Genomic DNA, 121,896 nt, shown 5'->3' with positions numbered 1-121,896 from the left:
TCCTCCTGTTTCGACCAGTGACCCGGGTGCGCCTTCGGTATCTATGCCAGGCCTTGTAAGCCCGCCTGGGCTACGACGGGTTCCTGAAGAAATCAAGGAATGGCGCGGCCTGGCCTGGTCTTCTCTCCCTCTCTCTCCCCCCCCCGCACCCCCAGCAATGGTTTGGCCCGGAGCGGAGGCTGTAAGAAGCGGCCGGAAGCGGAAGAGCGCGAGGGAAGTGGCGGTTGAGGGAGAAAAGCGCGGGAAGAGCGGCGGAGCCAACCAAGTGAGTAAGGCGGGGGGGGGGGAGATGGGGCTGAGAGGGGAGGCGGGAAGCAGACGGGCGAGGCGAGGCGCGGGCCCGGAGGGGGAGCGAAGGGAGCCGGGTTCCCGCAGCCTCCGCCGGCTCGTCTCTCCCTCGGAAGAATCCCGGGCTCCGCGCTGTCTCCCCCCCCCCCTCCGCGGAGATGGTCTGTCCCGGCCTTTCAAGGCGCCGCCGCTGAGGGGGAAGAAAGCGCTTCCTTCGGAGGCCTCTGGCGGCGGGGGGGCGGGGGGGGCGGGGGCTCCGCGCGGAGAAGCGCAGGGACGCCGAGGTAGGAGAAATACCTGAGGGAGCCCGTCCTCTCGCGAGAATGGGCCTCTTCCCGCGTGGTCTGGGGGGGCGCGGAGGGGGAGGAGGCGGGGGGGGGCAGGCCAGAAACGGGGAGCGGGGAGCAACAACCTCCACCCCGTCACTCTTCCATGGGGAGCAGGGATGTGTTGCAAACGCACCCATTGTTTTTTTCCCCTAGAGAGGAAAGAGTGGAGGTAATAATAATAATAATAATAATAATAATAATAATAATAATAATTTATACCCCACCCATCTGGCTGGGCTTCCCCAGCCACTCTGGGCGGCTTCCAAAAAAATATTAAAATATTGTAATACATTAAAAGCTTCCCTAAACAGGGCTGCCTTCGGACGTCTTCTAAAAGTCTGGTAGTTGTTGTTCTCTTTGACATCTGGTGGGAGGGCAGGTGCCACAGGGCGGGAGCCACCACTGAGAAGGCCCTCTGCCTGCTTCCCTATAACTTGGCTTCTCGCAGGGAGGGAACCGCCAGAAGGCCCTCGGAGCTGGACCTCAGTGTCCGGGCAGAACGATGGGGGTGGAGACGCTCCTTCAGGTATGCAGGATGAGGTTTTGTGAGAAAGAAGCCATAGAGCAGGCCCCTTACAAACAGCCAGGCTTATTAAAATGCAGTATGCTGAGCTGCAGGAAATGCTAGTTCCTGTGCACATTTCCTCCTTCCCCTGCGCATAATGTATCCGGCTCCGTAATGTAGGTAAGCTGTGTATAGGCATGCAGGTGGAGGTCTTTCCTTGCTTGCTTGGTTCCGGTTCCTTTGTGTCATCTTGCCTTCAGTGTTGCCCGTTCATTTTGGTTGCTAATGAACGTGGTGTCAGAGAAGGCATAAATCAAATCCGCCCCCTTGCAGCTTTTTCCTATGCTAGGAATGGTTCCTAGTGGGTTTGCTGTATGTGGGACATCTCTAGGTTTGTCTGCCTGTGGCTCCTTGAAAGTCGTTTGTGTAGCTTCTTAGTGTTCATTTTAAGTTTTTTGAAAGCTCCTTCCATGATTGCAGATTCAGGTAGGTAGCCGTGTTGGTCTGAAGCGGTGGAAATAAAAACTAAAATAAAAAATTGTCCAGTAGCACCTTATACCAGAACAAACTTAGTTGGTCTATAAAGTGCTACTGAACAATTTTTTATTTTAAAAGCTCCTGTCTGTATGAAGACTTAACGCTTCAGCGTACTGAAGGCACTATTTTCACAATGTGGGTAACAAAGAGCAAAGGACCAAACGACATGATTAAATTAACAATTGCCTGAATGCTTTTTTAAAAAAGTAAATTGGCGCAGACACCTGAGCAGTGGATAAGGGAGGGTCCCCCACAAAGCAGTGGCATAATGTGTAGTTTGCTCCAAAGACTAATCTCATGCCAGTGCTTAGTTAAATCAGCCTCTTTTCAAACTTCAAAATTACTGGGTTGTTATTCCTGGCATATTCCATATGTTTACTTGGACACACTGTTGTACAGACAACACTTTCTCTGATTCAAGGAACGTGTGGGAAAGAACTGGTGTGTTATATGCACTTCCCTAGCAGCTTCACTCTTCCTTGCAACCACATGGGTTGGTGTACTACAGGGGTCCTCAAACTATGACTGTGGGCCAGATCTGGCCCACCAGGATCCTGAACCCGGCCTGCCCAGCAATTGCAGAACCCACCGCTGTCTAACGGGTCTATGGCAAAAGGAAGTACAGTGGTACCTCGGGTTACATAGGCTTCAGGTTACAGACTCCGCTAACCCAGAAATAGTACCTGGGGTTAAGAACTTTGCTTCAGGATGAGAACAGAAATTGTGCTCCAGCGGCGCGGTGGCAGCTGGAGGCCCCATTAGCTAAATGGTGCTTCAGGTTAAGAACAGACCTCCGGAACGAATTAAATACTTAACCCGAGGTACCACTGTATGGCGTCCCGTGCGCGACCTCTGCATCTGGTGTCTATTGATACCACAAGTGGTTGGTTGGTTGCGGGGAGGGGGAGCGGTGCACATGCAAGAGAGGGATGATGTGATCCTGTGCACATGCAGCAGGCAGGCCAGCACTTTTGCATTCTCTATAGTCCATGGCTGAGAGTTCCTTCAGCTGCACTGCACGAGGTGAGCAACTCAGGTGAGGCAGCTGTGTGGGGAAGGTTGGCCGCCCCCCACTTTCCCTTTTCAGCCATTGCACTCTGAGGTGGAACAGGGAAGTGCCCATTCTGGACCTGGGGAGCCTCATTCCGCCGCCCCTCAGGATTGAGATGGGCAGCTGCTGAGGCATCTCTCCTCCAGCCTCCTTGGTTGGGGGTCAGCCATGACTAGGTTTTGAAATGGGCTCCCACGTATTTAATGTGCATTATAACTAACATTGCAAGATATATTTGGAAATAGATCCATCACGTTTGAAATAATGAAAATAGAGCATGAGCACTGACCATTTGCATTATTGCTCAGTGCTGACATTTTTTATTTTAGTCATTACTCCTGTTACATTGTTTTTGTAGCTCTATTTATTGGTATTTTACTAATAGCAATTTTCAATCCCTAGGAAATCATTATGTCAAGAAGAAGAAGAAGAATTGATTCTGAAATATTGAAACTGAAATATGGATTGACAACTCAGCAAAATACTTTTGTGAAGCAAGAGCAGCGAAATAAATCATCATTGCGAGCAAGTTTTCAAGTTGCCAAGCTCATAGCATGCACTGGCAGACCCTTCGTAGAGGGAGAATTTGTTAAAGAATGCATTCTTTTTGCTTCCAAAGAGATGTGTCCAGAGAAGACTGATTTATTTGGGACATGGAGTCTTTCAGGATGTATAGTTACATGTAGGATTGACGAAATGGGGGGAAATTTGCATCAACATTGGCAAAACTCAAAAAAACCTTTATTTTTCATTGGTACTTGACGAAAGCACTGACGTTCATGATTCTGCACAACTAATTTTCATTTGTGGGACAAATGATAATTTTGAAGTCACAGAGGAGTTTGCTGCATTGCAAAGCATTAAGGGAACAACAACAGGAGAGGATATCTTTGAAAAAGTTTGCCAAACTGCGTGATTTGGAGCTAGACTGGGCTAAACTTGCCACTGTGACAACTGATGGTGCTCCTAGCATGGTGGGGTCTATGAGAGGAGTGGTTGTACACATTAACCAAGAGATGGACAAACACAACCATTCACATGGAATAGCCATACACTGCCTCATCCACCAACAAGCACTGTGTTGTAAAAAATCACTGAAGTTTGACTCTGTCATGAAAACTGTCGTATCTTGTGTTAACTTCATTAGAGCTTATGCACTAAACCACAGTTAGTTTCAGGAATTTCTGTCTCAGTTAAATGTTGATCATGAAGATATTCCATACCACACAGAAGTCCTTTGGCTGAGTAAAGGGAGAGTTTTGAAACACTTTTATTACTTACTTCCGCATGTTTCTGATTTTATGCTTATGAAAAACAAAGACTTACTAGAGCTCAAAGATGATAATGAAAATAATAAATTTTATGTATACCCTGTAGGTACGTGGGTCCTAGGCTGCATAGGGCTTGAAAGGTCAAAACCAGCACCTTAAACCTGGTCCTGTACTCCACCGGGAGCCAGTGCAGCTGGTAAAGCACTGGGTGAATGTGATCCTGCGGCAAGGACCCCGTAAGGAGCCTCGCTGTGGCATTCTGCTCCCGCTGGAGTTTCTGGGTCAGCTTCAAGGGCAGCCCCGCATACAGCGAGTTACAATAATCAAGCCTGAATGTAACCGTCGCCTGGATCACTGTGGTCAGATCAGGGTGAGAAAGGTAAGGGACCAACTGTTTAATACGGCAGAGATGGGAAAATGCCGCCTTTCCTATGGCTGCAACCTGCGCCTCCATGGAAAGAGGTTACACCCAAGCTCTTGACAGAAGGTTACACCCAAGCTCTTGACAGAAGGCGCTGGCACTAATTGTGCCCCCGCAAGAGATGGGATTTGGCCCCCCAACCCCAAGTCACCCTGACTCAGCCGGAGGACTCCTGTCTTTGAGGGATTTAACTTCAACCAGTTCCCATGCAACCATCCAGCCACAGCTTCCAAGCATCTGGTCAGTGTGTCTGGGGCCGAGTCAGGGCAGCTGTCCATCAACAGATAAAGCTGGGTGTCATCAGCATATTGATGACAACCCAGCCCAAAGCTCCAGACAATCTGGGCAAGGGGGTGCATAAAGATATTAAAAAGCATTGGGGAAAGGATTGCGCCCTGCGGGACTCGACACACCAAGGAGTGCTGCGGCAACAACTCCCTCCCTAGCGGCACCCTCTGTCCCCGACCTGAGAGAAAGGAGCGTAACCATTTTCGAACTGTGCCCTGGATCCCCATGTCGGCAGAATGGAAGTGGCACCTTGCCTTTCTGATAGACATAACGGAGCTACTGAACAGTTTCCAGTGTTCAGCCTCAAGGGAAGGGAAAGCTCATCAGTGATATGTTTTCACTTGTGAAAGCGTTTCAAGCAAAATTAGACCTCTTTAAACAAGTGAAGGAGGAAAACTTCTGCCATCTCCCCACGAAACGTGTGGATTTACTGGAAATGTTGCAAAAGGAGTTTCAAACTCGATTTAAAGAGCTTCACATCCATGAGCAGGGCATACAGCTTTCCCGAAACCCATTTTCATTGACTTTGAAACTGCTGATCCAATTTATGAAGTGGAATTGATCGAACTACAGAATTGTGACTCTCTGAAAGACGCATTCAAATCAAGCAGGCTCACTAATTTCTATGCATCTCACCTCTGAGACATCTGAATCTCAGGAATCATGCCCTCAAATTTACAACCATCTTTGGCAGCACCTATGTCTGTGAACAGACTTTTCCCCGAATGAAACATCTAAAATCCCCAACCGGACCCAGACTAACTGATGGACGCTTGCAGCACCTGCTATGACTAGCAGTGACAAAAATGGAACCGGACACTATCTCATTAGCCAAAAGCAGGCCCATAATTTCCATTGAAATATAAGTGTATGTTGATTAAAATTGTTCTTCATTTTAAATTTTGTATTTTTCCTGTTTTTAGTGCACTTCAAATAAGATATGTGCAGTGTGCATAGGAATTCGTTCATTTTTAAAAATTATAGTCTGCCCCTCAATAGTGTCTCAGGGACAGTGAACTGGCCCCCTGTTTAAAAAGTTTGAGGATCCCTGCTCTGTCTTTTGCTTACCTGTCTTAAGGGTGTATTTTTGTATAAATAGGGTGAGCCTGTGACCTGGTTTCAGGAATTGAAATTTCAAAAGGAAATGCAAATAGGCATCAAAATGCGAGAAGCAGCCCAGAGACATTGGCACTCAAATTTCTCCTTTTTCTATTACATTTCTCCCACTTTTTTGGGGGGGGGTTTCAATAACGGCTGGGTGAAAAGTGTACAGGGCAGCATAAGAAATTGGAAGTCCCAAAAAATAAATGCAGGAACCTAAGTGCATTATCACACGTCCCCAAGCACCAAAACATGACATCCCCTTTAAAGTTTAAAATGACCATATTTTTCCTTTGCAAGAGTGGCCCCTACAGGAGCTCCTGCTGCTACTGCAGCCTTACAAAATGGCGCTTGCTGACACCTTATCCGTCAGCCAGCAAGGGGTCAATTATTACTCCATTTCCAGCTTGTGTCTAAATGAAGTGTTGTTTGCTGAATCTAGAAGACCCTCTCTCTCCTGGGAGACAGGAGCTCCTGGATGGATCACCTGTCTGACAGGTGCTTGCCAAAAATAGAGCAGACTTGCAAAGCAGGAATGACTGGGGTGGCAATCATCTCTGGGGCCACAGTACTTTTGCCATTCCTAAAGGATGTACTAGGAAGGACCATTATCAAGGATCCTAATGGACAGGTGGGAAGTCAGGCCCTCAAATTTTGCTGGCCAGTTCTTCCGTGACATTTTGTTATGGTTTGGGGTGGCCTTTCTGCCAAATATGGGGGGATGCTTTCTGAGGTTTTAAAAGGTGTTACACACCTTTGTGGGCGTCCCTCCTCAGCTCGCAATTTGGCAGGGAGACACCGCTACCAGGCCAATAAAGATCAATAGTTTGTGTCCTTTTCAGGTTTATACATTTCCTTAATTTCACAATCATTTTAACATTTCAAAACTTGACTTCCTTCGTTGTAGATTATCTGTATTTGTATTTTAAACCAATAAAGTTTTACCATGGGGGGGGGGAATCAAAACTTCCTTCCCCCTCTTTATGCGGTTCCTTAAAACTATTATTATTATTATACCTTCTGCATATGCAAATTCATTTTATTTGCTCACCTATTTTAAATATATATACTCTTCTCAAACTGCAGGTCATTACAACAATCCTGCTAATGTTTTTATCTGTTTGCAATTTATCTGTAAATATTCAGTAAACCATTTCCATTCTTCTATAAAAAGTTTCTTATCTTGATTTCTTATTCTTCCATATTCCATAAGTTTTTGTATCCATTCTTCCTTTGTGGGGACTTCCATGTAGGTGTATCTCCCACCGACAGCTGACCTTGATGGACGCAAATTCCCTTGGATGGGGAGATGGGCTGTAAAAGCCAGCCAGAATTTTCTTACAACAGGGGGTCTCTCTCCTCTTGTTGCTGGAGGTAGGAACCCTGTTGCGGCACCTGGAAGACTCCCCCCCCATGGGAAGAAGGCTCAGAGCCCCCCAGGGAGTGGGATGGCGATGAGTGGCCAGAGGGGAAAGACAGAGAAGAGGTGGTGTTGGAAGCAGAAGGGGTGACTGGGCTTTGTGAGCAGGGGGAGTCTATGGCAGAGAATATTAATAATAACTTATAATAATTTATTACTTACACCCCACAAACATCTGGCCGGGCCTCCTGTTCCCAGCTCATGCCCACCTAGCAGTTCGAAAGCACCCCTAAGTGCAAGTAGATAAATAGGTACCGCTTTATAGCGGGAAGGGAAACGGCGTTCCGTGTGCTGTGCTGGCTCGTCAGAGCAGCTTCGTCACGCTGGCCATGTGACCCGGAAGTGTCTGCGGACAGTGCTGGCCCCCGGCCTCTTAAGTGAGATGGGCGCACAACCCTAGAGTCGGACACGACTGGCCCGTACGGGCAGGGGTACCTTTACCTTTTTAAACAGGGCTGCCTTCACATGTCTTCTAAAAGTCAGGCAGTGCTTTGTCTCCTTGACATCTGATGGGAGCCACCACCGAGAAGGCCCTTTGCCTGGTTCCCTATCACCTTACTTCTCACAGGGAGGGAATCGCCAGAAGCCCCTCAGAGCTGGACCTCTGTATCCGGGCTGAATGATGGAGGTGGAGATACTCCTTCAGGTATACTGGGCCTTTGAGGCCGTTTAGGGCTTTAAAGGTCAGCACCAACACTTTGAATTGTGCTTGGAAACATACTGGGAGCCAATGCAGCTCTTTCAGGACCAGTGTTTTGTAGTCTTGGCCATTCCCAGTTCACCACTCTTGCTGCCACATACTGGATTAGTTGTAGTTTCTAGGTCACCTTCGTAGGTAGCCCCACATAGAGCGCATGGCAGTAGTCCAAGCGGGAGATAACTAGAGCATGCATCACTCTGGCCAAACAGTCTGCGGGCAGGGAAGTCTCTCATCCTGCGTACCAAATGGAGCTGATAAACACAGAATTGACCTGCGCCTCCACAGACAGCTGTGAGTCCAAAATGACTCCCAGGCTACACACTTTCAGAGGCAGGAAAGGAGGGAGGGCCAAGAGGCGGAGATGAGTCAGATGGTGAAAGGTCACAGGTGTCTCCTGCTGCTGCAACAAGCTCCCCTCTTTTCGGGATCCCCCAGAACCAGGAGAGGCATGAAGAGGGCGTAGGAGAGGTGGGCTGTGTGCAGGCACAGTCTCCAACTGCTTGCAAAAAGAAAGCCGTGCAGAGGAGGGGACTTAGGTGGCTGTGGGGAGGCAAGGATTTTCAGTTTTGGCAACTGATCCATGGGGCAAGACCTACTGGGGTTGAGGGGCTGGGCTCATGAGGTCTGACTCCCGACAAACAGTGGCTCTGCTAATAAAGAGTAAACTCCCATCTTTGACCGGTGTGATTTATTGCCTGGTCTTTGACCTCAGGCTTAGCATCCTCTTTGTGTTTACTTAACCCAGTGGCTGCCTCTCATCTTAATCTGACCGATGAGCGAACCTTGAGGCAGCGCAAGTCTCTAGAGGGGGGCTGGGGGCGTTTTTTCTGCTCCCCACGGCAGACGGAGCGTTTCATCACCAGCACCCGTTGGGTGGCTCTCAGGATGTGGAGGCAAATCTCTCTTTGCACAACTCTCTCCAATTCCGCCCTCCGGCGAAGAATCTTGGCAAAGGAAGAGGAATGTGTCCCCAATGAAGGCGGAAGGGAAGAGTCTCTGCTGCTGCTCCATAATTCAACCGATCCAAATGACAAGGGGAATCCGACTAAATATCAGGAAAAACTATCTCACAGCAAGAGCCGTTCGATGGTGGACTCCCTCAGGAAGTGGTGGACTCTCCTTCTCTGGAGGCTTTTAAACAGAGGCCAGGTGGTCGCTTGCCAGAGGGTTCTTCACCTGCGACTCCTGCATTGCAGGGGGTTGGACTAGATGACCGGGGGGTCCCTTCCAACTCTACAATTTGATGATTCTTGTTTGGTTCCACTGAGGGTTCTAGCTGGGAGCTTTAAATCTCCTTTGGCAACATTTAAATCATGGTGGGGAGGAATCTAGTGTATTAAATCCACATTTGTCCAGTTGAAGCTGGGGGCTTGGGGAATGAAACACTCCCCTCCCCCATTCCAACTTGCACCCTGAAACGTATTTGCCAGCATCAAATAGCAAGGAGGAGGGAGGGTCTTCCCCCATCCCAAGCTGTTGGGCTTCACCCCTGAACCTATTTGACCACCTTTGCTCAGCGCATGCGATGCTTAGCCAAGAATGCCTCTGAGCATGCGCAGAGCAGCCTTCCTCCTCACCCGACAGAGTAGAAGAGCTGCAGCTGATGTGGCTGGCTGCACAGGGCAAGTGTTAAGCCGCCTGCAGGATGCCAGCTCTGGCTCAGCTCTCGGCTGCGATTCCTGCATTGCAGCGGGTTGGACTAGATGACTCCGGGATCCCTTTCCAGCTCTACAGTTCCGTGACTCTGCATGCAGCCAATAATCATCCGCTTTTGGCCTCTCCCCAGCCAGCCCTTGGGCAAGAAAGGTTATTCTTAGCCTTAGAGGCAGCCGCCGCCACCACAGCCTCTACTGGGATCCATTTTCCGACATGGCCTTTGGAACAGCTGGATAGGTCAAGCGAGGCTCTGGAAGGGGGAGCAATGCCACTGTCACAAAGCACAGGAGGGGAAAGAGACAGAGGCAGGATGAGGCCAGGGGCCGATGATATGCCCCCAAAGAGAAGCCAGCAAGCAGGACTTGAGGGCACCAGTCTTCTGCAACTGTGGCTCCCCCGTTTTCTGGTGTTCACAGGTAGACTGTTCCTGGGCATGGAGGGTCAGCTGCAAGAAAAGGCCTCCTCAAGAGGAGCCTGCTGAATCTGGCAAATGGCCCGCGTAGCACAGCATCCTGCCCTCCCACAGTGGCTGAATCAGAAGGGACCTTGGCGGTCCTCTAGTCCAACCCCCTGCAAGGCAGGAATCTTTTGCCCAACATGGGGCTCAAACCCACGACCCTGAGATTAGGAATATTGTGCTCTGCCAGCTGAGAAACCCACAAATCTCCCCTCCTTGTGCTTCTCAGGCTCTGGAATTCAGACCAGAGCCCTCCTGGCTAGGAGCCACTGACAGCCTAAGGGAGTTCTGCAGTTTAACTCTGCGCTACCCGAATAATTATTTCAGCCTTGCAGCTTTCTCCATGCTGTGTGTATTTTTCGGGAATGGGGGGGGGGCAGGAGAAGGAGGTGGCAGCCCATCTCTGAACCAGGTAAAGGGGGCAAGGAGGGCAGGCAACCTTTTGTCTTTTGCACAAACCCTGCACCGCACATCATTTTGAAAAGACAATTCTGCCCTTTATTACTTCTGCAGAAGGAGAACAAGGGGGGGCAACTGCTTAGAGGCTGAAGGAGCATTTCATACAAGGGGGGGCAACCCACATCCCCCTTGGTTCAGGCAGGCACAGAACAGGGAAGTACCTCCCAGGAGGCAAGTATACAGCTTTCATAAAAGCAGCCATTATCCAGCTCCCCCCCCATTTAAGTGCACGTCACCCCCCCCCACCTCCTTCCCTGGAATCCTTCAAGGGTCAAAAATCAGGGTGCCCCCCTCCTGAGACTGGGGGACCCCCCAGTATTGGAATGGTTCCTCATCAGTCTTCTTCTCCAGAAACCCCTTCATGCAGTCCAGGAAATAAGCTCCCCACAGGGGATCTCTTTTGGGGTGGGGGTGTCCGTGGGTTTCTCTCCCCCACCCTGCCCTACACGATTTCAAGGTGCCTGTCTTCGGGGAGGCCGTACGCGGCCTTGTTCTCCTCAAAGAGCTTGTTGAGCTTCTCCAGGTAAGTTTTGTGCAGCTCGTCGATGGCCTCGGATGACGGGTGGGGGGTCTTGGGCACGAGGATCGGGGCCCCCACTGTGGGTGGGAGACAGAGAGAGAGAGAGAGTTAGTGTTCGATCTCTGCACCAAGAAGTATTCCAGCTGCTTGGCTTGCCCCAGATTGCACGGGGTTGGTCCGGATGACCCCTGGGGGTCCCTTGCAATTCAGTTCCATTATTCTGACTCCTGGGGTTACCTTCCCCCCACACCAACGGCTTCTTTTAGGGTCACAACAAACTCCTCCACTGGCTAAGTGGTTAGAGCAGGACTCAGCGGGCAAGGCCAGGATTCGGCCCTGAAGGATGCTAGCTGCACAGCCAAGTGCTTGACTGCCCCCCCCCCCCATAAAATCCACATACACACACTCACACCCCAGGCTTAGGGGTGCTGGGACAAGGGATTCCTTCGCTACGACTCCAGCATTGTGAAAGGGGGCTGGACTAGAGGACCTTTAGGGGTCCCTCCCAATGCTAAAGTTCTATGGTTCCAAGGCAAACTCACCAGCTCCCCCCCCCCCCAATAGCATTTGGGTCACAAATGTGGAAGCTTGCAGCAAAAAGTCTGGGCAGGGATTGGGAAAGGAAGGCGGCAAAGGGAGGGTTAGCCTTTCTCCATCAAAGGGGGGGGGTCAAAGGGTCCGGTTTTTGGCTTCTGCAAAGAGAGACCCCCCCCCCCCGGGAGTTGCAGCACGCTGAGTCAGCCCGAAATCCCCCCCTTCTGCCAAGGCCAAAGTCCAACGCGACAGCTCTGCTGCCAGGAAGGCCCAGAGGGGAGGGAGGGTTGCAAAAGGCAGAGATGGTACAGAAGTCAGCGTTGGGGGGGGTGTTGCATCAGCCCAGGAGCAAAGTGGGGCAGAGACGAGAGGTGCCGTGGGGCAGGCAGAAGAGGCCCAGGTTGGGTGGTTAGGAGGGGAGGCCCCACCGCCCTCATCCAGAAATGGCTTTGCACAGAGTCGGAAGGGGTTCCCTGGAGGTCATCCAGCCCAACCCTCTCAAATGCAGGGAGCGACAGCCAAAGAATTCCTGATTAAAAGCCTCCCGTGAAGGAGAGCCCGCCGCCTTCTGAGGTCGCAGAAGCAAAGAACCATACGCGGGTTGGGTGGGACCCCCCAGAGGCCATCTAGCCCAACCCGCTGCAATGCAGAGATGGCGGCCAAAGAGTTCCAGGCAGGCGGATTGTCAACTTTCCAAGGGAGTCTGCTCTGCTGGCAAACAGGTCAAGCCCACCTAGGAGACACCCCCCACCCCCCCGCGCTCTACCCACCAACGGTATAGATGGGCCTCCGGAACGGCAGGAGCCCAACGTTGTACTGGAAGACTCCCCGGGCGTGGAAGAGGGGCAGCGCCAGCCCCATGGCCTTCTGGAGGCGATCCTGCGCTGCCCGGATGAAGGAGCCCTGGGGGTTGGAGACCTGGTTGAAGAGCTCATTCTCCCCAAAGGAGAAGACGGGGACCAGGGCAGCTCTGGGAGGGAGGGAGAAGTGGGGGGCAGAGAGAGTGAGCGAGCAATTGGGCGCAAGATGGGGGCCTGGCCAGCAGGCTGCCCGTTAAGGACGCTGCTGGATCAGGCCGGGGGGGGGGCACCCAGTCCAGAAGCCTGTGGCCAAACACCCCTAAGAAATCTAGGAACCTGATAGACTGCTCTTGGAACAGGAGGTTCTATAAAAAGAGCCCTGCTGGTATAATTCGTAATCAGTTACAGATATGGGTCTTATTCCACTGCTTTAATAATAATAATAATAATAATAATAATAATAATAATAAATTTTATTTATACCCTGCCCTCCCCGGCCAGAGCCGGGCTCAGGGCGGCTAACACCAATAAAATTACAGTAAAAACATAATAGGAGGGGGGAAGCCAATTTAAAATACAGGTTAAAATGCAAATGCAGCCTCATTTTAAAAGTAGCCCATAGATTTTTTTTTATTGGGGGGGGTACACAGGGGTACGCATACGCCTAAATATTTTGTGAATCTTTGTACTTTTGTCCATTTACTTTATTTATTTTTCCTGATTTGAACTATAAAATGGTGATTTTCTTGAGTCAAAAATGCGAGCACTCCCTAAGCACTGTCTTTTTCTATAAACGCAGCAAAAAAAAAACTCATGAGGAATAAAGAATAAGGAGTGAATATTTCTTTCTAAATCTGGCAGCGAAGTTGTGAGGTTGGGACTGGAGGAAGATGAAGGCTGACACTTACAATAAATAATAATTTTTGACTTTTGGGTGGGAAGGAAAAGGAATTAACCTGTGGTGCCTGGATTTAAAATTGGGAAAGCGTCAGCTAGCAGAGGGAGGAATATCTGGGCATTACTCGGGATTGAACGTCAGATTATTACGAGGAATTTTGCAGGAATAACTGATGGGCGGATACTTGCAAGTCATTTTTACAGTGGGGGGGGGGAAATATTTGATTCCCTGCTAAATTCGCCCGTTTGCCCTCTGACGAAGAAATGACCCGTCCATAATTTTAACGGTAGGTTAATTTTAGCTGTGAGAGACAGAATAACAACAGGAAAAAACCCCAGAAACCCAGAAGACAAAAGTCAGAGATTGATGTGAGTTATAATGAGTGAAATAAGTATTTGTGAAGATACCAGGTAGTCCTGACATCTGGCTGGTTGATAGGGGATCAAATACTTATTTCACTCATTTATAATGCACACCAATCTCTGACTTTTGTCTTCTTGGTTTCTGGGGGGTTTTCCTGTTGTTATTCTGTCTTTCACAGCTACGATAAACCTACCATTAAAATGATGGGCGGGTCATTTCTTCGCCAGAAGGGCAAATTTCGCAGGGGATCAAATACTTTCCCCCCCACACACACTGTTACTTCTCCCTCCCTCTCTCCTGTTATTATTCCTTTCTCTCTTTCCTCTTGCTTTCCTCTTCGTTCTCTTTCCGATATCTTTGTTTTGCTTCTGTCGTTCTTGTTTTTTTTAATTGCATGTTGAAAAGCCTTAATAACATTCTATTTAAAAAGAGCCCGGCTTGATCAGGGCTAGGGGATTTCGCTACGGACAAGTCGCGAGCAGCAACAGCAGGGGTCCCCTGCGCCCCCAAACTCACCCGTGCTGCAGCGCCATCTTGATGAAGCCCTTGCGGTTGCGAAGCTGGAGGGTCAGAGCTCCGGGTCGGGCGTCAAGCGACTCGGGAGGTCCCCCAACTGCGATCACGGCCACCTGGCCCCCGCCTTCGTGGCCAAGGAGGTAGGCAGCGCTGCTCTTGTCCGAGGAAACCAGTCCTGCAGGGAGAGAGAGAGAGAGAAAGAGCTCCCTTCCAACTCTACAATTCTAAAGACAACGAACTTGGTAGCCATCCCCGCCTCCTGTGGCAGGGAGTCCCACAGTCTGTGCTACAAGGAGGACTTTCCTTTCTGTGTCCAGAACCTTCCCACATTCAGCAAGTCCCAGTGCTTTGAGAAAGGGAGGAAAACTTTCCTCTGTGATGTTTTTATTTGCTGTTAAGCCCCCTCAGAGTGGGTGGGACAACCCAGTCGGATGGGTGGCCTACAAACAATAAATTATAGTAGTAGTAATAATAATAATAATAATAATAATAATAATAAATAGAATTTTATTTATATCCCGCCCTCCCCAGCCGAAGCCGGGCTCAGAGTGGCTAACAAAAATAAAAGTAACACATTCTAAAATCAATTCATTTTAAAATTAAATTCAATATTATTATTATTATTATTATTATTATTATTATTATTATTATATCCACCTTCTCCATGCCACACATGATTTCATAGCCTCTTGTCTTTAAACTTAAAAGCCCCCCCTTTCCTCATAGGAGTGTCACTCCATCATCTCCTTCTGTACCTCTCCCAACTCTTCGATATCCTTTTAAAGGAGAGGCGACCAGAACCGTATGCAATATTCAATTCATATAATGGCACGTGGAGGTTCCTCTTGCCCCACACCCACCCACCCAAGCCTGGCAGCCCCCTGCCCGGGTCCCCCAAGCCTCTCACCGCCGCTCATGATGTAGTCTCGGAAGAAGGGCACCTTGAACCAGAAGGGCAGCATCAGCAGGTGTGGGGTGAGTCCCGGGAAGAGGGCAGAGAAGCCGGTGCCCTCCGTGCAGAAGTTCCCGAAGGCGCCAGCCACCAGCACTCCGTGGGGGTGGAAGCCAAAGAGGTAGTTGCGCGAGGGGTCCAGATCCACCGTCTTCACCAGCTGCCGTGGGGCGGGGGGAGAAAAAGGGGGGCAGGGTGAGGAAGCAGCCGGAAACATGGGGGGCAGGCAGCACAAGGGGGCAAGAAGGGAGGCGGGGGAGATTCCTCACACACACACACACCTCACTTTTCGGGCAGGGGAGGGCACCCGAAGGTGGTAGGGGGAGAGGGCTATTTGGTGACCCCCGCAATGAATTACCCTAGAGGGATATGGGTGTTTCCCGCAGATGTTGTCACTGGACCCCTGCACTGCAGAGGGTTGGGCTGGATGACCTTTGGGGGTCCCACGCAACCCTACAATTCTGTGGCTCAAAGCCGTTCTCTGGTTCCCAGGGCCAGCCCCATTGGGGAGCCCCACTTCTGAACCCAGATGGAAACCTGCAGCACACCTGTGGGGTTTTATTTATTGCCCACACAGAGAAAAAAACACCTGAGAGCAATTGGTGAATAATAATAATAATAATAAGTTTTATTTATACCCTGCCCTCCCCAGCCAAGACCAGGCTCAGGGCAGCTAACACCAGATGTAAAAAACAATTGATTAAAATACAGCATAAAAACAGGATTAAAACACAACGTTAAAATGCAGCCTCATTTCAGTAGAAACTCAAATAAAAAACTTTTTGGGGATGAAAACGTCAAATCTTCACCAAGGCCAACTAAATTGAAGAGAGTCTGTCAATAAAAGTCCTGGTAAAAGCAACTCTTCAGAACAATCGAAGAATAAAGCAAGCAATCAGCTAAAAACAGGCCTTGGACTAACAGTTGGAAGGGACCCCGGGGTCATCTAGTCCAACCCCTGCAATGCAGGAATAGGCAGCTGTCAGGGATCGAACCTGCAACCTTGGCGTTATCAGCACCACGGTCTAAGTATCTGTTTCTGAGCAGAAATGTTCTCGGCAAAAAGAGCCCTGCAAAAGCGCCTGGCTGATATCCACAGGCAGGGAGTTCCAGAGTTTCCTTACAAATGCAAAGAGGGTATTAGGAGGCAGCTGCAGCGGCACCGGCTCCACACTGTGGAAGGAAAGGCACTCTGCGCATGCTCCGTGTCTCAGCTCAGCCTTGCCATTGCAGCCTCCGCCTCCCACACACCTCTCCAATATGGGGCAGACACTGACCCCCTCCCATGGGGCTGCAGAGCTTTTATGGGTCTGCGAAGGACTCCAGGGAAGTCCTCTCTATTCCACAGGACAGAAGGAATGTGGCTTTTCCTGAATGTTTGCTCCTGCTGTTCAAACAGAGGTGGAATTTGTACCCAGGTCAAGTGGGGCAGAGAGGGAAGTCCGGCGAGGGCATGGGGAGGCAGGCAGTGGCGAAAGGAGGATGTGGAGAAGCCAGAAGGATATATAGATTATATCTCTCTTTTCATCACTTAAACCAAATAATTCTCAATTTGTTACACATTTCTCTTATTTGACGTTACATACAACAACTTTCTGTCTGCAAGAGGCGTTCAACTGACCCAGAAGGCAGTGGGCTCCCCTTCCTCAGGGGGTTTTTAACAGAGGTTGGCTGGCCATCCGGATCAGGGATTCGTTAGCTGCAATTCCTGCAAGGCAAGCGGGTTGGGCTAGATGTCCCTTGAGGGTCCCCCTTCCGACTCCTGCCTTTGGCATCTCTCTGTCTCCTGGGGCGAAGTCTAACCGCTGGGTTTGCAGCATCGAAGTGCACAGGCCTGGGCAGTGTGTCTGGAGGTTCTTGGCCTCCAAAGGAAAGTAGGGGAAGCCGTCTGGCACCAGCTGGGCTGCAACTCTCTGCACGCCACCCTGCCAAGGAGGGCACAGGCCACGCCAGGCCCTGTTGCAGGAATTTATGTATAGGTTGGGGGGGTGGGGGTTGCCCCTCCAGCAGATATCATGCTCATGCAGCCCACTACCAAAATCAGCACAATCATTTTTGTGACTTTTGTGATTTGCCCCCATCACAGTTTCTTCCTATCTATTCAAAGGGCCTTTGCTGCACAATACCAAATGTAAGAATACACTGATAAATGTTCCTATGTACTGGCTCCCTAGGAAAACTTCAGAAATTCATCTAGACCTGTGAGCTCAGCTCCTCAGCAGCCCCTCTGCCTGAGTGATAATCTCTGGCCTCCTGATACCTGAGTGCCAGACAGGTAGCCATTCCAGAAATAGCAAACCCAGATGGAGACAAAAGGGTGGGATTAACTGGCTGGGAAACAGGGAAATGTAAATATCTCTTTTGCTTCACTGGATGGGTGTTTGGTGGAGGGCAAGGGGAACCATGGGGCAGGGTCCAGGATGCTCAGATTCCTGCCACAAGACACCCCCTTTCATGATGTAACCATGATGTAGTTTGGGGGGGATGTAACATGGGGATTAAAGGTAAAGGGACCCCTGACGATTAGGTCCAGTCGTGGCTGACTCTGGGGTTGCGGCGCTCATCTCACTTTACTGGCCGAGGGAGCCGGTGTACAGCTTCTAGGTCATATGGCTAGCATGACTAAGCCACTTCTGGCGAACCAGAGCAGCGCACAGAAACGCCGTTTACCTTCCCGCCGGAGCGGTACCTATTTATCTATTTAACGTGCTTTCGAACTGCTAGGTGGGCAGGAGCAGGGACAGAGCAACGGGAGCTCACCCTGTCGTGGGGATTCGAACCACCAACCTTCTGATCGGCAAGCCCTAGGCTCTGTGGTTTAACTCACAGTGCCACCTGTGTCCCTCTTAACATGGGGATCAGCAGCTAATAAAAGTTTGGGTTCTCTTTTGTTCGGGGCTTCCATCCTGTTCCACCTGGTGGCAGGTGCGAGTCCTGTCCGACAGTCTTCAATCAAGACCAAGCCGACTGGCTGCTGTTTTGCTCTGGGATTCCTGGCTGGGGTCCTTGTTTTTTGTCCAAGGGGGCCCTCAGATTTCACAGCCCAAAGACACACACACACACACACACACACACACACACGCCCTGCTCACCGTCATGGGGAAGTAGTCTCGGAAGTAGCGCCACACAGTCCAGTTGCGGACCCAGTTGGAGCGACGGCCCCCTCTGGCCGGAGTCTCCCAGTCCAGGTACAGCCAGGCGGCGTAGAGGACAGCCAGCACCCAGCCGTCTCCCAGGAGCAAGACGAGGAACAAGACCAGGCAGCATTGTGCTGGGGAGAGAGGCAGGCCTGGGTTAGGTTAGCTGCCCTCAAGAGGCTAGTCCTCAGTGTTCGCCCCCCACCCAGGAAAACCAACACACATACAATGCCTGCAAATCCCACACCACAAGCCCCTCCGAGAGGTTGGCTGCTGGGAAAGGGACCAGCCCCTGCTCCACCACAGCAGATTCCTGCCTCGAAGGGGGTTGGGCTGGATGACCCCTTGGGGTCCCATTCAAGGGAGGTTCAGTTTGCTCCTTCATGATACATAAAAATGTTTCTCTTGAACATGATATGATGAAAATAATTTTATTATTTATACCCCATCCATCTGGCTGGATTGCCCCACACTGTGAAAGGAAAGGCACTCTGCGCATGCTCCATATCCTCAGCTCAGCCTTGCCATTGCAGCCTCTGCCTCTGGCTGGTTAACATCCAATACCTTTTGAAATAAGGGGGGGGGGTCTTTCTTTGTCTTTGTTCTTGTTTATTATTTTGTCTTATTGTTTATTTTGCATTTTTTAACGTTGCATTTTTAAGCTGCAAACCATCCCTGAAGGTCGGTATGCAAAGTTAAACTATACAAAGCAGGAAAGTACCAATGAATGCCTGCTCAAACAGACAGCAAAAGGGACCTCTCTCTGCACATGCTCAGAGGCACTCTGCTGCGGCCTTGGCTCTGGAGCAGACGCTGATGGGATGCTGAAGAAGAGACCCCTCTCCAAGGCCCCCCCCCTTCCCAGCCTCCCACCCACCTGCGCAGCCAACCCAAAACTCATTACCTGCTCCCTCCAAATCGACACCCTCTTAGCTGGGCGGATCCTGCACGCTGCTTTCAACCAAGCTGGCAGAGTCGCCCCCTTTCCTAGTGGGGAGCTAGGAGGAGGGACCCCCCCCCCAGGCAACGCACGTTCTGCCAAGCAAGGCAGCCCACAAACTCCTTGAGAGGCGCCGCCTCGACTTTTTTTGTTAAAGAATCCCCGGAATTGCACAGCCCCCCAAAAAGCGAAAATCCTGCAGCCCCCCCTGAAATAGGCACAGGAAAGTCTCTTCTCCCCCCGCCCCGAATTGAATACCTGCCTCTTCGCCACCTGCGGGCAGCGCCCCCCGAAACCAGCCCCTTCCCAAGGCGCCCCCCCCCCCGGGCAGCAGCGCCCCATAGGAGGAGCCCCCCCCCCCCTTTCCAGAGACCTCACCCAGCGCCAGGAAGGAAAAGACCCACTGCAGCACCGCGGCGGTTTGGAGGCGGCGGCGCAGCGGCAGCCGCAGCGGGGCGAACTGGACCAGCATCGCGAGCGCCGCGGGGCAGAGACCGGAGGCAGAAAACGCCGCCCGCGCCGGAGACCAGGCTTATCAGGGGCAGAGTCCCGCCCCGCCTCGCCCCCCAGGCTCCCATTGGACGGGCAGCGGCCCCGCCCGCCTCCCAAATGGGCAGGCTTCACCTGGCAGGCCGTCATCCCACCGGGCAAAAGCTGCGCCGGTTGGATTTGCGCCTGTAAAAGCGCCGGGAGGAGGCGGACAGGCTGTTTTGGGCTGGGTCGCGGCAAGGAAGGGCGAGCCTGTGCGGGCTGGGAAGCTGAAACGCCGCTTTTACTCAGGGGCCTAAGGAACTCTAGAATGGTGGGGCTGAGAGGGAACCCAAAGGCCATCTAGTCCAGCCCCACCGCAATGCAGCTGACGAATCCCTGGCAGGTGGCCTGGCCCTCCCGCCTCTCTCTTAGAAACCTCCGCCCCCTTCCCAGCAAGATAAAGGGGACACAGACCGAAAAAGGAAGCCACCCCAGGCACAGCCTCGAGGGAATCACTTTGCACGTGCTCAGGGGCACTCCTTTACCCTGATTTCACATGACACCCCCCACCAGCCAGCCTGTGTCCCCACCTGGCTCTGCCCCAGAGGGAGGTGTGGTGTCTTGAATGTGGGAAGAGAGCAGCAGGATCAGGCCCAAGATGCCCCCTCCCTCTCCCTCAGTGGCCAGGCAGGTGCCCCCGCATGCAGGACTCCCCTGCCCCCCCTCCACCGGTCCATCCCATAATGCCACCCTATTGGGTCAGTCCTTGCCTCTGCAAATATTTGGAATGGAGACACACGAACCCGTTGGTACTTTATTATTATGCAAGTAGAAAGGTGCTTTAGCCCCCAAAATCGCCCCTTTCCCTTGAGAGGTTGGGCGCCCTGCTCTCTATTGGCCTCAAGAAAAGCACCAGGGATTCATCCTGCACTCACAGGAGGAGGACCTGAGAGAGCAACAACAGCAACCCTCCTCACTGCTGATTTCCACCAACTGGAATTATTTATTATTATTTCCAAAGCTGTTTATTATTATTATTATTATTAAAGTTTGAAAAATGGAAGAAAAAGCCATCCACCCAGGGCCCCGATCCTGCAAGGGAGGTCGCTCGCTCCCACCTGGGAGAGGGAGAAGGAAGCAGAAGAGGAGGAGGCTGGGGGCAGGAGGGGGCTGGAGGCAGCCAAGGAAAGCGCCCCCCCCAGTTGTCCGTTGCCCCCTCTCAGTGGCGCAGGATGGCATAGGTGCTCTCCTCGCCCCTTCCTCCCTCGGGCATCTTCTTCTTGCCTCTGCCTCCGGCCAAGTTCAAGTCGGCGTACAGGAGGCCTTCGGAGTCTTTGGGGGCAAGCGGCGGTGGGGCGCGAGGAGGAGGCTGGGGGGAGGCGGGAGGGGGGGCTTTTGGACCTGGAAGAGGAGGAGGGAGGGGGGACAACGCAGGTTAGAAAGAGGAACAGAATATCACCCTTCTCCTCCTCCTCCTCCCTCCAGCGGCAGAGCAGCTCAGGCAGGCCCTGGGCAGAGGAGACGACTGCTCAGAGGAAAAGCCCAGCACCCTGTCCCCACAGTGGCCAATACCCCTAAGAACCTAGGAACCAAGGTAGACTGCCTCTGGGCATGGAGGTTCCACAAGAACATCAGAACAGCCTGGCTACCTGCACCAGGCCACAAGAGACCAGCCCATCTAGTCCAGCATCCAAAGGGAACCCTGCAAGCGGGGCCCGGCTACAAGAGCAACTCTCCCCTCCTGTGGCAGGGAGTTCCGTAGTTTAACTTCACGCTGCACGAAGGTGCAACTTCCTTTTATCTGCCCTGAATTTTCTGCTTCACGGTATGCCCAGAGTTACAGCATTATGAGATTCAGGTAGGTAGCCGTGCTGGTCTGAGGCAGTTGAAATAAATTAAAGAATTAAAGAACGTCTAGTAGCACCTTAAAGGTAAAGGGACCCCTGACCATTAGGTCCAGTCATGGCCAACTCTGGGGTTGTGGCGCTCATCTCGCTTTATTGGCCGAGAGAGCCGGCGTACAGCTTCTGGGTCATGTGGCCAGCAGGACTAAGCCGCTTCTGGCGAACCAGAGCAGCGCACGGAAACGCCCTTTACCTTCCCGCCGGAGCGGTACCTATTTATCTACTTCGCCAGAAGTGGCTTAATCATGCTGGCCACATGACCCAGAAGCTGTACGCCAGCTCCCTCGGCCACTACAGAGAGATGAGTGCCGCAACTCCAGAGTCGGCCGTGACTGGACCTAATGGTCAGGGGTCCCTTTACCCTTTATCTGCTTTTCCACCCCAGCTCACCCTCAATGGGAAACTCCTCGTATTCTCTCTCCTCTGGCGTCTCCTTGCTCTGGGGTGAAGCTCTCCTGCAAGAAAAGTTGTGGGTGGTCACATGGGTGCCCCCCTCAAAGCACCCTGGGGCTGTAGGGGGTGCCTTGCAAGAAGGATTGAATTCAAAAGACTAACTGATGTAAAAGTAAAAAGGCGGATTTTCACCACCAGGCTTAAAACGGTTTTTTATGCTTGTAACTACAGCAGCTGGAATTCCTTATACCCAGAAATGGAAAGATGAACAAATTCCCACCTAAGAAGAACGAATAAATAGTAAAGGAATGGGCTGCGTTGAATCAGAAAACGAACAGCTTAAAATAAGAGAACCAAATGATGATTGTTTTGTGGATGAAAGGAAGCCTTTTTCGGTCTATTTAGAGAAATGTTATAGAATGAGGAATTCGCAAGCAGGATTCGAACTGTGAGCAACAGATGGAATGAGAGATTATTGCATTGCTGTTATGATATAAGAGAGGGAGGACAGGGCTGCTGCAGGAATTTATGTATAGGTTGGGGGGGTTGCCCCTCCAGCAGATGTCATGCACATGCAGCCCACTACCAAAACCAGTACAATCACTTTTGTGACTTTTGTGACTTGTCCCCACAAAACACTTCGTCACAGTTTCTTCCTATCTGTTCAAAGGGCCTTTGCTGCACGATACCAAATGTAAGAATTCATTGATAAATGTATCTATGTACTGGCTCACTGGGAAAACTCCAGATCTGTGCGCTCAGCTCCTCAGCAGCCCCTCTGCCTGAGTTATAATCCCTGGCATCCTGATACCTGAGTGCCAGACAGGTAGCCATTCCAGAAATAACAAACCCAGATGAAGGCAAAAGGGTGTGATGAACTTGGCTGGGAAACAGGGAAATGTAAAGATCTCTTTTGTTACACTTGATGGGTGTTTGGTGGAGGGCAAGGGGAACCATGGGGCAGGGTCCAGGATGCTCAGATTACGGCCACCAGACCTCCCCTTTCATGATGTATGAGTGATGTAGTTTGGGGGGGGTGCAACATGGGGATGAGCAGCTAATAAAAGTTTGGGGTCTCTTTTGTTCGGGGCTTCCATCTTGTTCCACCTGGTGGCAGGTGGGAGTCCTGTCACAACAGTCTTCAATCAAGACCAAGCCGACTGGCTGCTGTTTCGCTCTGGGATTCCTGGCTGGGGTCCTTGTTTTTTGTCCAAGGGGGCCCTCAGATTTCTCCGTTAACAGGATGTCCTGCCCACTGGTCACCAGCCATGGCAGAGCCAATCTGGGGCCGCAGTCAGCCCCCCCCCCCCCCAGTTAGGAAGGAGACCAGCAGGAGGCAGGAAAGGCACTCACCTCCTTGGGGCACACTTCGGGCAGCAACCTGGGGAGGAACAGAGAGGAGGAAATGTCCTTCAGAGAGGGCAGCTCTTGGTGGGGGAGAGCCCTGGGGAATGGGGGGGGCAGCGGTTTGGCCCAGGCAGAGCCTCACAGGGCAGCAGGGCTGGGGTGCCCAGTGCCTCCGCAGGTGAGATGCAGGAGCCATCACCACACTGGGAAGAAGCCACACCTGGAGGACCAGGTCGGAGGGAGAGCCGGCCCCTGGCACAGCCACGGCCCTCTCCCTGCCCCCCCCAAACAGCCCCCGTACCTTTTCTCCAGGCGACGAACGCCAGCAGGCCCACAGCAACAGCGGCGGCAGCGGCTGCCCCTCCGGTCGCCAGACCCACGAGGTTGAAGCTGGGGGGGGTTGGCATTGGAGGACCTGGTTGTGGGGGGAGAGAAAGCAGGGGTTGAGGCAAAAGCAGGGGCACCCACAAGCACCCTCCCCACTGCAGTGGCACAAGGGTGTTTCTTCTGAGGAGGGGGGCCCACACCTAGCAGGCCCCAGGTGGAGACAGTTCCCTGCGCCCTGAGTTGGGCGTCAGCGTTAGGCCGAGAGAGGCAGACGCCCGAGAAGAGGCAACATCTTGCAGAAACAGAGAATCGTACGGTTGGAGGGGACCCCCAAAGGTCATCCAGACCAACCCGCTGCAGTGAAGGACTCGCAGCCAAAGGCCCTTTGACATGTGCTCATCTGACTTCAGTTTAAAAACCTCCAAGGAAGGCAGGGCTGAGGGCTCCTTTCTAGCAGATGGAAACCTTTAAGCACTGTACACCAACCGGATTGGGTGAAGGGCTGGATGTCCAAAGCTTTGGGAATGAAAGCTGATCATATTTTGCCTACAGTAGTAACTGGTTAAGGGATGCAGGTGGCGCTGTGGGTTAAACCACAGAGCCTAGGGCTTGCCGATCAGAAGGTCTGATCGGCGGTTCGAATCCCCACAGCTGGGTGAGCTCCCGTTGCTCGGTCCCTGCTCCTGCCAACCTAGCAGTTCGAAAGCACGTCAACGTGCAAGTAGATAAATAGGTACCGCTCCGGCGGGAAGGTAAACGGTGTTTCCGTGCGCTGCTCTGGTTCGCCAGAAGCGGCTTAGTCATGCTGGCCATATGACCCGGAAGCTGTACACTGGCTCCCTCGGCCAATAAAGCGAGATGAGCGCCGCAACCCCAGAGTCATGCGACTGGACCTCATGTTCAGGGGTCCCTTTACCTTTACCTTTAGTAACTGGTTGTGGCAGAGGATAATGTTAAGAAACCCACCTGCGGTTTTTCTCACCCTGGCACAGCTACTGGATTACAAACTTGCTTTTGGCTCTCATCTAACTGGCATGGAAGTACAGCAACTATAATCCATAGTCCTGGCGATGAAGTGTGGGGAGTCGTGGGGAGAATGGCTACTACCGATTTACCTTCTCTGGATAGACAAGAGGGAATTGAAGAAGGTATTTGCATCCCAATAGAAGTTACAGTCCAGACTCAAGAAGGGAAAATACTTAAGAGTTGTAGCTACCAAATGACAGACTATGTCTTAGGCCTTCCTTCCCCGCAGTATAAAAAGGTCATTTCTGTGGGTGCAAAGCAGAACGGTTTGCCAGTGGACTACCAAAAGAAATAATAAAGAAGCATTTTAGAATAAAATAAAATTAAAACCTCCAAGGAAGGAGAGACCTCATGAGTGAGTCTGTTCCACTGTCAATCTGCTCTTACTCTCAGGACGTTCTGCCTCATGTTTACTCCTGGATCGGGCCCTGTCCTCCGGAGCGGCACCAGGAAGCAGGCTTGCTCCACTTTCCACAGGGCAACCCTTCAGATGTTTGAAGGCGGCTGTGCTCTCATCCTCTTGTGTTATTCCTGCAGCCTGGGAGGAGCATCACTTGCGGAACTCCCTGCCTCAGGTGCTGAAATACCTTTGGGTACCCTGCGGCCCCTCAGCTGGGGGAGGGTGGAGACCCATTTTCTGCTCTGCCTCAGGCACCACGGCCACACCCCCCCCCATACTCCTTTGAACCAAGCAGAAAGGAGGGCCAGCCCTGGGGAGAAGGGGGGTGCTGCGGAGAAAGGTGTGGGGCAGAGGGCCAAGAGAGATCCAGGCACAGAGGGGTCCTCCTGAGGATGGGGCAGCTCACCTGTGACCGTGAGGTTTGTCCCCTCAATGTTTCGCCAATACTTCACACCTTCGTGAACTGTCTCTACTGAGACGCTGCAGAAATATAGATTGGAGTCCGACTCCCCCAGATTCTCAATCTGGATTGACGCATCGAGCCCCTTTGACAGGTCCCCGACCAGAGACACCCGCCCTGTGTAGTTCGGGCGGGTGTACCTGTGGGTGGGGTCGTGGGTGTGGTTGAAGAGGAACTCTCCGTGAAAGTTTCCTAAGCGCCAATACACCTCAGCCGTCTCTTGAGCCACCCAGGTGTAGTTGAAGGTGCAGGGCAGGGTGACGGACTCCCTTGGCCTGGCCGTGAGATGGCAAGGTTGCCAGATGTGGAATTCCTGGAAGCAAGTGGTACAATCTGCCAAGGAAGCAGAACGGAGAGAGAGAGAAAGAAAAACAGAAGAAAGGACTGTTATTTTAGTACTGGGGTTAACGGATAAAAGGAAATTTTTCTGGAGGCATAAATCCAAGTTTGGGAGCAAGTACTTTTTGACGAGACAGCCCCAGCAGAGATTTAACATCACAAAACAGGCAGCAGACGAATATAGGCTGTTTTTCCTTTAAAATATCTCCTTCTAAGTCTCTTCCCAAAGTTTCCCACCTCCCTTAGCATAAAAATAGACCACCTGTTTGGTAAGTTAAAAATGGTTTACTTACAAAGTCTTTAAAGGTCATTTTCATGTGTTTTCCCATACAGCAGCAAGAGAACACAGGCAGTGCAACTTAGTTTCAAAAAGGGTAATAGTTTCAAAATTATTTGTACAGAAACACAATGGTAAAAAGGGTAAAGGTGAAGGACCCCTGGATTGTTAAGTCCAGTTAAAGGTGCTCATCTCTGCTTTCAGGCCAAGGGAGCCAGCTCCTGCAGGGCACTTCTTGGCTTCTTATGGTTCCTAAAGGGAGCCTCCATGGGCAGAGCTAGTCTATCTTAAAACACTGGAGAATAAGAGTGGGAGAAAGTTTTGCTCTCCCCTACTGCCCAGGGCTTTCCTATGTTCTTATGCTCCTTCCCAAGGAGTTTTTGTGGGATAAATCCAGCCTTATATAACCAACCTGATTAACTGAAATTGAAATATTTGATTGTCACTTGTACAACTTGTATACAGTGAGATTACGCAAGCACCCCCCACTCAGCTCTCTTAGCCTTAATTCCCCTCATTTACTGACACACCAAACCCGAAAGTCCGTTGCCCTGTTGTTATCTTTTCATTCAGCAGCCTAACAGCCCACGGAGAGAAGCTGTTATTTACCCTGTTGGTGCGACTAATCCTGCTTCTATATCTTCTGCCCGAGGGTGCTTGCCTGGGGGTGAATAATCATCCCTGAGAATTTTCCTCACTCTCCTGAGGCAACGTTCTTCAGTGATGTCATCCAGTGGATTCACGGGACAGCCCATAATATCTCGTGCTGTATTCACCACCCTCTGTAGGCACTTCCTATCAGTTGATGTCAAACCAGCGTCCCACACCGTGATTAACCACCTGGGGTGTATTTATTTTCCAAGTAAGGTCTTCACTGAGATAAACTCCTAATAATTCAAAGAGGCTCTCTCCACACAGCGGGGCTAGTTCTCCTCTCTTCCTCCAAAAGTCCAACACCATCTCCTTTGTCTTGCTGATATTAAGGTGCAAGTTGTTCCCTAGGCACCATGGAGATATTTTTTGGACCTCCCCTCTATACACTGATTCGTCTCCACCTGTTATTAAACCCATTATGGTGGTGTCACCTGCAAACTTAATAATTGCAGTAGACGGGTCAGATGATGATCGTATGTATACAATGAATACAGGTAGGGACTTAGCACACATCCCTGTGGGGTGCCAGTGCTGATTTTTAAGGAATTAGATGTTACATGTCCAACCCTCACTGTTTGTGTCCAATCTATCAGAAAGTCTTTAATCCATTTTTAACTCTACTGCATGAAGAGGTTAAGATCATAGAGTAAGCTATCCTGACAGGTTAGCTAGGTCACATGCCCTCAACTTGGGAGGAAGAGTTATCAAACTCTTGGTTATTTCTCTCTCTTCTTTTCACCATGTGAACGTCCCAGTAAGGATGTTTGAGCTAGATGCCATGAGCTCAGACCTTGTGGAGTTAACCATCCACCTTTGTGTTTCTAGAGACGTGGGTGGCGCTGTGGGTTAAACCGCAGAGCCTAGGGCTTGCCAATCAGAAGGTTGGCAGTTCGAATCCCCGCGACGGGGTGAGCTCCCATTGCTCAGTCCCTGCTCCTGCCAACCTAGCAGTTCGAAAGCACGTCAAAGTGCAAGTAGATAAATAGGTACCGCTCCGGCGGGAAGGTAAACGGCGTTTCCGTGCGCTGCTCTGGTTTCACCAGAAGTGGCTTTGTCATGCTGGCCACATGACCCGGAATCTGCATGCCGGCTCCCTCGGCCAATAAAGCGAGATGAGCGCCGCAACCCCAGAGTCGGCCACGACTGGACCTAATGATCAGGGGTCCCTTTACCTTTACTTTTGGTGATAGAGCCACAGCAGAGATTTAAAATCACAAAACAGGCAATATAGGCTGTTTTACCTTTAACAAATCCCTTCCACATCGAAGGGTCGGGTTCCAAGCGCTTGCATCTCTGAAACGCCCCATTGCTCTCGCCAGCTGCCTCCCCGTGCAGCGATTTGGATGAGTCCGTACTCCCTGTTGCGGGTAAATAAGAATAACAATAATTCAAGAGGTGAAGCCACGGGTTCAAGTCCTACCCTCCAGGAGCAGGAGAAAACAAGGCTGCTCCCTCTTCCATGGGGAGATCTTGGGAGATGGCCAGTATCTCCGCCTCCTCTTTCCCACACCCAAAAAGGCAGAAGTTTGTGAGTTTCTGCTTTGGAAAGGAAGTAGCAAAAGCTCTTGGTGGTTTCAGGGAGAAGGAAATGGCATCACATGTCAGCGGGGGGGGGGGGGGGGCTCTGAGGGACACAACCGAAAGTGTCCTGTGACAGCAAATCAGGGGACTAATTTATCATTCAAGAACATAGACCAAGATCCCTGCAGGCTCAGACCAGGAGCCCATGTGGTCCAGCCTCCTGTCCTCACAGGGGCCAAGCAGATGCCCCAATAAGAAACCCACAAGCAGGATTCGGACACAAGAGCCGCTCTCCCCTCCTACAGTTTCCACCAACTGGCTTTCAGAAGCATCACTGCCTCTGACAAATGGAGGCAGACCAGGGCCATGGATATGTCTCGTCTTGCTTTGAAGCCATCCAAGTCAGTGGCCATCCCTGCCTCCGGTGGGAGGGAGTTCCACAGTCTAACTACCCGTATTTTTCGCTCCATAAGACGCACTTTTTTCTTCCTAAAAGGTAAGGGGAAATGTCTGTGCGTCTTATGGAGCGAATGCGTGGAGCCGAATTGCCCAGGGGAGAAAAGCAGAACATGTTTCTTTTTTAAAAAAGAGGGAAGTGGGTGTTAAAACAAAGCCGCTGATCATTTGCCAATTGGGAGGGAGATAAGGGACTCTAGCGATAAAGGAGGCTGCCTGGGAGGGGGGAGATAAAGACAGAAAACTTGCAAAGGGGGGAAACAGGAAGATTATATCAATGAGGAGAGAAATTAGAAGAAAAGGAGGAGCAAAAAACTGCTCCAGCTAAGGAAAAGACACTAAGGCAAACAAGAGGGAAAGGAGTGTTGAAAGGAAGCAGCTGATCGGTGGGATCGGGAGAGAGATAAGGGAGGCTAGAGGAAGCTGCCTGGGAGGGGGGAGGTAAAAGCCCACGGATCCTCAGGATTTTTGTATTGGGTCACCCCAAATTCACCATCAGATCACATAGCATCTCCATGGCTACAGCCTGCACCAAACACACACACACACACACACACACACACACACACACACACACACTGTTTCGTGGGGCCACAATGGCACAAAAATGTGGTTACAAAGCACGGATCCACATGGATCCTCAGGATTTTCGCATTGGGCTACCCCAAAATCACCGTCAAATCACACGCCTGTGGCCACAGAATGAACCACAAAAATCATACACCCACTGTTTTGTTCAGAATATTTTTTCCCTTGTTTTCCTCCTCTAAAAACTAGGTGCGTCTTATGGTGAGGTGAGTCTTATGGAGCGAAAAATATGGTATGTGCTGTGTGAAGAAGGACTGGATGGACCTCAAAGGTCTAGACTCGGTCTAGGGGAGGGCCTTGCTTTCCTAGGAGCCAGGATGGCCAATGGTCAGGGATGATGATGATGATGGGAATTGGAAGAGCAGCAAGATTTGGACTAGGACTTGCGACTCCCTCCCATGAAGCCAGCTTTGGAAATATGAGCCCCTAAAACCAACAAAGTCAAAGTCAAATGGAAAAGCCTCCCCATTGTCTTTTCCTTCACAAATCCTGTCTTAAGGGTATGTCAGTGTATGAATAGGGTGAGCCTGTGACCTGGCTCAGGAACTAAGCATTTGCCACCACGAAAGACTGGCCAGGCTCCCCAGGGTATCCAATCAAGTGAGCATTAACAGGAAACCTGCCAGACAGGAGATAAACAACAAACTTAGATTTCTGTTGTAGACTGCCCTTTCTGTGATGTATGTATGATGTTTCTGGGGGTGGTCTTGGACTCCAGGGCGGGCAATTAAAAATGTCTATATAAGGGGGGCCACACCTTGGTTCAGGGTCCTCCTCCTTCTCCTGCGTGTGAAGGGGGCACCCTGTTGCAACAGTTCAATAAAGATCAGGCTTACTAGCTGCTTTGCTTCTCAATATTCTCTGCTTGGCCTCTGTTCTTTTCTCCGACTGATGGAGAACCTGCAAAGGACTCTATAAGGGCTCTTGTGTCCCCCATAAGGGAAGAAGGGAAGATTTAAGTTTATTACACCTGCTTCCTTCAGCCACCGTGAGAACAGGATTCTGGAGTAGGTGGGCCGCTTTGGCCTGATCCAGGAGGGCTCCCCTTCTGTCCCCCCCCCCCCGGCTTCCTTCCTTCCTCCCTGCCGCTGCCTCGCCCTTTCACTTACCTCCGCCCAGGACCAGCAGGACCAGCAGCAGTCCCTGGTGGATCATATCCTTTGCTGCTGGGGGGTCTCTGGTGGCTTCAGGGAGCAGGAACAAGACCCCCCCCCGGAAGCCCGGCTGCAGTCGCAGGAGCCACACACGGCCAAATCCAGCAAGCCTCTTCTCCCTTGAGCGCTGGAGATTTGGGTGGCAGATTGCGCAACAGCAGAGCCCATCTGACAGGGAAGTCCTGTTGCCACAGTCAGCATATAGGCAACGGAGAAGGAGGAGGAAGTGGGGTGTCGCTCGCCTGAAAATCTGGGAGGCCTCTGAGCCCCCCAGCCCAGCAATGGATGAGGCCCCACCTTCCTGGGACTGGGGGCAAGGCTGCCCCACCAGACGGGCTCCTGCCTCCTTGGCCAAGGACATCCTCATTGGAGATGTTTAAGCAGAGGACGGAGGGCCACCTGCCTGGAATGCTTTCGCTGAGATTCCTGCACGGCAAGGGGGTTCAGCTAGATGACCGCTGGGGGTCCCTTTCGACTCTCCCGTTCTGTGGTTCCCTGCAGAGCTGGCTCTTATACCACAACACTGACTGATGTTGTTGCCCAGTGAAGGTGCCCCCTTTGCCCTGAGTCTGCGCGTGTGGGCATTTGGATTTCCGCAGCTAATGCTGCTTCATTTGAAACCGGATATTTCATTTTTCTTCTTCTTCTTGGGATTATTCCTTCATTTTTCTCTTAAAAGGTAAAGGGACCACTGACCATCAGGTCCAGTCGTGGCCGACTCTGGGGTTGCGGCGCTCATCTCGCTTTACTGGCCGAGGGAGCCGGCGTACAGCTTCCGGGTCATGTGGCCAGAATGACTAAGCCACTTCTGGTGAACCAGAGCAGCGCATGGAAACACCGTTTACCTTCCTGCCAGAGTGGTACCTATTTATCTGCTTGCACTTTGACGTGCTTTCGAACTGCTAGGTGGGCATGATACGGAAGGGGGGGCATGTCTTCTTCTTCACCTTCTTCTTCGCTACAATATATCCATTTATTTCCAATTGCCAATGTCAAAAGGGACTAAAATCTATAAAATTCATAGAAAATCAACGTGCCAATTTGCTCAATTTCTCTAGGACTCCATGACACCTCCCCTGTCCTCCATAATCCCTCAAGCAAGGTGTCAAGACCCTAATCCTGTCAAATCGCTCTGACAAGCCCTTCCTCCGGGCGATGCCAGGTGACAGACTATGCATACATGGACCATTGTCTTCTCAGGATGTGCTTATCTGCGCATATCTCCAGCTCTCCATATTCCCCCCTCCCTCCTCCATATTGCAAGGGATAATCTGGTGTAACCCAACCTCTTCCTAATGTATTCGTGATGTAATCTGTGTAACCCAACCTCTTCTTAATGTATTCATGATGTAACTGGGATGTATTTTGCACTGTATTCTGGGACATGGAGGGAAATTTCAAAAGTTCATGTCACCCCTTTCTCGCTGTTCAATCTCGCCTTGAACCTGTTGGGCAATAAACTCGGATCTCCTGGAACTTGCTCCTGTCTCCGGCTGAGCTCATTTTCTTCCGCAGGGACCCGCGGACTTAGTCCGACGAGCTGGGTGGCAGAGTAACCCCGCACCCAGATTTTACCGTAACAGGGCAGAAGCATGGACTGAGCAACGGGAGCTCACCCCGTCATGGGGATTCAAACCGCCGAGTTTCTGATCTGCAAGCCCTAGGCTCTGTGGTTTAACCCCCAGCGCCACGCACTTAGGCTGTTTTTATTTCTGTCCTGCAGGGAAAAGATCAGATTCTCAGAAGCGCTTTCAATCAAGAAAGAGATCACCCCTTCTTGCAAGAAACAGGCAAACAGGCACCTGCCGGACCCCCTGCGAGGCGCGAAGGGGATTCAGGGACACAGAACGGCACAGCTGGAAGGGAACCCCAAAAGCCATCTAGTCCAGCCCCCTGCAAATGCCAGAACCACAGCTCAAGAATCCTTCTTTGGCCTGATCCTGCCACAATGAGCCAACCCACGACACCCCCCCCCCCCTGTACCCTCCAGATATTGTTCTCAGGATCCCTTGCAATGCTTGCTGATGCCATCAAAATGCCCATCAGCTTTTAAGTATTTGCAATGCTACAGATGATGTTTCCGCTTCCTCCTTTGCAGTGACACAAGCAAAGTGCCGGGGGGGGGGGCAAGGAGGGGGCAGTCGAGGTGCCCCCAGTCGCCTGACTCACTGCCACAGAACCAGTCTCCTTCCTTCCTTCCTTCCTCTGAGGCAATGGTGCAACGGGACTTGAGCCCAGGGGGAGGAAAGGGGGAAGTTGAAGAGGGGTGGGGTGGGGTGGGAGGCCCCATGGCTCAGGCCCCCAGCTGGTGGGGGAGGGGGGGTAGAGTAGAATTACGAAACTTTGCCTGGCACCTCGTGCCATAACAGTGGAACCTGCAGACATTGAACGAAGCTGGATCTTGGAGGACTCAGGGCAGATGAAACAAAACCCTTCACGCAGTGCAGACTGTGGAACTCCCTTCCACCAGAGGCAGTGGTGGCCACCAGCTCAGATGGCTTTGAAAGAGGACTGGGCCAATTCGTGGATCACATTCACCCGGTGCTATACCAGCTGCACTAGCTCCCGGTGGAGTACAGGATCAGGTTTATGGTGCTGGTTTTAACCTTTAAAGCCCTACGCGGCCTAGGACCCTCGTACCTATGGGACCGCCTCTCCTGGTATGCCCCGTGGAGGACCTTACGGTCTGCAAACACTCTGAAGATCCCGGGCCCCAGGGAAATTAGACTAGCCTTGACCAGGGCCAGGGCCTTTTTGGCCGTGACCCCGATCTGGTGGAACGCTCTGTCCCAAGAGACTAGGGCCCTGCGGGACTTGACATCTTTCCGCAGGGCCTGCAAGATGGAGCTGTTCCACCAGGCCTTTGGCCAAGGCACAGTCTGACCCCCTCTCTCCTTCTGTAATCCTCATAGCACTCTAGCCCAATGGTTGCCATTAATTTGATTTTGAATTGATTTTAGAATGAATTGATTTTAGAAAGCTGCGTTACTTTTTATTGTTGTTAGCCTCTCTGAGCCCGGCTTTGGCTGGGGAGGGCGGGATATAAATAAAAATTGTTGTTGTTATTATTATTATTATTATTATTGAGTGGGAGGGGGCTATTGAGGGCTGCTAGCCAGTTGGCTCTGCTCTGCCACCACAGTCAGAGGCAGCAAGACTTCTGGATGCCACCTTCTGGAAACAGCAGGACAGGAGAGCTGGTCTTGTGCTCAGATCCTGCTTTTGTGGTTTTCCCATTGGGGCATCTGGGTGGCCACTGTGAGAACAGGATGCTGACCTAGACGGGCTCCCCTGAGCAGTGGCGTGGCACGGGTTGCCAGTGCCCTGGGCAAGGCAAGCATTGCGTCAACTAAAAGCAGGAACATTGGATACCCACCAGCCCAGGAGGTGACTCCAGGGTTTGCCACACGCCTCCGTCCAAGGACCATCCCAAGTTGGGCTTATGAAAGCTCGGAGGAGAGCCCAAACGTCGCCCTTCGCTTTGCCCAGGAAGCCTGAGAGGTCTCCAGACGAGGGCAAGGGCTGCTGCCACCACCTCCACTTCAGAGTTCAACCCCCCCCCAGCAGCATTTGTGGGAAGGTGGCCCCAGGGTGCCATCTTGCTCCCGAGCTGAGGAGTCAACCGACTCTGGGGTTTTGGCGCTCATCTCGCTTTACTGGCTGAGGGAGCCGGCGTCCAGCTTCCGGGTCATGTGGCCAGCAGGACTAAGCTGCTTCTGGCAAACCAGAGCAGCGCACGGAAACACCGTTGACCTTCCCACCAGAGCGGTACCTATTTATCTCCTTCACTTTGACGTGCTTTCGAACTGCTAGGTGGGCTGGAGCAGGGACCGAGCAACGGGAGCTCACCCCGTTGCGGGAATCGAACCGCCGACCTTCTGATCGGCAAGCCCTAGGCTCTGTGGTTTAACCCACAGCGCCACCCTTCTAATCCCTCTTAAAAAGAATAAACACAAGAATCTGACTAATGTTAATATAAAAGTAGTTCACTCACAGATTCATTCAGGTTGACAGACCTATCCCTGAAGGCAGGCTTGGGTTACATAAGAACCGGAACTATTCCATAAAGAAGTGAGTCCCAAGTGACTGCGACTAAGCAGCCGCTTCTCCAAACACACAGCAACATCCAAAATGGAGAAGAGACACGGATCCGAACATGGAGGCCATGGGCTCCTCCATACTAGAGCAACAGACCGCACCCTCTTCAAGTCTGTCCCAGCTCAGGAGGAAACAGGAAGTCTTCTCCTGAGTGGTGCAAAACATCCCCTCACACATCCACTGTAGGAATGTTGTGCTTGACTGCAGTTTTACATCCCTTTACACTCCCTGCACCCCATTGCGCCGCTCAAGCACGGGTCTGCCTACTTGAAAGGCAGAGCGGGCGCGACCTGGGAGCGTGTCCCTGCCATGGACGAGCCTCCGTCCCCGGCATTGTTTGTGACTTGCTCCTCCATAATTCGGACACTTGGCATCAATCAAGTGGCGCTCCTGGACCGACATATGCGAAGGGGCTGCAATCAGTCAGCTGCCGAAAGGACTGGGCTTGGCTCTTTGAAGGTATCTGAATATTTTTTCCCCTGAAGCTTGAGAATCGTGACAACAGCCTGGGAAGGAAGGGGAGGGCAAGGGGCTTGGTGCTTTCTTATGGGTTTCAAATTGTCTCTTTTCTTCGTGTCCTCCCCTGTAAAATGAAAGAGACGTGTGCAGCCGCTGTTGTGCTATTCTGTTCGTTACTTCGGAAAAGGGGGGGAGGCTTTTGATTTATGCTCAGTAAGGAACTTAACAAGTCTTTAATATGCCCTCCCCCCCCCCAACCGAGGCTGAATGGACTTTATTTAAAATTATTCCTGGACTGGACCAGGAGCGCTGATGGAGCAACGTAGTGAAAAAAGAATGAACTGCCGCCGAACAGATCTGGCAAAGAGGCTGAAATTGAGAAAAAAATCTTGTTTCTAACTGTGTGCTGAGGAAGAACTCCAGAGCGGAATTTTAATGGCGGAGACTGGAGATGCATTCTGTGAGTTATTTATGGCTGCAGCTCGTTCGCTAGTCTGTAAACAGTGGAAGGAACAGAATGTGACCTTGTACCATCCAGGTAAACACAGCAAAGAACTGAATAATGGAAGATAGTACAGTGGCACCTCTGGTTATGTACTTAATTCGTTCCGGAGGTCTGTTCTTAACCTGAAACTGTTCTTAACCTGAAGCACCACTTTAGCTAATGGGGCCTCCTGCTGCCGCTGCGCCGCCGCTGCACAATTTCTGTTTTCATCCTGAAGCAAAGTTCTTAACCTGAAGCACTATTTCTGGGTTAGCGGAGTCTGTAACCTGAAGCGTATGTAACCTGAAGCATCTGTAACCTGAAGCGTATGTAACCCGAGGTACCACTGTAATGAACTCTCCCAGCACACCAGGTCTGGAACAACAATGTACATGAAGGACTTCACGCGTGAAAGGGATTACTTATTTTAAGATGTAACGGAGGTGCTGTTTGTAAGGTAGGAAAAGCAGCCAGCTGGAAGAATGTCTAACAGCAAGCGAAGGACGTCAACTGGACTCTAAATAAGAAATGATCAGCTAATGCGAGGAAATGATGATGATCATATGCTTGGAACCGGAGCGGGAAACCAGATTTTAAGGAATTGTATTAAATTGATTTGATTTGTAATAATTTGGAAAACTAATAAAAATCATTTGTGGGGGAAATTGCATCCCCTTGTCCTTGAACAGTTAAAGAAACTGTGATTCCCTTGCGCAACAGCGACCTGCTCGTCATCACCTTGTCCGTCAAACAGCAGGCAGTGGACACGGGCTAAGTCCTGTTTTGTGAATGGAAATAGTTTAATGAATGGAATAGCTTACCGTATTTGTGAATGGAATTCAAACCAAAGACCTCATGCACAGAGTGAACCGGAGTGGTTCTCTGAGCAACAGCAAGTGTCCTGGAATTTCGAAAGCCACATCAGCAAAATAAATATCAGGCTTACTAGCTGCCCTGCTTTCTATATACCTGGCTGCAGTTTCTTGCTTTGCTCCTGACCCACAAGTGGACCTTGCAGGACTGCAAGACCCTCGAGTGAGGCGTGGGCTGCAGCGGCGACCCCTATTTTTCTTTAACCCTTGGCTATCAGGAGACAGCTATTATTAATAATAATAAAATATATTTGATTCATTAATAAATGTATTTATTTGTTATTGTTAATTAAATTTATATACAGCCCACTATGAAAAGACCTTGTAGGCACCTTGTGGTTATCCAAGAGATCGATTTCTGAGACATTTATTCACACACGCCGGCAGAAATGGGTCGGTTTCTTTTGAGCGACAATCATGGCTTTGTGGCAGATGGAGCAGTTCTCTTGGCACAGGCTGGGAAAAACAACAACAGGAAAAGAATGAGTCAGATAAAATTGCTATAAATTGTTCTGATGATTCGGAGGTCTATTCTGAAATCAAGATAGATTTAGGTGTAGAGATTTAGGATGTGTAGAGATGCGAGGAGAGGATTGTAAATATCCAACATTACATTTGTTGCTGTGTCTGGCATCATCTCTCTCTCTTAACTCGCGGATGCTGGAAAATCTTAAAAAGGCGAAATATTTTTAGAATTGGAGCTGTCGGAGATGCACAAGGGAAACTGCATTTTAATGATCAGGAACTCTGCAAAGTCAAGTTTTTATATTGTGGATTTTAAGATTATGGGTGGATGTTCTGTATAATTTTATTAATACTCTTGCCGAATACAAATTTGACATGGCCTTTGGCTAGAACACTAAACCAGGGGTCAGCAAACTTTTTCAGCCGTGGGCCAGTCCACTGTCCCTCAGACCTTGTGGGACTATATTTTTGGGGGAAAATAATAATAATGAACAAATTCCTTTCTCCCCCAATAAATGTTTATTATTTTCTTTAAACATCCAGTTGTAATACACATATATCACATAATTACCTTAGCTCTGCCGAGCTTATGACTTCCCTCTACCCCTTCAATGAGTATCTTATATTTTCTTATATTGCGTATTCTATTTATTTAACTTTATATCTGCCATACGTTGTAAGAGTTATTCCAGTCCTGCCAGTGTTTTTAAGGCTTTACAATGATCTTTTATGTACACCATAAGTTTACTCCAACTTTCTTGAAACTTCTGTTCATCCTGGTCTCGAATTCTTCCTGTCAATCTGGCTAGTTCTGCATTACGCAGAATAATGAACGAATTCCTTTGCCCCACAAATAACCCAGAGATGCATTTTAAATAAAAGGGCACATTCTATTCATGTAAAAACATGCTGATTCCCGGACCGTCCGTGGGCCAGATTGAGAAGGCAATTGGGCCTGTTATGTACTGAAGTTCTCACCCTGGGCCAGCAGGGGGATACTGTAGATAGTTATGCAAATGAAGGGTTGAAAGTGACGTTCAGTGATTGGATAGTTTTAGAAAGTTGCTACAGTAACGTTGTACTGGAGCTCTATATAAGCAGGCTGACTGAGCTCCTCAGTTCAGTTCTGTTCTGGCCTCTGAATAAATAAGAGCTGTTTGAAGAATCACTGTGTCGTCTGATATGTTCACTCACAACTTAACAGGGCTGGATCCAGCCCCTGGGCCTTAGGTTGCCTACCCCTGCACTAAACTTATGAACTGAATGTTGAAATACAATTCTCCTCGCCCCCACCTCCCTCCGCTCATCTTCCTCTGCCTCCCCTCTCCTCCCCAAGCCAACATCTGGTGCTGGGAGCTTTTTCCTTTGGCCATAGAATCACAGTTGTAGAGTTGGAAGGGACCCCCAAAGGACATCCAGTCTGGCCCCCTGCCTTACAAGAATCTCAGCTGAAGAATCCCTGACAGAGGGTCACCGACCTCTGCTTAAAAACCTCCAAGGAAGGTCCTGTGCCTTTGATGTTTCACTGAGCAACCTGAAGCCGTCAGGGCTGGCATCTCACAGCCTGGTGGCCGTCCAGATGTTTTGGGCTGCCAATCCTATCAGCGCTAGCCAGCACATCTGTTACACTGTGGAACTCCCTGATGCGGGAGGCAGTGATGCCAACTGTTAACAGAGAAATCCGAGGGCCCCCTTGGACAAAAAACAAGGACCCCAGCCAGGAATACCAGAGCAAAACAGCAGCCAGTCAGCTTGGTCTTGATTGAAGACTGTCACGACAGGACTCCCACCTGCCACCAGGTGGAACAAGATGGAAGCCCCAAACAAAAGAGCCCCCAAACTTTTATTAGCTGCTCATCCCCATGTTACACCCCCCCAACTACATCACGGTTACATCACTCATACATCATGAAAGGGAAGGTCTGGTGGCAGGAATCTGAGCATCCTGGACCCTGCCCCGTGGTTCCCCTTGCCCTCCACCAAACACCCATCAAGTGGAATAAAAGAGACATTTACATTTCCCTGTTTCCCAGCCAAGTTCATCACACCCTTTTGTCTTCATCTGGGTTTGTTATTTCTGGAGTAGCTGAGCTCACAGGTCTAGATTTTCTAGTTTTCCCAGTGAGCCAGTACATAGAGACATCTATCAGTGAATTCTTACATTTGGTATCGTGCAGCAGAGGCCCTTTGAATAAGCAGGAAGAAACTGTGATGAAGTGTTTTGTGGGGACAAGTCCCAAGAGTCACAAAAGTGATTGTGCTTATTTTGGTAGTGGGCTGCATGTGCAGGATATCTGCTGGAGGGGCAAACACCCCCCCCCACAACCTGTACATAAATCCCTGCAACACCACCATCCTAGATGGCTTGGAAAGAGGAGAGGACAACCAGGCCAGGCTGAGCTCAAAGGCTGCCCCCCCCCCCCCCGTCCTCTCCTGGCTGCAGAAGGGCTGGCACAGAAACGCAGGAGGGGCTTCCCAGCTGCCGCCTCTGGAGGGCCAGATTGGAGGGAGAGACGGACCCTAGCGCAGTAACTGCCCCCTCCCTCCCTGCCCCACAACAGCCCCCCTACCTTTTCTCCATACAAGGAATGCCAGCAGCCCCAGAGGGATGGCACCTAGGAGGGTTCCCCTAATCACCAGACCTACAAGGCTGAAGTTGAAGCTGGGGGGGTCCGGCAGTGGAGGACCTGGGGGGCAGGAAGAAAGCAAGAGTTAGGCCGAGGAACAAGGCAGAGGCTGAGGACGGGCACACACTGCAGTGGCCTGGCACAAGGGCATTTCTTTCAAGGAGGCGGGGGGCACCCACAGGAGCCCACAAGCCGTTTCATGCACCCTCAAGGGCCTCCTGATCTAGGCGCCTGCCATTTGCAATTGCACCTCCTCAGCATTGAGGAGAGAGCAGCGCCTCGTTGAAATATAAAACTGCATGTATGGAAGGGACCTCCAAGGTCATCCAGCCCAACCCCCTGCCATACAGGAATCACAGCTGAAGACTCGTTGACAGGTGGCCATCCAAGGAAAAGGCTCCAAGGAAGGAGAGGGCACCACCTCACGGGGAGACCATTCCTCTGTGTTGTTGTTTTTTGAGACCGTTCCTCTGTTGAACAAGCTCTTACCCTGGTAAAATTCTTCCTAATGTTTAGTCAAAATCTCCTTTCTTGCAATGTGGATCCGTTGGTTCAGGTGCTGCCCTCTGGAGCAGCAGGAAGCAAGCTGGCTCCATCTTCTCTCTGGGAAGATGTATCTAATGTGTTTTCTGTGGTGTGGTATTTTTGCTGTCTAGGGTGGTGGTGGTGGGGAGGCACTTGTGGGTCTACCTGCCTCGGGTGGTCACTTTGGGTCCTCCGCAGCCCTTTGTCTGGGAGATAGTGGATCCCCATTTTCTGCTCTGCCTCAGGCTCCACTGCCATCCCCCGGGGTCCCCTTTGAACCAAGCAGAATGGAGTGCCAACCCTGGGGAGAAGGTGGCTGCTGTGGGCAATTGCTGTGGGCTGAGGCAGCGTTCGAAATTAGCCAGGCGCCAGGCACATTTTGTGACTGCGGATTGTCAGAATGTGAGCACTTTGAGAAGTCTTGTCACCATGAATGGTGACTGAGGTTCAAGAATAACATTGCCGCCACCGGGAAAAGGCCTTCGACAATGTCTCATGGACCTTTATGACAAAGATCCTAGATTATATGTACATTGGATTGGCCTTTACAAATGGTGTTCAAGCAATTATATTATGAAGCAACCTGTCTAAGCTGGATGAAGGAGTGGGTCAAATTGAAGGATGCAAATGTACTGGGCTTAGAAGGAGCTGATTTGCTCTATGGATGGCATGTGTACCTCCGGTATAAGAAAACTAGGGTGTGCAAGGGATTTTTGAATCACATGATTAGAAGGAGTCTATGTAAGGTTTGGATGAGACGTAAAGGTATTTTGGAAAGAAAGACTCCCGGTTGGATCTCACCGGTGGCAGCGGTTACAGTGAAAAAGCTAAACGTGGACAGAATATGGGGAAAGTACAAAGATCTCCTTGGATACAAAGATGACAACATAAAATTAAAAGATAGGGAGGAGGTGTCTAATTGGATACACGACTCATTTCAATACTTCCAGATAAAGGAGAAGCTTTAAAAAGACAAAGAGGATTTGTGCAAGAAGGATCAGAATTTGAAAGGGTGATTTTGGGGCCCAATAAAAAACTAATCTCTAAAATATATAAACTACTGCTAGAGTGGGAGACTAAAGACAAACTCATTAAGGAGGCAATGATAAAATGGGCTATTGATATGGGGCGTAATATCAGAATTGATGAGAGGGGAAAATTATGGACTCTTTCGGCATGTTATCAAATAAGAGAAAATAGGTATAAAATGCAGTATAGATGGTATTTGACACCGGTTAAATTGGCTTAAATGTACAAAAGAAATTAAAAAAATGTGTTGGAAATGTCTTGAAGCAGAGGGTTCCTTTATTCATTTATGGTGGAACTGCAAACAGGCCAAAGACTTTGGGGAGGTGGTGTACAATGAGTTAAAGAAAATCTTTAAATTTACCTTCCCCAAGAAACGGGAAGCATTTCTTCTAGGTATACTTGGGAATGAATTACCAAAGAAAGCCCACAACCTATTTTTATATGCGACAAGGATAGAATATGCAAGAGAGTGGAAACCAAGAGAATACCTAGGGGTATATTTGCAAAAAAATGGACCTCAAATATAAATTCCCAGTAGGGGGTACTTTGTGACCAACAGTTGTTAATATGAAAGATACGGGAGTGTGGAAAATAGGGCGAAGGAATAATTAATGTATTTGCAGCTAAGCAAGATGTAAAAAGAACAGTCACGGAACGCTGGGTGGGAAGTCAAACAGAACTATTGTATAAGAAGGGGACACAAGTGCAATTGCTAAACTGAAAAACTCAAAAATAAGCATCATTTTTAAAAATGTGCCAGCTCACCTGTGACCGTGAGGTTTGTCCCCTCAATGTTTCGCCAATACTTCACACCTTCATGAACTGTCTCTACCGAGACGCTGCAGAAATATAGATTGGAGTCCGACTCCCCCAGATTCTCAATCTGGATTGACGCATCGAGCCCCTTTGACAGGTCCCCGACCAGAGACACCCGCCCTGTGTAGTTCAGGTGGGTGTACCTGTGGGTGGGGTTGTGGGTGTGGTTGAAGAGGAGCTCTCCATGAAAGTTTCCTAAGTGCCAATACACCTCGGCCGTCTCTTGAGCCTCCCAGGTGTAGTTGAAGGTGCAGGGCAGGGTGACGGATTCCTTTGTCCTGGCTGTGAGATGGCAAGGTTGCCAGATGTGGAATTCCAGGAAGGCCAAGGAAGCAGAACGGAGAGAGAAAGAAAGAAAAACAGAAGAAAAGACTGTTTATTTTAGTATTGGGGTTAACGGATAAAAGGAAAATTATCTGGAGGCATAAATCCAAGTTTGGGTAAAAGTACTTTTGGTGATGGGGACGCAGGTGGCGCTGTAGGTTAAACCACAGATCCTAGGACTTGCCGATCGGAAGGTCGGTGGTTCGAATCCCCATAATGGGGTGAGCTCCTGTTTCTCAGTCCCTGCTCGTGCCAACCTAGCAGTTCAAAAGCACGTCAAAGTGCAAGTAGATAAATAGGTACCGCTCCGGCGGGAAGGTGAATGGCGTTTCCGTGCGCTGCTCTGGTTCGCCAGAAGCGGCTTAGTCCTGCTGGCCACATGACCCGAATCCCTTGGCCAGTAAAGCGAGATGAGCGCCGCAACCCCAGAGTCGGCCACGACTGGACCTAATGGTCAGGGCTCCCTTTACCTTTACTTTTGGTGATAGAGCCACAGCAGAGATTTAAAATCACAAAACAGGCAATATAGGCTGTTTTACCTTTAACAAATCCGTTCCACCTCGAAGGGTCGGGTTCCAAGTGCTTGCATCTCTGAAATGCCCCATTGCTCTCGCCAGCTGCCGCCCCACGTGGCGATTTGGATGAGTCCGTACTCCCTGTTGCGGGTAAATAAGAATAAGAATAATTCAAGAGGTGAAGCCACGGGTTCGAGTCCTGCCCTCCAGGAGCAAGAGAAAAGAAGCCTGCTCCCTCTTCCATGGGGAAATCTTGGGAGATGGCCAATATCTCCGCCTCCACTTTCCCAGGCTAAACAGACCCAAAAAGGCAGAAGTTTGTGGGTTTCTGCTTTGAAAAGGAAGTAGCAAAAGCTCTTGGTGGTTTCAGGGAGAAGGAAATGGCATCACATGTCAGCGGGGGGGGGGGACTCTGAGGGACACAACCGAAAGTGTCCTGTGATGGCAAATCAGGGGACTAATTTATCATTTAAGAGAAGAAGAAGAGGAGTTTGGATTTGATATCCTGCTTTATCACTACCCGAAGGAGTCTCAAAGTGGCTCACATTCTCCTTTCCCTTCCTCCCCCACAACAAACACTCTGTGAGGTGAGTGGGGCTGAGAGACTTCAAGGAAGTGTGACTAGCCCAAGGTCACCCAGTAGCTGCATGTGGAGGAGCGGGGAAGCGAACCTCGTTCACCAGATTACGAGACTACTACACCACACTGGCTCCTGAGCATATACCAAGAGCCCTGCAGGCTTAGACCAGGGGCCCAGCTAGTCCAGCCTTCTGTCCTCACAGGGGCCGAGCCAGGCATAGGCAAACCCGGCCCTCCAGATGTTGTGGGACTACAATTCCCACCATCCCTGACCACTGGTCCTGCTAGCTAGGGATGATGGGAGTCGTAGTCCCAAAACATCCGGAGGGCCGAGTTTGCCTATGCCTGGGCCAAGCAGATGCCCCAAAGGGAAACCCGCAAGCAGGATTCGAACACAAGATCCGCTCTCTCCTCCTGCGGTTTCCACCAATTTTCAGCATTCCCCCAAACAACCAAGCGGCCAATCGCCACTTAAAACTCAGGCTTGGAAGGGGCTGATTTGCTCTATGGATGCCATGTGTACCTCTGGTATAAGATAACTAGGGTGCGCAAGGGTTTTTGAATCACATGATTAGAAGGAGCCAATCACCGCTTACAATCTCAGGCTCGCACCCAAAAAACATTCGCACGTCCCCCCTCAGCACTACCCGTGTATAAGACGAGCCTAAATTTTAAACCTCATTTTGGGGTCAAAAAAGCTCGTCTTATACACGGAAAAATGCGGTATGCTTTATTCAGTCGCTTCGAGAACAGACAAAGAATTGCAGCCTTTACTGCATGATGGAGTTTCTCCCTCGGGCTCCTCCTCCTTTCCCCCTCCCCAACAGAACCGGCCCAAACGTTGTCACGTCCCGGGGGACAGAAGCTTCCACACTGTCTATTGAAGTGTTCCCTAACTGCTCTCCCCCTCCCTTAATTCTCCCAATTCAACATAGCTTGGCTGCTTGCCCCTCTCTGCCTGGTTATCTCCCTCATAGTTTGGCTTGTTATGGAAAAAATTCTGGGGTGAGAGACCACTCAATAGCCCAGCTTGTCTCGGGTCCATGTGGCCAGTGAAAGAAGGAAGTTCCAGCCAAGTAATTTGGAGCAAAAGAGCGGTCAGTAGACCATGGTCCTTATTGCTGCGCAACAGGTCCCCCCAGGAATAAGAACCCTGAGCATGGGGTGACGTCCTCTTTTAAAACTTCCCTCTTTCCCCCAGAATACACTTTGAGGGGCATCGTGGATACATCATCAGTACATCACTAGCATGTCACAAATGGGGAGGGGTCTAGAAGGGTGACGCAAGTTCAACATGAGATCACTTTATCAGACACCTTTCCCAACACCCCTTAAGTATCCATCACTGGAAGAAAAATAAAACTCTTGACATCTCCTTGCCCTCAGGGCTTGTCTGAAGATGGGCTTTCAGAACACCTGACTTGCTCAACTGCCTCTGCAGATGTCTGTGGTTGCCCCTGTTGCAGGAATTTATGTATAGATTGGGGGCGTGGGGGTTGCCCCTCCAGCAGATATCAGGCACCTGCAGCCCACTACCAAAACCAGCACAATCCCTTTTGTGACTTTTGTGACTTGTCCCCACAAAACACTTCATCACAGTTTCTTCCTGTCTATTCAAAGGGCCTCTGCGGCACGATACCAAATGTAAGAATTCAGTGATAAATGTATCTATATACTGGCTCCCTGGGAAAACTTCAGAAATTCCTATAGACCTGTGAGCTCAGCTCCTCAGCAGCCCCTCTGCCTGAGTGATAATCCCTGGCCTCCTGATACCTGAGTGCCAGACAGGTAGCCATTCCAGAAATAGCAAACCCAGATGAAGACAAAAGGGTGGGATGAACTTGGCTGGGAAACAGGGAAATGTAAATATCTCTTTTGTTTCACTTGATGGGTGTTTGGCGGAGGGCAAGGGGAACCATGGGGCAGGGTCCAGGATGCTCAGATTCCTGCCACCAGACCTCCCCTTTCATGATGTAACCGTGATGTACGAGTGATGTAGTTTGGGGGGGTGTAACATGGGGATTAACTAATAAAAGTTGGGGTCTTCTTTTGTTTGGGGCTTACATCTTGTTCCACCTTGTGGCAGGTGGGAGTCCTGTCGCGACAGACTTCAATCAAGACCAAGCCTACTGGCTGCTGTTTTGCTCTGGTATTCCTGGCTGGTATCCTTGTTTTTGGCCAAGGGAGTCCTCAGATTTCTCCGTTAACACCCCCCTGGTCACTCCCTGGGTGGGGGGCCATGTCTGTGCTCTCACACTTGGGGAATTAAGGCGGGGTGCCCTGTTCATGGAGGGACGTGGAGCCCAAACCCACCTTTCTTTAAGGGTCAAAATGGCGTTGGAATGAGGAGTGTCGGTTAAAGTATGGATTTTCTATGAATTTTAAAGATGTGGCCGCCCCCATGTCATTTCCGTAACACCATCTTTTTATTATTTATACCCCACCCATCACTGATGGGGTCGCATTATGGAACCTCCAGGGCCAGAGGAAGTCTATCTAGCTTCCTAGGTTCTGAGGGGGATTTGGCCACCGTGAGAACAGGATTCTGGACTAGGTGGATGACTTTGGCCTGATCCAGAAGGGCTCCCCACCAGAGCTTCTTTCCTTCCTCTGCCTCGCCCTTTCACTCACCTCCACCCAGGACCAGCAGGAGCAGCAACAGCCCCTGGCGGATCATATCCTTTGCTGCTGGGGGGTCTCTGGTGGCTTCAGGGATCAGAGCAAAGCCCGGCTGCAGCCACAAGAGCCACACACAACCACATCCAGTAAGCCTCTCTCCCCTGAGTGCTGGAGATTCGGGTGGAAGATTGAGCAATGGCGAAGCACATACAGCCACAGCCACAGAAAGGAGGAGGAAGTGAGGTGTCAGTCGTGTGAAAATTGTGCTGGCCTCTGAGCACAGGCAGACAGAGACCCCCACCCCACCCCAGCCATGGAAGAGGCACCCACTTTTATAGGACTGGGAGTAAGCCGGCCCCACCAGGTGGGCTTCTGCCTCCTGGAGGAATTGGCTAAGGACCTCCCCCCATGGGAGTGGTCCTCCCAGTTGTTATAGAAAAACCCTGCTCCTTTGTCCCTTATGGGGAACCCAAGAACCCATATAGAGTCCTTATGTAGGTTCTCCATCGGTTGGAGAAAATAGCAGAGGCCAACCATAGAATACTGAGAAGCAAAGCAGCTAGTAAGCCTGATCTTTATTGATCTGTTGCAACAGGGTGCCCCCTTCACACGCAGGAAAGGAGGAGGACCCCGAACCAAGGTGTGCCTGCCCTTATATAGACATTTTAAATTGCCTGCCCTGGAGTCCAAGACCACCCCCAGAAACATCATACATACATCACAGAAGGGGCGGTCTACGGCAGAAATCTGAGTGGTTTGTTTACCTCCTGTCTGGCAGGTTACCTGTTAATGCTTACTTGATTGGATACCCTGGGGAGCCTGGCCAGTCTTTTGCAATGATAAATACTTTGTTCCTGAGCCAGGTCACAGGCTCACCCTATTCATACAGAGACATACCCTTAAGGCAGGATTTGTGCAGGAAAAGACAATGGGGAGGCTTTTCCATTTTCCTGGGACCTTAAAATTATTATAACGCCAGCCGTAGCTGGGAAAATGTGCTCCTAGCCACAGAGGGTTCTTGAGCATGACAGAGAGGGGTCCAGGAGCACCGCAAAAACCTGCTCTTTCCGGGGGGGGGGTACCCTGCCCCAGCCAGCCACTCTCCAGCCTCCGCCAACCACAAAGCCAACAGCCTCCCAGGTTCAAACTCTGTTAATTTCTACTCTTTACACAAGTGCAGCTGTGCTTTTACAGATCCTGCTGGGTTTAGAAGACTTTATTAAAGCAGAATATAAAATTTGAAGTTCAGCAATTCACCAGCAGCACTTGAAAGCAGCAAAGAAGTTCCAGAAGCTAAAAGCTTCACAGCTAAGTTCCTGGTGCCCAGCAAAGAGAGGTTTTGTAAATGTTTATAGCTTCCCTTTTCCATTTGTGGCATCCAAGAAGAGAACGCTCTTCCTCGGAAGGTCCCAGGACCTAGACTTGACAATCAACAGCCTTTCCTTGGACCTTGTCGGGACAGAAATTCCACCCATGCGCAACCGGACTCGTCACGTGTGGCTCTTTCCCCCTTTTGTTCCCCACCTTTCACTTCTCATTGGCTGCTGAAACCGTCAACTCCATTTTACGTACACGTTATAAAGTGAAATTTCAAGAAACGTCTGCAGAAATTGTAGTGATCAGGTGGGATTGCTATGAGGAATTATGAAATATGAAGCAAGCCATTGTGTCTGCGATGAAAGCATGGCGTTGACTGGGTTTGATTCATTGACAATAGTTCCTGATCGAATCCCACAGGCCTCTCCACCTCTGCCATTTGCTTTCTCTACGCCTGACAGGCACGTATAAGCATTCTGAAACACAGGCCAGTTGCTTCATCAGGCATCCTCAGTACATAAAGACAGTAGGTAGCTTCTTTGATGTACCTTTCCTTGGTTTTGTTAATCTTTAGATAGATCTTAAGGGCCAGGAAGAGAGTTCACAAGGAAATGGTAAATACTCTTTCCTTGCCTGTTTATGACCTCTGGGGTTTCCTAAAAGCATTCCTCCTTGCTTCCTATTTTATTTACTCTGAACTACTATGCATGCTCAAGTAGGAAATCATTTCTTTGTAGTTAACAGGATTTCTTCTGATCTGACTTTGTCCTACGAGGGGTTTTCTGAAATGCTCAGAGGAAATCTGATTGGTTCTTACAGACACTGTGCAAAAAATTCTTTTGTGAATAAAACGACCTGGGCCGAGGGGTGGAGAAGGAATTATTATTATACGCACTCCTCCCAGAGTCTTGCTGGTCAAGCCTCGTGTGTATTCTATTAATCAGGGTCCAATCCTTCCTTGCTTTGGGAACGCAACAGAAATCAATGACAACAAGCAGCACGGCTTCTTCTTGAGCAGAAGGACAGCGGTCCTTGCGTGTGTGCCTACAGGTCTCTGCCGTGGCACAGAAAAGCCTCGCTTCACATGCCCCTGTCACTGCCGGGATCGGATTGCAGCCATCAGCAGTCTTACTCTCCTGTAAGCGCCATGGATCTGGGCCCGAAACCGTGTTGTTGGGATACTGCCGGGGAGACGGGGGCATCAGGCAGGCCCCCAGCTTGCTCCGGACGATCACCGGTCTCCCGTGAAACAGCATGAGTCAGCCAGCGACACGAGCCTCAGATACGCTTAGAGACTTTTGCACACTCTGTCAGCAGAGTGTGTAAACCATCACACAGCAGATGAGGCGGACAGAGGCAGATGTAAGCATTATTTACAGCATTTATTCAGCATAGTTCAGGAACAAAGGAAAACATGTCTGCATCCCTTCGTCTCCGGCAAAAGAGCAGTATAGCAAAAGCAATACACAACGGAAGTTCCCAGCAGACTGTGCTGGACGTAAACAGGCATGTGATACACGGATATCATGCCTGTACCCTTTTAAGGTGGAATGGAACTATATCCTAACACGCCCACCCCTGGGCGGGCGCCCAATGCACTCCCTGGCGCCCACAAAGGGCTCCTCGGCCGAGCTCACAGAGCCAGGAGGTCGGAGCTGGTGGAGGTCTCCACGAGGATGGAGCCTGGGGGACAGGCAGGGGGTCCCCCTTGCAGCTGCAGCACCTGCCCACTGCCGGCATCCGGGGGTGTCTCCGCAGCCAAGACTTTGACGTACCCCAGCCGGGTGCTGCGCAGGAACCGCCTGGCCCACACCTGTGGAGCAGGGAACAAAAGGAGAGGAGTGTGAGCTGGTAGATTAAGAAAAGTTATGGAAAACAGATTTGTAATTTACAGCGTGTTGTGAATTGAAAGAAAACTACCTCCACATACATAACCCTCTGGCTTGGTAAATACTATCTTTCCTTGCCATCCTTCCTTTCCTGTTTACTGCCTGTTTATGACCTCTAGGGTTTGCTAAATGCATTCCTCCTTGATTCCTGTTTTATTTACCCAAAATGTATGCATGCTCAAATTAGTTCTTTGTAGTTTTAACTTGGTAGGTTTTTTTTTTTTTTAATGCTCAGAGGACATCTGACTGGTTCTTACAAGCGCTGTGTTAAAAGTTCTTTTGTTAATAAAAGGGACCTGGGCCCGGGTGTGGCAGATTATTATTCACACTGCCTCCCAGAGTCTTGCTGGCCAAGCCTCGTGTGTATTGTATTAACCCGGGTCCAATCCTTCCTTTGCCTTCAGAACGTAACAGGTGGGAGATCATGTTGCTGCCCGTGTGTCCCGTCCCCCCCAATTCCACTCACCTCGATGCGGATGGGCTTCTGCGGGCGCCGGCGGCAGAAGACGGCCTTGAAGTTGAAGTCTGGGCAGGAGGTGGCCTTGTGGAGGCAGGATCGCACCGTCTGGCCTTCGGAGCAGACCTTCACGTAGACATCTGGGGCTGGAGAGAGAGAGGGAGGGGGACACACCCCAGTCACTTGCCCCCAGGCCTCTTGTGGGACCCCTCGCCCAGGGCCCAGGCCTTCCTCAAGAGCCCCTCCCTCACCAGCAACCCCCCTGGGCAAAGGTAGACTATCCCTGAATGTGGAGGCTCTGCAACACAGCTCACAGCAGCTGGCAGGCCTCTCCTGCCGCCTCCCCCTTGAATTCACCCTGTGCCTTTTGGCAAGGCATTTGGGAGAGGGGAGTGTCTTTCTGCAGAATCATAGAAGTGCAGAGTTGGGAGGGACCCTCAGGGGTCATCTAGCCCAACCCGCTGCAATGCAGGAGTCGTCGCAAGCTCACCTTTGCTGGAGTTGGGGAGTGCCAGCCCCACGGCCCGATGGACACAAACGGAGGTGATGAGCTGGTGGGATCCGGAGCAGCAGCTGCAGCGTGGAGGTGGGGGGTCATTGCGGTTGACAGCCCTGGGGGGCAGAGAGGGAGGGAAAGAAGTGTATTTTTATTCTAATATAATAATAATAATAATAATAATAATAATAATAATAATAATAAATTTTATTTATACCCCGCCCACCCCGGCCAGAGCCAGGCTAAGGGCGGCTAACACCAATAAAATTACAGTGAAAACATAATAGAAAAAACAACCAATTTAAAATACAGGTTAAAATGCAATTTAAATATGGGGGGGAAATAGCCTTACAGGAACATAGATCAGTATGGGGCTCCTAGGGGTCATCCAGTCCACCCCCTGCCATCCCTGCTTAGGGCCCCTTCGTCCAAAGCCCACCCACCCGCTAACTCCCCTGTGAACTGCAGTTTGCCAACAATGCCGGGAACCAGGGGTCTGCGAGGGGCACGTGAGCTCCCAGGAATCGTTTTTGGGGGTGGTGGGTGTTTTAAAATTAAATACACAGCGAAGGAGAGAACACCCCCTGGAGGAGAGACACCACCCTCTGTCTTTATGTTATCAGACAATCCGCTCCATCTGTAGCGAGGGAAAGGCACTCTGCCCATGCCCAGAGGAACACTTGTCACCATCGTGAAATCTCAAGTTGCCAAGCTGAAAGGGGCTGCTGCGAAGAGGCCCGTTAGGCGAGGCGAATGCACTCTGCAGATGCTCAGAGGGAGAGGGAGGCTGGGGTTCGAGGGGCCGCGCTCACCGCAGCCTGGCCGGGCGCTCGCTGTAGATGCGCAGGAGGAAGGCACTGCTTTGGCCGGGGTCGAAGGTCGTGGGCAGGAGGGCGTAGCGGCCCCCAGGCACCTCTGCCCGGAGCAAGACGCTGCGGGAGTTGATGTAGGTGGAGCCGGCCATGCGGGGCGGGATGCGATGCAGGCGCCAGGTCCGGTTCTGCTCCACCTGCGAGGAAGGGAATTACATGGAACGGGGAGGGGACCCCAGAGGTCATCCAGCCCAACCCCGGAAAGGCAGGAATCGCCGCTCAAGAATTGCCAGGGGGTGGCCAGCCGGTCTCTGCTCAAAAGTCTCCGTTGGGGCAGATGAGTCCTGGGGGTCCCTTCCGACTCTGCAGGTCAAATTGCAGCGCCAAGGCCCCCCTCCTCAGCCACTCCCCTGCCAAGTCAGGCAAGGCCCCCCCCAGGGCGGTTCATTAAAAGCTCTGTTTTGAAAATGCCTTCTCCAAAGGTCTGATCTTACTACACTAGAGATTATCTAGCTATATCTGAAATTTCACGCATATCAGTTAATATCTTGACCCTCCTCTATGAAAATAGCTGTTTACTTGGCCATTTTCCCAAGTCATGAAGGCTGAAATTTCAATTCAGCGGAGCAGGGTCAAGATATTAACTGATATGCGTGAAATTTCAGATATAGCTAGATAATCCCTAGTGTAGCAAGATGATGATGATGATGATGATGATTTTATTTATATCCCATCTTCCCCAGGCAAAGCTGGGCTAAGACCTTTGGAGCAGGCATTTAAAAAAAAAAAAGTTTTTTATGACCTGCCCTACTCCCCACACCCAGAGCTTCCTGCACCCCTAAGCCCCCCCCCCGAACGAGGTGCTTGAACTCACGCTGAAGAGCTCGAAGCCAATGGGGAGGTTGTGCCCCCCGGAGCCAGACCCCCGGAGCTGACGGGTGTCTTCCTGCTGCAACGAGATCAGGACCGAGTCTCGAACCCCAGACACGTCGAAGAAGAACTGGGGGGAGAAGAGAGAAAAGGTCAGCCTATTGTTTTGACTGTTTATATGGTATATATATCTGTTAATATGTATACACACACACACACACACACACACACACACACACATATATGTATACGTGTGTGTGTGTGTGTGTGTGTGTGTTTGTTTGTTCTGGTTCTTATTTTTATTATGTACTGTACAGTGGTACCTGTGGTTGTGGACATGATCCGTTTTGGGGTTGCGGTTCGCACCGTAACCAGAGCAGCACTTCTGCGCATCTGCAAAGCGCGATAGAGTGCTTCTGCACATGCGCGAACCACGCAGAAGGCTTGTGCACGCACACACAGCGAAACCCAGAAATAAACACTTCCGGGTTGAAAAAAATGCAACATGAAGCATTCGCAAGAAGAGGTATGACTGTATAGGCCAGAATATAAGCCTCACCTTTTCCCCCCCAAATTCCGACCCTGAAAAGTGTGGGTTAAATTCGCGACCTTACAAAAATGTGCTTTTATGATATCACTGCTGAAACAGACAGACGGTAAAACGGAACAGGTGTGAGTGCCTGCAGAATTTTAAGGCAGCGGCTTATATTCGGGTATTGTCTCTTTTTCTCCGCCCCCCCCCTTGAATTTTAAAGGTGTGGCTTATATTCGGGTGCAGCTTATATTCGGGCCAATACGGTATTTTGTGTTTTTTATCTTGCGTTTTTATGCTGTGCACCTCCCTGAGATCTACAGATGGAGGGCAGTATACAGATTTAATAAATCAATAAATTTACATAATCGAACTGCAGAATTGGGAGCCATCCCCAGTGGTCATCTAGTCCAACCCGCCTTGCAATGCCGGAATCGCAGCAAAAATGGAAAAGCAAGGGCATTTAAAGCAAAAGAAATAAAACGCTAAAAAGAGGAGAACTCAGCCTCTCGCCCTTATTCTCAGCTTGCAAACAACCGAAACTGATGAGGTTTTCGAAATATGGGGTCCCAGAACGTCCATTGCTTTCCCCCAATCACCTGGGGGTTCTCCAGGAAGGTGTCCCTGTGGTTGAGGCAGCCCCCTGCCCGCCTCTTCTGGGGGTCCCACTCCCCAAACTGCAGACCCTCCACCCAGCTCCGCCGGCAGCTCAGCCTCGCCGTGTTCATGCGGCGGCAGATGACAACGTCTGTGAAATGGGCGCAGAAGTCCTCAAAGCTCATCCTGCCAGGAAAGTCAGGGAGACAGGGAAGAAGAGTCAGGCAGGGACTGGCGAGGTCGGAAATATTCTCCTTCAACCTTCCGGTGCGTGTGTGTGGCTTGTCTCACTTACTCGAGCCGCCTGGAGCTCCTTAGACGCACTCTCTCAATGAGCCAAAGAGAGCGAAAGATTATGAAACATTGGGGTGTGTAGACTTTGCAGCTTATTTTTTAGCTGCAATTTAGTGAATATTGCTTCAGAGATTATAAACGCCTTATTGGTTTGCTAATCAGATGGTGTGCCATGCTCCAATTGTGACATCCAGCTATATTTTAGTTTGCTGGTTTGCTAATATAGTGTTTTATCGGTTGCAATTACTGACGTTGTGCATTTATTTGTTGCTTGTGAGCTGCTCTGGGACTCATTTGAACCGGAACAGAAATACTATCCGTCAGTCAATCAATCCATCAATCCATCAGCTGTCAGAGTCTGGTCTTGGCAGGCTGGGAGTGGGGCTGCAGGGGCTGCCCCACGGAGAGGGAAAGAGGGGTCAGCCTGCCTTGGGGTCTTTCCACATCCTAGAGCAGGCATAGGCAAACTCTGGCCCTCCAGATGTTAGGGACTACAATTCCCATCATCCCTGACCACTGGTCCTGTTAGCTAGGGATGATGGGAATTGTAGTCCCAAACATCTGGAGGGCCGGAGTTTGCCTCTGCCTGTCCTAGAAACCTGCAGCTGACCCCTGAAATGGAGTCTTGCAGGATCGGACCCTGAGGGGCACCACAATCACAGAGAGACCAATGGAGACCCCCCCCCCAAAAAGCCCCAACTTACCAGAATTCGCCATCATCCCGGACGGTTACCCCCATTTGCTTCCGGTTTCGCTGGCTCACCTTCTGCCATTCTGGGGACCTTTGAAGGGGGGGGAGGTTTGAAGTGAGACAGGTCAAAAGCCTCTGCCCCTCGAGCAGGACCCTCTCTAACAGCCCCCCAGAGCCCACCCGGTCTCCTTTCCCCTCCAGGGGGACCCCGCCACATTGCATTGCATGGGGTTGGGCTGGATGACCTTTGGGTTCCCCTTCCCACTCTACATTCTAAGATTTGCTGGAGGTTTTTAAGCAGAGATCAGGCAACCATCTCTTTAGGGATTCTTCAACTGCGATTCTTGCATTGTGGGGGTTGGACTAGATGACCGCTGGTGCCCCCTTCTTTCTCTACAGGCCCATTATTCTGTGACTAAGGGGGCTGGCTGCTCCCCCTAGATTCTTGCATTGTGGGGGTTGGACTAGATGACTGCTGGGATCCCCTCCTATCTTTACAGGTCCATAATTCTATGATGAAGGGGCCTGACTGCTCCCCCCAGACTCTTGCATTGTGGGGGTTGGACTAGATGACCACCGGGATCCCCTCCTATCTCTACAGGTCCATAATTCTGCGACTAAGGGGGCTGGCTGCTCCCCCAGAGTCATTCATTGTGGGGGTTGGACTAGATGACCACTGGGGTCCCCCTACCTCCACAGATCCATAAGTCTTCAACTAAGGGGGCTGACTTCTCCCCTAGATTCCTGCATTGAGGGGTTGGAGTAGATGACCACTGGTGCCCCCTCCTATCTCTACAGGTCCATAATTCTGTGGCTAAGGGGGCTGACTTCTCCCCCCCCCGGGCCCCTTCCACCCACCCCAATGCAGCCTTCCCGCCCCCCCTTACTTGTCGCTCCAGGCCCCGTTCCATTCCACCGTCCCCCAGGGGTTCCGCATGCGAATCAGCTGCAGCTTCTTGACCTTGAAGAGCTCCAGCAGGTTCCTCCTGCGCAGGTGGACGGTCCTGACTGCTGTGACCCCGTAGGCGTGGCCCCTGACCAGGCCGCAGGGCAGCTCAGCCTCAGGCCCCTCGCCAGGGAGGGACTATGGGGGGGACACACAACACACAAAGATTCAGAGAACGGCCGTGCCAGACTAAGAACGCCCTGTCTTGCAGGAAGGTTAAGGCTTCCTGGGAAACGATAGACAATGAAACGAAAAAGATGTTCAAAATAACATTCGTAAATGTTATTTCTCTTGGGAATTATAGCGACAGAACTACCTAAATTGTATAGAAACTTAATTCATGTCTGCAACTACAGCAGCAAGAATGTTACTTTCTAGCATATGGGGTGGTCTTGCAGTAAAGTTAAAGCTTACTGGGGAACGATATACAATGAATTGAAAAAGATGTTTAAAGTAGCATTTGTTAAAAAACAAACAAAACCCAGAAGCTTTTCATCTGGGAATTATAGGGGTGGAACTACCTAAATTGTACAGAAACTTATTCATGTCTGCTACTACAGCGGCAAGAATGTTATTTGCCCAAAAAGGGAAAGGAGAATTCCCAGCAAAAGGAAGAATGGATACAAAAATATGCAGAAATGGCAAAACTTACTGGAAGAATAAGAAATCCAGATAACGAACTTTTTTATAAAAGAGTGGAAATGGTTTATTGAATTATTTACAGGTAAATTGCAAACAGATTAAAAAAAACACTGGTAGGATTATTGTAATAACCTGCATTTACGTAAGAGTAAATATTGGAAGAAGATAAACGAGCGAGTTAAGTGAATTTGGATATGCAGAAGATATTAAAAAAATTAATTTAAGGAGCCGCAGAAAGAGGGGAAGGAAGTCAAGTTCTGAAATGTCAAAAGGATTGTAAAATCAGTGAAATGTATATATCTGAAAAGTAGAAATAAAAATTGGGGGGAGAGACAAAGAACGCCGGCCAACCAGACCACAACTGAGGCACACAGACACCCCCAGTTTATTACTGATTTCTTATTTATTTATTGCAAGCCTTTGCAGCAGCAGCAGGTCAGAACTTCTCCCCTGCTTCTCTTTTAACTTATAATGGCCAGTTTAATCTTTATTTAATTTATTTATTGCACTGATATCCCAACCCTTTCCCTCTCTCTCTCTCCCCTTCCTCATTCAACCCTCAACAACAGCCCTGCGAGGAAAGCCAAGAGACAGAGTCTGGCTTTCAGGGTCACACCAAGCGAGAATTGGGATTATTCGAACGCTGGTCTCTTTCAGCGCTCTAACCACTGCGCCGCGCTGCCTCTCCTTCACCTCGGCCTCTTTTCTCACCCGGATGGAGCAGCTGACGAGAGCCGCTCGGGCGTGGGCTTTCTTCAGCTGCTGGAAGAGCTCCTTCCGCTTCTCGGGGTCCGTGCCGAAGCCCCCCTCGTCCAGCGCCAGGGGCTCCGAAATGCCCCCCGAAAAGTCCACCAGCGCCTCGGCCGTGTTGCCGCCCTCCAGGGCCTCGTAGCACCCATTCAGCCTGGGGAGGAGAGGGGAAAGAGGGTGGGTGGGCTGGAATGCGCAGTGGTTAGTGGGGAGGGGGACCCCCCCAATGCTGAAGTTGGGGCTGGGGTGGGCTGGTCACTCCCCAATGACCGGTCTTTTGGGCAAAGGAACAAGGCCCATCCTCAGAGCAGGTGCTCTAACCATTCGACCACACAGCCCTGGGGGGGGGGGGGATTACAGCCAGCCAGCTGCCCCAATGGAGAGTCTGTCAGGAGGAGGGTCTGAGAATCCCAGCCGCCCTCCCCACACTTGCGAAGCCCACTATTGACATTTATTAAGACTAAAAGCAGACTTTAAATTAACTTCCTTTTCCTTCGGTGAGGGAACCCCTATTTGGGGCCTTCTCTGACTTTTCTAGCCCACATAAGACCAGTCTGGAGAGTTGGCCTTGGTGAAGATTTGCTGTTTTCTCCCCGCAAACAGTTTTCGATCTGGGCTTCCACTGAAATGAGGCTGGATTTCAATGTTGTATTTTAATCTTGTTTTTAAGTTGTATTTTAATCCATTGTTTTTATACTGGGTGTTAGCTGCCCTGTGGCCGGTCTCGGTCGGGGAGGGCGGGGTATAAATAAAATTAAATAATAATAAATAATAATATCTGGCAAAAAATAATGGTTGATAGAAAATAGAATAGCTGGATATTAATTTGAACGAATATATTAGTATATTTAGCTGGCAGACAGAGAATCAGAAGCTATTTCATCTTTTTCTATTTTTTCTTTCCTTTTACTTTCCCCCTTCTCCTGTTTGTTTTTCTAGATTATATTTTTTTAAAGTACTCTGGAATATTATAAAAAGAGCCACATGAGATCTGACGGCTGTCCGTCAGGGGTTCTTGAGCCGCGATTCCTGCATTGCAACTGCGGAACTCCCTGCTACAGGAGCCAACCTGGATGCCTTTAAAAAAGGATCACACAAATTCATGGAGGAGGAGAGGGCTATCGATTATTGCTCTGCGTTCACAGGCAGTCAATGCTTCTGAACCCCAGTTGCAGGAAATCGTGGGATGGGGGAGTGCTCTTGTGTTCGAATCCTGACCGCAGGCTTCCCCACTGGGGCACCCACTTGGCCACTGTGAGAAGAGGGCTAGATGGGCCCCCATTGGCTCGATCCAGCAGCCATGTGAAGGAGTAAGTCTGCCTGGTGATAACAGAGACATGGAGACAGCTCCCTGATTGGTCAAGCTCTCTCAAGGGAGCGATAATTAATGGCCTACTAACAGGAATGTGTTAGTTCAGGGTTCAGTGGTTCAGTGTGTCAGTGAGTGTAGGAGTTGTGAGTCGTGTCAGAGAGAGCTAGCAAAAGGTCCGTGTTCTGTTCCTGTAAATAGGTAAAGGTCAAGGGACCCCTGACCGTTAGGTCCAGTCATGGATGACTCTGGGGTTGCTTTATTGGCCGAGGGAGCCGGCGTACAGCTTCCGGGTCATGTGGCCAGCATGTCTAAGCCGCTTCTGGCGAACCAGAGCAGCGCACGGAAACGCCGTTTACCTTCCCGCCAGAGCGGTACCTATTTTTTTAAATAATGGATTCGAACCGCCAACCTTCTGATTGGCAAGCCCTAGGCTCTGTGGTTTAACCCACAGCACCATCCGCATCCCGGTGTTCCTGTAAATAGTCTGCTGTATATAATAAACACCTAACTACAAGTTCCTGGTTCCTGCTTCGTCTATCCTGTCTGCAGCCAAGTCGCCATTTGCTTCTGTGGATTCTGCGCTTACTCTGCTAGGTCTGGCTAAGGTCCTGCAACGAGTTGGAAAGTTGAGAAACGCCAATAGGTTTTGCCAATATATCTCGCTCCCTAGGATCCTGGGGTCCTTCCGCTATTTTGAGGCCAGGATGCTAAACCAGGTGGCCTGATCCAGTAGCAGGTCTCTCCTTACGCCCTTGAGAAGACCCCCCCATTTCCCCCCGCCATTTTGCCCCACCCACTTGGCGTAGGCCTTCTCCAGGAGGGCGCTCCAGAACTCGCGGGGCTCGGCCGAGCGGCAGAAGAGGAGCTGTCCCTGGCGGCAGGGCAGCCGGTCGTCCACCACAACCTCCGTCCAGCTGCCCCAGCGCCAGAAGCGGAAGCGGAAGATGCCGCCGTAGGCGTGGGGCCGGGCAGGGTCCCAATCCTGCTCCCGGGGGTTGGGGATGACCTGAGGGAAGAGAAGCAGGAAGGGCTTTGGACTCAGGCAGGAGGAAAAAGGCCGAGATACAAAACGAGTGGATCAGGGGAATGCTGAAGACATAGTTTATCTTGATTTCAGGAAGGCTTTTGACAAAGTGGCCAGGATTTTCTCGCGAGGAAGCTGGTAAAATGGGGGGGGGGCGATGAGGCAGCTGTTAGGTGGATTTGTAGCTGGCTGACTGTCCGAACCCTTAATGGATCCTTGCCACTTTGCACATGCCCAGAGGCACTCAAAGAAGCCAGCGTCAAGGCTAGGTTCTGGGTTTGTTTGTTTTTTTAAAAAAGAGAGACTTTTTCTCTCTTTATTTTTTATTCTTTTTTCTTTTCTTCTCTTTTTTTATATATGTGTGCTTATCTGAAATATATATGTATGTATTTGCAATATTTAGCTTATATTTTGTAATAATTATGTTAAAGAAATTAATTTTAAAAAATAAAAAGAGAAGAACTGGATTCTGCTTGGGCGCAGCAGGCCTGGCACCCTGGCACCCCTCAGAGGGCATCTCTCTTTCGGGCACTCTGCACATGACCAGAGGCACCCTGGCCTGAACCAACCAGCCCCGGTTCACATCATGGCTAGATCCCACATGCAAACAAGAGAGAGGCTGGTGTCTGCTTGGGCAGAGAGGGGGCAGGGAAGGGGGGAAGGGGGTGGGCAAAGGAGGGGCCCCTACCTTCTTCCAGATGCTGGGCTCACTGGCCAGGCAGGAGGCGGCCGCCACAAACCAGCAGTTCCCGAGGCTGCCCTGGTGCAGGTCCCTGGGGCTGATGCCGTCCACAAAGAGCCGGGGGTCAGCGCACAGCTCCTGCCGAAGGGAGGGAGAGAGGCCCCAAACGCCCCCCATTATAGGGCAGGACCTGGCAGAGCCAAGGGGCTTCTCCCCACCCACCTCCCCCTGAGAAGCAGCCCTGCCAGGTCTGCGGCTGAGAGCAGAAGCCAGAGGCAGCATCGCATAGAATCATAGCGCTGGAAGGGGCACCCAGAGGCACCTAGTCCAACCCTGGCAATGTGGGAAATGACGCTCCTGCCTTTCGCGCTTTATATAAAATAATAATAATAATAATAATAATAATAATAATAATAATAATAATTTATTATTTATACCCCGCCCATCTGGCTGGGTTTCCCTAGCCACTCTGGGCGGATTCCAACAAAATAATAAAATACAGTAATACATCAAACATTAAAAGCTTCCCTAAACAGGGCTGCCTTCAGATGTCTTCTAAAAGTCTGGTAGTTCTTGTTCTCTTTGACATCTGAAGGGAGGGCGTTCCACAGGGCGGGCGCCACCACCGAGAAGGCCCTCTGCCTGGTTCCCTGTAACTTGGCTTCTCGCAGGGAGGGAACCGCCAGAAGACCCTCGGAGCTGGACCTCAGTGTCTGGGCAGAACGATGGGGGTGGAGACGCTCCTTCAGGGATACTGGGCCTTTGAGGCCATTTAGGGCTTTCAAGGTCAGCACCAACACTTTGAATTGTGCTCAGAAACGTACTGGGAGCCAGTGTAGGTGTTATGTGGTCTTGGCAGCTGCTCCCAGTCCCCAGTCTAGCTGCTGCATTCTGGATTAACTGCAGTTTCTAGGTCACCTTCAAAGGTAGCCCCACGTAGAGCGCATGGCAGTAGTCCAAGCGGGAGATGACTAGAGCATGCACCACTCTGGTGAGAAAGTCCACGGGCAGGGAGGGTCTCATCCTGTGCACCAGATGGAGCTGGTAGACAGCTGCCCAGGACACAGAGTTGACCTGCACCTCCATGGACAGCTGTGAGTCCAAAATGACTCCCCGGCTGCACACCTGGTCCTTCAGGGGCACAGCTGCCCCATTTAGAACCAGGGAGTCCCCCACATCTGCCCAGGCCCCCACTCTCTCCCACCCCTTTGGGGTCAAGGACACACCCTGCTCGTGGAGGGGACCCCAAGTCTATGGGGATCTGCTGAGCTGAAGTCCTTTGGGTACAGTAGGATTCACCAACCCCACCCCAAAACCCCGTATTTATGTATTCATTTAATTCCCACCCCACTTTTTCCTCCTAATACAGGGATAGCTCAATTGGCAGACTCCTTAATCTCAAGGTTGTGGGTTCGAGCCCCACGTCGGGCAAAAGATTCCTGCATTGCACACAGGGTTGGACTAGAGGGCCTCTGAGGGTCCCTTGAGACTCTGCAATTCCATGATTCAAGGGGGGGGCTCCCCTTCTCAATAATCCCTGCGAGGTAGGCCAGGCGGGGACCGGCCCCCAAGGGAGCTTCACGAGGGCCGAGTGGGGGAATGTGAACCCTGGCCTCTCCAGCGCTCTAACCACTAGGCGCCCCTGTCTCCTGCTCACCCCGGGGCGCTTCCAGGAGACTCCCTGCAGAGGGTCTCTGCGGTAGAAGAGGGAGGCGTTTGTGGCCGGGAACTCGGGGTCCTCAAAGAGGATCTGCTGCTGCCGGCAGCGCTTCTTCAGGTGTTGGTAGCGCTGTCCCCGGAAGAACTCCAGCCTGGAAGGCATGGCGACCTAGAGAGGAAGCAATGCGGGGGGGGGGGGACATAGGGCAGGGGGCTCCAGCCCTTGGAGGAGGGACGAGGGACCCCGGGTCAGAATTATGGGGGTAGGGGGGAAAGGGAACAAAAAGACAGGTTAGGAGGCAGATTTGCATAGCTGGCATTCGACTGACATTGGAGTGAGACTGAGTTGAGAAGCAAGACTAAGAGCACCTATTGATCTAGGAATGTATTAGATAATATGTAAAGAAATATACAATAATAAGAGTACATTCTCTTAGGACTAGCCGCCTGAGAAACAGTTTCTACCCAAATGCAATTCTGGTTTTAAACCCAGTATAAGGAGTGTCTATAGGAGTATATTGAATTTTAAAATGGGGTTTCAGAGTTTTTAGGGGTTTTTGAATGTCTTATGTAGATTTTTCAGTTTCATTGTTCTGTATGGGACAATGACAATAAAGATATCGTATTGTATCGTACATTCATTTGCAAAAAAGGAATATACAACGGGAAAGACAGGAAGTCTAGTGTGTAGGTATGTATATGATTTGGGGGGGAATTGGTTTTTGTTTTTTCTCTTTCTTTTTTTGTTTTTCATTTTCTTTCTAGGTACATAAAATTTGTATATAATTTTTGTATACACGTTGGAAATTATATTACACTAAGTCCTGTAATGTAATAGGACAACGTTTACCGATGTAATATAAGAATGTTAACAAATAAATAAAATGCAAATTCAAAAAGAAGAAGAAGCAGCCCCCAAAGCGACAGAATAAAAAAGGAAGAAGAAAAAATAGGAGGCAGATTTGACTTTTATTCTTTTGAAATCTAATCACGGAATTGGCGAGTGGGAAGGGAGACCCCTAAAGGTCATCCATCCCAACCCGCAACACAGGAATCAACGCAGCCTGTCAATTCCTTAAAAATTCCTGAGAGTTTGCCTTTCGCGGGTCAACGGGGGGGGGGGCTTATAGGGCAGGGAGGGAAGGCCCCACACAATGCCCCCTCCTCTCCTACTGTGAGCTCATCGCTGCCGCCTCACAATGGCTTCTCCTCCCTGCCCCCCCCCACTGGCTGGTTTCTTGGTCCTCAGTCTGCAATGGCTGCCCACCTCCTGCCATGTCTTCCAAGCACAGCTCCTGCCAGGAGGTTGGGGACTTGGCCATCAAGTTTCTGGGCGGCCTGGTCTTGCTCTGCGTAGCCAACAACGTCATTGCTCTGGTGAGAACGGTAGAAAGGTGTTGGGGGGAGGAAGAATGCCTGCTAGGCCAGAGCCCTGGGACGCGGGTGGCGCTGAGGGTTAAACCACAGAGCCTTGGACTTGCAGATCAGAAGGTTGGCAGTTCGAATCCCCACGACGGGCTGAGCTCCCGTTGCTCGGTCCCTGCTCCTGCCAACCTAGCAGTTCGAAAGCACGTCCAAATGCAAGTAGATAAATAGGTACCGCTCCGGCGGGAAGGTAAACGGCGTTTCCGTGCGCTGCTCTGGTTCGCCAGAAGCGGCTTAGTCCTGCTGGCCACATGACCTGGAAGCTGTACGCCGGCTCCCTTGGCCAATAAAGCGAGATGAGCGCCGCAACCCCAGAGTCGGCTGCAACTGGACCTAATGGTCAGGGGTCCCTTTACCTTTACCTTTAACATGGGGATTAGCAGCTAATAAAAGTTTGGGTTCTCTTTTGTTCGGGGCTTCCACCTTGTTCCACCTTGTGGCAGGTGGGAGTCCTGTCGTGACAGTCTTCAATCAAGACCAAGCCGACTGGCTGCTGTTTTGCTCTGGTATTCCTGGCTGGGGTTCTTGTTTTTTTGTCCAAGGGAGCCCTCAGATTTCTCTGTTAACACCCCCAAATATTAAGTCTCCAGCTGCCAACAGTGGCCAGCTAGGGGTGCCGGAATCCACCCCTGACCTCCTCCCTCTGGCTCTGGGGCAGGAAATTCAAGAATTGTAGACCTGTAGATTTGGGAGGGACCCATAAGGGTCATCTAGACCAACCCCCTGAAATGCAGGAATGACCCAAGCCCAAATGGCCCACCTGAAGCTGGGACTGGTTTTTGGAGGAGGGCACCTGATGCCCCGCTCACTGGACCTGCTGACCTCATACAAGCCAGCAGGGAAGGGCTGAGCGATCAGCTCTGTGGGGCAGGGAATGCTTTCCTCTGTGAAGGAGTGTTCCCAGACCCGGTCTCAAATCTTCCATTCTTGGGCAAGGTGATTGGGGGGCGGGGTTGCTGAACGACTCCAGGCACGCCTGGAGGATGCAGACCATTTGGATCCCTTCCAGTCAGGATTCAGGCCTCATCACGGGACTGGAACCACTTTGGTCGGGAGAAGTGAGGTTACAGGGAACCAGGCAGAGGGCCTGGTTTTTTCTTGGTGGTGGCGCCCGCCCTGTGGAACGGCCACATAAACAACAATCTGACTTTCAGAAGACACCTGAAGGCAGCCCTGTTTAGGGAAGTTTTTAATGTTTGGTCTTTTATCGCTATTATTATTCTGTTGGCAGCCGCCCAAAATGGCTGGGGAAACCCAGCCAGATGGGCGGGATATATGGTTGCACTACCTTCAGATAAACGAGACATTTAAACAGGACAGGAAAATAGGTTTCCAGACGGAGAGGTCAAAATTAGAAACAGAACTGTTAGAACCCAACACTAAGAATCTGTCGAGAATGTATAATCTGCTGTTGAAATGGAACACACAGGATGAAACGGTGAAATCAGCTATGATAAAATGGGCACAAGATATTGGTCATAACATTATGTTTGCTGGCTGGGAACAGTTGTGGACCACCGGTACTAAATTTACGGCATGTAATGCCTTAAGAGAAAACATTATGAAAATGATGTATAGGTGGTACATGACCCCAGTCAAGCTTGCAAAAATTTATCATTTGCCCAATAACAAATGTTGGAAATGTAACGAGACTGAAGGTACTTTTTATCACCTTTGGTGGACCTGCCCGAGGATAAAAGCTTTTTGGGAAATGATCTATAATGAAATTAAGAAGGTTCTTAAATGGACCTTCCCTAAAAAACCTGAGGCTTTTCTCCTGGGCATCGTCGGCCAATTGGTGAGAAGGAAGGACAGGACGTTTTTTATGTATGCGACCACAGCAGCAAGGATTCTTCTAGCAAAGTATTGGAAGACACAACAACTACCCACACTGGAAGAATGGCAGACGAAGGTGATCGACTACATGGGACTGGCGGAGTTGACTGGCAGAATCCGTGACCGGGGGAAAGAGACAGTGGAAGAAGATTGGAAGAAATTCAAAGTTTATCTTAGAACTTGTTGTAAAATTCAGGAATGTTAAAATGTCAAGGGGTTGGGAAACAGAGAATTGCAGCTGTAATTAACAATATTAGAAGAACTTAAAAGAAATTGAATTGAATAATTAGTTGTGAGGAGTTGCTGAAGAAATATAAAACAAGGATGCAGAAAAGGGGAGGTATGGGGAAGTCCGGAAAGAAAGGTTTATGAAAAAATGGCTATGAAATTATACATGTTTATATGTTTGTATGTTGGTGTATTGTGTATTGTTTGTTTTTTTATTTTGTGTTTGGAAAATTAATAAAAATTTATTTAAAAAAAAAAAAGATGGGCGGGATATAAATAAATTATTATTATTATTATTATTATTATTATTATTATTTCTCCCCCCTCCCCAGCTCTGCCTGCCTCCGCCGCCCTTCAGCAGCAAAGAGGTTCCCCGGAGCAAGCACAAGAGAGAGAAGCAGGAAAGGGAGGAGCAGGAGGCGAAGGAGGGGCTGGAGCCGACAAGCAGCCGAGGTCGGGGAGTCATTTTTGTGGGATGAGAAAACTTGGGGAGCCACCAGAGGCGGGGGGGGGGGCAGGAACAATGCAGGGGCAGCCTTGGACCAAGATCCCCATCCACATCCTGGCCGCCTCCTCTGAGAGTGAGGTGGCCACCTCAGGCGACTGATCTTGGGGTGTTGAGAAAATGCATTTGAATAGTTGCATTTGAACGGTAAGGGAAAGAGAGAGTAAAACCCCTGCTTGCAGGATTCTCTACCTCAGATGATGATGATGATGATGATGATATTTAATTTATATCCCGCCCTCCCCAGCCGAAGCCGGGCTCAGAGCAGCTAACAACAGTAACAGTAACACAGTTTACATAAAATCACAATCAATTAATTGAAATGCATTCTAATATCAATTCATTCTAAAATCAATTCAGAGTCAAATTAATGGCAACCATTGGGCTAGAGTTCTGTGGGGATTACCAAAGGAGGGGGTCAGACTGTGCCCTGGCCAAAGGCCTGGTGGAACAGCTCTGTCTTGCAGGCCCTGCGGAAAGATGTCAAGTCCCGCAGGGCCCTGGTCTCTTGTGACAGAGCGTTCCACCAGATTGGGGTCAGTACTGAAAAGGCCCTGGCCCTAGCTGAGGCCAGCCTAACCTCCCTGTGGACCTCCAAGATTGGTTGACTTTGGCTGCTATGCAGAGAGAGAGAGAGAGAGTCTTTGCTGTTGTGCTTGAGGCAGGAAAACTCTGGAGCTCGCGGGACCAACCACACACACACACACACACACACACACACACACACACAGCGCCCCTGCCGCCTCAGAGCACCTTCCTGCTAATGCTCCCTGGAGAGGCTTCCCTTACACGAAATCTATAATTCAGTGTGGCAGCACATACAACTTTGGAACTCCCTACTGTTTGACACCAGGCAGGAACCTTCAACGGCACTGCTTCCGGCGCCAGGGGCTTAGAAATCGCATTCTTTCCTGTGCGCATTAAAGTCAGGTTACAAATTATTCCCCGTTTCCCCGGGTAACGGTATATTTTCCTGGTATACCGCTCGATGGTGTTGCTGTCGCCGTTTCCTACAAGTAGGCGGTGCAAAAAAATAAAAAAAAATCTCATGCAATGAAAATCTCCCGTCGGGTGGGCCGGTGTGACTTTGGGTACTGGAACGGCCGAGTGCCTCTGGCGCACGGAAAGGTCCGCAGATAGGGGTGCGCCTAAATTGGGACGGGGGCACAGAGAGGGAGCAGCAATTTGGGGACCCTCCTCCTTCGGGCCTCACCATCTTCATTCTCTCTCTCTCTCTCTCTCTCTCTCTCTCTCTCTCCCTCTCTCTCTCTCCGCACCCCAATTTGCAGAAGGCGGACGCCCCAAGAGCGCGCGCAGCACCCACCGCGCCTCCTCTCGTCCAGAGGCGGCTCCCCGGACGCACAGACACAGCTCCAGCGGAGTGAGCCGTCGGGGCTCCAGGCGGGACGGGACCGACGGGAAGCGCCCCGAGCCGTCGAGCAGTGCCCGGCGGCGGGAGCAGCAGCAGCAACCCGAGGACTTGGAGGACCCGTCGGGGCGGCGCCGGCGCTCGGGTCAGCAGGTGCCGAGCCGCTCGCCGTCCCCTCGGGAGCGCCGCCTGCGCGCCCCCTGCCCCTCCAAGATCCTGATCCTGCGCACGGACTCCAAGGGCGAAGTGCCCAAAGGGAGCTGCGGCGGCGCCCCTCGAGGGCAGGTGGTCTACGACGCGCGCTGGCTCCCCTGCGTCCTGGGCGAGGGCGGACAGGCGACGCTGTTGCCCCAGCAGCTCCGGGAGCTGTGCAACCGGACGCCCCCCATCAGGCGGCCAGGGGGGGTCTCGCCCGCCCGAGTCAGTAAAGAAGTCGCGAAGTGAGCCCCAGACGTGTCCGCGTGTTTGTGGGGAGCGGAGGCTGCTGCCGCCGTGCGCCAGGGTACTCGCGCGCCCTGGGAGGTTCGCCTCCGAAAAACGGCCTTGGTGCGGGGCTAGGAAGGGATCCGTGGGAAAGGCAAGCCGGATCCTGCCCCTCTCCGACGGGAGGCGGTGAGGGGCACCGTGCGTCGCAGGGGGCTGGACTACTAGAGGACCCTTGCCAGCCAAAAGTGGTGGCACTCGCCATCTCCGGAGGCAGCGAGGGCGTCCAACCTGTGGCGCTTCAAAATCAACCCTGGAATTACAGAGCTGCAAGGCTCCTCCAGGGGCCATCTAGTCCAACCCCATGCAATGCAGGAATCCCTGGCCACCCAAACCCTTGTTTAAGAACCCAGGAAGGAGAGGCCACCACCTTCTGTCAATCTGGCCCTCAGAAAGTTCTTCCAGAGGCACCCCTTTCTCGCTTCTGCCCCAGGCTCTTTTTGGCGTTGGTGCTTTCACACAACCCCTTTTCCCAGGCCTTGCGCTCTGCCTCTGGTCCCACCCAAGGGACTTCTCCTCATCCCCTCCCCTCCCAACAGGTGGGCAAAGGTGAGGCCTCTTACCTGCTTCCTCCCGGCGGGTCCAGCGCAGCTTCCTCTTTGCGGGAGGCGCAGGCTGGAGCTTGCAGAGTGGGGCAGGCCCACATCCAGACCTACCAGGGAGCCCCACGGGAAGCTGGCAGAACCGGTTGGGGAGCCAGGATCCCCCACGCCCTGGACTGGCGTGCCAAGAAAGCGCCAGGATGCAGCAAAAGCAAGGGCTTCATATGCACACGGCAGCAGCAGATGGAGAACTGGGGGCCCTGCAGTGTCGCCCACACCAGCGAGATTCTCCAAGCAGATGTTACAAAGAACTTTCTGAAGGTAGGAGAGAGGGCCGGGCGCCCTCAGAAAAAGGGGGGCTCTCCTTCCTTGGAGGTTTCTCAGCAGAGAACCCCTGTTGGGGATTCCCGTGCTGCAATTCCTGTGTTATTATTTTGGGGTTGGGCTGGATGACCCTCGGGGTCCCTTTCCAAGTCTAGGACTCTCTGATGGGAGCTGCATCTGCCGCACTCACAGCTGCCTGCTTTGGGCGAGGCCTTCCCTGCCAAGCCCAGCTGGCCGTCACAATCCCCCGGGCCTTTCAAGAGGAAGGGGGTTCCTTTTACTGTGTCCTAGATTTGGGGGGGGGGGGAATCCCACAAGGGAACAGGGCGAACACCACTCTCACAGACAGGTAGAAGAGTCGGGTTTATTGGAACTTAAAAGAGGATCTATTTACAGTTCTGCGACACAGATGAAAGGACAGAGGGGGCTTTTCTACAACACGAAACGTGGGACCCCCCCAATGTTCACAAACACACACACACCCCAATTTGGCCCTGCTGCTCGCAGGAAGAAAAAACATCACAGAGTCTCGATTCCTTCTCCTCTGCCCCCCAAGTTGCTCCAAAAGTGGGGAGGGAATAGACTTAACGTCAGGCAGAGGCTGTTGAGATGCCACCGTCGCCCCCCTTCCTTGGCACGCGGTGGGCAAGGGGAGGTGCTGTGTTGTGTGCGGCCCCCCAGCCGTCTTGCGATCCAGGGACGTGCCCGGCCTCCCTCACAGGGAGGGCGTCTGCGGGGACTCTGGCACCAGGCCCTGCGCCCCGTTGGCCTTGGCCAGGAAGGCGGTGGCGGCGGAGGTGCTGGCACTGCTCCCGGGGGGCGGGGGGCTTTCGCCCTGCTCCTGCTTGATGCCCCCCGCCAGGGCCAAGCCGCCGGCCCCCGAGGAGGAAGGCGAGAGCTGGGCGGCCCCCGCTCCTTTGCCCTCGGCGGCGGCGGGCAGCGAGACCACGATGTACTTCTGGACGCTGCCGGAGACGGGGGGGCTGGGAGCGGCCTGCCCGCCGGAGACCAGCTTGACCAGGGGCTGGGTGCTGGGCACGGTGGTGGTGACGGGGGAGGTGGAGGTGCAGGCGGGCCCCCCGCTGAGCGTGATCACCTGCTGCGAGGTGGGCGTCCCGGAGGCCGAGGAGGACATGACGATGAACTTGGTGGGCGGCGGGGAGGGCTGGGTGGGGGTGGCCGGCCGGGCAGAGACCAGCGTCTGCATGGGGAGGGCAAGGGAGCCGGGCATCTTGATGATGCTGGGGGCCCGCGAGGCGCTGCCGGAGCCCCCCTGGGGGGCCTGGGACAGGGTCAGCGTGGGGCGAGGCTGCGGAGAGAAAGAGACAGAGAGGATCACGGGGGGGTTAGATTTTCCCTCCCAGGTTCATTTTAATCTTGTTTTTTAAACTGTATTTCAATCAATTGTTTTAAAGCTGGTGTTTGGCTGGGGAGGAATAATAATAATAATAATAATAATAATAATAATAATAATAATACAGTGGTACCTTGGGTGACATACGCTTCAGGTTACATACACTTCAGGTTACACATTCTGCTAACCCAGAAATAGTGCTTCAGGTTAAGAACTTTGCTTCAGGATGAGAACAGAAATCGTGTAGCGGCAGCAGGAGGCCCCATTAGCTAAAGTGGTGCTTAAGGTTAAGATCAGTTTCAGGTTAAGAACGGACCTCCAGAACGAATTAAGTACTTAACCCGAGGTACCACTGTAATATTATTTTTTTATTTATACCCTGCCCATCTGGCTGGGTTTCCCCAGCCACTCTGGGTAGCTTCCAACAAAATGTTAAAATACAATAGCCCTTCAGATATGAAAAGCTTCCCTCAACAGGGCTGCCTTCAGATGTCTCCTAAAAGTCTGGTAGGTGTTTTTTCCCATCTGGTGGGAGGGAGTTCCACAGGGCAGGCACCACTACCGAGTGTGAGTTCTTTCAGCGGCGGGGCAAATGCACTCTACACATGCACAGATGGCACCCAGTCTTCTTAATGCATCCTAGGCGTGCACACCACAGACCCCAGGCCCTTGTTCCAGGCCCTTATAATAATAATAATAATAATAATAATAATAATAATAATAATAATTTATTATTTATACCCGCCCATCTGGCTGGGTCCCCCCAGCCACTCTGGGCGGCTTCCAACAAAACACTAAAATACAATAACCTATTAAACATTAAAAGCTTCCCTAAACAGGGCTGCCTCTTTAAATAAAATTTAAATATTTAAAATTTATTTGAATAAAATTAATAAAATTTATTATTATTATTATTAAGGGAGAGGGGACCCGCAGCCCTGGGTGGGGCCGCCCAGGGCGAGACCCGGAGCCCGTGGGTGCTTGGGGGTGGGGGTTCTGCCCCCCCTTGGGGGTGGGGGTTCTGCCCCCCCTTACCTGGGTGATGGTGAGGGTCGTGCGGTTCACCTGTTGCGCCTGCATGGCTGCCTGGGCACGTGCCTTGACCACGTGGGTGCACAGGAGGGTGCCCAGCGCCCCGTACTCCGCCCGGTAGGCCTCCTGGTTGTCGGGCTGGGGGCGCAGCTTCGCCAGGACCGGAGCACAGTGTTTCTGCGGTGGGGGGAGGACATAGGAGAAACTTAAAAAGAGCCGTGGGGGGAGAGGACCACCCAAGCCCAGCATCCCGCCCTCGCCCGGGAATTGAGAAAGACTGCCCCTGGATGTGGAAGTTCCATCAGAAGAGCAGAAGAGCCCCGAAGCTGGTCGGGCAAAAAGGGGACCCGCCTATTCCACCGTCCTGCCCTCACAGACGCCAACTAGGTGCCCTTGGCAAGCCCGCAAGCAGGATTCAAGCGCAAGGAAGTTGCACAGGAGGAGAGTGATGCACTGCCCAGACCGTGCGCTCAGAAATATTTTTCTGAATTTCCCACCCACGTTCTTCTCCTTGCTGCATGCAGTAACGCGTGAATCTGACCTTTGAAGTTTGTAAGTAAAGCATTTAAACTTCCTAACGGTGTGGTCTGTTCGTTGCCAGAGGGGCAGAGAAGGGCAGTGGACTAAATGGGATGTTTAAAGGATCTAACTGCCTATATAGGGGACAGCTAAATTGGCAGAGCATGAGACTCTTAATCTCAGGGTTGTGGGTTCAAAAGATTCTCGCGTTGCAGGGGGTTGGACTAGATGACCCTTGGTGTCCCTTCCAACCAATTCTACTGTATTCCTCATGCTTCATCACTGTGCTGCATAATTCTGTGACCTTAATACTTTTCTGGGAGCTCCCCTCTTGCTGGAGAGATTTGTCCAGCCCCAAACCTTGGATCTAGGGCTCCAGCCGATCAATTACCCCACATGGGGGACCTATATTTTCCTCCCCACAGCTTCTCCATGTGCTTGGGACCAGCTCTTTCTCTGTACGCATGCAAGCCATTCGGAAGCAGCCACCCCCACTCCCCCCGCCGGCTGCCCCCTTACCAAGAGGAGGCTCTGGACGTGGTCGGCCCCGATCTTGTCAATGTTGCTGACGACCGGCCCCTCGAGGACGGAGCGGACCCTCTCCCCCTCCACCTGCAGCCGGGGCAGGATGAGGGTCTTGATCACCTGGGGAGGCAGGAGGAGAGAGAGTGAGGCCCAGCGCCTGCCCCCGGGATGCCCCTGCCATACCCACAGCTGGGTCCGAGGCTACTCACGTCGTGCCCCAGCTCAGCCAGCCCTGCGATGGAGCCGTAGCGTGTGGTCCAGGGGGTCTTCTCGTCCACCCAGCTCTAGTGGGGGAAGGAGAGAGAGAGAGAGGAGTCAGGGGTAGGGGAGGGGACTCCCTAAGTGCATATTTTGATCTGATTTCTTCCCGCAGGGCCTGTAAGACAGAGTTGTCCTGCCTGGCCTTTGGCTTGAAATCAATTTGATCCCCTTCCCCTCTATCCTTTTTCCTTTCCTGTGATGGAACTCCTACTTGGGGACTTCCCTGGCTTTTTTCTGGCCCATGTAGGACCAGTCTGGAAGGGATGCGGGTGGCGCTGTGGGTTAAACCACAGAGCCTAGGGCTTGCCGATCAGAAGGTCGGCGGTTTGGATCCCCGCAATGACGGGGTGAGCTCCCGTTGCTCGGTCCCTGCTCCTGCCAACCTAGCAGTTTGAAAGCTCATCAAAGTGCAAGTAGATAAATAGGTACCGCTCAGGCGGGAAGGTAAATGGCATTTCCGTGCGCTGCTCTGGTTCGCCAGAAGCGGCTTAGTCCTGCTGGCCACATGACCTGGAAGCTGTACGCCGGCTCCCTCGGCCAATAAAGCGAGATGAGCGCCGCAACCCCAGAGTCAGCCGCAACTGGACCTAATGGTCAGGGGTCGCTTTACCTTTAGGACCAGTCTGCACAGTTAGCCTTGGTAAAGACTTGAGGTTTTCATCCTCCAAAAAGTTTTTGAGTTCCTGCTGAAATGAGGCTGCATTTTAATGTTGTGTTTTAATCTTGTTTTTAAGTTGTATTTTAATCAATTGTTTTTATATCTGGTGTTAGCCGCCCTGAGCCCGGTCTTGGCTGGGGAGGGCGGGTTATAAATAAAAATTATTATTATTTATTATATGAACAGGAGGAGAGCCTGGCTGGTGGATCGGGCCAAACAGGGCTCATTTGGCATCACAGCGGCCAAAAAGTTGCCTATTATAGGAAAGCTGCAAGCACGATCCGAACCCAAGAGTTCTCTCCCCTCCTGCGTTTTCCAGCAAGTGGGATTCAGAAGCATCGCTGTTATTATTATTATTATTATTATTATTATTTATGACATACCCCGCCCATCTGGCCGGGCCTCCCTAGCCACTCTGGGCAGCTCCCAACAGAATATTAAAAACACCATAAAACATAAAAGACTTCCCTAAACAGGGCTGCCTTCAGATGTCTTCTAAAAGTCAGATAGTTCTTTATCTCCTTGACATCTGATGGGAGGGCGCCACCACCAAGAAGGCCCTCTGCCTGGTTCCCTGTAACTTGGCTTCTCGCAGTGAGGGAACCGCCAGAAGGCTCTTGGAGCTGGACCTCAGCGTCCAGGCAGAATGATGGAGGTGGAGATGCTCCTTCAGGTATACTGGGCCTTTGAGGCCGTTTAGGGCTTTCAAGCTCAGCACCAACACTTTGAATTGTGCCCAGAAATGTCCTGGGAGCCCTCGAAACCCTGCCCTCCGCCATGAATTCCCCCAACCCTCTTTTAAAGCCACCCTAGATGGTGCCCATCGCTGCCTGCGGTGGCAGGGAGTTCCGCAGTCCAACTCAACCTCCCCACGCTCAGCTCCATCGGAGGCCTGCGTGTTCCGGCGTTAAAATGCACCTTGGTGAAGGTCTTGGTGATGCGCGACTGAATGTTGTTTGTGGTGGTGCTGAAGTTCTTGCAGATCTGGGCGATGAGCCGGGCGGCAAAGTCCCGCAGCGCCCAGTGGTTGTCCACGTCCGGCCGAAGACACAGCTGGCGGCTGACGATGCAGGTCATGACGGCCGGGATCAGTTCGTGGAGCTGCCAGGGGGTGGGGAAGAAAAGATGCCCATGGCGTTAAGGTCAGTGCCGGCTCCCGATTCACTTTGGGGCACCCCAGGAAACACCCCCCCCCCAGGGCTGGACAAGGACACAGCTGGTGGCTGACGATGCAGGTCATGACGGCCGGGATCAGTTCGTGTGTGGGTTAGGGTAATTTTCGCCTTGATCGGATCCTCAACTAATCTTACGTAACACACCTGCTTCTGTACTTTGTCGAGAACAGGCGTCCGGCCTGCCTAGTTGCTCTGCTGGGATTTCTAGCTGAGAAAAGGAACGCTCTGCTGAGCCATTTGTGACAGTTCTTGTTTAAAAAACACCAAGGCAAATACAGTGGTACCTTGGTTTAAGAATGGACTTCCGGAACGGATTAAGTTCGTAAACCAAGGTACCACTGTATACCAAAGCGTTTGGATGAGGCACGCTCGATATAGTCTTCTACACTTATTTAATAAGTTCAGGCTTTTTCTCCCCCGCCCTCCGGTTCAGCGGCACCATGTGGCCCATGGTCCATGTCTGTGGTTTATCCTGCTTACTTTGATGCCCTAAGAACAGGCTTATTTTGCTTAATGGTCCCTCCATGCCAGAAAGAGAGAGAGAGAGAGAGAGAGAGAGAGAGAGAGAGAAGAGAGAGAGGCTCACGTATTTCTCCAGGTAGAGGGTGGGGTTGTCCATCAAGGCCTTCACCATCCGCATCAGGTAGATCAGCAGAGCCAGGTTATTCTGTACCACGTTTACCCGCACCTGGAGAGAGGGAGGGAATGGGACGTCAGGTGAGAGGCTCCAGATCAGATTGGGAAAGGCAGCCGGTGGCTACAGAGATATACGCTCTCTAGGCATCTTTTACCGTATGTGGTGGACATGTGCATTGGTAAAGGCTTTCTGGGAAATGGTATACGGTGTATAATGAACTAAAGAAAATGCTTAAAAATACATTTGTCAAAAAGCCAGAAGCCTTTTTACTAGGTATAACAGAGTCTCCAAAAGAAGATAAAAGACTTTTTATGTATGCAATGGTGGCAGCGAGAATGCTTCTAGCCCAGAGATGGAAGGAAGGACTGGATAAGATATAAGGACTTATTGGAAAATAAAACTCCAAGGTGGCTGCCACCGATGGAAGCGAAAGCTCAGAAAAAACTCAATATGGAGGCCAAATGGCCGAAATATTGGGAAATTTTGGAACAAGATGGAGATAGACTGAAATTGCAGAGTTTTGAAAAACTAAAAAACAAAGTGCGAGACTGGCTTCATTATTATCAGATAATGGAGGCATACAATTTGGACAAGAAAATCGGCTTCCAGGTGGAAAAATCAAAATTAGAAACAGAATTGTTAGAACCCAAAACTAAGATTTTGTCAAAGATGTATAACTTGCTGTTGAAATGGAATACTCAGGATGAAACGGTGAAATCTGCTATGATTAAATGGGCACAAGATGTTGGACATAATATAATGATGGCTGACTGGGAACAGTTATGGACCACAAGTATGAAGTTTACGGCATGCAATGCCTTAAGAGAGAATATTATGAAAATGATATACAGGTGGTACATGACCCCAGTCAAGCTTGCAAAAATCTACCATTTGCCCAATAATAAATGTTGGAAATGTAAGGAAACTGAAGGTACATTCTTTCACCTATGGTGGACATGCCCAAGGATTAAGGCTTTCTGGGAGATGATTTATAATGAATTAAAAAAGGTATTTAAATATACCTTCTTGAAGAAACCAGAGGCCTTTCTCCTGGGCATAGTCGGCCAATCGGTGTTAAAGAAGGACAGAACTTTTTTTATGTATGCTACAACAGCAGCAAGAATACTTATTGCAAAGTATTGGAAGACACAAGACTCTGGAAGAATGGCAGATGAAAATGATGGACTATATGGAATTGGCAGAAATGACTGGCAGAATCCGAGACCAGGGAGAAGAGTCGGTGGAAGAAGATTAGAAAAAATTTAAAGACTATTTACAGAAATATTGCAAAATTAACGAATGTTAGAATGATGTTGGATTGAAGTTAAGTGGTTTCTAGCCGTAATGGTATAAAAGAATATGAAAAAATTGGATTCTTAACAGGTAAATTAAAGCTATAATATATTAAGATTAAAGATCAGGATAAAATAAGGAGGAAAAGGAATTGCTGAACTAATAAATTGAACTGGAATACAAAAAGGGGAGGTATGAGGAGGTCCGGGAAACAAGTAAATGAAAGATAAGTGACGAAAAGATGGAATTGTTTTTAACTATTTTTTATTTTGTATTATTTCCTTTTTCTTTTTCATTTTGTAATATTGTGAAAACTTTAATAAATATTTATTAAAAAAAAAAAAACAGAGATGGAAGGAAGGAGAAGTACCAATAAAAGAAGAATGGCAGACGAAACTGATGGAATAGGCAGAGATGGCGAGACTGATGGGGAAGATCTGAAACCAGGAAGCTCAAGTGTTTTCTAAAGACTGGAGTAAATTTGTAATTTGTTTAAAAGACCACTGTAAACAGTTAAAATCTTTGGCAGGGATGTAAGGACACTTGTAATGTGGAACTATTTATGGTACCTATGGTTATATAATGGATGGGTAACAGTACAAGATGCAGCAATTTAAACATGGAACTCATGAAGGGAGGGAGGGAAGGAGGTCTGGAGGTTCGAAAGAACCTTGTATTTTAATGTTTGAAATCGTTTTGTTTCATATGCATAAAAACGCAATTTTAAAAAATATTTTTTTAAAAAATGTGCCCTCGAATGCAGGGCTTTTTTGGCGCCTGACCCGGAGGCCGCAGAAGGCGTGGGCTGCTGCAGCACAATTGCTGACAGGAGCAAGGAGGCTTTGCCTGCAGAGAGTGCCTTTGCTGCTGAGGGGCCTGATCCGACACAGGGCCAGCTTCAAGGTGCTGTTGCTACTATCAGGATAAAAGGTAAAGGTAAAGGGACCCCTGACCATTAGGTCCAGTCATGGCTGACTCTGGGGTTGCGGCGCTCATCTCGCTTTACTGGCCGAGGGAGCCGGCGTACAGCTTCCGGGTCATGTGGCCAGCATGACTAAGCCGCTTCTGGCGAACCAGAGCAGCGCACAGAAACGCAGTTTACCTTCCCGCCAGAGCGGTACCTACTTATCTACTTGCACTTTGACGTGCTTTCAAACTGCTAGATTGGCAGGAGCAGGGACTGAGCAACGGGAGCTCACCCCGTCATTGCAGGGATTCGAACCGCCAACCTTCTGATCGGCAAGCCCTAGGCTGTGTGGTTTAACCCACAGCGCCACCCGCATCCCCTAAGCACTCCCTCCTGCCAGAGCGGTACCTATTTATCTACTTGCACTTTGACGTGCTTTCGAACTGCTAGGTTGGCAGGAGCAGGGACTGAGCAACGGGAGCTCACCCCGTCATTGCAGGGATGCAAACCGCTGACCTTCTGATCGGCAAGTCCTAGGCTGTGTGGTTTAACCCACCTCCCTCACTATCAGGATACAAAGCCCTTAAAAAGCTCGAGACCCATTTACCTGCATGATCGCCTAACTCCACAAGTGCCCAACTCAACAGCAGGAGGGGCGCCGCCACAGGTGCCGTGCGACACCCATTCCACATTTGCAAGAACTCGATCGTTTAGTGTGGCGGCGCCTGGACTCTGGAACTCCCTGCCTCTTGAGATCAAGCAAAGGCACCCTCGCTGTACTCTTTTCGGCGCCTACTGAGAACATGCTTCGCTTAGGCAAGCCTGTCCGGATGCTTAGGAAGCGGGTGCGAGTTTTCATCTGGTTTTGAAAGACTTTTCTAAAATCCTCCCCGCCCTTTGCACACAAACCCCTTACCCCTTCGGAGATGAACGTGCTGAAGCGTGGCAGCATCTGGTAGAGGCCGGGGTCCGTGGCGATGCTCTGAAGAGCCTCCTAAAGAAAAAAAGGCATAACGTCAGGAATCAGGGAGGGCGTCGCAGCTGGATCAGGCCACTGGCATCCTGTTCTCACAGTGGCCGACCCAACGCCCCCAAGGAGGATGCGAGGGCAGCGGCCACCTCCCACTCTTGTTCTCTGCCATTCTGAGGTAGACTGGCTTTGTCCATGGAGGCTCCACGTGGGAATCGTAGGAAACCTGGCCAGCATCCTGGTCTCATAACCAGACACCCCAAAGGGAACTCCACAAGCAGGATCCGAGCAACAGAGCAATAGTCTCCTATCCTGTGGTTTCCAGCCACCGGCCTCGAAAAGTGTTGGACTCCACGTCCCATGATGCATCAGCGCTGGGCATACTGGCTCCTGGGCGTTGTAGTTCAAGTCACCAGCAGGAGGGCTCCAGGGTGGGATTAAAGTGGTACCTTGTTTTGGGTCCGGGATCCGTTCAGGAAAACTGGACGCTCGACAAAGCGCTATTTTGCGTGAGCGGCAAACCCGGAAGTAACCCATCCTGGTACTTCCAGGTTTGCCACGGACGTTCCACGAAATGGATGCTAAGTGGGGCGGACTCACAAAGAGGTACTACTGTATAAACTGGCCACACAAGCCCCTCACTGTCCCTTGTCCAAGGCACTGCGGTGATGGAGGGAGAGCTAAGAAGATTCAGGACAAATAAAAGCACTTCTTGAAAGACCTGCATTGGCTCCCAGTACATTTCCGAGCACAATTCAAAGTGTTGGTGCTGACCTTGAAAGCCCTAAACGGCCTCAAAGGCCCAGTCTATCTGAAGGAGCGTCTCCACCCCCATCGTTCTGCCCGGACACGGAGGTCCAGCTCCGAGGGCCTTCTGGTGGTTCCCTCCCTGCGAGAAGCCAAGTTACAGGGAACCAGGCAGAGGGCCTTCTCAGTGGTGGCGCCTGCCCTGTGGAACGCCCTCCCATCAGATGTCAAAGAGAAAAACAACCACCAGACTTTTAGAAGACATCTGAAGGCAGCCCTGTTTAGGGAAGCTTTTAATGTTTGATATATTACCGTATTTTAATATTGTGTTGGAAGCCACCCAGAGTGGCTGGGGAAACCCAGCCAGATGGGTAGGGTATAAATAAATTTATTATTATTACAGTATTAATTATTATTATTAATTATTATTATTGTTGTTGTTGTTTTTATTATTGTTGCAGCGCAGGGTTAAGCTGCGGAACTCCCTGCCACAGCAGGCTGGGACGGCCACCAACCTGGCTTTAAAAGAGGATTAGGCAAATTAATGAAGGAGTGAGGGCTCTGCCACAACAGCAGACGCGATGAATCCCAGTTGCTGGCAACAACAGGAGAGGAGAGGATGCACGTGCTCAGATCCTGCTGCCTGTGTCCCATAACGGGCACCTGGCTGGCCACTGCAAGAAGAGGGTTCTGGGCCAGATGGGCAACCGCTGGCCTGATCCTGCTGCCAGGCTCTTCCTGTACCCTAAGCCAGCTGATTCAGAGCCAGCTTTCCTCTGGGCAGGAGCAGGTCCCCAACTCCTGCGACTGCTGCCATGTGCAGGGGGCTGGACTAGCAGATCTCGGGGGTCCTTTCCATGGTTTCTCACCGCCCGCTTTGCCTCGCAGGAGCCCACGCAGGCCTCCGTGATCTCCTTGTAGTACAGCTGCTGCTCAACAGAGAGCTCATGGATGCTCCGGGGCTTCAGCTTCAGGGGGGTGCCCTCCAAAAGGGGGCCTTTCTTCTCTTTGCCTGGCAGGGAGGGAAGGAAGGCAGGGTCACGGAGGGGCAGCAAAGGGTTTGGCGGCTGGCAGAGGTCCAAATGACCAGCTGGAGATCTGTGGGCGCCAGGTTGGTTGACAACGGATGTCTCCATCTGGCTGACCCCTCCAGCTTCCTTACGCAGGTCAACAAAGTTTAGGCAACACGACCACCATATAGATACGTAATAGGCAATCTTTACAGAATTCCTTCAAACAATAACAAGTTCAAAATGAACTCTTAGACTCAAAGTCTCTGAAAGTCTTTAAAATCCTGAGGATCCATGTGGATCTGTGCTTTGTAACCACGTTTTTGTGCCATTGCGGCCCCACGCAACAGTGGATGCGTGATTTTTTTGCTGGAGGCTGTAGCCATGGACATGCTATGTGATCTGATGGTGAATTTGGGGTGACCCAGTGCAAAAATCCTGAGGATCCATGGGCTTTTACCTCCCCCTCCCAGGCAGCCTCCGCTAGTGTCCCTTATTTCTCTCCCGATAGCATAGATCAGCTGTTTCCTTTCAACACTCCTTTCCCTCTTGTTTGCCTTAGTGTCTTTTCCTTAGCTGGAGCAGTTTTTTGCTCCCCCTTTTCTTCTAATTTCTCTCCTCGTTGCATTAATCTTCCTGTATTCTCTCCTTGCAAGTTTGCTGTCTTTACCTCCCCACTCCCAGGCAGCCTCCTTTATCTCTAGCATCGGCAAACAATCAACGGCTTTGTTTCAACACCCCCTTCCCTCTTTCAAAAAAAGAGAGCATGATCTGCTTTTCACCCCTGGGCAATTCGGCTCCAGGGACCACGCATTCGCTCCATAAGACGCACAGACATTTCCCCTTACTTTTAGGAAGAAAAAAGTGTGTCTTATGGAGTGAAAAATACGGTGCCTTGCCCAGTCCACATTTTAGCAGCTTCTCTGCTAGAATATCACAGGGGGCTGTGACAAGAGCCTTCCTGAAATCAAGATACACTACATCCACAGCGTTCCCCTGATCCACCAAGCTGGTAACTCCATCAAAAAAATAAATGGGCAAACATTTATCAAACTACAGAGCTCTGCTTCCCTGCCTGACCTTTGCCATCGGGGGCCGTGGTGGTCTGCCCTTTGCCCCTGAGGGCGCCGTCCTCCTCCTGTCCTGGTTTCGTTGCCTTGAGAGGCTCAGTGGCCTCTGTTTTCTGCTGCTCCTTCGGGGCTGGAGAGGAAGGGAAAAAGATGGATGGCGGTCAGGGTCTGCTGCTTCTCTGTGCAAATGAAGTTTCGTTTATTGACTTCCTAACGTGCACCGAACAGAGAGAATGCTCCTATCAACCAACAAAAATACAGGATTGCAGCGGCGAGATTTGTTACATGCACAAAGATGGAAAGATCCTAGAATCTGGCTGAAATGGCAGAGCAAGCATGCTTAATTAGAGAAAAATCATGGAAATCAGGACTGGAAACTTCTCATGGACTTTTCGCGTGAAAACGAACTTACAATATTGGGATTTGAAGACTGAAAAAATACTGGTTTACAAAAGATTGGGTTTTAATGGGTGAATAGTATATTTAGCTGCAGGACAGAGAACCATAAATCCTTTTATCTTTCTTTAATCCCTTCTCTCCTGTTCTTTTGCTTTCTCTCTCTCTTTCAGTCTCTTGTTTCCCTTTGCTTCTTTCTGCCTTTGTTCTTCCCTTATATTAAGTAGCTGTTTTAATTTCAGTATATTATCAAAATATCCTTTGTAACGGGTATGAACTTTTGTCCTTTTTTAAAGTATCAATAAATAAAAAGGAACAAACAAACAAAATTAAAGGATAAACAAAACTGTAAAAATGGGTACATGTATTGAGCCCAGTTGCAAAGATCTGCAAAATAGTGAGAGTCCAAGTTAAAGACTATTATTTTTATCAGAGTATAAAGTCTCTTTCCAGGTCTGCCGGGTTTGGGACGAGCCTTGTCTTCAAAAAGGACCGTTCTGTCGTATATGTCATAAACATGGGCAACCCTCGTTAATTAACGGTCGTAAAAGAGCACTAATCCAGCCCTGCAGAAAGTAACATGGAAAGGGAAACTATCCATAACGAATTGAAAAAAATGTTTAATAGTACTTTCCCAAAAAACCCAGAGTCCTTTCTGCTGGGGATAATTCAGACTGAAATTCCCAGGTGTCAAAAAAGACTATTTACGCATGCCACTACTGCGGCCCGTGTTTTGTTAGCCTAAAAATGGAAAACGAGCAAGGACCCAGCCAAAGAAGAATGGCAACTCAAGTTGACAGAATATGCGCAACTCGCAGAATTAACATATGGAATAAGAGAAGAAGAACATCATATTGGAACAAGATTGGAAAATGTTTATTGAATATATGGGAAATAATTGTGTACAGCTGAAAATGCCGACAGCATCAAGATAAATTCAACTGTGTAAATAAGTTTTGATGGATGTAATAATGGAATACCGGATGGTATAGTTTTTGTAAAATACGCAGAGATTTATGATATGTAAAATGACCCATGGAAAGAGAAGAACGGAAGTCATTGGCAAAGGGCCTTCTCAGTGGTGGCTCCCGCCCTGTGGAACGCCCTCCCATCAGACGTCAAGGGAATAAACAACTACCTGACATTCAGAAGACATCTGAAGGCAGCCCTGTTTGGGGAAGTTTTTAAATGTTTGACATTTTAGTCTGTTTTTAATGTTCTGTTGGAAGCTACCCAGAGTGGCTGGGGAAACCCAGCAAGCTGGGCGGGTTAGAAATAATGAATTATTATTAAATTATTATCATTATTGATATCTTAAGGATGTAAAAATGAGCATTTTAAATTGAAAAACAGAAAATGCAATTAAAATTACATACATAGAAAGAAAAGGAAGTAACACTGAAAGTGCCCCACCAGATTTGCGGCATCAACTGAAGCGGGCGACTCACCTGGGGGTGGGTTTTCAGGGATGGCGGGCTGGACCCCCTCAATGCTCAGCCAGTGGGCTACGAGAGAGGGGAAAAGAAACATCAGAGCGAAAGAGAGAGGCAAACCTCCAAACGCTTCTGCTAAGCTGCCGACCCACAAGCTTGAGGATCCTAGCACGGATCTCAAGCGTCGCTTCTCCTAGACGCTTGGAAAACACCTCTTCAAAGATAGCTGCATTGCAGAGGGTTGGACTGGATGACCCTTGGGGTACTTTCGAAGTCTACAATTCTAAGGTCCCTCACACCAGGGCCAGAAGGGACTGCCAAGGGTCAAGAATAATAATAATAAAAAAAATTATTTCTACCCTGCCCTTCCTGGTTCAAAAACTGGGCTCAGGGCAGCTAGCAACAAATTTAAAACAATTATAAAAGCAGCATAAAATACAGTATAAAAACATGAATAACAACAAGGATTATGATAACAAGGATGGCAATATCCTTGTGAACTCTCTTCCTGGCCCTTAAGATCTATCTAAAGATGAACTACATCAAAGTAAGCTACTATCTTCATGTACGGAGGATGTCCGGTGAAGCCAGTGGCCTGTGTACGTGACTTGCCAAGCAAGAGAAATAGGACAGGGATACAGAGGCGTGGATTAATCAGAAATTATATCCAAATGGCTCAAACCCAGTCAAGGCAATGCTTTCATTGCTGGCACAAATGGCTTGCTCCATATTTTTTATAATTCCTCCTAGCAATCCCACCTGATCGCTACAGTGGAGGGCAGTGACTAGCCATTCATAATAATAATAATAATACGTTTTATTTATACCCCGCCCTCCCCAGTCAAGGCCGGGCTCATGGCAGCTAACAACCAATAATAAAAACAAGATTAAAATACAACATTAAAACGTTGTGGCTGGTTGCCCTCCATCGCCCTCTCCTCCTGCATGAACGTTGCTTTGCCAACAGCCGGCACCCACCTTCCCCGGAGCCCACCCTCGATTTGAGCGCCACACAGCCCCTGGGCTCCCACCCCCACCTCACCTTTGAGGCAGACGTCGAGGGGCACGCGAGGCAAGGGGGTGTTGATGATGTCGCTCAGGTCGACCTCTTTCTCCTCGTAGAAGTGCAGCTCGCGCCCCCCGCCGCTGGCGTAGCGGAAGGGGATGAACTCCTGGGCGTGGAAGCCGTACAGCGGCTGTGGCAGCAACAGAGAAAGGAAGCGGGTCAAGGGGTCACCCCGGATAAGGCCCTGCTGCCTCCCTCACTGAATCCAACTCAAAACAACCGGCTGCCACCCAGCCCCGACTCAGCTGGTAGAGCAGGAGACTCAATCTCAGGGTCGAGGGTTCAAGCACCACGTTGGGCAAAATATTCCTGCATTGCAGGGGGTTGGACTAGATGACCCTCAGGTTCCCTCCCAACTTTGCAATTCTATGAATCCAGGATCACTCATTTATTTTTAGTTCTTTCCTATGACACGGACCAGGAGAAAAAGCAAATAATGATGGGAAAGTACTGTTAAGTTCAGCACAAGGAGCTTTCGAGAATGAAACGGATGCAATTGTACCTGGGGCATGAAAACACAACTGACACAATGAAAGAGGCAGGAAAATAAAGAAAAGGCTCATCTATTTACAGATGCTGCCAAATGTAAGGAATTTGGCACCCATGTGGCTGCGATGCCATACAGGTGAAACTCGAAAGATTAGAATATCGTAGAAAATTACTTTTTGAGGCTTCCCCTCCTTATGGAGGGTCTCAGTGATGGCTTTCTGCACAACTGTCAGGTCAGCAGCCTTCCCGTGATTGTGCTTCCTACTGGACCAGACTGAGAGACCATTTAAAGGCTCAGGAACCCATTGCAGGTGTTATGGATTGAATAGCTACTGCACCTTTTCACAATATTCTAATTTTCTGAGATTGTTAATTTGGGGTTTTCAACAGCTGTACGCCATGATCATCACAATTGTAACAAATCAAAGCTTGACGTATCTTGCTTTGCATGTCATGAGTCTCTCTCATAAATTAGTTTCACCTTTTAAGTTGAATTACCGAAATAAATGAACTTTCCCACGATATTCTACTTTTTCGAGTTTCACCTGTATGTTTAATAAAAAATAAACCCCAAATAGAGATGAGATCACCCCTTAGCCACTAGGCCAATTTCTCTGAGGCAGCAATGAACACAGAATCACAGAAGTGTTGGAAGGGACCCCATGAGTCATCTAGTCCAACCCCCTGCAAGGCAGGAACATGCAGCTCAAGAAGATGGCACAAACACCCCCAGCCCTGCCGAAATTGCCTGCCCCACCCAAAAACTCACCTCCACATTCTTCAGTTTGAGGGCCAAGTCAATGTCTCCCGTGGTGAGCGTCCGGCGTTTGCCCATGCGCATGAACTTCAAGGCATCCTGAGCGGGTGGAAGTCGCAGAAGGAAAAAGAGAGACGGGGCAAAGGGTTGGGTGCGCCTCAGAGGGGAGGCCAAAGCTCCTGCTCCCTCTTCCCCTACCTCCCCACCTCCCCAAACCCTGCAGGGCAACCGCCTGCCAATCAACCGATGTCACACTGACGCTTTCTGGGCCCTGCACAGTTGGAAGTCAAGCAGGGCGAGCGGAGATGAATCTCACAGCCCCACAAACCTTTGGGGTCCCCCGAATCTTTACGTGAACATGAGAAGAGCATATACTGCCTCCAAACTTGGCGTCAGAGCGTAGCCATCGTGGCTGGTAGCCCTTCAAGGCCCTCTTCTCTGTCATCTTTCAAAAGCAACACGATGGCCAGAAACAATCACAATGTGAAAAACTTTAGGGAATAATTCTAAACATCCAAACTAACAAGCTGAAGTCTCTGCAAGTCCTTAAATGAATCACGGTGCCAGACTTTACCCGGCAGAAAGCAAGCTGTGAACAGCTTTGTATAATCAGCAAATGTCCGATTCTGATGTCCAACTCTGAACTCTGCAACAGTGTTTCCGGATAACAACTACTGCTTCGTTGAATTCTTTTTTAAATTTTCAAAGATCTTTATTGCAACTTAACATATATACATAATAACCAAAATTCCCAATGATTCCCTCACATAAAATATAATATCTAAATAACAACAGATGCATAATTATGCACTTAATTATAAAACCCACCCATCCCCACCCTCTACTTCCCTCCACAGCAATTTGACTTCTTTATATTTCTTTCTACCTTTCCCCACCTTGCATTCTATAATAAGTTATTTTTGTTAAATTCTGATTTTTCCTTCTTTCTTTATTGGTTTTGTTATTGCTTACATTTTTTACTCTAAGCCTATTAACATGTCATTTTCAGAACAATATTTTGACATGCTTCGTTGAATTCTTCATCAGCCAATTAGTTCAACACTCGTAAGTAGAAAGATATGTAATTTCATCATTAACCAATCTTTTTTTTGAATAGATATAATATACATGAGAATGAAAAATACTCCGGAACAGGGCTCAAGCATGATGAAGAATTCAACAAAACAGGACTCGCAGGGACTTCATTTTCTTAGTTTTGATGTTTTGAATTATTCCATAAAGTTTTTCACATTGTAATTGTTTCTGGCCATCGTGTTGCTTCTGATATTGCTGATTCATATTTTGCAGCACAGGGATTTGTTTGTTTGTTTGTTTGCTCATCCTCTTTCAAAGCTAGCCTTGGTGAAGACCTGATGTTTTCATCCCCAAAAAGTTTTTGATTTGAGTTTCTATTGAAATGAGGCTGCATTTTAATGTTTTAATGTTGTATTTTAATCTTGTTTTTAAGTTGTATTTCAATCAATCGGTTGTTAGCCGCCCTGAGCCCAGTCTTGGCTGGGGAGGGCAGGGTATACATTATTATTGTTATTATAAAGCTATCTGAGTTGGTGGCCAGTCTTGCCTCCTGTGGAAGGGAGTTCCGCAGTTGAACTCCGTGCTCCGGGAAGAAGTACCGACCTGAGCAATCTCCTTGATGCGATAGCTGACTTCGTCCGCCAGCATCTGGCAGGTCTCCTCAGGGACCTGCCCAATGCCCATCGACTCGGCCATGACCTTCATGGACTCAGTGGGCAGCTGCATGTTGCTCAGCTTCATCTTCTTCTCTTCCGCCATCTTGGCTCAACGGCTGCCCCTGCGGGTGGAAAGACCACAAAGATCTGCTCACTCACTCCAGGCAGCCTTCTGCCTCAACCCTCTCAGCCCCCAACATTGGCCGACCCATAGCGAAGCCTTTTTGGTGGTGGCTCCCCGTTGGCGTAACGCCCTCCCTGGAGATGTGCTGCTGCGTCCCCTATTACTGCTTTGCCAACTGATTTTCATGGAGATTTCTGTGGACACGTAAGGAGCACATGCTAAGAAACAAAACCGACATAACAAAACCTAACTGTGAACTCAGTATTATTTGTTGGAGCACGGAAAAGAAACAGAGGCAGCTGAGGAAAGCCAAGGAGGTAAGATATGGAGATGGGAATCTGGGTAACAAATGGAAGTAGTTTTACGCATTGCAGGCCAGAGACCCCCAATGCTGAACTGCAATGTAGTCATACCTCGGGTTACAGACGCTTCAGGTTGCGTTTTTTTGGGTTGTGGACCGCCGAAACCCAGAAGTACCGGAATGGGTTACTTCCGGGTTTTGGCGGTCATGCATGGGCAGAAGTGATAAATCACGCTTTGTGCATGCACAGAAGCACTGAACTGCAACCTGCCCGTGTGCAGACGCGCTGCTGCGGGTTGCGAGCGTGCATCCCACACGGATCACGTTCGCACCCTGAGCATCCACTTGCCCACAATCTCTCCCTGACTAGGGAAGTTTTAAATGTTTGACGTTTTATCGTGTTTTTGAGATTCTGTTGGGAAACCTAGTGAGATGGGCAGGGTATGAATAATAAATTATTACAGTGGTACCTCTGGTTACATACTTAATTCGTTCTGGAGGTCCGTTCTTAACCTGAAACTGTTCTTAACCTGAAGCACCACTTTAGCTAATGGGGCCTCCTGCTGCCGCTGTGCTGCCAGAGCCCGATTTCTGTTCTCATCCTGAAGCAAAGTTCTTAACCTGAAGCACTATTTCTGGGTTAGCGGAGTCTGTAACCTGAAGCGTCTGTAACCTGAGGTACCACTGTATTATTATTAGGGACTTTTGGAAGGAAATCTAAAGATGGCTGAATGATGCTCTTCCAGGCAACCCAGAAACCAGTGCTTTTACGGTTTTTAAACTATTACAGTGGTACCTCTGGTTATGTACTTAATTCGTTCCGGAGGTCCGTTCTTAACCTGAAACTGTTCTTAACCTGAAGCACCACTTTAGCTAATGGGGCCTCCTGCTGCCGCTGTGCTGCCAGAGCCCGATTTCTGTTCTCATCCTGAAGCAAAGTTCTTAACCTGAAGCACTATTTCTGGGTTAGCGGAGTCTGTAACCTGAAGCGTCTGTAACCTGAGGTACCACTGTATTATTATTAGGGACTTTTGGAAGGAAATCTAAAGATGGCTGAATGATGCTCTTCCAGGCAACCCAGAAACCAGTGCTTTTACGGTTTTTAAACTATTACAGTGGTACCTCTGGTTATGTACTTAATTCGTTCCGGAGGTCCGTTCTTAACCTGAAACTGTTCTTAACCTGAAGCACCACTTTAGCTAATGGGGCCTCCCGCTGCTGCCGCTGGAGCACAATTTCTGTTCCCATCCTGAAGCAAAGTTCTTAACCTGAAGCACTATTTCTGGGTTAGCGGAGTCTGTCACCTGAAGCGTATGTAACCCGAGGTCCCACTGTGCTGTTGTTAATAGGGGGGTTTCCTGCCTGCCCCCCCGGGCTCCTTCAGGCGGCAGAACAGAAGCAGAATAGCCTCGGGAGAGGATGAGGAAATGGGCGCCCAGGGGGCAAATGCAGCTGAATGCCAGAAGCGGGAGCCGGACGGGCTCCGCCTTCGGCGCCGGGACCAGCGGGGGAAGCAGGGACGGGGCAGCGGCCGGACGCCCAGCCGGGGCGAGGCTGCCCGGGGGACCCCCCGGGGCCATCTAGTCCAGCCCCGCTCGCCATGCAAGAAGCAGCTCGCCCGCCCGCCCGCTGCCCCCGGAGGAGCGGCCCCCGGGGCACGTGCAGAGCGCAGCCGGCGGCGCGCCACTTACCGACGGCGGAGGCCTCCCTGGCTACGGCCGCCAATACGGTACCGCCGCCTCCCGCGGCGCCCCTACATCCGCATATACGGTAGCCCACTCCGGGTGGCGTCATCCGATGGCGCCCCTGCTCCGCGACGGGGAGACCCAAGCCCCGCCCACAGCCCCGACCGGAAATGCCCAAAGGGAGCCGCTGAAGGAGGAGGTGGGCGGAGCTTCCTTTTCGCCCCGGCGCCTGGTTGGTGGGGGTGGTTTTTTTTATCCACACGCGCATGCGCACTCCTCCTCCTCCTCCTCCTCTCAGGATTGGCGAAGAGTACAGAGGAGGAGGTGCTAGAGCGGCGCCTGCGTGTGCGCGCGTACTTCCGGTCCGGGGACGGTGCGTGCAGCGGACGTGACGTCACGCGGTGGGAAATAGCAAATTACAGGTGTATTTCCTTCTGTCACTGCTGCTTGCAATTGAATGGTTCCTTTTTTCCCTATTTTCGTTTTTTTTCTAGCGGTTCTCGTTTTGGGTTTTTTGGGAAAAGGTGGTTTTACAGGTATGAATAAATTATTTATTTCTTAAATTCTCCTGCCTCTCTCCAGGGTGGTTTACGGTATAAAAAAGTGGGGGGGGGGAATGCGTAAGGAGACAGACGCCGGCGGGTCAGCCAAGGCCTGGCGGAAGGGGAAGGAAGGCGCCCGGGGAGCCTCCCTGGGGAGAGCAGCATCCCACGGACGGGGAGCCACCGCAGAGAAGGCCCCGCTCTCGCGCTGCCAGGGAGGGAGGTGAGCGCCACAGCCGCCTTCTCCCCAGCCCGGATTCCCGGCATGTGGCTCTCAGGGCACCTTTCCTGCCCCCAAAAGTCAAGGGAGGAAAGGGCCATTGCAGTGGCACCTCTTACCAGCCCCAGCCTACCTTCTCTTCCTCTGTCTGATCCTCTTGGATGAGCCTGATGGGTTTTGGATTCAGGGGAGCTCGGTGGAGGCCGTGGGGAGGCTAGGGGGCCACACCTGCACGCGCCTGGTCCGTTGTCCCGGGCCAGGTGGGCGGGGGGTTCTCCTTTCTACTGGCATCATTTCACCCCTGATGTTGCCATGGATGGTGCTGTGTCCTCATTTCCCCGGGGGTTTGGGGGGCCACTAGCAACGCTAGTGTATTTTAATTAATTGATCTCTGTTTTTATGCATATTGTGTTGTTTTTATGATGTTAGCCGCTCTGAGCCCGGCCTCAGCTGGGGAGGGCAGGATACAAATAATAATAAAAAAATATTATTATTATTTCCCTGTCTGATCCTTTCCTGGCAAAGGGCAGCCTCAGAAATCTCTGCCAGGTTGGCAAGCAGAGCCAAAGTTGCCCCAGCCCCTGGTCAAGGATCCCTATGTCACAGGCAGTTGGGCTAGATCAGGGGTAGGCATCCTAAGGCCCTTGGGCCAGATGCAGCCCAATTGCCTTCTAAATCCGGCCCACAGACAGTCCAGGAATCAGAGTATTTTTACATGAGTAGAATGTGTCCTTTTATTTAAAATGCATCTCTGGGTTATTTGTGGGGATAGAAATTCGTTCATTTCCCCCCCAAAAATATAGTCCGGCCCCCCACAAGGTCTGAGGGACGGTGGAGCGGCCCACAGCTGAAAAAGGTTGCTGCCCCTGGGTTAGATGAACTTTGGGGGGACCCTTCCAACTCTTCCTTATCCTGTTTCTTAAAGGTCTTCAGGATCTGCTTTGCCAGGACCTGCCGGGCGTTTTGCCCTCAAGCCGTCCCTCCACCAGACAGAAAGAAAGGACCCCCCGGACCCTTTCCCCTCCGATCTCCCTCTCAATGGCTCTCTGCTCCCCGGCCTCCACCTCTTCGAAGCCACGGACAGCCCCCTTCCCCGCACGGCTGATCCCCGGCTCCCCCTACTCGGTGCTGGTCCTCCAGGAGGGCTTTTCGGAGGAGCTTTGCGACGGCAGCACCCGAGCGGACGGGACCGTCTCCCTGGTCTTGGGTCCCCAGCTCACCCTGGTGGACACAGGGGGTCCCTGGAGCCGTGAGCGGCTGCTGGCGGGGCTGGCCGAGCAGGGCGTGTCCCCTCGAGACGTCCGCCACGTGGTCTGCACCCACGGCCACTCGGACCACGTGGGCAACCTCAACCTCTTCCCCGAGGCCCTGCTGGTCGTGGGCACGGACGTCAGCCGGCCTGATGGACGTTACCTCCCCACGGATCTGCGCCGGGGGCTCCCCTACCCACTCCACGCGGGGCACCTGGAGGTGCTGCCCACCCCCGGCCACACGGGGAACGACGTCAGCCTGCTGGTCCGCGGCACTTCCCTGGGGGACGTCCTGGTGGCCGGGGACCTGTTTGAGCGTGAGGGAGACGAAGGAGAGTGGCAGCCGCTTAGCGAGGACCCTGCGCGGCAGGCAGGGAGCAGGGCCCGTGCCCTGGGCATGGCGGACCTCATCGTGCCAGGGCATGGGGGACCCTTCCAAGTCTTCAGGGAAGGAGTTGGGTCTCGAGGGGAGGGTCTGGGTGGACTCTACAGCCCTAGCCAAGAACTGCAGAGCTGCTCTGCATCCCCCAACAAAAATGGTGACCAAGAAGATGAAGGGTTTGGAAACTAAGCCTTGTGAGGAGTGGTTGAGGGAGCTGGAGATGTTTAGCCTGCGAAAGAGGAGAGGAGATATGAGAGGCAACTTAAAATATCTCAAGGGCTGCCCCATGGAAGAAGGTGTCAGCGTCTTTTCTGTCGCTCCAGAGGGTAGGACTCGAACCGATGGCTTCAAGCTCCGAGAAAGGAGATCCCGACTCAGCGTCAAGAAGAATTTTCTGATGGTGAGAACAGTTTGACAGTGGAAACTTGGGGGGGGGGGTGGAACATTCTCCTTCATTGGGGGGTGTTAAGCAGAGGTTAGATGGCCGTCTGCCATGGATGCTTTAGCTGAGATTCCTGCGTTAGGTTTCTAGATGACCCTGGGAGTCCCTTCCAATTCTACAATTCTATGAAATAAATAAATATTTTCAAGTACCTGAATTCCAATTAATTCTGGGCTTTTAACCCTTATACTAAGGGACATGGGTGGCGCTGTGGGTTAAACCACAGAGCCTAGGACTTGCCGATCAGAAGGTCGACGGTTTGAATCCCTGCAATGGGGTGAGCTCCCATTGCTCAGTCCCTGCTCCTGCCAACCTAGCAGTTCGAAAGCACATCAAAGTGCAAGTAGATAAATAGGTACCACTCCGGCGGGAAGGTAAACGGCGTTTCCGTGCGCTGCTCTGGTTCGCGGCTTAGTCCTGCTGGCCACATGACCCGGAAGCTGTACGCCGTCTCCCTCGGCTAGGAAAGCGAGATGAGCGCCACAACCCCAGAGTCGGTCGCGACTGGACCAAATGGTCAGGGTCTCTTTGCCTTTACCTAGCCCTTGTACTAATTGCGCCCAGAAACACATTGACAGTGGCCACAGAAGACCCTCCTCCCTCTGTTTAGTGACCCTGGTGGACTTTTTTTTTTTTTTTACACTCCCCTGCCAGATGCGCCTTGGCTAGCTTGCTCGAGCCTCTTCTGGCTCTTCTTCCTTTGCTTCCTGTTTGTATCCCCTTAGTGGTCTGGAGGTGGTGGGCAGGATGCAGGATCCCTGTGTTGCAGGAGGTTGTACTAGATGTGGGAACGTTTATATAATTTAGCAGAGTTTAAACGGTCCCCTGTTTGAGTTTATGCAGCGTCAAGCGGGTTGCTAACTCATTTGAGTCCTATCAATACCTTCCTGCTTGATAACCCTTTTCTGTAACTCTTAAAGAAAACACACATGAATCTGAATCGTATTAACATAAACTGCTTTATTATCAGATTCATTCAGGTTTTACAGAGTTGTTCCTGAAGGCAGGCTTAGGTGACATAACAGATAAACTATATACTAGATAGTCGTGAGTCATGAGAAGGCTGTATACTAGATAGTCTTGAGTATATAGTATATATAAACTATATACTAGATAGTCGTGAGTCATGAGAAGGTTACCAGTTAACGCTCCTTGCAGCAACCAACCAACTGACAAAACTGCCTGCCACGCAGAGGCAGTTAGTCCTCTCAGAAAGTTGGACTTGACTGACAGATCTGTATATCCCACACTAGATAGCCCTCAGGGGTTTTCCCAACTCTGCAATGATTCATGCGTTCGTTACTTCAAGGCTGGGCTACTGCAGTGCGCTCACTGTGGGGCTTCCCTCACTCTTGATCTGGAAGCTGCCGCTGATGCAGGACGCTGAAGCACGATTGCTGACGGGACGGAGGCCTTGTCAGTGCACAACACCTGTGCCAGAAATCTGAACTGGCTCCCGGTTTGCTACTGGGCCAAGTTCAAGGCATTACTATTAGTACACAAAAAGCCCTTAACAACCTGGGAGCAGTTTACTTGCAAGACTGACGGCTCCGGTTGGAGGAGTTGGCACAATACCCCTTCCACATTTGTAAGAAGCGGGTCATTTACACTCTGGAACTCCCTGCCTCTTGAATGATATCAAGCAGGAACTTCCTCTGTTCTTTCTCAAAAAACTTCCTTGTTTAGACAAGCCGTCCCAGATGCTTAGAAAGTGTTCAGTCTTTTAACTTTGGGTACGTTAAAGTCTTGAAAATGTTTCTTGGTCGTTTTATCTTTTTGTGAAACTGCTGTGAGAGGTCTTTCTCTTTTTTTACAGTAATGCGGGATGTAGGTTTTAGGAGAGAAATGCGGCTCTGTCATTCTGTGACCTCGAAAGGGGGCAGCTTCTACTTCCTTTTAAGCAGCGGTCAGGTGGCCATCGCATCAGCTGCGACTCCTGCACTTGCGGGGGGTTGGACTGGATGACCCCTGGAGGTCCCTTCCTCCTCTATGCCTCTCTGACTCATCCTTTGGATGGAGAGGGCTCTGCCCACGCCAGGAACCCCTTGCCCCCAGTGCCACTATCTGCTCACGCCACTTGCTGGACGGCATCCGAGGGGACAAAGGTGGCATTTACGAGCCAATTGCGCTGAGAAAGTCCAAAGACTTTCCCCACTTCCTCCTCTTGAGTCTACTGGGTGCCACCCCCACCCCCCGCCACCCCCCGGGCGTATAAGGCTGCCTCCTGCCCCGCAGAGCCCCATTTCGGCGTTGCCATGTGCACGGGGGCCTGTTCCCGCGTGCTAGGGGCTGCCCTCTGGCCTTTCGCTCTCCTGTGCATTGTGTGCAACATCGTCCTTGCCTTCCCGGACTGGAAGACCCAGTATGTCCACCACTGGGGAGAGTACCTGACCCCCGAAATCCTCTACCTGGGCGGGATCATCGGAGGGGGCATCATGGTAAGGTTCCACGGCAAGAGGGAGCCGCTCTTAGGAATCCTGTACGGTCTTTGCAACAGAAGGAATAATCTGGCAGAGGATATTGGGGGGGGGGGGCGGCTGTGCCAAAACCCGACTCTTTCTCTCCTACTCCCCCCCCCTTCAACTCCCTCTGGGACACTAGCAGGATGAACGGCCCTTAAGGGAAGGATCCTGCGCAGTTTCGCCTCCTAAGGTGTTTTCATTTTGCTCGCAAGCTGCCTTGAGAGGTTTTGAGAATCGTGGCATGAGGGACCCAAAGGTCATCCAGCCCAACCCCGGGCAAGGCAGGGGTTGCGGCTACCACATCTCGGTGGAGAATTGCCTTTAGTGGGTTTTGCGACCACCTCATGACTGTGTGTGTGTATGTGTGTGATAAGTAGAGTAAAGCTGGGAAACAGATTAAGAATTCCCCTTGTGGTGGGTGGGTGGGTGAGGACTAAGGGAGCGGGCATGATCTGTCTCCTGCAGGAATGGGATCTGAATGCCAGGCTGGCTGCCCTGCTTCAGAATGGGGGGAGGATGTTGTGGTTATGGGGAAGCAGGAGACTGGGGGGAGGGGGTTGTATCTGTGTGTTTCGGGGGGGGGGACATTTTGATCACGTTTCTTGAGCTGACGGGTCTTCTCCCCTCCCCAGGTGATGGTTCCAGCCGTCCACATCCAGGCCACCGGGCGCAAAGGCTGCTGTGGGAACCGCTGCGGGGTGAGATGTGGGGCAGAAACTTCTGCTTTTCCCCACCCCCTTGTTTGTTTGCACATGCCAGCGTGGAGCAGGGGCGGGCAAAGTGCCACAAACTCCCAGGCAAAACCTCATAAAACTGTAGAGCGGGAAGGAACCCACGGGTCGTCCAGTCCAGGCCCCCTGCAGTGCCGTGAAACGTCCCCTTTCTCCATTCTCGCCTCGGCACCCTTCCCATTCTGCGCTCTCATGCTGTTATTTCAAAGCCCCCTCCCCAAATAAATATATATATTACTGCATGCCACCCCAGTCTCCGAGCAGCGCGAGATTCCAGGCGCTTCCGTCCGTGTTTCCTTTTGGGAATGAGGCACATCTGACACTATGGCGGTCATTTCTTCTCTGTTCATTGCTATGGACTCGGCTGCCCGTCTCCAGGCACCAAGATCTCCTGCAAGGGATTCCCACACGGTGGGGCTGATGTTGCCAGTCTTCATGTCACGTTTGCAGACAGCTTTGTAGTGCAGAGTTGGTCTGCCAAGGGGCTTCGTACCAGAAACCAGCTCCCCGTAGAGAATATCTTTGCTGGATCCTGCCCTCTTCCATGGATATGGCCAAGCCAGTGTCCGTGAGACAGGAGTGCGAACATGCTGGGAACGCTTGCTAAATCCTAGCCCCTACTGGAACCAGGAATTTAGGGGGTGAAACTCATAACAATATTAGCCCTATACGGCCCAGGACCCTCGTACCTACGGGACCGCCTCTCCTGGTCTGCCCCATGGAGGACCTTACTGTCCTCAAATAAAAACACCTTGGGGGTCCCGGGCCACAGGGAGGTCAGGCTGGCCTCGACCAGAGCCAGGGCTTTTTTGGCCGTGGCCCCGATCTGGTGGAACGCTCCATCACAAGAGACCAGGGCCCTGCGGGACTTGACATCTTTCCACAAGGCCTGCAAGACAGAGCTGTTCCACCAGGCCTTTGGCCAGGGCACAGTCTGACTCCCTCCCTCGGCAATCTTCGCGGAGCTCTAGCCCAATGGTTGCCATTAATTTGATTCTGAATTGATTTTAAATGAATTGATTTTAGAATGCATTTCAATTGATCGATTGTGGTTTTATGTGAACTGTGTTGCTTTTATTGTTGTTGGCCGCTCTGAGCCCGGCTTTGGCTGGGGAGGGCGGGATATAAATAGAATTATTTTATTATTATTCAATATCAGGGGGAACTGGTGCTCCACCCAGAACCAAGTCCTACCTTCAGGGCTCTAGTTTCCCTGGGCTGGCCACTAACCCCCGCCCCACATTTCCTCCCCAGATGTGCCTCTCAATCATCTTTGCAGCTGTGGGGGCCTTGGGAGGCATTTACGCCGTCGCCACCTCCTCTCTGGGCCTTGTTCACGGGCCCATGTGTCAGTACCCCCTGGCCAACGGGACGCTGGAGTGGGGCCGCCCCTTTGAGAGCAGCTTGGAGGACTTCAGGTGAGTCAGGGGTCTGGAGGGTCTTGTGGGGAGCGGCTTCAGCTAGCTCCAGTTTTGGCACATGGGAGACCCTTCAGAGCAGGCACGGCGGTGTTTCTGATTTATTTTAAAGGAGACATTACTCGCGCCGGGCGTCTCAAGTGGCAGGGAGTTCCAGGGGCTGTGCAAACCAGGCTCCCTTTGAAGGAAAGAGCTCTGGAGGCACAAAGCCATTTTTTGTTGGCATTTGATTTATGTACAGCGTTGCTGGAGGCAAAGAGAGGCTGTTCCTTCAAGATCAGCTTTGCTGACTTAAAGCTCCTTTTGTCTCTTCCTAACCCAGGGACGCGGGTGGCGCTGTGGGTTAAACCACAGAGCCTAGGACTTGCCGATCAGAAGGTCGGTGGTTTGAATCCCCGCAATGACGGGGTGAGCTCCCGTTGCTCAGTCCCTGCTCCTGCCAACCTAGCAGTTCCAAAGCACGTCCAAGTGCACGTAGATAAATAGGTACCACTCCGGCGGGAAGGTAAACGGCGTTTCCGTGCACTGCTCTGGTTTGCCAGAAGCGGCTTAGTCATGCTGGGCACATGACCCGGAAGCTGTACACCGGCTCCCTCGGCCAGTAAAGCGAGATGAGTGCTGCAACCCCAGAGTCGGCCACGACTGGATCTAATGGTCAGGGGTCCCTTTACCTTTAACCCGGGGTGGAGCCCTGCCATGGCCCTCCTTGTTTTCCCCCATCCTAAGTCTGGGTCCCACCTGGTCCAGCATCCCGTTTGTTCTCGCAGGTGATCCGCAATCAGGATTCGAACACAAGACCAACTCTTCCCCTCCTGCGGTTTCCAGAAGCTTAACCCCCTAGGGGCTAGCAGCCCTCCATAGCCCTCTCCTCCTCCCTGAATCTTTCTCACCGTCCAGTTAGGGGGCCCTCACTGCCCTCATTCAGGGGGGAAGAAAGGGGTCCGGGGCTTGTGCGAGGGAGACAGTTGTGAGCGTGACAAGGCTGCCCATCTCTTCTCCGCCCCCTTCTCTTCCAGCGAGAAAAACTACCTCTTTGACACGAGCTTGTGGGACGTCTGCCGGGACCCCCCCGGCGTCACCCGCTTCAACGTCATCCTCTTCTCCATCATCCTGGCCTCCGGCCTGGTGGAGTTCTGCCTCTGCGCCCTCCAGATCCTCAACGGGCTCTTTGGCTGCGTTTGCGGAACCTGCAACGAGGAGGAAAAGGTGGGTTCGCTGCAACCCCCCAAAAGGCAGCTGCCTCCCTAGCCCAACCTGGGGGGGGGGGGAGCCCAGTCGCAAGCAGCCCTGTGGAGGAAGCCCCGCTGAGCTCCTGGAACCACAGAACTGTCGAGCTGGAGGGGAACCCAAAGGTCCTCTAGCCCAACCCCCCGTTATGGAGGGGGGGTAGTTATCGGTCTGTACTTGTTCTTCTTTCTGGTATTTTGTGCTTGTGTGTTTATGTCGTCAGCCGCAACCCTGAGATCTACAGGTGAAGGGTGGTATGCAAAGTTAGTTAATTAATATCCAGCTAATAATAAAACAATTACCGTACTTTTCCGTGTGTAAGACCAGGGGTTTTTTTTTATTTAAAAATTACGTTCAAAATTGTGGGTCGTCTTATACATGGATACAATCTTCCCCCCCGTTTTCTCTATTTGGAGTCCCCAAAAATAGGGAGCGTCTTATACATGGGGGCGTGTTACACATGGAAAAATACGGTATATTATTATTATTTACTCAGTGGGATTGCGGCTCCCTGTGAGCAGAGGCCTTGCAGGAAGGCGGACTGGGGGAGACGCAGGAGGAGCTCCTGCAGCCCCCCTTTCTCTGGAGGAGGAGGCAGCAATGGGGCATGTCTGGGGCAGACCCCCTCTTTTCTGGGGGCCTCCTGGGTGCCCTCCTTGCTTCCAACTCCTGCTGCTGCTGCTGCTGCCCTAACCAACGTGTCCCAGTGACGAGATGGAGAGCTTAAAGTGAGGGCGGGGCGGAGTCCGCGATTCCTGCCTTTCAGCGGGTTGGGCTAGATGACCTTTGGGGTCCCCGCCAACTCCACAAGATCCATAGCTGTGCCTTGGCCCCCATTGGCCAGCTAGAGAGGGGTGCCCCTGTGGTCCTTCAAAGGGACGGTGCCGCTGAGCTGGACTGGGCCCAGTTTGCAAAGCCAGCATTGGCAAGGGAAGCCTGGGGCCTGCCCCGCTCCCCACAGAAAGCCGCTTCCTCCGCCCCACATTCACGCTCTGCCTTGTTTTTGTCTTTCCAGGAAACCTACCACTGATCCCTCGCTGGCTTCCCGACCTCCCCCTCTACTGTCCCGTGATTTATATTTAGTTGAGATTCCTGCATTGCAGCGGGTTGGGCTGGATGACCCCCGGGGGTCCCAACATGACGATTCTGTGATTCTTTCACTGCAATCCGGTGCTTCTGTGTCGAAGCGAGAGGAGCACCTTTGCCCTCCGTCTCTCTCTCTCTCTGCCTTCCGAATCAGAGCAGCCACAATAAACCGTTTTTTTCCGCCTCCAAGTCCTCTTGCGTCACTGGCCTCTTTCCATCTGCTCTGAGATAGAGCCCAAGCAAAGGTTGATGATAAGAGGGGCTGGGCTGGGCCAGCGTGGGCAGGAAGAAGTCATGGGGTCTCTCCGTCACCAGGGTCCCCCGCCCCACCCAACGCCCACCCCACGGCGAGGCAGGAAGTGGGGAGAGTCAGCTGGTCCTTGTGGGTGGCAGATGAAGGGTGAGGTTTCCCCACAAAATCCGGGTCTCTGGGCTGCGAGGTCCTTTGTGCACAGTTTCCCCGGACGCAGGTAAAAGAGAGAGAGGGGCAGACCCCCTTCCCTAGGCCCTGGGGGCAGCCCTGACCCTGCAGTGTGGGCTTGGGGGGCTTTGGCAGATGAGCTGGGCACACTTTGGGGTCTCCTGGAGGGTCTAGGGTGGCTAGGCAGGGTGGTGGGTGGCCCCCTATCTCATACCCCCTATAGGGTGGGCCCCCGCTTTTTGAGCCCCGACCCCAGAAAAGCCCCCCGGTCTATAATGAATTTAAGAAAATATTAAAATATACCTTCCCCAAAAAGCTGGAGGCTCTTTTACTCGGCTCGATGGGAAAGGAGATTAAGATAAAAAATGATTTACGCCCCAGCTGCCGCAAGGACTTTGTCGGCCCAAAATTGGAAATCGAAATAAGTTTGGAGCGGCAGGCGAAAATGACTGAATACGCAGAGTTAGCCAAACCGACCGGAAGAATTCGGGATCAGGACGATCAGAGATTCCAAGGAAATTGGAGTAAATTTACTCTATGCTTAAAGGGTAGTTGTATAAAACTAAAGGCACCAGCAGGACTGAAGGAACTCCTGCAATGTAGAGGATAGGGAATGAAAAGATAAAATAGGCGAATGGATGGGATATGGGATACCAACTAAAAGGAGGGAAGTCATGGGTGTGTGTTGACGAAATGTAATAAAAGAATATGTAAAGAAAATAATAAAAATTAATTGCCCCCAGATTTCCTGCCCCATCCTTCCCCCGCTTGCTCCTTCCTCCAGTTTGCACTAGGGCAAGAAAAGAGACAGGATTTCCTGAATCCCACCGCAGAGCTTGGGTGCTGAGCTCAGGGTGCCAGCAGGGCCCAGGGAGGGGGGCGTGGGTGGGGCGTGGGGGGCACAACGGCAGGGCTCGGCCACAACTGAGGAAGGGATAATTACGGCGGGAGTTCCTCTGAGCATGCCAAGAGTATCATTCCGTTGAAGCCTATCCTCTCCCCCACGCTTTGCAACATCTACATGCAGCCGCTGGGAGAGATCATCAGGGGGTTTGCGCTGGGTGTCCATCAATATACAGATCATACCCAGTTCTACCTCTCTTTTAAATCAGAACCAGTGAAGGCAGTGAAGGTCCTAAGTGAGTGTCTGGAGGCGGTTGGAGGATGGATGGCGGCTAATGCATTGAGGTTGAATCCTGACAAGACAGAAGTACTGTTTTGAGGGACGGGGTGGGCTGGTGTGGAGGACTCCCTGGTCCTGAATGAGGTAACTGTGCCCCTCCCCTGAAGGACCAGGTGCGCAGCCTGGGAGTCATTTTGGACTCACAGCTGTCCATGGAGGTGCAGGTCAAGTTTGTATCCAGGGCAGCTGTCTACCAACTCCACCTGGTACACAGACTGAGACCTTCCCTGCCCGCGGACTGTCTGGCCAGAGTGGTGCATGCTCTGGTTATCTCGTGCTTGGACTAGTGCCATGTGCTCTATGTGGGGCTACCTTTGAAGGTGACCCAGAAACAACAACTAATCCAGAATGCGGCAGCCAGACTGGTGACTGGGAGCAGCCGCCGAGACCACATAACACCGGTCCTGAAAGACCTACACTGGCTCCCAGTACATTTCCGAGCACAATTCAAAGTGTTGGTGCTGACCTTGAAAGTTCTAAATGGCCCCAAAGGCCCAGGAGACCTGAAGGAGCGTCTCCACCCCCATCGTTCTGCCCGGACACTGAGGTCCAGCTCCGAGGACCTTCTGGCTGTTCCCTCATTGCAGGAAGTTAGGTCACAGGGAACTAGGCAGAGGGCCTTCTCGGTGGTGGCACCCGCCCTGTGGAACGCCCTCCCATCAGATGTCAAAGAGAAAAATAACTACCACACTTTTAGAAGACATCTGAAGGCAGCCCTGTTCAGGGAAGCTTTTAATGTTATATAGATTATTGTATTTTAGTGTTCTGTTGGAAGTCGCCCAGAGTGGCTGGGGAAACCCAGCTAGAAGGGTAGTGTATAAATAATAAATTATTATTATTATTATTATTATTATTATTATTATTATTATTATGGCCTGGAACAAGGGCCTGGGATCTGTGGTGTGCATGCCTAGGATGCATTAGGAAGACTGGGTCCATCTGTGCATGTGCAGAGTGTACCCTCCTCGCCCCTGACCAAGCCCCACTGTCTGTGCATCGGAAGTGCTCCGGTGCAAATTGTGCCCCCCCAGCACCCATGAGCCCCACTCCAAGGTGGGGCGCACATTTGGCCCTAGGGCCGGCAACTGGCAATGCCAGGCTCACCTGCCCTCCCTTCCCTTGAATGCAGGCAGGGTGTCGGGGCCTGATCCTGCAAGGGCAAAAGCACAATCATCTCTTTCCCAGGTGCAGGTGAGGCCAGGCCACACCTGGTCCCAGCAGCCCCTAAGAGAGAAGCAAAGGCTACTTAAAGCTTGGAGGGGGGAGATGCTCCTGTTCCTTCCACCTGCTTGGTTTTATTTCCTAGGCTCACAGCTTCCGTTGGCACCATGGCCGAGGAGACACCGCTGCTGGAGGGCAGCCGTTCGGCCCTCTTGACGGCCACAGAGGAGTCCACGCTCCACTCCGTCCTGATGGGTGAGTCGCTGCCTCTTCCCTTCCCAAATTTGCCAATTGTCGAGTTGGAAGGGTCCCCCCAGCGGTCATCCAGCCCGCCCCCTGTGATGCGTCTGTGAGCAGTGACCATCATGCGAGGTCCTTCTCCCTGGACCCTGCTCCCCGCTGTGAACAGAGAAATCTGACGGCTCCCTTGGACAAAAAAGCAAGGACCCCGGCCAGGAATACCAGAGCAAAACAGCAGCCAGTAGGCTTGGTCTTGATTGAAGACTGTCGCAACAGGACTCCCACCTGCCACCAGGTGGAACAAGATGGAAGCCCCATACTGTTGTAAACAAAAATCTGCCCTTTTTCCCTTATGGGGTATCCAAGAGCCCATATAGAGTCCTGACGTAGGTTCTCTATTGGTAGTAGAAGATAACAGAGGCCAACCAGAGAATATTGAGAAGCAAAGCAGCTAGTAAGCCTGATCTTTATTGAACTGTTGCAACAGGGTCCTCACTCCCCACACGAAGGAGGGAGGAGGAACCCAGAACAATGGCATGCAAGGCCTTATATAGACTTTTGAAATTGCCACCCTGTAGATCAAGACCACCCCCAGGAACATCATACCTACATCACAGAAAGGGTGGTCTACAGCAGAAATCTGAGTGCCTTGTTTACCTCCTGTCTGCCAGGTTACCTGTTTAATGGTCACTTGATTGGATTGCCTGGGGAGCCTGGCCAGTCTTTTGTAATGATAAATACTTAGTTCCTGAGCCAGGTCACAGACTCACATCCTATTCATACACAGACATACCCTTAAGACAGGATTTGTGAGGAAAGAGACAATGGGGAGGTTTCCCACTTTGACCTTGCAGAGAAAACATTTGCTCAGTTTGGGAATCAAAATGGTTCCAGGTCGGTCTTCCTGTGCTGATCTATGTATGTGCTTGGTTGGTACACTTATGAACATTTAACATATATCTAAGACCTCAGAATTCCTATCACAACTCCCACCTGCCACCAGGTGGAACAAGATGGAAGCCCCCAACAAAAGAGAACCCAAACTTTGATTAGCTGCTAAAGACATCGTTTACCTGGCGATACTGCAACCAATCCGTCATTAAATCTCTTATTTCAGATTTTTTTCTTCCTTTCAGTTCTGGTGAAGATCCTGTTCGCTGCCCCAACCATTGCTGGGATTGTTGTAGGTGAGTCCGGAAAAATAATGTTCAATGCTCTCCTTGCGCAGAGACTCGATCTCTGTCTGCCTGTCTGTCTCTGCACCTGTGGATTAATAATAATAAATAATAATAACATTTTATTTATACCCCGCCCTCCCCAGCCAAGACCAGGCTCAGGGCGGCTAACACCAAATATAAAAACAATTGATTGAAGCACAGCTTAAAAAACAAGATTAAAATACAACATTAAAACATTAAAATGCATTAACCCGGATTAACCTGCTAATGCATTGCTACTGACTAGACCAGTGATTCCCCAAGTTTTTTTTGAGTCCTTGCCTCCCCTTAGTTCTAGAAACTCACCCCAACATCCCCAAACCATGCGCACAAAAGCATTATTGAGAATAGCTGCTTGCACGACCCACTAAAAGAAGGCGATATTAACCCGATCCGATTCAGCTAGAGAGCATTGCAGGGCGAGCGAATTTGCAGCACAAAGCGTTTATACCTAATTGTTCACAATCTTGGGGTCCTGAGTTCGAGTCCTGCCTTGGGCAAAAGATTCCTGCATTGCAGGCACGGGTTGGGCTAGATGACCCCTGGGTTCCCTTCCAGTTCTGCAGTTCCACGATTTGGCCTCTCTCTCCCTGGAGAAGCCAGACTTGGAGATTTCCTTGTTTGGGGAACAGGCTGCTTTTAAAGAAAGGGCTGGAGCTGTGCTGTTTTTATTGTCATTATCTATTATGTTTTAAACAGATTTTGTGCACGGGTATAGATATATTTCTACCAGTGTTTAATGGTGGTTTTTTCTACAGTCCGTATTGTTTTTCCGCAATGTGCAAAAACCTTCATCAGGAAATCAATAGCTATCTTGCAATCTGTGACGGCTCAGAATTGCAAGTACAGATGCAGCCAAAGGAAACGGCCTTGAAAGCGATAAGAGCAGAAAAACCTTGAGCTCAAAGCGAGGGAAGTGTTTCGCACCCACCTCAGCTCAGGGAAGCTCTGGGCAGCAGCCAGTGTTGCTAAGAGGCTCATCCAGAAACACTCGCTGTGCTGGGCTTGAGGCCTGGTTTGTGGCCAGACTAGGGAGGGAACACCAGGGGTCATCTAGTCCAACCCCCTGCAATAAAGGAATCCCAACTTTAAAAATCCCTGATCGGTGGCTGTTCAGCTAGTTGGTTGGGGTTTTGCATGTGGCCTGCATAGCTCTCTCCCAACTCTGATTATTTGGCAAACATCCTGGAGCCGGGTGCGAGTCTTCCTGCTGCTGCTGCTGCCATAATAGGATTGTATTTGCTTTATTTATGCTCAAGACGGGATACGAGGTTCTCTACCCTCCTCTTTTAATCCCCACAACCACCCTGCGAGGCAGACCACCACCCCAATGTCACACCTAGCGAGCTACGTGGCTGAGCAGAGGGATTCGAACCCTGGTCTCTTCAAGGTCCTAGTCAGGCGCTCCAACCACTAAGCCATGCTGCCTCTTGGGGCTGCCATTTGGGACGGGGCGCCGCCTCCTGGCTCCCCACCGTGGCAATGGGCTGCACTCGAAGGGCAGTCGGCAGCTGTGATTCCTTGGACGGGGGGGGTCTCTCCCAAGTCTGAGCACTGGGAAGCAGCAGTGGCAGTGGGGTCCACATCTGCGGCTAATAATAATAATAATAATAATATTTTATTTATACCCTGCCCTTCCCGGTTCAAAAACTGGGCTCAGGGCAGCTAACAACAAATTTAAAACACTTAATTATAAAAGCAGCATAAAATACAGTATAAAAACATGAATAACCATAAAATATTTCATAATCAGTTTAGGGGAAATAAGTATTAGATAATCCCCAGGGCTAGCTGGCTGAATTGGTCCTATTTGGGCCAGTGAGGAGGCCAGGGGAGAATTAGCTTTGGGATCCCAGAGCGGGTGATCTTCATAAAAGGGGAGGGAAGGGAAATAGAAGATCAGGCTGAATTCAAATTAAATGCCAGGCGGAATAGCTCTGTCTTACAGGCCTGACGGAAGAAGGTTAAATCCTGCAGGGCCCTGGTCTCCTGGGACAGAGCATTCCACCAGGTCGGAGCCACCACTGAGAAGGCCCTGGCCCTGGTGGAGGATAATCTGACTTCCTTAGGGACCTCTAAACTATGATTATTCATGGACCTCAAGGTCCTTTGCAGGGCAGACCAGGAGAGGCTGCCCCGTAGGGGGAGAGTCCGGGGTCCCGGGTGCTGAGCCTCTCCCGCTGTGCCTCCACCTGCAGGAGCAGTCTACCTGGGCCAGTGCCCCCAGCAGCCTCTCATCCCCATCTACCTGATCGTCCTGAGTGCGGTCGTCCTCCTCCTGCTGCTGCTCAGCTGCCTGCCCTGCGGAGATGGCACAGACCGACCCAACCCCTGGGCACAGCGCTTCCGGGCCGCCTGCTGCCTCTTCCTCTGCATCTGGTTCCTGGCAGGTGAGTCTCCCCCCACCTGTCTCTTCCCCACATACCTGGTGGGAACTGCTGCCCTGCAGAAGGGGGTATTTATGAGGTGGAAGTCGGCGGGTGGGTGGGCTGCCCTTTCCCCAGAAAAGCAGAGGTCACTAAGCAGAGGTCTGCCGGGATGCCTAAGCTGCGATTCCCGCATCCTGGAGGGTTGGGATGGATGGCCTTTGGGTGCCCCTTCTGACTCCATGAACCATTCAGAACAGGGGTCCTCAGAAAGGGGGTTCAGAAGAGGGTTCAATGGAACTCCCGCAAATGAATTGTGGGTTTGCCTCAGATGGGCAGGCAGGAGATGCAGGTCAGCAACGGGACCCCTCCCCATCCCTTGTTCACCCCCTAACAAAATCTCCAGGGGGAGAGGGGGAGAGGCAGGAAAGGCCCTTATTTTCCCGCTGTAATAAACGAAAATCTGCCCTCACAAGAGCCCTTATAGAGTCCTTTGCAGCTTCTCCATCGGGAGGAGAAAATAACGGAGGCCAAGCAGAGAATATTGAGAAGCAAAGCAGCTAGTAAGCCTGATCTTTATTAACCGTTGCAACAGGGTGATCCCCTCACACGCAGGAGGAGGAGGAGGAGCCCAGCCATGCGCGCAAGCCTTTATATAGACATTTTAAATTGCCCGCCCTGGAGTCCAAGACCACCCCCAGAAACATCACACCTACATCACAGAAAAGGTGGTCTACATAGCCTATGAGATGGCTATGAAAGCTGCTAAGAAATCTTACTTTGCAGCTTCCATTGCATCTGCTAGCTCTCGCCCGGCACAACTTTTTAGAATAATTAGGTCAATAACGTCCTTAGGAGGACAACCAAATTTAAGCACAAATTCGACCCACAGCTGTGAGGCATTCGCGAGCTTTTTTGCGGAGAAAGTCCTGTTGCTCCGCCGTGACCTCCCTGCCAATTTAGATACAGTGACTGAACTGGAGGCCCCTCGACTGACTTCAGGTCCAGTGTTGGACCATTTCAATCGGATACTCCCTACTGATGTGGATAGATTCCTCCAAGTTGGTAGGCCCACCACCTGCCTCCTTGATCCGTGCCCGTCTTGGCTGATTAGGGAGTGTCCAGATGTTGCGCGGACCCCCCTGGTTGAAATTATCAATTTGTCCCTTGACACGGGGACATTCCCAGGGGAACTGAAGGAAGCAATGGTGTGTCCACTCTTAAAGAAAACTTCATTAGATCCCTTAGACCTATCCAATTACCGCCCAGTTTCAAATCTTCCATACCTGGGTAAGGTAATTGAGAGAGCGGTTGCTGAACAGCTTGGTAGGTTTCTGAAGGAAACATCGGCATTAGATCCATTTCAGTCCGGTTTCCGTCCTGGTTCTGGGACGGAGACGGCTCTGGTTGCCCTAACAGATGATCTCCGTAGACAACTGGATCAAGGTGGGTCAGGACTGCTGATCCTTTTAGATTTGTCAGCAGCCTTTGACATGGTCGATCATGATCTTCTGGACCACCGCCTCGCAGACGAGGGGATACAGGGCATAGCCCGTAACTGGTTGCGCTCTTTTGTCTCTGGTCGGGGACAGAGGGTGGCACTAGGGAGGGAAATGTCATCGCGCCACTCCTTGGTGTGTGGAGTGCCGCAGGGCGCAATTCTCTCCCCGATGCTTTTTAACATCTTTATGCGCCCCCTTGCCCAGATTATCCGGAGCTTTGGGCTGGGCTGTCACCAATATGCTGACGACACTCAGCTCTATCTGCTGATGGATGGCCACACCGACTCGGCCCCGAACACACTGACCAGATGCTTGGAAGCTGTGGCTGGATGGTTTCATGGGAGCAGATTGAAACTAAATCCTTCAAAGACAGAGGTCCTATGGCTGGGTCGGGATGGCATGGGGATGAGGGACCAACTCCCTTCTCTTGCGGGGGCCCAATTAGTGCCATTGCCTTCCGTTAAGAGTTTGGGTGCAACCTTCGACGCTTCCCTTTCCATGGAGGCGCAGGTTACAGCAACAGCCAAGGCGACATTTTTCCACCTTCGCCGCATCAAGCAGTTGGTCCCTTACCTTTCCCGCCCCGACCTGGCCACAGTGATCCATGCGACGGTCATCTCCAGGCTTGACTACTGTAATTCGCTCTACGCGGGGCTGCCCTTGAAGCTGCCCCAGAAACTCCAGCGGGTGCAGAATGCTGCAGCGAGGCTCCTCACAGGGTCTCTGCCATGGGAGCATATTCACCCAGTGCTTTTCTAGTCGCACTGGCTCCCAGTGGAGTACAGGGTCAGGTTCAAGGTGCTGGTTTTGACCTTTCAAGCCCTTCACGGCCTAGGACCCTCGTACCTACGGGACCGCCTCTCCCGGTCTGCCCCACGGAGAGCCTCAAGGTCCATAAATAGCAACACCCTAGAGGTCCCGGGCCCTAAGGAAGTTAGATTGGCTTCAACCAGAGCCAGGGCCTTTTCAACGCTGGCTCCGGCCTGGTGGAACGCTCTGCCTCATGAGACCAAGGCCCTGCAGGATCTGATTTCTTTCCGCAGGGCCTGTAAGACAGAGTTGTTCCGCCTGGTCTTTGGCTTGGAGCCAATTTGATTCCCTCCCTCCCTCTCTTTCTTTTTTATTTTCCTTCTCCTCCTGCGATGAGGCTACATTTTAATATTTTAATGTTCCATTATTTTAATGTTGTATTTTATTTTTGTTTTTAAGTTGTAATCATTCATCTTGTTTTTATTATTGCTTGTAAGCCGCTCTGAGCCCGGCCTTGACTGGGGAGGGCGGGGTATAAATAAAAAATTATTATTATTATTATTATTATTATTATTATTATTACAACAGAAATCTGCGTGCGTTGTTTATGTCTGGCAGGTTACCTGTTAATGTGCACTTGATTGGATACCCTGGGGAGCCTGGCCAGTCTTTTGTAATGACAAATACTTCGTTCCTGAGCCAGGTCACAGGCTCACCCTATTCATACACAGACATACCCTTAAAAACAGGATTTCTGAAGGAAAAGACAATGGGGAGGCTTTTCCATTTTTCTTCGACCTTGCAGAGAAATCATTTGGTCCGTTTGGGAATCAAAAATGGTTCCAGGTCGGTCTTCCTGTGCTGATCTATGTACGTGCTTGGTTGGTACACTTAGGAACATTGAACATATACCTAAGACCTCAAAATTTCCATTACACCGTTCTCCCTACAGGCAACGTGTGGGTCTACACCATCTTCCCCCCCAACTACGACCCGGCCGGCCACCCCGCCTTCTGCCAGCGCACCGTCTTCCTCTTCGCCTTCGCCGTCACCACCGCCGTCTACGTGGTGCTGGCCGTGGCACTGCTCTTCGCCCTCTGCGTCCTCCTGGGCCTCTTCATCTTCGACGCCGTCCGGCCGCGCGGGGGGTGTGGCACTTGGCAGGGCCCTTGACAGCCCTTGGGGGGGTCTTTTCTTTGGGGGTGTACATTTTTTGCTATTAAAGCTGCCGTTGCATAATTTCCCCCTTCTCTTAACCTCTGGGGGAGGGAGGGGGCCAAGGCAGCTCAGCAATGGGAACTACCCAGGCAGGCAGCCATGGCACAGGTGTGTTTTTCAGAGGGGGGGGGGTACAGGCTGGTTCGCGCCAGACCCCAACTAGAATCTGGTGTGGGTGCCACGGTTTAAGGAGATTGACAAGCTGGAATGGGAGGGTGACTGAGATTATCAAGGGTCTGGAAGCCAAGCCTGATGAGGAACGGTTGAAGGAGTTGGGGATATTTAGCCTGGAAAAGAGGAGACTGAGAGGAGATCAGAGAGCCATCTTCAAATACCTCAAGGGCTGTCCCATGGAAGAGAGAACATGTTGCTTCCCAAAAGCAAGGAAGGATTGGACTCTGATTAATAAAATACACACGAGGCTTGACCAGCAAGACTCTGGGAGGAAGCGCATATCGCCACCCACTCGTCCAGGCTGTTTTATTAACAAAAGAACCCTTTACAGTGTTCGTAAGAAACAATCAGATTTCCTCTGAGCATTGTTAACGGAAAAATCCGAGGGCTCCCTTGGACAAAAACAAAGACACCAACCAGGATAACTTGGAGCAAAACAGCAGCCTGTAGGCTTGGCCTTTATTGAACTGTTGCAACAGGGTGCTCCCCTCACTTGCAGGAGAGAGGAGGGACCCAGAAAAAAATGGTGTGCAAGGCCTTATAAACACTTTTGAAATTCCCACCCTGTAGATCAAGACCACCCCCAGAAACATCATGCATACATTACAGAAAGGAGGGGTTGAGGGAGGAGTTGTGGTGGTAACCTGAGTGTCCTGTCACCTGGCTGGTTCCCCCTTTCCCCCTCCCCATGAGTACTTTCCAGGTGACAGAGGGGGGTTTGAAGTTTCCTGCCCCCAGAGGGAAGATCTGATCATTGTCCTTTGTTCCAGTCCGTGCTGAATCTGTTAAGTTGGGGGCGAACATATCAGACGACACAGCGATTCTTCCAAAGCAGCTCTTTATTTGTAAGCTGGAACAGAACAGAACTGAAGGCCTCAGTCAGCCTGCTTATATAGAGCTCCAGTACCTTGTGACTGTAACAACTTTCTAAAACTATCCAATCACTGAACGTCACTTTCAATCCTTCATTTGCATAACTATCTACAGTATCCCCCTGCTGGCCTAGGGTGAGAATTTCAGTACATAACACCCCACCCCACCAAGATAAGGAGTTAGTTACAATCGTAATGGTTTCCTTATATACAGCACTACACGTAATGGTTCAATTAGGCACAAAAGCATATCGGTTACATTTCCCCTACTTAGACCAACAGTGATACATGTCCAACAACATAGTCCTTTAAATAAGTTGGGCGCTTGGAAACTCTGTCAGACCGCCGGGGGACTGGTAGCCAAGTCTGGGGGCCCACCCAATTCTTGCTGAGGCTGTGGTGCGACCCTAGGTGGCGTTGAAACCAAGTCCCCTGGATCCGCTGCTGTGGGTGGAACCTCCACAAGTGGAGTTGGCAGAATGTCAGGCACGGCAGTGGTCTGAGTCTGTGGTAAGTCTGGCAGACCCTCTGAAGTGGCTTGGTTCGGCTCCACGCCCGCAGTCTGCAAAAGAGGTGTAGGTGGAGCCTCGCCATCTGTAAGTGTCTCTTCCGGAGCCACAAGCGCAGTTGGGGGCACCACGGTAGTGTCCAAGTCCCCAGCCCTGCGCCTAAGCTGGTCTATGTGCCGGCGCCACAAGCGTCCGTCTTCGAGTGCCACCTGGTACGAGCGAGGTCCAGTGACTCCCACTACTGTGGCTGGCACCCAAGGAATGTCCCCCACATAGTTCCGGGCAAAGACCTGGTTTCCTGGAACAAATGACTGTGGCGCGTTGGCACAGCCTGGGGGTTCGGCCACGGCAAAGTCCGGGTGCCGCCGGTCGAGCGGAGACCTGAGGCGGCCCATAAGCAGTTCGTCAGGACTCCGCCCTGTGGCCGCATGAGGGGTGATGTGTTGCACGAACAAGTATTCGGCAACCCACTCGTGCCAGTCTCCCCGGTCCAGGCGCCCCAGTGCCTCTTTTGCTGAGCGCACCATTCTCTCCACTTGCCCGTTGCTAGATGGATGAAATGGTGCTGTTAGGGCATGGCGGATACCCAGTCCCAAAAGAGACCGCTCAAAAGTGCCTGACGTGAACTGTGGTCCGTTGTCGGAGACAAGGACATCAGGACACCCATGCGTCGCAAAGAGGCCTTGCAGCACCCAGATGATGGCCTCGGTAGTAGTGGAGGGCATCAGGGCCACCTCCAGCCATTTGGAATAGGCATCCACCACTACCATAAAGGTCCGGCCGTGAAAGGGGCCAGCCGGATCGATGTGCACCCTCGACCAGGGTGTCTTGAGCGTCTCCCAGGTGTGTCCCTTGGCTGCCGGTGGTGCAGGCCTCGATTCTTGGCACGCTTGACAGGCGGACACCCAGGCAGTGATGGCATCGTCCATGTTAGGCCACCAGACGTAACACCGAGCCAACGCCTTCATTTTGACGATTCCCGGGTGGCCAACATGCAGAGCCTCCAGGACACGTTGACGGAGTCCTTGGGGAATCACGACGCGGTCTCCCCACAGCAGACAGCCGCGATGAGCCGAGAGTTCATGTAGTCTGGTTGCGAAGGGCTGGAACTCCGATGCAAAAGGCCCTTGTGGCCACCCCCTCCACACCCAGTTGAGCAAACGGCTGATGGTGCGATCCTGGGCAGATGTGGAGGCCACAGTGGCAGCCGATACAGGCGCTGCCGGAAGATCCTCAATCAGGAGGAGCGATGAAGCAGGAGCCGGGTCTTCTACAAACGCTGGAAGAGGGTAACGGCTGAGGGCGTCGGCATGGCCCATCGATTTCCCCAGGCGATGGACGAGCCGGTAGTGGTAGGCAGCCAGGAAAACAGTCCATTGCAGCATGTGCGGCGAGAGGACTGGTGGAGTTGGTCGATCACCGGCGATCCCAGGAGCGGCTTGTGGTCGGTGATGAGGTCAAAAGTCCAGCCGTAGAGGTATTCATGGAACCTCTTCACTCCAACCACAAGTGCCGGTGCCTGCTTGTCGAGCTGGCTGTAATTCCGTTCCGTCGGAGATAACGTCCTGGAAAAGTAGGCAAGCGGTGCTTCTCTTCCGTCTGGAAAACGGTGACTAAGGACAGCGCCGATGCCAAAAGGTGAGGCGTCGCAGGCAAGGACCAGTGGCCTGGATTCACTGTACTGTACCAGCACACGGTCCAATGAAAGGAGCGCCTTGACCGCGTTGAAGGCCGCCGTCTCCCGATGACCCCAGGACCAAGGCGTCTTTGTGCTGAGGAGTCGGTGAAGAGGCTCAGCCACCGTGGCTTTGTGGGGCAGGAACATGCTATAAAAGTTCAGCAGCCCCAGGAACGCCTGCAACTCCGTCTTGTTCTTTGGGATGGGGGCCTGCTGGATAGCGTGGATCTTGGATGTGGTCGGGTGAAGGCCGGAGGCGTCGATAAGATAGCCCAGGAACTCCACCTGTGGAACGGCGATCTGGCACTTCCCCCTCTTTACCTTGAGCCCAGCCTCCTGGAACCTGGTCAGCACGGCGCGGAGGCGTTCGAACAGCTGCTGGTGTGAGTCTGCGGACACCAAGACGTCATCAAAATATGGTACCACGCCCGGAAGCCCTTGCAGGAGACGCTCCATAAGGCTTTGGAAGATGCCGGGAGCCACACTCACCCCGAACTGCAACCGGTGGCAACGGAATGCCCCTCGGTGGGTGACGATCGTCTGGGCTTCAGCAGTGGCATCATCGACGGGCAGTTGTTGATAGGCTTGGGCAAGGTCCAGCTTAGCGAAGACCTTACCCTCACCCAGGGAATGCAGCAGGTGTTGGACAACAGGAACCGGATAAGCGTGCTGCTGAAGTGCCTTGTTGATAGTGCACTTGTAGTCAGCGCAGATTCTCACCGACTCGTCTGGCTTGACAGGCGTGACGATGGGGGTTTCCCACTTGGCGTGGTCAACTGGCTCCAAAACTCCTTGGGCGATCAGCTTGTCCAGTTCTTCGTCCACCTTAGCCTTGAGAGCAAAGGGAACCCGGCGTGGCTTTAGCTTGATGGGGGCAACTTGTGGATCAAGGCTAAAGGAGATGGGCGTACCTGTATATTGCCCCAAAGTGCCGTCAAAAACCTCGGCAAAGTCTTTGATCAGACCCTCAGTCTCTGCGTTAGAGATGCAGTTGATGCCGGTGACTTCCAGGCCGAGGGCATCAAACCAGTCTAGCCCTAGGAGGCTTGGCCGCTGACCTTCGACCACCACTAGTTGGAGCAGGCCCGAAAAATCCTTGAAGGTGATCCGGAACCGGCCAACGCCTACCACGGGAATGTCGTTTCCCTGGTAGTCTCTCAGGTGTACGCGGTGAGAGTCGAGTTGCCTTTTGGACACTCTGGGTACCAGTCTTTTGATGGTGCTCCAAGACACGATGGACAGGGCAGACCCGGTGTCAATCTCCATGTCACATGGAGCTCCTTCAATGAGCACCGTGACGTTCAGCTTGCGTCGTGTAGGCGAGTCGGTTTGGCCAATCGTGGTTCCAGACGGGCAGCGGCAGTTGGTGAGAGCAAAACAGCTTTCCTTGGCGGACTGGAGTGAAGACTTGGACTTGCAAGTCGGTGAAGGGGGGGTGTCAGACGGAGCCGATCGGCAGACCTTAGCGATGTGGCCCCTTCTGGAACACTTCCGACAGATGGCGTCTCTGAATCGACACTTGGCACGGGAATGGTTGCCTCCGCAGCCGGCACATTCCGGTTGGCCCTTGGACTTCTGTTGGAACTTCCTGCGCTCCCGCTTTGTCTGGTGCATGTCATCGTCTTCACTGGAGGATGCCTCATCACTGCCGGCCTCTTCGTGATGCACTGGAACTGGCTTCCTAGCAAGACGTGGGCTGCTGGCCTTGCAGATCTCCTGGGTGGAGCGTTCGGCAGCTTCTGAGGCCATGGCCTCCTCAATGGCTTTCTGCAGCGTGAGGTCTGGCTTGGCAAGGAGACGCCATTGCAGACGGTTGTCCCGGACCCCGAAGACGATTCGATCCATCACAGCATTGTCTAAGTCTTGGAACTCGCAGTGCATTGCAGCCTGTCGCAGGGCGGTGGTGTAGTTGCTGATTGACTCCCCCTCTGCCTGGTTCCGGTGGTAAAACGCATGGCGGGCAGCAATCTTGGACGGCTTTGGTGCGTAGTGGTTGCGGAGCTTCTCTTGGATCGCGTCCCACGGTGTTGCCTGGACTGCTTCAGGCGCAACCAATGCTCGGGCCGTCTCAAACACCTCGGACCCACAAAGGCTGAGGAAAAGGCCACGCTTACGCTCCTGTGATACTTGCGTCAGCTCGTTGGCTTGGAGGTAGCATTCGAACCGAGCGAGGTAGGAGTCCCATGATTCAGAGGCTGGCGCAAACGGCGGTAGAGGCACAAGTGAAGCCATGATTCCGATGCCGGCGTGAAGGGCGATGGATGGAACACCGTGCTCTAGCCAGAACAGTCAGCTCTGAATTGGTTCTGTTCAGTGATTTCGCTCAGTGATTTTGCTCAGTGATTCAGCTCAGTTCAGAGGATGGCCGCGTCTGGCTGTGCTCTGATGTCCATCGATCCCACCTTCGTCGCCAGGGTTAAGTTGTGGGCGAACATATCAGACGACACAGCGATTCTTTCAAAGCAGCTCTTTATTTGTAAGCTGGAACAGAACAGAACTGAAGGCCTCAGTCAGCCTGCTTATATAGAGCTCCAGTACCTTGTTACTGTAACAACTTTCTAAAACTATCCAATCACTGAATGTCACTTTCGATCCTTCATTTGCATACAAACTATCCAATCACTGAACATCACTTTCAATCCTTCATTTGCATAACTATCTACAGCATCCCCCCTGCTGGCCCAGGGTGAGAACTTCAGTACATAACAGAATCCACTCCCATATGCAAGTTCTTTGTGATCTTGATGGTCTGTCTAGGACCATCAGGGTTGGCACAGCAACTGAGCAGGGCTCCTGTGTATGTACTGGGATGCTCAAGGGATTATGGCTGCCCTGTATCAAACCTTCCCCATTTTGTAGTCCTTCCTTCATGGAGTAAAATAAAAGTGGAACAGTGCAAATCCGATGTATAGTTGATTTTCTATGAATTTATAACAGAAGCGTAGCGTATGTAGTGTGTGAGTGTGAGTGTGTGTGAAGTTTTTACAAACTGAATGATGGGGGGGGGGTTACCTGCGACAGGGTGGAGACGCTCCTTCAGGTCTACTGGGCCTTTGAGGCCATTTAGGGCTTTCAAGGTCAGCATTAACCCTTTGAATTGTGCTTGGAAACGTACTGGGAGCCAGTGTAGGTCTTTCAAGACCGGTGTTATGTGGTCTTGGCGGCCACTCCCAGTCACCAGTCTAGCTGCCGCTTTCTGGATTAGTTGTAGTTTCCGGGTCACCTTCAAAGGTAGCCCCACGTAGAGCGCATTGCCGTAGTCCAAGCGGGAGATAACTAGAGCATGCACCACTCTGGAGAGACAGTCTGCGGGCAGGTAGGGTCTCATCCTGCGTACCAGATGGAGCTGGTCCTTGAGAATAAGCCCAATTACACATAAACAGGGTCAGTTTGGCTTTAGGTCTTTATCTTTGCTCCTTTCAGGGTGTGTGGCAAAGGCCTCTGGGCATGCTGAGAGGTACTCTGCTTTTAAAAACTTTTTAATACATGCAGAGAGCATTTTGCTCAGGGCCCTTCTCTTTCCCCAGCGAAATGCAAAGCTTGCCAGCAAAACTCCATAAAGGGAGCCCACTGACTGAATTCCTATATTAGATGTTCTAACCTACTTTTTGGTATGAGTAATTCACAACCGACCACTTCATTTATCAGTGAAATGCTTGTTTTATGGGGACTTCCGGGTTAGCGCCATCGGCGAATGGCGGAGTTCCTCCGACCGGAGGAACTGGCTCCGTGGAAACTGGGTCTTCCCGCCGCGGCAAAGGTGGGGACCCGCTAGAAATCCCAGGCGGAGGAAGCCTGGGAACGTGGGGTTTGGCAGGGCACCAGGAGTGCCTCCCCTACTCACGGGGAACCCCATTTCGGGGTTCCGGAGTGAAGTGGGGTGAGCGGCGCAGTGCTGCGAACTGATTGCTACTTTCACGGAGTGAAGCCGCACAGCCATTGCCAGAGAGCGCTGACTTTTTCCTGTGGACAATTGGATTTAAAACAAGTACCCGTGAGTAGAAACGGAAAATTGGATTAAGAAATACCCTAATTTGGCACCGAAGCGGGAAGGTTCAAACAGGAAGTCCGCCTTCCGCTTTTTGTACATAGACTGAAGCAAAAACCTTGTAAGCTAAAGTCTGGAAAGTCGTTAAAAAAGTCTAAATTTCCTTCATTTATAACCACTAAAACCCCCTTGGAAGCAGGAGAAAAGGGGGGGGGAATCTTTGTTTAAGCCTGCAGGAGAGGGAGTGAAGAAAGATAAGTTTCCACCGTCTCAAACCTGGGAACGGGGGGTCAGAGACAGAAATTGTTGGAGAGGTTCACTGACTGTGAATGGAATACTTTGACAGATAGCTAAAGAAGAGAAATAAACTGATTCCAATGTTGCCTTTTGCATTCTAAAGAAACAAAATATCTGAAATATGAAAGTAATTTTCCTTTGTTGGACTTGCCTTAAAAAGATGGATACAAATAGAAATTGTCTCCTCTAGAGGGAGCTTGTTAAATTGTTGCTGCAGTCTACTTGAGGACTCTACAGCTGTGAGATTAAGATCGTGGGACCAGTCCTTTTGACCTCGAATAAAAATGAGCTGGGAGGAAGTTTTGGTGCTTGCTTTATGCAAGACAAGTGCCTTGTTGGAACAGATGCATGAGAAGATGGATTTGATGAATGAGAAAACGGATTTGATGACTGTTGTGGTCAATAACTGTGGACAAACAGGGAATACTGATACAGAAACCATTCAGGGACCAACTCAGGAACCTGTATTGATTGGGCAAGTGCAAGTGCAGAAGATAATGGAGGAGGTTGCGGTTGCACTTCAAATAATACAAATGGAGAGACCCGAAGCACCTGCAGGACCATAAGCCGCTGTTTTTGAAGATTGAAGTTGGAGTGGGGCAGGGGGAGTCTGGAGCTGAGGAGGTTCTTAACTTCGGAGGGACTTTGAAATATGCTCTTAAATATTTTTTGGATTACATTGATGACTGTGGGGAGTGGGACTGTGGGGAATGGGCTGGTTTGATGAAGGGAGATGGAGATAACTTTGGGCTGGAACCTCCCAGAGACCTACTCCTCAATGAGAAAGGAAAGAAATTAAGAAAGAGACCAACAAAAGACAAGGAAAAGTGCAGGTATAAACAAGAAGAAGAAGATCTGCAGAAGGGACATGGAAGAGACTTAAGAGCCTTGGACATAAGATTACCAGGTTGATGGACTAGATGGAATGGACAGTAAGGACTGACATGACCCGAGACCAGGAAGAAGAGACGCTGGATGAAGATTGGAAGAAAATTTATAAAGAAAAATTTTTATTTAGGGAATTAGCCTAAAATTAATGAATATTAGGGAAAATGTTGGAATGAAACTATATGGCTTTAGTAGAAATGATATAAGGAGTTATGTATAATTGAGTATTAAGTTTCAAGCTCTAAGGTATTTTATGGTAAGTTAAGGTTAAATAAATTAAGGTAATTTGAATAACAGAATATGGGGAAAGATGGAAAGGATTTGTTGAGTTAATTAATAGGTTAAATTGTTAAGATAAATTATTCAATAAAAATTGAGAAAGATGGAAAGAATTTGCTGAAAATAACTAATTAAACTAGAATACAAAAAGGGAGGTGTGAGGAGGTCAATGAAACAAGCAAATGGAAGTTAAAGATATGTAACATGGATTTGTGTCTTTTTTTAATCTTTTTGCTGTATTGTTGTATTGGTTTTTATGCTTTGTTTTTTTCCCTTCCTTTTTATGTATTGTAGTGTTGTTTCCTATTGTTTCTTTTTTTCTGTAATTCTGAAACTTTTAATAAATATTATTTTTTTTAAAAAAAAAGAAATGCTTGTTTTATGTTTAGGAAATACAACCGGACAGCTGCCGCTATTCAATGTACAGTGATACCTTGGGTTAAGTACTTAATTCGTTCCGGAGGTCCGTACTTAACCTGCAACTGTTCTTAACCTGAAGCACCACTTTAGCTAATGGAGCCTCCTGCTGCCGCTGCGCCGCTGGAGCACCATTTCTGTTCTCATCCTGAAGCAAAGTTCTTAACCTGAAGCACTATTTCTGGGTTAGCAGCGTGTGTAACCTGAAGCGTCTGTAACCTGAAGCACATGTAACCCGAGGTACCACTGTATCGTTCTTCTTACTAAGGTGCAGGAAGAAAATAGAGAAAGTATGTTGGTATCAGTGGATGTGAAAAATAAGCCTGTTTGGCTGACTTTGGTTAAACAGAGCTGTTACGGTAAAATCTGGGTGCAGGGCTGCTCTGCCACCCAGCTCGTCGGACTAAGTCCGCGGGTCCCTGCGGAGGAAAATGAGCTCAGCCGGAGACAGGAGCAAGCAGGAGAAGATCCAAGTTTATTGCGCAACAGGTTCAAGACGAGATTGAACAGCGGGGAAGGGGTGACATGAACTTTTAAAACTTCCCTCCATGTCCCAGAATACAGTGCAAAATACATCACAGTTACATCATGAATACATTAAGAAGAGGTTGGGTTACACCGGATTAACATATAGAAGAGGGAGGGGGAGTATGCAGAGCTGGAGATATGCGCAGATAAGCACTTCCTGAGAAGACAATGGTCCATGTATGCATAGTCTGCCACCTGGCATTGCCCAGAGGAAAGGCTTGGCAGAGCGATTTGACAGGATTAGGGTCTTCCTGAGTACGTGACACCTCGCTCGAGAGATCATGGAGGCAGGGGAGATGTCGTGGAGTCCTGAAGAGACTGTGCCGATCGGCACCAAAAGCAAGGAAATCGGAGTTGTGGTTGATTTTATACGAATTTCCAAAGATTTTAGTCCTTTTTAGTCCATTTTTATATTGGTGATTGAAGTCGGAAACAAAATAGATACATTGGAGCAAGATTTGACACTTTTATGAGTTCACAAGTGTCAGGGGTTCAGGAGCAGAGGCAAGGGCAAGGGAGGAAACAGAGAGCGAGGGAGAGGAGGCAGAAGAAAAGATGAGTGATGACGACGACCCGAGATCTCCGAGTCTTTCCAGTGAATCAGAAGATTCACAGAAAGGAGCACCAGTGGCCAGGGCAAGGGGGGAGCCTAGGGGGACACCCCAGGAAGATAGAGCCAGAGGGGACTCAGAGGGGAGCAGTTGGAAATCGGGACCAGCGTCACCGCCAGAGAGCAGGGAAGAAGAAGGGCACCAGGGATCAAGCGCTGGCAGCTCACAACAGGGGGGAGGGCACGAGTCAGGAGTGGCCACACCTCCATCGGGGAGCGAAGAAACGGTCAGACGGAAGGTGGAAGGTTTGGCGCGCGCGCCAAGTTCAAATGCACAGGAAGGTGGCGCAGTAGGCAGCCCGGAAAGGGAGCCAGGTCCTAAAGCCCGGCGCAAGGAGACAGGAGGGTCCGGGGGGTCGGCGTCAGAAGAATCCCGGAAGGAAGAGACCCCGGGGGGCAGAGGGACCCAGAGAAGAACAGTCAGGCGGAAAAGGTGGAGCAGGGCTAGGATATTAAGTTGGTGTACAAGGGGCGGAGACTCAGACGGAGCTTCGCCGATCTAACCATGAGACGTAGAGTTGCACGCAGCAGATTGAGAATGGAAACTGTAACTCAATAAAGACTTTTATTTAATGATCGCTGGCTAGCGTGATCCTCTGTGAGCTAGGATCTGGAAGCAGCTCTGACAGTAAGCTCCGTCCCCAAATTGTGGGCATCTACAGCCTCGCGGAGAGGAGAGAAAGCGGGTGCCTACTAGCGAGCTCACGAACGGCAGACAACATGACGGCCGAACAGCAGATAGCGGAACTCAGAGAAGCAGTGACACGACTGAATGCCGAGGCTCTTGCATCCAGGAAGAGAGAGGAGGACGCAGCTGCCGCCTACAGGGATCTCCAGGTCAGGTTGGAAGTGCTTACGAAGCAAGGGCAACTGACACCCAAACCGGAGGGGATTGGGTTGGGGAGACGAACAGGCGGTCTGGTCTCTCACTTCGATGGGAATTTGCAACAGTACCCCAACTTTAGAGCAGATGTAATGTGTGCACTGCAACTGCTGAACAACGACTTTAGAGATGAGCAAGAGAAGGTGGGATTCATCATGTCCCATTTGCATGGAGATGCTAAAGCATGGCTGCGCAATTTGTGGAGAGATAAGGATCCGGCGCTCCAAAATGCGGATGCCTTTATTAAAGCGATGGATGGGTGCTTTTTATCAAGCATAGACGTGGATCTTGCTCGGAAGCAGATACATGGACTGAAGCAAGGGAGGGCCAGCGTAAGGCAGTACCATGCCCGCTTTTTCGCTTTGGTCAGTGCCCTGGAATGGGACAGAGATTCGGCTCCAGTAAGAGACCTGTTTTGGGAGGGATTGCACAGCTCGGTTAAAGATGAAATTGCGAGGGGGGAGAGACCCCGGACCACGCAGGAGATCGTTCAGAGGGCGCTGGCGGTGGGGGTGCGGCTGGAAGAACGTCCGTGGAGCAGGGACGAAGGGCGTGGGGGGCGCGAACCAGCCAGGGGCTCCTCCTTCCTTCCCAGAGAAGCAGCGCGTGCGCAATTCACGCCTCCGCCAGGAGGAGGAGCGGAACCTATGGAGGTTGGAGGTGCAAGGGCTCAGTCAGCAGCCAGAGCCCTAGCACCGGCAGCAGTGAAAGCGAAGCCTCCTAGAGGGAACAGGAAGTGTTACATCTGCGATGATCCACAGCATATGGCGAAAGAGTGTCCCCAGAGGCTCCACAAGCACACTGCAGCCTCAGCAATGGTAACTGCAGCAACGCAGCAAGGAGAACCACAGCAGGGAAACGACGGAGTCTGGCTGGAGGAAGAGGCACTGGGGCCCAGCCAGACGTGTCTGTGAAGCAGTCCCCAGAGATTTTACAGCCCATGGACCCCCTCCCGCCCAAACCAGTAGTGAAGCTCACCGCATCTCTCCAGCTGCCCAATGGAATCACCATGGACGTGCCAATCACCATTGACTCAGGAAGCAATGCGGACTTTATAGGGCAGGACTTTGTCGACCGGCACGCCATACAGTTGCTGCCTGCCACGCTGCCCCTGCAGGTTGTCACGGTGGATGGCAGGGAGCTGCTAGGGGGGCAAGTGGTGAAGCAGACGCCACCAATGGTGATGCGACTTGGGAATCACAGGGAAATCATCAGCTTCAACGTCACTCAACTATCGGACACGCCCATTGTATTGGGCATGAGTTGGCTGGACAAGCACAGCCCGACGCTGGCTTGGTACCAGAGGCAGCTGACCTTCGGCTCTTCCTTTTGCGCTGAACACTGCATCGTGCCCCGGCAGGAAGGAGAGGAAGAGGAGTCACAGCTGCAGCTAGGCACGCTGCAAGCGGTCCCCCACAAGTACGCAGAATTTTTGGAGGTTTTCTGCGAGAAGGAGGCAGACAGGCTACCCCCCCACAGACCATATGACTGCAAAATTGACCTGCTGCCGGGGGCGGCGCTGCCCAAAGGGAAGCTGTATTCCATGTCTGAGGACGAACTGCAGGAACTCAAAGAGTTCATAGATCATAATTTGGAGCGCGGTTTCATCCGGGAGTCCAAGGCAGCGGGGGGCAGTCCTGTATTCTTTGTTAAGAAGCGGGACACGCCCCAAAAAAGACTTGTAGTGGACTATCGCACCTTGAACAGTGTGACCAAGCCATCGGACTTCCCCATGCCCCGAATCGACGACCTCCTCGCAAAGGTACGCAAGGGCAGCGTGTTCACCAAGTTGGACCTGCGAGGGGCGTACAACCTCATTCGCATGCGGGAAGGAGATGAGTGGAAGACAGCCATGTTCACGCCCCTGGGCACCTACGAATATAGAGTTATGCCGTTTGGATTGCAAAATGGCTCCCACGTTTTTCAAGCTTTCATGCATCACGTGTTGGCGGGGCTCCTCTACAAGACGTGCGTCTGTTTCTTGGATGACATCCTGATCTTTTCGGAATCGCAGCAGGAGCATGACAGGCACGTCAAGGAAGTGCTGAGCAGGCTACAGCAGCATAGGCTTTACGCCAAGCTGGAGAAGTGCCAATTCGACGTGACGGAGGTGGATTTCCTGGGCTACAAGTTGTCTGACAAGGGGCTCGCCATGGACAGCGCCAAGGTTCGAGCAGTGTTGGATTGGAAAAGCCCACGCAACCGGAAGGAGGTCCAACGGTTTGTCGGCTTCGCGAACTTCTATCGCAAGTTTATCAAAGGCTTTGCCATGCAGACAGCGGCCATCACGGACACGCTCAGCTCCAAGAAGAAGAAGTTCATCTGGACAGAGCAGGCGGAGCAGTCCTTTCAGGCACTCAAGAGTCTCTTCGCGTCGGAAGAGCAGCTGCTTCATGTCAACCCCAGCAGGCCGATGAGGGTGGAGACAGACGCTTCGGACAGAGCCGTGGGAGCAGTCCTGCTGCAGAAAGACCCGCAGGGGGCTTGGAGGCCGGGAGCGTTTTACTCCAGGAAGCTCAGCAAGTCTGAACGGAACTACACCATCTGGGACAGGGAGTTGCTGGCCATTCATGCAGCATTCAAAGCGTGGAGGCACTTCCTGATCGGCGCCAAGCACACGGTGCAGGTCTGCACGGACCACAAGAATCTGGAGCACTGGCGCACGGCACAGTTCCTGAACCAGAGGCAGATACGTTGGGCTGAGTTCTTTGCGAACTTCGACTTCCGAATAGAGTATGTCCCGGGGGACACCAACATCATGGCGGATGCTCTCTCCCGTAAGCCACAGTATCTGGAGGAGGCAACGCCAGCGGCCGCCATGCACATCTTCGCACCGACAGTGTGGGCGTGCGCTGCGGCAACAGTTGACCTGGAGGCGGTGCGACGAGCGTTGCAGGATGACTCCTTCGCGCAAGCAAAGATGGCAGAGGTGCACAGGGGCACGGCAGCGACCGACGAGTTCCAGCTGCGAGATGGATTGCTCATCCGTAAAGGGGCCATCTACGTGCCGGGAGACGAACTTCGCGCCAAGGTACTGCAGCAGCTGCACGACGCGCCCACTGCCGGGCACTTTGGCAAGGAGAAGACGGTGGAATTAGTCGCCAGAGACTTCTGGTGGCCCGGAATGAGAGGGGAAGTCGCGGACTACGTGGCGAGGTGTGACACCTGCCAGAGGGCCAAACCAGTGCACAGACCGCCGGCCGGACTGCTGGAACCGCTGCAAACTCCGTTCGAACCATGGGAGAGAGTGGCCCTGGACTTTGTCACGGATCTGCCCAGCTCGAGGGGCAAGACGGCTGTG

The 121,896-nt window shown here is 51.2% G+C and overlaps 6 protein-coding genes, 2 long non-coding RNA genes and 1 pseudogene across 10 annotated transcripts; 4 read left to right on the top strand and 5 right to left on the bottom strand.

Moving 5' to 3' along the window:
- Positions 1 to 228: 228 nt before the first annotated feature.
- LOC308462410 lies at positions 229 to 6,964 on the top strand. The gene is made up of 3 exons (XR_013979125.1): positions 229 to 265; positions 1,186 to 1,620; positions 3,130 to 6,964. It is a non-coding gene; the product is annotated as an uncharacterized lncRNA (long non-coding RNA).
- Positions 6,965 to 10,499: 3,535 nt separating this feature from the next.
- LOC308462379 (2-acylglycerol O-acyltransferase 2-like) lies at positions 10,500 to 19,665 on the bottom strand. The gene is made up of 6 exons (XM_080980068.1): positions 19,522 to 19,665; positions 18,159 to 18,337; positions 15,022 to 15,226; positions 14,115 to 14,289; positions 12,308 to 12,507; positions 10,500 to 11,080 (listed from the first exon to the last, which is right to left on the bottom strand). Exons 1-6 carry the CDS (start codon positions 19,613 to 19,615, stop codon positions 10,926 to 10,928), a joined length of 1,008 nt encoding a protein of 335 aa, XP_080836194.1. The 5' UTR covers positions 19,616 to 19,665; the 3' UTR covers positions 10,500 to 10,925.
- A 929-nt stretch (positions 19,666 to 20,594) lies between these two features.
- Positions 20,595 to 42,152, bottom strand: PILRA (paired immunoglobin like type 2 receptor alpha). Its single transcript, XM_080980021.1, has 7 exons — positions 41,785 to 42,152; positions 27,983 to 28,099; positions 25,418 to 25,804; positions 23,560 to 23,673; positions 23,265 to 23,292; positions 21,909 to 21,973; positions 20,595 to 21,015 (listed from the first exon to the last, which is right to left on the bottom strand). Exons 2-7 carry the CDS (start codon positions 28,002 to 28,004, stop codon positions 20,834 to 20,836), a joined length of 798 nt encoding a protein of 265 aa, XP_080836147.1. The 5' UTR covers positions 28,005 to 28,099; positions 41,785 to 42,152; the 3' UTR covers positions 20,595 to 20,833.
- Positions 36,624 to 39,131, bottom strand: LOC308462417. Its single transcript, XR_013979133.1, has 2 exons — positions 38,566 to 39,131; positions 36,624 to 36,829 (listed from the first exon to the last, which is right to left on the bottom strand). It is a non-coding gene; the product is annotated as an uncharacterized lncRNA (long non-coding RNA).
- Positions 42,153 to 48,552: 6,400 nt separating the features above from the next.
- Positions 48,553 to 61,045, bottom strand: LOC308462241 (calpain-5-like). The gene is made up of 12 exons (XM_080979761.1): positions 60,841 to 61,045; positions 59,190 to 59,321; positions 58,275 to 58,483; positions 56,127 to 56,319; positions 54,715 to 54,911; positions 53,841 to 53,918; positions 52,845 to 53,028; positions 51,718 to 51,843; positions 50,844 to 51,040; positions 50,026 to 50,147; positions 49,545 to 49,681; positions 48,553 to 49,002 (listed from the first exon to the last, which is right to left on the bottom strand). The coding sequence occupies exons 1-12, from the start codon at positions 61,003 to 61,005 to the stop codon at positions 48,823 to 48,825; spliced, it is 1,920 nt and encodes a 639-aa protein (XP_080835887.1). The 5' UTR covers positions 61,006 to 61,045; the 3' UTR covers positions 48,553 to 48,822.
- Positions 61,046 to 62,085: 1,040 nt separating this feature from the next.
- On the top strand, positions 62,086 to 66,655 carry LOC308462336 (uncharacterized protein). Its single transcript, XM_080979995.1, has 3 exons — positions 62,086 to 62,219; positions 64,664 to 64,784; positions 66,126 to 66,655. The coding sequence occupies exons 1-3, from the start codon at positions 62,118 to 62,120 to the stop codon at positions 66,647 to 66,649; spliced, it is 747 nt and encodes a 248-aa protein (XP_080836121.1). The 5' UTR covers positions 62,086 to 62,117; the 3' UTR covers positions 66,650 to 66,655.
- Positions 66,656 to 67,904: 1,249 nt separating this feature from the next.
- Positions 67,905 to 87,805, bottom strand: TAF6 (TATA-box binding protein associated factor 6). 2 transcript variants are annotated; one of them, XM_080979740.1, is made up of 14 exons: positions 87,661 to 87,805; positions 85,492 to 85,666; positions 83,866 to 83,952; positions 82,584 to 82,737; positions 81,557 to 81,613; positions 79,723 to 79,842; positions 78,502 to 78,644; positions 76,832 to 76,909; positions 73,665 to 73,766; positions 72,822 to 73,004; positions 71,194 to 71,268; positions 70,979 to 71,104; positions 69,944 to 70,117; positions 67,905 to 68,863 (listed from the first exon to the last, which is right to left on the bottom strand). In XM_080979740.1, the coding sequence occupies exons 2-14, from the start codon at positions 85,645 to 85,647 to the stop codon at positions 68,270 to 68,272; spliced, it is 2,049 nt and encodes a 682-aa protein (XP_080835866.1). In that variant the 5' UTR covers positions 85,648 to 85,666; positions 87,661 to 87,805; the 3' UTR covers positions 67,905 to 68,269. The 2 variants fall into 2 exon arrangements, with proteins under 2 accessions (XP_080835866.1, XP_080835867.1); XM_080979741.1 differs by lacking the exon at positions 87,661 to 87,805 and having other exon boundaries at positions 85,492 to 85,707.
- A 1,897-nt stretch (positions 87,806 to 89,702) lies between these two features.
- LOC308462296 (uncharacterized protein) lies at positions 89,703 to 97,601 on the top strand. Its single transcript, XM_080979915.1, has 5 exons — positions 89,703 to 90,448; positions 93,585 to 93,650; positions 94,938 to 95,101; positions 96,118 to 96,307; positions 97,344 to 97,601. Exons 1-5 carry the CDS (start codon positions 89,819 to 89,821, stop codon positions 97,356 to 97,358), a joined length of 1,065 nt encoding a protein of 354 aa, XP_080836041.1. The 5' UTR covers positions 89,703 to 89,818; the 3' UTR covers positions 97,359 to 97,601.
- Positions 97,602 to 99,653: 2,052 nt separating this feature from the next.
- Positions 99,654 to 107,427, top strand: LOC308462363 (transmembrane protein 272-like; annotated as a pseudogene). The gene is made up of 5 exons (XR_013991529.1): positions 99,654 to 99,785; positions 100,117 to 100,434; positions 101,556 to 101,606; positions 103,835 to 104,026; positions 107,207 to 107,427. The product of XR_013991529.1 is annotated as a transmembrane protein 272-like (transcript).
- Positions 107,428 to 121,896: the final 14,469 nt, after the last annotated feature.

This window comes from Podarcis pityusensis (assembly GCF_964106645.2).
Source record: "Podarcis pityusensis genome assembly, chromosome: 13".
Taxonomy (NCBI): domain Eukaryota; kingdom Metazoa; phylum Chordata; class Lepidosauria; order Squamata; family Lacertidae; genus Podarcis; species Podarcis pityusensis.
Note: the sequence above shows the minus strand (reverse complement) of the source record. Positions and strands in the feature narration are given on the sequence as shown.

Excerpts from the sequence above, each read along its gene's own strand:
- LOC308462379 (XM_080980068.1), bottom strand. The coding sequence starts at position 19,615 with ATGCTGGTCCAGTTCGCCCCGCTGCGGCTGCCGCTGCGCCGCCGCCTC. Across the intron at positions 18,338-19,521 it reads CTTTTCCTTCCTGGCGCTGG|CACAATGCTGCCTGGTCTTG; the intron begins GTGAGGTCTCTG and ends CTCTCTCCCCAG. Across the intron at positions 15,227-18,158 it reads GAGACTACTTCCCCATGACG|CTGGTGAAGACGGTGGATCT; the intron begins GTGAGCAGGGCG and ends GCCCCACGGCAG.
- PILRA (XM_080980021.1), bottom strand. The coding sequence starts at position 28,004 with ATGTGGAAGGGATTTGTTAAAG. Across the intron at positions 25,805-27,982 it reads GTGGAAGGGATTTGTTAAAG|ATTGTACCACTTGCTTCCAG; the intron begins GTAAAACAGCCT and ends CTTCCTTGGCAG. Across the intron at positions 23,674-25,417 it reads GACAAACCTCACGGTCACAG|GTCCTCCAATGCCAACCCCC; the intron begins GTGAGCTGCCCC and ends CCCCACAACCAG.
- LOC308462241 (XM_080979761.1), bottom strand. The coding sequence starts at position 61,005 with ATGCCTTCCAGGCTGGAGTTCTTCCGGGGACAGCGCTACCAACACCTG. Across the intron at positions 54,912-56,126 it reads TCGTCAGCTGCTCCATCCGG|TCCCTCCCTGGCGAGGGGCC; the intron begins GTGAGAAAAGAG and ends TCCCCCCCATAG. Across the intron at positions 53,029-53,840 it reads CGGGATGATGGCGAATTCTG|GATGAGCTTTGAGGACTTCT; the intron begins GTAAGTTGGGGC and ends CTTTCCTGGCAG.
- LOC308462336 (XM_080979995.1), top strand. The coding sequence starts at position 62,118 with ATGTCTTCCAAGCACAGCTCCTGCCAGGAGGTTGGGGACTTGGCCATC. Across the intron at positions 62,220-64,663 it reads CCAACAACGTCATTGCTCTG|CTCTGCCTGCCTCCGCCGCC; the intron begins GTGAGAACGGTA and ends CCCCCTCCCCAG. Across the intron at positions 64,785-66,125 it reads GGAGCCGACAAGCAGCCGAG|AAGGCGGACGCCCCAAGAGC; the intron begins GTCGGGGAGTCA and ends CCCAATTTGCAG.
- TAF6 (XM_080979740.1), bottom strand. The coding sequence starts at position 85,647 with ATGGCGGAAGAGAAGAAGATGAAGCTGAGCAACATGCAGCTGCCCACT. Across the intron at positions 82,738-83,865 it reads TCAAACTGAAGAATGTGGAG|CCGCTGTACGGCTTCCACGC; the intron begins GTGAGTTTTTGG and ends TTGCTGCCACAG. Across the intron at positions 73,767-76,831 it reads GCACGTTCATCTCCGAAGGG|GTGCGGGTAAACGTGGTACA; the intron begins GTAAGGGGTTTG and ends CCCTCTCTCCAG.
- LOC308462296 (XM_080979915.1), top strand. The coding sequence starts at position 89,819 with ATGGACGTTACCTCCCCACGGATCTGCGCCGGGGGCTCCCCTACCCAC. Across the intron at positions 90,449-93,584 it reads TCAAGAAGAATTTTCTGATG|GTGATGGTTCCAGCCGTCCA; the intron begins GTGAGAACAGTT and ends TCCCCTCCCCAG. Across the intron at positions 95,102-96,117 it reads AGCAGCTTGGAGGACTTCAG|CGAGAAAAACTACCTCTTTG; the intron begins GTGAGTCAGGGG and ends CTTCTCTTCCAG.